The sequence below is a fragment of the Nycticebus coucang genome, chromosome 17 (assembly GCF_027406575.1).
Source record: "Nycticebus coucang isolate mNycCou1 chromosome 17, mNycCou1.pri, whole genome shotgun sequence".
Classification (NCBI taxonomy): domain Eukaryota; kingdom Metazoa; phylum Chordata; class Mammalia; order Primates; family Lorisidae; genus Nycticebus; species Nycticebus coucang.
In genome coordinates this window covers 64,484,986-64,629,164 of record NC_069796.1, presented here as the reverse complement: position 1 = coordinate 64,629,164, position 144,179 = coordinate 64,484,986, and the positions used below count along the sequence as shown (strand labels likewise).

The following is a 144,179-nucleotide window of genomic DNA, read 5'->3' as shown; positions in this document are numbered from 1 at the left end:
CTTGTTCTAATGTTGCTACCTATTGTAATCTACCTGTCCAAATGCTAGATGAAAATAATTAGTTCTATATGAGAATTTTTTTTTTTAGCTGGAATATATTTCAAGTAGCTGAATAAGGTATAAACAATTATTTACTCTATTAAATAAAAAATATATAAATTAATCTTCTATTATTTGCTCATCTATTTTTTATAAATATTTTATTAATTATAGTCCTCCTAGCACACAATGCATCTTTAGACCTGTCTATCTTCCGTTGCTATGAGTTTTTATCTCCTGATGTAAATGTCCTATATCTCCCCCCTATCCATGGTAACTACCACTCTACTCTCTGCGTCTATGTATTTAATAGTTTTTAGATCCCACATATGAATGAAATCATGCAGTATTTTCATTACTGTGTTTGGCTTATTTCACTTAGCATAATGTGCTCCAGGTTTACCTATGATGTAGCAAATGCAAGTAGTCCTACATTGCATTGCATACTTCTACGGCATGATTTATTTTTTATTGTATATATCTAAGATGTACAATAGGAAATTTGTATGTAAATATACAAATGATTATACAAATATAAAGTGATTGCTATAGGTGAGCCCATTAACACATCTATTGCCTCATAGTTATTTTTTCTTTATTTTTCCTTTTTAAATATTTTGTTCCATAATGTTTTTATTGATTCAACTGTTGATGTACATTATAGACTGTTTCCATATCTTGGCTATTCTGAATAATGTTTGCAGTGAATATAAGAGTGTGGATATCTCTGTGATGTGCCAGTTTTATTGCTGTTAGGTAAGGGGAATTGCTCTGTCATATGGTATGATGCTTGTAGAGTTAATTGTGAAATGTAGCTTTTTTGCTTTTAGTCAAATGACATTAGATTCCTATTTTTGACAATTTTATGCTTTCAATTTTTTTCTTTTTTTTGTTCTAATTTTTTTATTGTTAACTCATAGCTGTGTACATTAGCGCAATCAAGGGGTATAATGTGCTGCTTTTATATACAATCTGAAATATTCTCATCAAACTGTTCAACATAGCCTTCACGGCATTTTCTTACTTATTGTATGTAGACATTTGTATTCTGCATTTAGTAGGTTTCACCTGTACCCGTTCTAAGATGCACCATAGGTGTGGCCCACTCATTATTCTCCCTCCACCCTAACCTCCCCCTTCCCTTCCCCTCCCTTGGCCCTTTCCCCATATTCTTGTGCTATAGTTGGGTTATAGCCTTCATATGAAAGCTATAAATTAGCTTCATAGTAGGGCTGAGTACATTGGATACTTTTTCTTCCATTCTTGAGATACTTTGCTAAGAAGAATATGTTCCAGCTCCATCCATGTAAACATGAAAGAGGTAAAGTCTCCATCTTTCTTTAAGGCTGCATAATATTCCATGGTATACATGTAAAACAGTTTGCTAGTCCATTCGTGGGTCGATGGGCACTTGGGCTTCTTCCATGACTTAGCAATTATGAGTTGGGCTGCAATAAACATTCTGGTACAGATGTCTTTGTTATACTGTGATTTTTGGTCTTCTGGGTATATACCTACTAAAGGAATTATAGGATCAAATGGCAGGTCTATTTTTAGAACTCTAAGTATTCTCCAAATATCCTTCCAGAAGGAATGTATTAGTGTGCATTCCCACCAGCAGTGTAGAAGTGTGCCCTTTTCTCCACATCCACGCCAACATCTCTGGTTTTGGGATTTTGTTATGTGGGCTACTCTTACTGGTTAGGTGATATCTCAAAGTAGTTTTGATTTACATTTCTCTGATGATTAAGTATGATGAGCTTTTTTTCATGTGTTTGTGGATCATGCATCTGTCTTCTTTAGAGAAGTTTCTCTTAAACTCCTTTGCCCACCCTGAGATAGGATCACTTGTTCTTTTCTTGCTAATACGTTTGAGTTCTCTGTGGATTCTGGTTATTAAACCTGCATTGGAGGTATAACCTGCAAATATTTTCTCCCATCCTGAGGGGTGTCTGCTTGCTTTACTGACTGGGTTCTTGGCTGTGCAGAAACTTTTTAGTTTGATCAGGTCCCAGTAATGTATTTTTGATACTGCTTCAATTGCCTGGGGAGTCCTCCTCATAAAATATTCACCCAGTCTGATTCCTTCAAGAGTTTTCCCTGCACTTTCTTCAAGTATTTTTATAGTTTCATGTCTTAAGTTTAAATCTTTTATCCACTGAGAGTCTATCCTAGTTTATGGTGAAAGGTGTGGGTCCAGTTTCAGTCTTTTACAGGTTGCCAGCCAGTTCACCCAGCACCATTTGTTAAATAGGGAATTTTGTCCCCACTGAATGCTTTTAATTGGCTTGTCAAAGATCAAATAACAGTAAGTAGCTGGATTCATCTCTTGGTTCTCTATTCTGTTCCAGACATCTACTTCTCTGTTTTTGTGCCAGTACCATGCTGTTTTGATCACTATCGATTTATAGTACAGTCTCAGGTCTGATAGCATGATTCCTCCTGCTTTGTTTTTATTTCTGAGTAATGTTTTGGCTATTCAAGTTGTTTTCGGATTCCATATAAAATGAAGTATTATTTTTTCAAGATCTTTAAAATATGATAATAGAGCATTTATAGGAACTGCATTAAAATTATATATTGCTTTGGGTAGTACGGACATTTTAATAATGTTGATTCTTCCCAGCCATGAGCATGGTATGTTTTTCCATTTGTTATCATCTTCAGCTGTTTCTTTTCTTTCTTTTTTTTTTATTAAATCATAGCTGTGTACATCAATATGATCCTGGGGCACCATACACTTGGTTCATAGACCATTTGCCACATTTTCATCACATTAGTTGACATAGCCGTCCTGGCATTTTCTTAGTTACTTTGCTAAGACATTTACATTCCACATTTACCAAGCCTCACATATGCCCTTGTAAGATGCACCACAGGTGTGATCGTTTAAGTCTCCTCCCTCTAACCACCTCCCCACTCCGTCCCAACCCTTTCCCTCTTCCCCCTATTCTTAGGTTGTAACTAGGTTATAGCTTTCATGTGAAGGTCCTAAATTAGTTTCATAGTAGGGGTGAGTACGTTGGATACATTTTCTTCCATTCTCAAGATACTTTACTGAGAAGAATATGTTCCAGGTCCATCCATGTAAACATGAAAGAGGTAAAGTCTCCATCTTTCTTCAAGGCTGCATAGTATTCCATGGTGTACATATACCACAATTTATTAATCCACTTGTGGATCGATGGGCATTTGGGTTTTTTCCATGACTTAGCAATTATGAATAGGGCTGCAATAAACATTCTGGTACAAATATCTTTGTTATGATGTGATTTTTGGTCTTCTGGGTATATGCCCAGCAGAGGAATTACAGGATTGAATGGCAGATCTATTTTTAGATCTCTAAGTGTTCTCCATATATCTTTCCAAAAGGAATGTATTAATTTGCATTCCCACCAGCAGTGCAAAAGTGTTCCCTTTTCTCCACATCCACGCCAACATCTCTGGTCTTGGCATTTTGTGATATAGGCTAGTCTCACTGGAGTTATATGGTATCTCAAAGTAGTTTTGGTTTGCATTTCTCTGATGATTAAAGATGATGAGCATTTTTTCATATGTCTGAAGGCTGCACATCTGTCTTCTTCAGAGAAGTTTCTCTTCAAGTCCCTTGCCCAGCCTGCGATGCGATCACTTGTTCTTTTCCTGCTAATGCGTTTGAGTTCTCTGTGGATTCTGGTTATTAAACCTTTGTCAGAGACATAACCTGCAAATATCTTCTCCCATTCTGAGGGCTGTTTCCTTGCTTTACTTACTGTGTTCTTGGCTGTGCAGAAGCTTTTTAGTTTGATCAAGTCCCAATAGTGTATTTTTGAAGGTGCTTCAGTTGCCCAGAGGGTCCTTCTCATAAAAAACTCGCCCAACCCAATTTCTTCAAGGGTTTTCCCTGCACTCTCTTCCAGTATTTTTATAGTTTCATGTCTTAAGTTTAAATCTTTAATCCAGTAAGAGTCTATCTTAGTTAATGGTGAAAGGTGTGGGTCCAGTTTCAGTCTTTTACAGGTTGCCAGACAGTTCACCCAGAACCATTTGTTAAATAGGGACTCTTTTCCCCACTGAATGTTTTGAATTGGCTTGTCAAAGATTAAATAACGGTAAGTAGCTGGATTCATCTCTCGGTTCTCTATTCTGTTCCAGACATCTACTTCTCTGTTTTTGTGCCAATATCATGCTGTTTTGATCACTATCGATTTGTAGTATAGTCTGAGTTTTGGTAGAGTAATTCCTCCTGCTTTGTTTTTATTTTTGAGTAATGTCTTGGCTATTTGAGGTTTTTTCTGATTCCATATAAAACGAAGTATTGTTTTTTCAAGATCTTTAAAGTATGACAGTGGAACTTTAATAGGGATTGCGTTGAAGTTATATATTGCTTTGGGTAGTATGGACATTTTAACAATGTTGATTTTTCCCAGCCATGAGCATGGTATGTTTTTCCATTTATTAACATTCTTGGCTATCTCTTTTCTTAGAGTTTTATAGTTCTCTTTATATAGATCTTTCACGTCCTTTGTTAGATAAACTCCCAAATATTTCATCTTCTTTGGCATTGCTGTGAATGGGATAGGGTCCTTAATTTTTTTTTCAGCTTGACTATTGTTGGTATATATAAAGGCTACTGATTTATGAATGTTGATTTTGTAACCTGAGACGTTGCTGTATTCCTTGATCACTTCTAAGAGTTTTGTAGTAGAGTCCCTAGTGTTTTCCAGATATACAATGATATCATCTGCGAAGAGCGAAAGTTTGATGTCTTATGACCCTATGTGGATACCCTTGATCGCCTTTTCTTCCCTAATTGCGGTGGCTAAAACTTCCATTACAATGTTAAAAAGCAATGGAGACAATGGGCAGCCTTTTCTGGTTCCTGATCTAAGTGGAAATAATTTCAATTTAACTCCGTTCAATATGATATTGGCTGTCAGTTTGCTTTAGATGGTCTCTACCAGTTTAAGAAATGTCTGTTCTATACCAATTTTCTTAAGTGTTCTGATCATGAAGGGATGTTGGATGTTATCAAAAGCTTTTTCTGCATTGATTGGGAGAATCATATGGTCTTTGTTTTTTACTTTGTTTATGTGCTGAATTACATTTATAGATTTACGTATATTGAACCAGCCTTGAGACCCAGGGATAAAGCCAACTTGATCATGATGTATAATTTGTTTGATGTGTTGCTGGATTCTGTTTGTTAGGATCTTGTTGAATATTTTCGCATCTATATTCATTAGTGCTATCGGTCTATAGTTTTCTTTTCTTGTTGGGTCTTTTCCTGGTTTGGTGATCAGGGTGATGTTTGCTTCATAGAACGTGTTGGGTAGTCTTCCTTCTTTTTCTACCTTTTGGAACAGGTAGGTCCAGATTTTAGTAGGTTTCTCCCGTGAATTGCAGTGGGAGGGCCTTTGATTTCTGCCTGTTTGTTTGTGGGGTTCTTAAGCCGATCAGATGGGGGACGGGGCACTCCTGTCCGCTTGGTGGTGGGTTTTGTACCTTTTGTTTGCATCCTTGTGGTCATAGCTCTCCTCAGCGGAGTTGATGTGCATTCTTCAACTTTCTCACTTGGTGCTGCTTGAATCCATCAGGTTACTTGCTAAATTTTCGTACCTTAACTCTCCTTCAGGACAGGAGCCTCTGTGGAAAGCTGGCTTCAGTTTGCCATCTTGTCTCTGCCCCTCAGCTATTTCTTTTTTAAAGTTTCATAGTTCTCTTTGTAGAGATCTTTCACATCCTTTGTTAGATAAACTCCCAAATATTTCATCTTTTTTGGCACTACTGTGAAAGGAATAGGGTCCTTGACTGTTTTTTCGGCTTAGTTATTGTTGGTATACATAAAGGCTATAGATTTATGGGTGTTGATTTTGTAGCCTGAGACATTGCTATAGTCCTTGATTACTTCTAAGAGTTTTATAGTAGAATCCCTAGTGTTTTCCAGATATACGATCATGTCATCTGCGAAGTTAAAGTTAGATTTCTTCTGACCCTATGTGGATACACTTTTCTTCCCTAATTGCAGTGGCTAAAACTTCCATTAGAATGTTAAAGAGCAATGAAGACAATGGGCAACCTTGCCTGGTTCCTAATCTAAGTGAAAATGATTTCAATTTAACTCCACTGAATACGATATTGGCTGTGGGTTGGCCTCTATGAGTTTAAGAAATGTTCCTTCTATACCAATTTTCTTAAGTGTTCTGATCATGAAGAGATGTTGGATATTGTCAAAAGCTTTTTCTGCATCAATTGAGAGAATCGTATGATCTGTATTTTTTAGTTTGTTTATGTGCTGAATTACATTTATAGATTTACGTATATTGAACCAGCCTTGAGACCCTGGGATAAATCCTACTTAGTCATGGTGTATAATTTTTTTGATGTGTTGTTGGATTCTGTTTGTTAGGATCTTATGGAGTATTTTTGCATCAATATTCATAACTGTTATTGGTGTATAATTTTCTTTTCTTGTTGGGTCTTTCCCTGGTTTGGGGATCAAGGTATGTTTACTTCATAGAATGTGTTTGGTAGTATTCCTTCTTTTTCTATGTTTTGGAAGAGGTTTAGTAATATAGGTATTAGTTCTTCTTTAAAGGTTTGGTAGAATTCTGACATAAAGCCTTCTGGTCCTGGGCTTTTCTTTTTAGGGAGATTTTGTATAGTTGATGCTATTTCAGAACTTGATATAGGCCTGTTCAACATTACCACTTCATTTTGGCTAAGTCTTGGTAGGTGGTGTACTTAAAGTATTGGTAGATTTCTTTCAGATTTTCATATTTCTGAGAGTAAAGTTTCTTGTAATATTCATTAAGGATTTTTTGAATTTCTGAGGGGTCTGTTGTTATTTCATCTTTACCATTTCTGATTGATGAAAGTAGAGATTTTACTCTCTTTTTTCCTGATTAAGTTGGCCAAAGGTTTATCTATTTTATTCATCTTTTCAAAAACCAACTTTTGGATTTATTGATCTGTTGTATAATTCTTTTGTTTTCAATTTCATTTAATTCTGCTCTGATTTTGGTTATTTCTTTTTTTCTGCTGGGTTTTGGGTTGGAATGTTCTTCCTTCTCCATTTGCTTGAGATGTCCCATTAAGTTATTAATGTCCTCTCTTTCCATGTTCTTGAGGAAGGCTTGCAGTCCATAAATTTCCCTCTTTGGACTGCCTTTGCAGTATCCCAGAGGTTCTGATAGTTTGTGTCTTGTTTTTTGTTTTGTTCCAAAAATTTGGTGATTTCCTTCTTAATCTCATCTATCCTTCAGCACAAGGTTATTTAGCTTCCATGTTTTTGTATGTGTATGTAGATTCCGATTGTTATTGAGTTGAACTTTTATTCCATCATGGTCTGAAGATGCAAGGAATAATTTCTAATTTTTATAATTTGCTGAGGTTAGATTTGTGGCCTAGGATGTGGTCAATTTTGGAGTATGTCCCGTGGGCTGATGAGAAGACTGTGTATTCAGTGTTGTTGGGATGAAACGTCCTGTAGATGTCTGTTAATTCCAGATGTTGAATGGTTCAGTGTAAATCTAAAATTTCTTTCCTTAGCTTCTTTTGGGAGGATCTATCCAGCACTGCTAAAGGGATTTTAAAATCTCCAACTACTATGGCACTGGAGGAAATCAAGTTGCTCATGTCTGTTAGAGTTTCTCTTATAAATTGAGGTGAATTCTGGTTGGGTGAATACATATTAATAATTGAAATCTCATCATATTGAGTATTACCTTTAACAAATATGAAGTTTTCATCGTTATTCTTCCTTATTTTCGTTGGTTTTAAGCCTATTGCATCTGCTAATAGGATTGCAATGCCTGCTTTTTTCTGCTTTCCATTTGCCTGGAGTATAGATGACCATCCCTTCACCTTGAGTCTATATTTGTCTTTTAATGTAAGGTGATATTCTTGTATGGAGCAGATATTGGGCTTGAGTTTTTGTATGCAGTCAGCCAACCTGTGCCTCTTTAGAGGACAATTGAAGCCATTCACATTAATTGAAAATATTGATAAGCCTTTCGAGAGTCCGGTGGACATTTTTAATCCTTTTGCGACTGAGGAAGTTGGAATTTGATCAAAATTTTCTGGGTGGGTTTACTTTGTGGTGGAGGATTACACTGGTCTTTATGGTGGATAGGTCTGAGAATATCCTGGAGAGCTGGTTTAGTTATGGCAAATTTCTTCAACATGTGAATGTCATTAAAGTATTTAATTTCTCCATCATAATTGAAACTCAGTTTAGCTGGGTACAGGATCCTGGGTTGAAAGTTATTTTGTTTTAGGAGATTAAAAGTAGATGACCATCCTCTTCTAGCTTGAAAGGTTTCAGCAGAGAGATCTGAAGTTATTCTAATATTCTTCCCCTTGTAGGTAATGGTTTTCTTTTGTCTGGTTGCTTTCAGAATTTTTCCCTTCATATTAACTTTAGTGAAATTGATTATGATGTGCCTGGGGGATATCTTCTTCAGGTTGTGTCATGCTGGAGTTCTGAAACTGTCAGCTATCTGAATTTCAGAATCTCTTGGCATGTCTGGAACTTTCCATGTCTGGAAAGTTCTCTTTCATAATCTCATGAAGAAGAGACTCTGTGCTTTGTGAAGCCACTTCATCACTTTCAGGGATCCCTATAAGACAAATATTGGTTTTCTTGAAATTATCCCAGAGCTCTATGAGAGAGTGATCTGTTTTTTGCACTCCATTTCTCTTCCTCTTTGAGAGTTTGGGAGCATTTGAAAGTTCTGTCTTCAATGTCAGAAATCCTTTCTTCTGCTTGGTCCATTCATTTACTGAGGGATTCTACTGTGTTTCTCAGATCTTTGAGGGCTGCAACTTCTTGTCTCAATGTGTCAAAATCTTTGGTCATTTGGTCTTTGAATTCGTTGAATTCTTGTGACATCTTTTGGGTTACTGTTTGGAATTCTAATTCGATCTTATTTGTTATCCAGATTCTGAATTCAATTTCTGACATCTCAGCTATTTGTTTGTGCATGGGATCTTGTGCTGTGTCTGCTCCATTGTTCTTTGGGGAAGTTGATCTACTCTGATTATTGATATTGCCAGAGTTTTTCTGTTGATTTTGCCTCATGATTGTTTTTCATTGCCTCTGTGCTTCCTCAGAGTTGGGGAGGTGTCTCTCCAAGATTAGACCCCAGTGGTATCACCCTATTGTTTCTGGAACTTTGTAAGGAGTGACCCTGTGTAGTCCCTCTGGGGATGCCCCAGCTAGGGAGTTCCATTTGTGGGAGTAGCTCCAGAGTGTGACACACCTGGATTTAGCAGCAGGGCAGGGGGTGGTGCACCCTAGTTTGGGAGTGCCTGGCACCCAGTGGCTTTGGCACAGAGGGCCCACACTCCAGCAGTCTCTGGCGAGGAGAAGGGCTCTGCTTAGAGGCATGGAGAGCTCCAGAGTCCACGTGGCTATCAGAGTCCCTGGCCAGATGAGCAGGCCGGTGTGGAGGCAGGGAGGATACAGGAGTGAGGATGCAGGGTTGTGTGGCTCCGGGAGTTCCTGGTCAGCACGTCCGGAGGCCCAGTTTGCACAGGTTGTGGGTTGTGGGTTGCGTGTCCCAGTGCCGCTAGTACAGAAGTCCTGGCAGGCGTGGGTCTTGGGTTGCAGCGCAGCTCTTACCTGGGTCGACACAGGTGTCAATCGCTGGTCGTGTTTCGCAGTGCAGCTCTTACGGAGGTCCAGGCAGGTGCCAATCATGGGTCACAGCACAGCTCTCCAAATTGAAGTTTTTAAGGAGTCATAGTGCTAGCACTGAACTCATCAAGCAGCATCATGTCTGAGTTGTTTCTCCTGCCTCCAAGTCACACAGAGGCAACACAGGGCCTGGAAATAATGTTGACATGGAGTGGATTGGATTATAAGAGAAAGTTGGGGATCAACTTCTTTTATAGTGGGTAGTAACAAAGGCTGCTCCCAGCTTGGAGGAGACATTATCTCATCCCTCAAGTTTAGGCTTAGCAAATAACCTAAGAAAAGGCCTATGTAAAAAGTAAAAACCCTGGGTTCTTAGAAAAAACAAGAATCTTTTTTCTTATTCTTTACTAATAACTTTTGTTTATAGAGAGCTTCAGTATGTCTACCTCTAGTAATATCTCCCACTTCCCTCCTTTATGCTATTTCTAAGAAATGACAAGTCCATTTCAAGAACTATTAAAACTGTTTGTAAAATAACACCATTAGTTCTGAGTGTGTACCAGTGTAAAAATTGTAGGACCTTTGTTCTCTAAACATTTTTCTCCTCTAATATGCTTCCACTGAGATCTTTTAGCTCCTTTTTAATTCCTGACTGTGTTCTTGCAATAGAATTTACCACATCTAGCTATGTATATTGATACATTTCTATGTTAAATACAGTTGTAATTAACTTATTCACCCTCATAATCTTTCCCATAACTCACAATGTAATCATTGTGTTACAATCCCCAAAAAATAAGACTAAAGGAAATAAATGATTCAATGCTTCATTTTCTCTCCTTTCTTTCAACTTACCCATATTTAAGATGATTTCTTGGTCTATTTTCCATTATGCCACTTTTTCTATGTTTGTGCCATTATTGTCATAGTTTAAATGGTTAAATTTACTTGATTTAAACAGGTGATTGGATTTTTTGTCACCTAAATGGAGCAAAGGACTTCTAGAGCAATTAATGCATTCATTTAGCTAATCACTACTTAAGGGAAACAAGTTTAAGTTGTTAAAACATTACAGTTATATTTTAAGTCACAGAATAGTTGATTAGATACTTTAGGACATTTGTTAGTTGATTTTCACATAACATATATAGTATGCACTTAAATTACTGAATTAAAGAATGGTGAATATATTAACTAGTCAGTATGTTGAAGAAATTACCCTACAATAGATACTTCTAAATTATTTCTTAAATCTAAATGAAGTGACGCAGTATGGGTTTCCTAAATGTGCTCTGCATGGTTTGAGAATCTCTGAGAATTGGATTAGAGAAGAAATAATAGAGATTTAAATTTAATGAGGATAGGCCTTGGGGATCACCATTACCCCTCCATATTTGTGCAAAGCTTCTTCATCTTTTTTAAGAGTTATTTCTATTATCTATCCTATGTATTGGTATTCTGGAAGTTCCTAGAATTGTCTAGAAAATTTAGGCCACTGAAGCTTAAAACAAATGAAGAAGCATTTTTACTATTTCTTCCTAGTAAAGGGTAAAGTTTGAGAGTTCATACAGCTTGGATCAAATTAGGATTTTAAATCCTGATTTCCCACTGAGTGTTTTGGAGAAGTTCTAATCTCATCTGGCCTCAGTTCTTTGTCTATATAATGAGAATAAGAATAAGACCTACCTCTAGTTGGATGACTGGATAAAAAGGCTGAAAAAAGTTTCCAGCCCATGAAAACATTCACAAGTAATAACAATGATAATACCTAAAATACAAAATGGAAGTTAAAGAGGCTAAAAGTCTAAACAGCATGCATCTTCTATATTACACTTTCTTTGGAGCTTGGTGCTCACCATTTATTAACTCCATGAGTAGTCAGAGCATGTGAGCTTATGTTAGAATCTATTTTTAGATGTTATTAATTAGATAATCACAATTTCTTTGTGTAAATAACTGCTATTGTACTTTGGATTATAATAGCTATATACTATCCTTAAAATTATCACTAGGAAACATGTTTTCAATCAAGTATGAGTGTTTTTTAAATAATTTTATTCTCTAAATTTGAATTTGGGGCCTTATTTATCATTCAAAAATATAGAGGGAAAGAAGAGGAGAGAAGGGAGGAGAGGAAAAGCAAGAAGAGGAATGGCGAGGAGAGACAAGAGGAAGGGAAGAGATTTACTGGAAGATTGGCGATATTCTTCCAAACTTGCAGAGTTCATTTGAATTTCAACACTGTGCCAATGGTGCCATTACAATCATATTTCCTTACTCAAGAGTCAGTTTCAGTTGTGAAAATATATAATTTTATTTTCCCCTTTGAGGTCAACTTGTTACAGATGAAACAGTTCGTCACTGTGTTTATACTGAAATATGTTTTTGAGCAGTGCAGGAGCATAGGTGGTAAAACATTGCATGATTACATTTAATTTATATTTCAATTCTAGCCTCTCTTGAGCCATGATTCTGCTTTCTCATTTTCTGCTTTTGTGACAGTGGGACATAGGGTGATGGCTGTAGATTTTCTTCAGTAACTCTGAAATCCCTACTCAGTTTGGTATGCTAAAGCAATCTTTTTTTCTGGACTGTTTGTCTTTTGTTTGCTTTAGAAATTTTGAAGGTTTTCTGTTTCCTTTGCTCATCTTATTTTGTTCCAGAAGCATAAAATTATCTGAAATCTGGGTTGCCATTTGATAAGATTAACAAGTAAAATGATTTAATTCACTAAATCAGATTATATCAAATTTCATTAACATCCGTATCTTCCAATTAATTACTGCCAAGTTCTATGTCATGGGTAAAGAACATTGCTGTATTTTTTACAGTTATGGAAGATAGAGAAGCTGAAATCTGAGCTTTGTGAAAGCTTATTTACAAAATTTTTAGGTCTCTCAGAGTTATACTTATATGTTCATTGACCAAGGTTTTCTACCTTCTTGCATTTTAAACAACTTCTGCTAATTTTATTTTTTTCTACATGTTTAGATAAGAATTCTTCATATAAAATGTTTACATTCTCCCTGTGAATGAGTTTGTACTTCTTTATAGTTAGGCAGAAAAAGTATAAAATTATGAGATTAAAGGGAATTATTATATACAATTTAAAATGAATAGAAGAAAGAGTAGAAAATCTTCAGGTGTTTTAATGCATGCAATATTTATAAATGTCAACATGTACTAAGAACCTTCTAAGCCATAGAGTTCTGTGTTTACATCGGATCAATAGATATTTCTGAGCTGCTGCTTTGATCCTGGAAATATGCTGGCTGCTCTGATAAATATTACTTTGTCTTATCATTTTTATTCTATTGAATTAACATTTCTTAAAACAATTTTCATCTCTCTGTCCCTCCTACCACTACCTGTTTGGACCTACATCCATCATCTCTCATCTGTATGTCTGCAGCCTTCAGGATGGTCCACCCCTAATCCATATTTTATGAGTTTCTTTTTTTTTCCCCCTCTTGCAATCATATCTTGCCCCCAGAAGGTGTGGCATGCACCAAGGCCCTGCCCCCCTCCTTCCTTCCCTCTCTCTGCTTTTCCTTCCCCCCCATAACCTTAATTGTCATTAATTGTCCTCATATCAAAATTGAGTACATAGGATTCATGCTTCTCCATTCTTGTGATGCTTTACTAAGAATAATGTTAATTTAGGTCTGCTTAGATCATTCTCCTATTTGAAATTCTCTGTGTTACTCCATTGCTCACAGTTTAGCACCCACATTTCTTATCATGATGCAGCAGGCATCTCGTGAGTTCACTGCTCCTGGTCCTTTGCTGCTCCTTTTGCTAATATAGCACATTCCTTTCCATCACATATTTGTTTGAGGGTAAATTACTTCTCCCCTTTCATAGTGTTCCATTAGGACCATTAACTACAGTGTTTCTCTAAAGAGTAAGGACTTGACGCAAACTAGATCAAACGCTTCCTAGAACTGAATCTAGAGTAGATCTCCATGAAGGACCAAAGGTGGCTGGAGCTGAGTCAATCAGTGACTGTGCCCTAAAGAAGGTGGGATTCATGAGACCCTAGGACTCTATTCCTACATTTCTTGTGGTCTGGCTACATAGCTTCTCCTTTGATTACATGATTCAGCTAGTTCAATATGTTTATAAATTTCTAAAAAAAGTCACCCATAGTTGAATATGGCTCCAAGAACATTTATTAATAGATCCCTTCATAACTCATCAATCTCATCTCTTACATTCCCCACCTTGCATCTTAGACTTCCTGTTCTTCACTGATTCACCATCCTTTTATTTGGCTTTAGACATTTGCTCCTCATATCCTCTTTTCATAGAAATCCCATTTCTCTTGTCTATTTGTTTCTAATTCCTACATATCCTTTGAAACTCAAATTCCTTTTCTCAAGGAGGATTTCCTCTATGCTTCCATATCTTCTACTCTGAGCTCAGAGTAGCTGACTTATGGATACCCCATTTATCACACTTTCTAGTTGTTGCTTATCTGTTGTGAAAAATGAACTTCACTAAGGGTAGTATCTGTGTCTATCTTATTCAAATTTTATTTGTAGTGCCTAGATCAATAAAAACAAATTAGCATATACTTGTTTAATAAAGAATGCATTAATACATTTAAGAAACACTCAAGCTAATTCTCTAAGACATTGTATAATCATACTCCAAACTCAATATAATCAGGCTTCAAGAAATCAGTCCTCAGGGTTTTAGACAATATGAAAGAAAACAGTGCTGAGTCAGGCTATCCAAGAGACTGTAGGTAACACATGGGCATGATTTGATCCATAGTGTATAGATAGTATCCAGGGAGTAGAATATTTTGGTACAAATATTGCAAGCTTTATATATTTCAAAATGGTACATGAGAAATCTGAAGCTTTTTTTTCTGAACTAGCATTTCATCACTATGTAGATGTCTTGACAAATAAGTTTTATCTCATATGTCAAATCTGATTTTTAGTGGGATAATGAGGCCTCATCCTCTACTTGGCATGAATGAGCATGGTGATTGACTGGGATGTCTGCCTGGAAAGAGAAACGAGGGAGTGTGCACAAAGTGATCAGTATTATCCATTCTAGGCTGGCGTAATGCATTATCCTCTAGTGGCCTTTTTGAATTAAATTTTTTCAGAAATTTCCCAGGAAGATGTAGAAAATGGCAGCTTGACTGATAAATCTATGGAAAGCTGGTATAAAGTTACAGAAACATAAAATTGTCAAGAAGCCTTAAACATATCTACTCACTTTACAGATGTGGAAGTTAAATACAGGATAAAAGGCTTGCTCAAGAATGCCAAAAATAGATCAGCCCAAAGCCTTTTCTTTTTTCCTCTTTTTTTCTTGTCTATATTTTTTATTTACATGATCCAACTTAAGTTTTCTATTTAAATAAGAGACTGAATTAATGAAACTCACTAATAAGTTGTGATGACTAGCCCAATTTACTTCAGAACCTTCCTTTTAACATTTATAAACTATGATTGATAATAGAATCACATGATAACTATATACCTGGTACAATATATATTCACTGTGACATTTTAGTTCAAGTACATTGTATCTAGCATTTAAGTGACACAATTTTCAAATTTCTTAAACGAACTTTATGTCAGTTTTCAAGCCTTGGTAAAATCAGCTGTGTTTGAGGATGTATGGCCACATGTATGTACAAAAGGCCGCTCAAGCCTTTGTACCTTCTCTACCAAAGCTTTTTCTTATACTTAACACAGTATTGGGATGAAGACAGTTTAGAAAAATCATGAGTGGGGTTTAAATTATGTAAAGGAGTGGAGAGGAGTACTGGGGGACAGAGGTCAGAAGAAGGAGAAACAATGTAGAGAGAGCAAAGAATCGTGTGTGATATTTTAAGCAAGGTTGCTTTTTTTCTAATTCCATCTTTTTTACAACCTCATGTTCCCTTTTCAAGGTTAAATTCTCCTTTTCTCAATATAAATTCAATACTCTTACTTCTTGTGATCACCACACAGAAGGTGATATCTCCATCATTCTCACTAGAATCAGTCTTGAACAAATGGGAGGTCCTTGGGAAACTCTCCATCTCCTTCTCTACTACTGGCCAGGTGTACTCTGAGCACACCATTTGGCTGGGTCACTCTAAGCTATTTGTATAACCTTTGTTGTTTCTTCTGTTTGGAAAGTCCCTTCTCAATCATGTCTGCTGTTACTTTCATATCTTGGAAACCTTACCCAACCTCTTAGACATGAATCAGATATTCCTCGTCTCCTTAAACCTCTGGCCCCAGGGCTATTCACTCCACTGTAGTAGGGCAAGGACCTTTGTACTTTCCTTCATCACATTGTGTGTGATATGGTATTAAAACTGTTAATTTCTCAGGTTTTCACAGATAATGAGATAATTGTTTTATACTTACTCAGTTAGTTAGTTTATTTTTCAAACAGTCTCACTTTGATGCCCTGGCTAGAGTGCCATGGCATCATAGTTCACAGCAACCTCAAACTCCTGTCTGAAGTTATCTTCTTGCCTCAGCCTCCCTCAAATGCCTGGGACTATAGGTGTCCACCACAACACCCAGCTGATTTTTCTGTTTATAGCAGATACAGGGTCTTGCTCTTTCTCAGGCTGGTGTTGAACTCCTGAGCTCAAGTAATCCACTCTCTCTGGCCTCCCAGAGTGCTAGGATTACAGGTGTAAGCCACCACATCCAGCTGTATTGTTTTAGCTCTAGTGTCAAGCTCAGCAAATAGAACCTAATAGATGATGCAAAAAAAGTACTGAATAAATGACCTATTAAAAATATAATTCCTGAATGATTCTATATGCTAGACATTATATTTAGTTTTTCTATGTATTACATCATTCAATTTTCCCAATATGTCTAGAAACTAAACAATAGTCTTCCTATTCTAAAGTTCAGGAAAACAGGCTTCAATTTAGTTTTGTTCTCACAGTTAATGTCAGTAGGAATTTGAATTCTGGTCTCTTCAAAGTATAGTCCATACTGTTTACTTTCTTGAATCCTATTGTGAATGAAAAAATGAAGTTACTAAGACATTTGATTTTAGAACATGGTCTAATAACGGAAGATAGGGTCTATTACTGCACTTCTGTTTGAAGATAAAATGGATTAAACTGCCCACTTCCTCCATCTCTCACAGCATGCCCCACAGGTTTCTGCATCGGCACCACTGCCTGGGTGTTCTCCTTCCCAGACAGCTCACTACTTCTGGTCTGCTTATTCAGAACCCAGCCATCCATTTGGGTTAGATGAAGTAGCATTCTTCCTTGATTTTTGAGCTCATATTTAGGCATTTGCCTCTGAAATCACAGTACATTCTGTCTTTCCATTTACTCTTTTCCTTGTGGTCTCAGTGAAATTTTGTTCGGTAAAAAGTACAGTCTTTGGAGCCAGAGCTGGGTCTGTAAGTAACTCAACAGCATATTAACTTGGCCATTCAACTGATGTTGATTTTCACGTATTGGATGCATGTCTGATGCTTCCAGGATGAGCCTTTTGACTGGTAAGAGTCTTAGGAGCCAGTGACAGGTGTGGGAATGGAAAGACGGCACCTGAGAGTGTAGGTACTGGGCAAGGCAAATGAAGGCTGGGTAGCCAGTAGTGAGAATAAAGGGAAAAGGGAAAAACTTGCCTGCAATTAAATGAAAGGGGATAAGAATTAGAAATTGATCTGAAACAAAAGTTCTTCCATAGAGGCTGGAGGAAACATTGGGGTGACTGAAGTACTTAGTGCAGAGACTTGACCAAGTCCATGCAGGATATAAGCCTCTCAAGGCAAATGAGTTGTTAAAATCTTATAGTCCATCCGAAATACTATTATTAGAAATCTTTGGCCTTATGGACTATTTCTGCCCTTTTCTTCTTCTGATAAACGTATATTTGGGTGTGTTCTTGGTGTTTTTTTTCTTAGCTTTGTATTTATATTTTGTTCTTATGGATCAAAGGAGAATATTTGACTTCTCTCCATAAAAGCAGGTCCCTTTTTCCTGAGGACATTTGTACTAAATGAAGAAGAGCCAAATAGAGCAGTTGGGAAAGGAATTTTCACTGATTTGTTTTTTATGTGACCAAACTCCATGCCACCTGGATCATTTAGCAGTTCTGATTAAAGAGCACAGGGCCTGGCAGTGTGTGGAAGGTTGCTCCCCAGTGCTGCCTGGACTGCCCTAGGCTTCTAGCAGTCTGACTGTCTCCAGACAATCTGTCATTCCTGCTATGTCCCAATAACCTTTGGCAAAAAAAGCTACAGTTACCTGTGCTGAGGGACTACTACATGGAGAATTTGCCCTTCATTTTATAAAATGTAACATAAATGTGTCACTGGCCTCACAAGAAGTCAGTGAGAAGTTTCATTTAGAATCAAGATCTACTGGGGCTCATATATTTCTAGACCTAAGATGTGGCTGGCATTATTGCTATGCTTTTCATTCTGTCCTTACCAAGTTCTAAGAATAGAAGGAAATATTTAAATATCTGATGAGATGATGTTAGTAACTGTGATTATGTGTGTGTGTTTCTCTCTCCCCTTCTTTGTCTATGTATCAAGAGATTTTGAACACAACCCACATATACATAGACATATGTATATTTATAATTTTCTCAAATATAAGAGAGAGGAAGTTAAATATTCAGATACATAAAGAAAAGAAGTCAATACATTGAAAGGTTAAACTGTTTAGCTTCCACTGAGATCTACACAATGTTATAGACTAAGGGGCTACAAATCCCTGCAAGGTTGGGAAAGATGATATCAATGAGTGAAACCAGGCCTGGGTGTCAGGACTAGCAGAGCTAGTGAAAAAGAACTGAAAGCTCATGTCCAATTTCTGTAAGGAGTTGCACCCACCTACCTCATGTTGTCTTGTAGAATGTATGGCCAGCATTGCCAAATTATCTTTCCATTCAAAAGAAGCCTGAAAATAGGGCTGTTTACAAATTCTTCTGACTTAGAAATGGTGGCTGTATTTGATTTTTACCAAAAATGTGTCAGAAGACTGAATCTTGCCAATGGGTCTTCTGATTTGCCTTCATAGCCGAATTGTTGGAGTGACTCTCCTAAGTCTCTCAGTTCACCCACCCTTTCCATTTCTCTTTATCTAATATCTCCAAAATTTAATAAAGGTAAGTTAATTTTGAATGTTTTCAATATTCTTTTATCTCTTTTAGCCGAGATATAGATTAAAACAAGCACAACAATAAAAGATTCATATTTTTGTATACTTTTACTCAATTCAGTTATTAAAACATTTAGAAAATACATTGTAGAGTGATTATTATCCTGTGCACCAGAATAATAATATTTTTCTTATTTACTTTCTTACACACTGTTAAATTATATATAATATAGTATTTAATAATTCATCAACTATGAATCTGGGTTCTTTCTTTTATAATACTTTAGTATTTATTACTAAGATAATTATTTTCCTTATCTGTTTCTGCCATAGACAACGTTTTTCTTCTTGTTTGGGTTCAGCTATATCTAGTTGGTGAAAAGTCGGATATGCCTACTCTCTAAATCTTCTTTTATAAAGCTTATTTCATCTTGATTGCAATCTCTGCTTCAGGATATTGGAATTTATAGTTTTCAGCCTATCCTGGAAAATGGCAGAATTCTGATACTATTTATTTAAACTTCAAAGAGTTTGTGAGTTCAACTTCAGCTTTATCTATTTCTCATTCAATTGTCCTTTCTAATTTTCTAGTGGCAGTTTTCCTTTACATACCCATTACAAGTTTACAGCTAATTCCAAATTTGCACCCACAGTTTTTCTACATTTCCATCTTTTCCCCCAGGCATTAGTTTATCAAAAGGAAATGAATAAAACTTATGTCGAATGGATACCCAACCAGAAGATTTACTGTTTAAGTTTTGGTTCCTACAAAATGAAATTTCACTGGTGGACTGAATGAGCTCACTGTTGAGTTTTTCAACTGTTCTTCATGCTTACAGCAATAGGCTTAATTTCTTTTTGTTCTAAAAACTAAGTGAGGTATATAAGTATTTTTTTTTTTTTTTCACTGAAGCAGTGTTCAATGACTGTCTTGTATCTGGATATCTATCTCCAGTGATACCTACGAGGTTTTACTCAATGATTTCCTTGAATGAGTTTTCAGTGTTTTGTACTTTTTCTTCTTCCTCAAGGATACCTGTATTTCATATATTAGTTCACTTTGCATATTCCCATATTCCTTTGATGAATTGTTTCTTCTTCTTTATTCTCTTCTCTGTATCTTTGACTTATAAGTTAGACAGTTTTGTCTTTAAGCTCTGAGATTATTTTTTCTGCCTAGTTTAGTCTTTCTTTTTTAAAGCTTTCTGCTGTGTGACTAAATTTTCTAAATGTCCCATTCATTACTCTGAGTTTTGTTATATTCTTTTTAATATTGTTAGCTCTTTATTGACTTTTTCATTTTTCACTGATGTCCTGAAATATCTCTTGGTCTTCTTTGGTTTTCAACTTCCTTTCCAAATCTATTAATATTATTTGCCTTCCATATTCTGATTTCCATTTCTGTCATTCTGAAAATTTCCTTTTGACTGTGTCCATTGCTACACTTGGGCTGTCAAAATAGCAGGTTTTTTTTTCATGTTGTCAGAGGATTTTGCTGATTTTTTCTCATCTGAAATTTCTTCTCTCAGGTCAGGGCATATAGGTTTACAGTGCACCTGTTGTTTTCTGGCAATTTTCTTATTTAGTGAGAAGAAGGAGAGGTCTCTGATGTTCCTTTTATAACCGACTCTGGAAGACTGACCTGGCTGTGGAGAGGCAAATGCAATGATAGCCTATAATTCAACTTATCTGTGTTGTTGTGTTCCCCTGTGATATCACAGTCTGTGACACTTTTGATTAATCTTTCTTAGAATGTCAGGTTGTTCCCCATGCTGCTATTGTAGGTTTGATTTGGGAGATGGGTGATTCTCTCTCCATGGAGGCTAGCATTGTAGGAGGCTGCTCTTCCTGGGTCTCTCCATGGTGGTGACAGTGACAGCTGAGCGATTCTATCTAGACAGTGCTTGTGACTGTTAGGATGTGGGGCTTTACTTTATTCAGATTAAGGTGTGATAGTGGCTCCAGACCAGCAAGTCCCTGGCAGATCATTTAACCCTGGTGTCGATTCCCATCAGGCAGTTGGTGAGAGTTGTGGGGCAGGGCCACTCATTCTGGTGAAAGCACTGGAGCCTCAATACCACGCTGCAAAGCCTGACAACAGCAGGAGAGTCAGGGTTCCAGGGCCATGGGAACCATGGGGGAAGAGTTGCAGGGCTATTTCCCAGCTAACAGGTTGCAAGGCAGCCCATAAGCAACAAGGGCTGTCCCCTTGCCCAGGTTTCACAGAGGCTGCAGTACTTCTCAGGTGGCATCTGTGGGGCCCCTTCTGTTCACAACCCATCTGGGGTAGGGCTCCTATTCAGGGGGCAGGGTGGGGAGGGCCACAGCATGTGCTTTCCTTGCTTCCTTTCCTGTCTAGCCCAGGCAATGTGGAGTGTCCGCAGGTGTCTGTACATAGCTTAGCCCTGTGTAAACCTGGCTTTTTGGACCTCAGTGCTCAGAATGGCATCAGTGCAGCAACACTGGAATAGCAGCCAAGAGGTCCCTGCCATGCTCACTCTCCGGTGTAGTGATACTCCAAGCAGATCCTTGATCAGTCTAGAGGTCTGTAATGGTGGTGTGGGCCTCCTTATAACTTCAGCTTCATTGCTCATAGGTTATTTCCTCCCTTCTTTTCCAAGATAGCCCGCCTGTTGGTGGACATCTATCTGCAGCTTTCAATTCTTTCCTTGACAGGTGTACATGGACTGCTTTTAGTCTGTCATCTTGCCTCTCTCCTTCCCAGATTCATTCATTTTTTGAGAAAATATCTGGCCAATACCCAAGTTTGATTGTCGGTTGTGTTTTAAATAAAATTGGTATACAGTGAAACAAGACTTCAGGTAAGAATTCAAACAGTTATTATTTAAGTGCTTTTCCTTGAGATTTCATAATAGAGCAAATGTTTTCTCTGTATGCTTTTCATTGTGTCACATAGAATAATAAGAAAATGTGGACTGAATGGTTGAGATTTAATAAAATCAATAGATTTATTCTTGATTAAGGACAATTATTAAAAGAAACTGTTTTTCCCCTATGATGTTGAGTGATAAACAAAACAATGACTGTGTATAATCAGGAATTGGATTATCTTTGTTTATTCTAAAGTTCAAGCAATTTTACCACAATTGTATTGCACCATCAGTGCAAATGTCATTGCAGTAAGACAAGGCAAAAACTCTTTGTATCATTTCAATAGAAAATTTGACCATATGGATTCCCTATAAAGGTCACAAGGGTCCTAGAAGTTCACATAGCACATATATGATTCTCAAACATTTGAACACACACCAGGACAGATGACTCAATCTTTAGTTCATTTGCACTCACTGAAACAAAACTACGAATGGATTAATAAATTGTGGTATATGTTCACCATGGAATATTATGCAGCCTTAAAGAAAGATGGAGACTTTACCTCTTTCATGTTTACATGGATGGAGCTGGAACATATTCTTCTTAGTAAAGTATCTCAAGAATGGAAGAAAAAGTATCGAATGTACTCAGCCCTACTATGAAACTAATTTATGGCTTTCACATGAAAGCCATAACCCAGATACAACCTAAGAATAGAGGGATGGGGGAAAGGGAGGGGAGGGAGGGGGGAGGTGGGCAGAGGGAGGGGGATTGGTGGGATTACACCTGCAGTGCATCATGCAAGGGTATATGTGAAACTTAGTAAATGTGGAATGTAAATGTCTTAGCAAAATAACTAAGAAAATGCCAGGAAGGCTATGTTAACCAGTGTGATGAAAATGTGTCAAACAGTCTATGAAACTAGTGTATGGTGCCCCATGATCACATTAATGTACACAGCTATGATTTAATAAAAAAAATAATAAAGTACCCAGAATTCCAAAAAATAAATAAATAAAAATAAAGGTTAACACTGACAATTGTTCAATTAATCTTGCTTTTTCTCAATAAAATGGATAAAATTATAATATTACATGAGCTACAATAATTATGTCTGAGTTCAACTTGCATTTCAAAGAAAATTTCACTTCATAAACTCAGTTGGACCACCTTAAATAAAACTAACAATTAGTTCTTAAAGACCATCTACCAAATAAACCATTTACATTTTGAGGTAATAAAGTATTTCAATTCTGTAATAATGGAGGTAAACATTTTAACATTCTATGGGTAAGTATATATTTATGTTCATATTAAGAGGTATAGAAAATTTATGCCTCTCTGCATGAATTTTCTGCAAAAGGTTTTTTTCTTATAAACAATCCACAGTTTAAAAAACACATTTCAGGTAAGGTGAAACGGAGGCAGAGCACTCCACGAGCTCCTCTCCACTTTCCCATAGAGAAACCCTGACTGGCCACTGAGGGCGAGCCACACACACGCCCTCACGCCCTCGAAGTCCCTATCATAAGACAAAGGCTTTGCCACAGTTCATCTTCCTCCCTGTGTACTTTCTATTTTCCTTCCTGGAAATTAACCCCATCATGGAGGCAGAGCAAGATGGCGGCCGAGTAACAGCTTCCTTGCATCTGGGCACCGTGAGTCTGGGGAGATAGGACTTCAGGCATCTCTGGCTGGTGGGATCTGCCTATCATCACCCCTGTGAGGATACAGGGAGTCAGCGAGAGACTTCTGGACCCCAAGAGGAGGACTAAAACAGTGGAAAAACGGCAAGTGGTCGCGTGTGTTCAATCTGTCTAAACCCGCCCACAACTGTAAGTTCAGTAGCAGCAAGACTGCAAACCAGAAAGGCCTTACCTGTGAACTGTTTAGTTGTCTTTGGACTTGGCACTCAGTTGAACTGCCTTGGGGAGAGCCTGAGCAGGAATGCGGAGAACTTTGGCCATTGTCTAGGGCCCCAGTCTGAGCCGCTGAGCCAGACGGAGCTAATAGTGTTTGGCTGTGGGTCACAGGGAGCCATTGTGAGCGATCTACCCCAGCAAGCTCCACCCTCAGGGTCACAGAGCTAGAATCCGGGTGGGAGCTGTTAACTCAGCGACCAGAAGCCTAAGGGTGGGGTCTGAGCTACCTTGCAGCCCTAACCCTCAGGGGCAGAGTGAGGCCAGTTTTGGCACACTGGGTAAGTGGATAGCCACTTCAGCAGTGATTCCAGTGACAAGCACTTTCCTGGGAAAGCTTCTGCTCAGCAAGTTTACAAGTTCAAAGGGCCCTTTAAGTGGGCTGAAGAGAGATTTAGGGTGTCTACCTGCTGGGGTTTGAGAAATCAGCAGCCTCCAGTCGTATCAGAACTGTGATTAATATCTCATACCCCAGAAGACCACGTGTTGCCCAGATAATATTCAACAAAATATACATACTGCTATGTCTTTGGTTGTGTTTTGTTTTTTTCTGTTTTTTGGGGGTTTTTTTTGTTTGTTTGTTTGTTTTTTGGTTTGGCTGTTTTTTTGTTTATTTTGATGTTGTTGATGTTGTTTTGTTTTTTAATTTCAACCTTTTCCATACAGATCCTTTTTCTTTCTCAGTTTTTTTTAGTTTAATTATAATTTCCGATTGCTGCCTTTTTCAATAACTAGAACTTCATTTTTGCTAGTGTTTATACTTCTATTATTTGGTTTTTCACCCAATTTTATCCTGTAAAGTTTTCTGTTTGTTGTTTTGGTTTGATTTATAGCATTTTTGTCTTTCCTCTCTACTTGGTGGAGGTGGGGTACTGTGTCTGATCAGGTTAGCAAAGAGCTGCTGACCTCAAGGGAACCACCCAACTGGGCACCCCCAGAAGGTGGGTTTTTTTTTAAGATTGTATCAAAGTACCCTACTGTACACTTATATTGCTCTGTCTCCCTCTTTCTGTGCCTCTCTTCTTTTTGTCAATATTCCTTTTACCGACCCCCTCTCCTTTCTCTATTTTTTCCTTTTTCTTATCACTCGGTCTACATTTCCTTCATCCCTTTTTTGTTCTTCAACCTTATCACCCTTCTGGTCCTAAAACCCTTAGTCCACAGTCACAAGAACTTAAAGAGCAAGAGGAAGTGAAAAGGAAAATTAGGACAAGGAAGCACATAAAGAAATCACCCATGAGGAAGAATCAGCAAAGAACTCCAGGCAACATGAAGAACCAGTACAGAACAACCCTGCCAAGGGACCATGAGGTAGCTACTGCAGAGGATTCCACCTATAAAGAAATGTTAGGCATGACAGAACGGGAATTTAGAATACACATGTTGAAAACAGTGAAAGAAATGATGGAAACAATGAAGGAAACTGCTAATAAAGTGGAAAATAACCAAAAGGAAATCCAAAAACAGAATCAAATAAGAGATGAATGATATGAAGAATATAAAAAGGATATAGCCAAGCTGAGGGAACTGAAACAGTCAATTAGGGAACTTAAAGATGCAATGGAAAGTATCAGCAACAGGTTAGACCATGCAGAAGAAAGAATTTCAGAGGTAGAAGACAAAGTTCTTGAGATAACTCAGATAGTAAAAGAGGCAGAAAAGAAGAGAGAGAAAGCAGAACGTTCACTGTCAGAATTAGGGGACTTTATGAAGTGTTCCAACATACGAGTTATAGGAATCCCAGAAGGGGAAGAAGAATGCCCCAGAAGAATGGAAGCCATACTAGAGAATATTATAAAAGAAAATTACCCAAATATCACCAAAGATTCTGACACACTGCTTTCAGAGGGATATCGGACCCTAGGTTGCCTCAACTCTAACCGAGCTTCTCCAAGACACATTGTGATGAACCTGTCGAAAGTCAAGACAAAAGAAAAGATTCTGCAAGCTGCCAGGAGTAAGCGCCAGTTGACCTACAGGGGCAAATCCATCAGAGTGACCGCAGACTTCTCTAATGAAACTTTCCAAGCAAGAAGAAAATGGTCATCTACCTTTAATCTACTTAAACAGAACAATTTCCAGACCAGAATTCTGTACACTGCTAAACTAAGCTTAATTATTGATCGAGAAATCAAATCATTTACGGATATAGAAACATTGAGGAAATTTGCCACAACAAGACCAGCTCTACAGGAAATACTTCAACCTGTTCTGCTCACTGACCACCACAATGGATGAGCAGCAAAGTAAGAACTCAGAAATTAAAGGACAGAACCAAACCTCCAAACTGATGCAAAATATAATACTAAGCAATGGACTCTCAGCAAATAAGATGAATAGAATACTACCACACTCAATTAATGTTAATGGCTTGAATTCCCCACTGAAGAGACATAGATTGGCTGACTGGATTAAAAAACACAAGCCATCCATTTGCTGTCTGCAAGAAACACACCTGGCTTCAAAAGACAAATTAAAGCTCTGAGTCAAAGGTTGGAAGACAATTTTTCAGGCAAATGGAATTTAGAAGAAAAGAGGAGTTGCAAACTTATTTTCAGATACATGTGGATTTAAAGCAACTAAAGTCAAAAAAGACAAAGATGGTCACTTTATATTGGTCAAGGGGAAAACACAACAAGAAGCCGTTTGAATTCTAAATATTTATGCACCCAATTTAAATGCTCTCAGATTCTTGAAACAGACCTCACTCAGTCTGAGCAATATAATATCTGATAATACCATAATAACAAGGGACTTTAACACTCCTCTTACAGAGCTGGACAGATCCTCTAAACAGAAATTAAACAAAGATATAAGAGATTTAAATGAGACCCTAGAACAACTGTGCTTGATAAACGCATATAGAACACTCCATCCGAAAGATAAAGAATATACATTCTTCTCATCACCCCACGGAACATTCTCCAAAATTGATCATATCCTGGGACACAAAACAAATATCAACAGAATCAAAAGAATTGAAATTTACCTTGTATCTTCTCAGACCATAAGGCAGTAAAGGTGGAACTCAACTCTAACAAACATGCTCAACCCCACACAAAGGCATGGAAATTAAACAATCTTCTGTTGAATAACAGATGAGTGCAGGAAGAAATAAAACAGGAAATCATTAACTTCCTTGACAATAACAACAATGAAGAAAGAAGCTACCAAAACCTGTGGGATACTGCAAAAGCAGTTTTGAGAGGAAAATTTAACACTTTAGAGGCCTACATTCGAAAAACAGAAAGAGAGCGCATCAACAATCTCACAAGAGATCTTATGGAATTGGAAAAAGAAGAACAATCTAAGCCTAAACTCAGTAGAAGAAAAGAAATATCCAAAATCAAATCAGAGATCAATGAAATTGAAAACAAAAGAATCATTCAGGAAACTAATGAATCAAGGAGTTGGTTTTTTGAAAAAATAAATAAAATAGATAAACCATTGACCAGACTAACAAGGAATAGAAAAGTAAAATCTCTAGTAACCTCAATCAAAAATGATAAGGGGGAAATAACAACTGATCCCACAGGGATACAAGAGATCATCTGTGAATACTACCATAAACTCTATGCCCAGAAATTTGACAATGGGAAGGAAATGGATCAATATTTGGAATCAAACCCTATCCCTAGACTCAGCCAGGAAGAAATAGAGCTCCTGAACAGACCAATTTCAAGCACTGAGATCAAAGAAACAATAAAAAATCTTCCAACCAAAAAATGCCCTGGTCCAGATGGCTTCACTCCAGAATTCTATCAAACCTTCAAGGAAGAGCTTATTCCTGTACTGCAGAAATTATTCCAAAAAATTGAGGAAGAAGGAATCTTCCCCAACACATTCTATGAAGCAAACATCAACCTGATACTAAAACCAGGAAAAGACCAAAACAAAAAGGAGAATTTCAGACCAATGTCACTCATAAATATAGATGCAAAAATTCTCAACAAAATCCTAGCCAATAGATTACAGCTTATCATCAAAAAAGTCATTCATCATGATCAAGTAGGCTTCATTCCAGGGATACAATGCTGGTTTAACATACGCAAGTCCTTAAACGTTATCCACCATATTAACAGAGGCAAAAATAAAGATCACATGATCCTCTCAATAGATGCAGAAAAAGCATTTGATAAAATCCAGCATCCTTTTCTAATTAGAACACTGAAGAGTATAGGCATAGGTGGCACATTTCTAAAACTGATTGAAGCTATCTATGACAACCAAAAGCCAATATTTTAATGAATGGAGTAAAACTGAAAGCTTTTCCTCTTAGACCTGGAATCAGGCAATGTTGTCCTCTGTCACCTTTACTATTCAACATAGTGCTGGAAGTTCTAGCCAATACAATTAGGCAAGACAAGGAAATAAAGGGAATCCAAATGGGAGCAGAGGAGGTCAAACTCTCCCTCTTTGCTGACGACATGATCTTATACTTAGAGAACCCCAAAGACTCAACCAAAAGACTCCTAGAAGTCATCAAAAAATACAGTAATGTTTCAGGATATAAAATCAATGTCCACAAGTCAGTAGCCTTTGTATACACCAATAACAGTCAAGATGAGATGCTAATTAAGGACACAACACTCTTCACCATAGTTTCAAAGAAAATGAAATACCTAGGAGTATACCTAATGAAGGAGGTGAAGGACCTCTTTAAAGAAAACTATGAAATCCTCAGAAAGGAAATAGCAGAGGATATTAACAAATGGAAGAACATACCATGCTCATGGATGGGAAGAATCAACATTGTTAAAATGTCTATGCTTCCCAAAGCTATCTACCTATTTAATGCCATTCCTATCAAAATACCAACATCGTACTTTCAAGATTCGGAAAAAATGATTCTGTGTTTTGTATGGAACCGGAAAAAGCCCTGTATAGCTAAGGCAGTTCTTAGTAACAAAAATAAAGCTGGGGGCATCAGCATACCAGATTTTAGTCTGTACTACAAAGTCATAGTGGTCAAGACAGCATGATACTTGCACAAAAATAGAGACATAGACACTTGGAATCAAATTGAAAACCAAGAAATGAAACTAACATCTTACAACTACCTAATCTTCGATAAACCAAACAAGAACATACCTTGGGGGAAAGACTCCCTATTCAATAAATGGTGTTGGGGAACTGGATGTCTACATGTAAAAGACTGAAACTGGACCCACACCTTTCCCCACTCACAAAAATTGATTCGAGATAGATAAAGGTCTTAAATTTAAGGCATGAAACAATAAAAATCCTCAAAGAAAGCATAGGAAAAACACTGGAAGATATTGGCCTGGGGAAAAACTTCATGAAGAAGACTGCCATGGCAATTGCAACAACAACAGAAATAAACAAATGGGACTTCATTAAACTGAAAACTTCTGTACAGCTAAGGAGACAATAACCAAAGCAAAGAGACAACCTACACAATGTGAAAGAATATTTGCATATTTTCAAACAACAAAAGCTTGATAACTAGGATCTATAGAGAACTCAAATTAATCCACATGAAAAAAGCCAACAGTCCCATATATCAATGGGCAAGAGACATGAATAGAACTTTCTCTAAAGATGACAAGACGAATGGCTAACAAACATATGAAAACATGTTCATCATCTCTTTATATTATAGAAATGCAAATCAAAACAACCCTGAGATATCATCTAACCTCAGTGAGAATGGCCCACATCACAAAATCTCAAAACTGCAGATGCTGGCGTGGATGTGGAGAGAAGGGAACACTTTTACACTGCTGGTGGGACTGCAAACTAGTACAACCTTTCTGGAAGGAAGTATGGAGAAACCTCAAAGCACTCAAGCTAGACCTCCCATTTGATCCTGCAATCCCATTACTGGGCATCTACCCAGAAGGAAAAAAATCCTTTTATCATAAGGACACTTGTACTAGACTGTTTATTGCAGCTCAATTTACAATCGTCAAAATGTGGAAACAGCCTAAATGCCCACCAACCCAGGAATGGATTAACAAGCTGTGGTATATGTATACCATGGAATGCTACTCAGCCATTAAAAAAAATGGAGACTTTACATCCTTTGTATTAACCTGGATGGAAGTGGAAGACATTATTCTTAGTAAAGCATCACAAGAATGGAGAAGCATGAATCCTATGTACTCAAGTTTGATATGAGGTCAATTAATGACAATTAAGGTTATGGGGGAGAAGCTGAAGGAGGGACAGAGGGATGGGGTTGGGGCCTTGGTGTGTGTCACACTTTATGGGGGCAAGACATGATTGCAAGAGGGACTTTGCCTAACAATTGCAATCAGTGTAACCTGGCTTATTGTACCCTCAACGAATCCCCAAGAATAAAAAAAAAAAAGAAAATTAAAAAAAAAAAATTTCAATCTTTACCATGTTATAAAACTTCTTAACAGGACATTTTGCAATTTCTCATCTTACAAACTAGTGCCCCAAGACCCTTCAGATAAGTATAAAGCAACATTGAATCACGGAAATAGTAAAAATTGAAAAAATAATTTTAGTCACTTTCTCATTGCAGAAATGTATATAAACTTTAAGTATAAGCTCTGCTATATATCCAAACAAATGTTATCCCGTATATATAACTAATCTAACTTTAAAAATATTTTCCTTATCTATTAATTGGACAAAAATAATTTGACCAAAAAAAAAAAAAGTAAATAAAATGCAGAGCTTAAGAATTGTGAGTATAGGAATTTGGATTAACAAACTGTGGTATATGTATACCATGGAGTACTATTCAGCCATAAGAAAAGATGGAGACTTCATATCTTTTGTGTTTACTTGGATGGAGTTGAAACATATTCTTCTTAATAAAGTATCTCAAGAATGGAGAAAAAGTATCCAATGTATTCAATATTAATATGAAACCAATAAATAAACAACTACACACCCACACAAAAGAAAAAAACACAAGCATTGTCTAGCCAGGGTGAGGAGAGAGAAGGGAGAGGGGAAGAGGGAGAGCAACTGGTGGGATCTTACCTAATGTACACAATATGAGGATGCTCAACATGCCCCTGGGCGAAGGGCTTAACTACAACCTGAACTTTACCTTAGAATTGAAAACAATGTGACCTAGACATCTGCACCCTCATATTAATCTGAAATTTAAAAAAATAAAATTTTACAAAGAATTTTGAGTCTGAACTATTTAGGCAATACATTGTCTCCCGAGTTTTACCATGAAAGTTAAAGTTTCCATACTTGTTTTAAGGGTGACATTGTCATTAGTTTGTCTGATTAAGGAGGAAACACCTATTTCTTTGTAAATTTTTTTTTTTTAGAGGAACCATTTATCTTTACAATTAATAATATCTATCTCTCTATTCTCAGGTGTAAACATACTCTGTCCTAATTAAACAAAAGCAAATTATCTTCACTGAATAATTCTAAATGAATGAAAAATCAAAAGGAGATTCTAAGCCTAGAGATTGAGAGAGACTTGGAATTATCAGTCATAAAGAGATAGTTAAAAGAACTCATCTGTATTAGGCAAGATTCTCATTCTGTCTGATTGCAGCAGTATCTGCTTCTGATATCTCATTAAATGCTTTTGTTCGAAAAAGAAAATATCTACCTCTAAATGTTCCAAATGGCTTAAATACCTGTGATCGAAATATGTTATCTCACAGGACAAGAAGTCCAGGCATATCTCAGCTATAAAGTGGTTAATTCTGCTAGTCAACTGTGTTATTAAGGTCTCAAGCTTCTTTCCATGTATCCCCATCTTCATATGCTTATGTCCAATGTTAGTTCCTTTCAAGGTTCCAAGATGGCTGCTGCAATTCTGGGAAACAAAGTCAAACACCACGATATCCAGGGAGAAGTTAGCCCTCTTTCTGTGTGCTTCTTCAAGGGAATAAGAAATGTTTTTGACAGCCCAATAGCAAACTTCACTTCACATCTGGTTGTTCAAAATTATGTCACAAGCTCATGCCTAATGACTCATTGGCAATGAGAATGAGGTCATTATGAAGCATACAGTTTTGTGGAGAAGGAAACTTAATATTGTTAAGAATTTTTGAAAAGGAGGAAAAGGAAGGTGTCATTACCCAGATTTAACCAAGGCCTATTTCGTATGTTTATAAAAAGCCACTCTCTTTTCCAAAAGAGAGAAATAAAGGAATTTATTCATTTTTAGTTTTACTAAGGTATAATTGATATACAAATAATTTAATGTATATTTCTTGATGAATTTGGTCACATGGGGATATCTGTGATAACCATCCCCACTACCAAGGTACTAAATATATCCATCATTTCCAAAAAGTCCATGTATTTTTATTTTATTTTTGGCAAGAACTCTAACTTGAGATCTAGTTTCTTAATATACTTTAAAATGTATTATATTATTTGCTACAGGTACTATGTTATACAGCAGATCCCTGGAACTTTTTAATCCTGCAGAACATAATTTTTTTTGTAGATTGAAGAACAATACCCATTTCCTCCCCCACCCCCAGCCTCTGGCAACAACCATTCTATTTTCCAGGTGTATCAGTATAACTATTTTAGATACCATACATAAGTGGAATAATGAAGATAAATGTATTTTTTTAATTTATTCTTTTCATCCTAACTTTTGCTCCAGTAAATGAACCTTTCATGAGGAAAATAGCCCAATAGGTTTTATGGATAAGAGTAACATTTATTATTATTATTTTTAAATATGTTTACTTTTTTCTTTCTTTTTTTTTTTTTTTTTTTTTGCAGTTTTTGTCCGGGGCTGGGTTTGAACCTGCCACCTCCAGCATATGGGGCTGGCACTCTACTCCTTTGAGCCACAGGCACCACGCTATGAGAGTAACATTTAAGAGAATCACATAAGCCCAAGAGTTAGAGGTTGCAGTGGGCCGTGTGAAGTCATGGCACTCTACCCAAGGATGGTACAGTGAGATTCTGTCTCTATGTTCTAACCAGTATAGTTAAGTAATGTTTATGTTAAGGATATTGTTAGGATTGAAACTTTCAGTTTTGACAGAGTCATAAAATAAACATAAATTTGTGAATTATTTTAAAAGATGTGTAATTTCAACACTCATCATGGCACGATAGCAGAGGGCCAGGGCTTCTGAATGGAAACTCTCCTATGGGCTTTCAATGGGGAGAGGCAGTAATTTACTAATATATTAATGCCATCTGTTAGAACATCTTGCTTACTGGGACATTGCATTATCTTTTAAACCAACAAAATAACTTCTAGGTATCCATAATCACCAAATACAATTTGGGTTACTATCTGCATGGAAAGTGTAATTAAATTAAATGTTTTTATATTCATTCAATAGAAGGACCATCTTTTGCTTCCTCTCTCAAAGTCAGTGCCTACAATGTTAAACTTCAGTTGTCTTGGTAACAGTAATACTGACGCACTGTTTAGATAGAAGCATGTGAATGAGGTATCTTGGAAATAGCATTGGCTAAGGAGCTGAGATCACATTTCAGATACCACTTTTGCCATAAATTGTGCAAATAGGGTAATTCACTTCTCTGTGCTGTAGTGACATCTGTAAAATGAGGCTGCTGCCCTGGATGTATCTTTCAAGTTCCATGACCTGAATTTTCATTCCTAAAATAAGTGGTTCTGATTCCTGGCATTTAAATGTTTAAAAACGATCCAATTGGGTTTATTTATAATTCTTCATTTTTTTCTCCTTATGAGTAAATAGTACTTCTCTGTGTTGGTATTTTTATTCAGCACTGTCCATGATCTAGGATTTTAGTTAATGAAGGCTTTTTTTTTTTTTAACAGACTTAATTCACTTTATTATCCTTGTATAAAAATCCTATGTTGTAGCCACATCTAGAACCTGGGTCCTCTGCACAGAGATCTGGTGTGGGTCTTGACAAGATGGCCAGTGAATTCCTGATAAGGATTCTTGGTGAACACTGTCTCTTTCCAGAGGTCAGGAGTGTGATAGCTATAGGTCTTTAAAATGGCATCAAAAATGGCATTGGCAAAGGTTCCCAGGATGACGGTGTAGCCCCTGGCATCTATGCCAGCCATTGTTAGTGGCTTCTTAGGCACGGGCACTGAGACGATGCCAGTTCCTCTAGGAGAAGAGATGAAACGTACCAGCACAGAGCCACAGCGGCCTGTCACCTTGCAAGGAACAGTCTGGGGCTTGCTGTTCTTGTTCCCCAGTAGCCTCTCCTTTACCTAAAAAGGGAGAAATATTAGAAAGACTGCAGATCTCTCAGCTGAAAACTTTCAAGTCAGAAGAGGATGGTCATCGACCTTTAATCTTCTAAAATAAAACTACTTTCAGCCCAGGATCCTGTATCCAGCTAAACTGAGTTTCATTTGTGATGGAGAAATCAAATACTTTATTGACACACACATGTTGAGGAAATTTGCCATAACTAAACCAGATCTCCAGGAAATACACAGACCCATCCTCCACAATGACCAGCACAATAGTCCATCACCAAAGTAAACTCACCCAGAAATCTTTGAACAAAACCCAATTTCCACAGTGGTGAATGGATTAAAAATGAAGGCTTTCTGGATGATGATTTTGATTATAAAAATGATGAGGACAATGAAGGTGATAGTTTTATCCAGAAATATTATTTTCTTTTCAGTGAGACACAATTTTATACCAAAAATTATACTTTCTTTCTGTTGTATCCCCATTAATGTTTAAAATTGTTATAAATAATATTCATTGCATTTTCAAATTTTTGAAATTAATTATTTGATTACAAATGTGGAAGAACTATTGAATATCATTAAACAGATTATTAAACTGTTATGTACTACTGTGATAAAAACTTAGAAATACAACATGTTTCATAGTCATAGGCTTCAGTACTTCAAGACTCAAGATCCATTCCTTAAGACATGAGATAATTAGTAAGTCACTTAAACTGAGTTTTGACTCTTAGTTGTTTGATATGGGAAAGATTTGCATCTGTTGTTACTTAGATCAGTGACACATTAGAAGCTTAATGGCAGATATATTTTAAAAATTATTACTTAAAGAGAATATCTTTTCATGCAGGGCTAAGAAATTTTACACATTTTTCCACATTACTTTCATGGGGATGTTATAACTGGTTGTCATAACCTCATTGATTAAGACAGGAGAAATGTATTTTCTCAGAGTTCTAGAGGACAAGAATCCTGTGTGGAGAGCTGCACTCTCTCCAGTCTCTGGAGGAGGAGCCTCCTTTCTTGTTTTTTCCAGTTTATCCTGGTTTCAGGGGTTCCCTGCTGTGGCATCACTCCAACCTCTGCCTTCATCTTCACAGGGCCTTCCCTCTGTGTATATTGTCTCTGTTTGTGTCAAGTCTCCCTGTGCCTTTCTTATAATGACTTTGAAGGATTTATTGAGTTTAGGGTTAGATAATTCAGGATCATCTCATCTCCAGATCCTTAGTTTAATTACACACCCAAACACCCATTTCCCCAAGGAGCAAGTGGGGTATCTATAGCCTTCTGATTTCAAGATTGTTCTTTTAACACCAAAGGAGGCAAGAAAAGCTTCATCTTTCCTTGCTGAACCCTTTTGAATAAAAGGATTTGTTTTGTAAGATTTTGGTTTAGTCTAAAAGATATACTTAAGGACCTAGAAGGCCACATGTGGGCTTGAAGGATGCAGGTCCCCACCCCACCTTCTAGGACATGGACATGTATTTGGGAGAACTACCATTCAACCCACTAAAGTTCTTCTTACATATGTTCCAGAAAACCTTCTTTGGTCTATTACTGTGTAATACTACATGTGTTTTCTTAAAGGGAACACGTATGTCTTATTCTCCTTGGGAGAAGCCACATTATGATCGTTTTTTGTATTATTAGTGTTGAGCACATTTCCTGACACATAGGTTAACTCATAATACATATATGCTCAATGATTGTGTTTCTTGCTACACCCCAAACCTGAAGGCTATGCCTGCCTTTGTCTAAATTTTCTTTTGTTTTCACTTCTGTTAAACATCTTTCTTTCTCTCTGTAAAATATAATAGTTAAGAATTAAGATAGGACAACAAAAAGTCCAACAAAGAACAAGTTTAATATTTTTATTTCTCTTTGGTTTGGGCAATGTGTATTATAGTCCTTGATCTACATTTAACTAGGATCTTATCTATTATGGCTTAATTTACTTTTTACTTATAAGAATTATTTTAGATAACTTTTTAAATCCATTACGCTCTTAAAAGTGACTTCATTTTGATTATTTTTCTAATCCTAGTTTTGGTACTTTATAGTTAGATAGAAGGTTATATAGTTTTGGGGCAGGTTACATAACCTTTTTAAGCTTCAGTTTTCTCATCTGTAGAGTGGGAGTTGTCACCCCTACTTCACAGGGATGTGAGAATTGAGTAACATATAAAGAAATTATATAATGCAATTCCTGACTAAGGAAACAGTAAATCATTATGAACTCTTAGTAGTGATTGTTATCATTGTTAGGTCATAAATTGGTTTATTTTCCTATGAAATGTTATACTTAGGATCTGTGGCATTCACACACATGACTGAACATCAAGATTTATGTTTTATTTTGGGCACCAGCCAAAATTTATTGTGGAGATAAAGTCTCTTTTCTTGGGGTCATGTATCAAAACTGCATAGCTTTAAATTAATTTTAAGATATTTAATTGACAAATATATTGTATAAAAATGTAGTATACAGTATGATTATTTCATATACATTGTGTATAACATATATCAAATTAATTAACACATTTATCCCCACCTATACTTTACATTAGAACTTGCCCATCTTATAACTTAAATATTATACCTTTCAAACATCTCTCCATGTCCTTCACTCCCCCATCTTATCCTTGAATACTCCCTTAGTCAAGAAAATAGTTTCTAAATCAAAACATATTCCTAAGAATACTGCTTTGAAGAATCTTACCTAAGGTTTGAATTGGTAAGCAGTTCTGTCATGTTATATCGTTTCTTTATTTCTTTTTTGCAGGGACCCTGAAGGAAAGAAAAGCTGAAATTAGGAGGACGACTGACCTCTATACAAGTGGATTCAATTTCCATTGGTTAATTTCCCAAATCCCAAAGGCAGTCAGTAAAGAAATAAGATTGCTGAAGAATAGAAAATCACCAATACTAATAAAACCCATGTTTACCTTTTAGTACACGAATATCTTTGTTCAAAGGAAGTACTCCATAGTGTTATGAAGAGACTCTTATTGTACTCCTTAGCCTGAGACAATTGCAATGCCAGAAATTCAAATTAATATTCAACAATGTGGTTTCACAACCTTCAACATTATGCACATCTAAGGCACTGCTTCATTTTGTGTGCACATTTGGCATCCTCTAAAACTAGATCATTTCAGGCATAAGTTATACTTCATCTTTTAAGATTATAAAAATGTATAATAATTGTTATATTCACTGAAATTTCCCCTGCTCTTAAATCAGTTGAAAACTGGAGCCGATAGGAAAAGTATCTATAGCTATAAATAAGGGGAGCAGATGTTACTGGTTGACCTACAAATAGCTGTACAATAATGCAGAGAGGAGAGTACAGCCTCATTTATAGTGTCTGAAATTGTTTCCTCGTTAAAGGACAAAGTAATTTAATTTTTAGAAATATTTGAATTTTATTATGTAAGGAAAAAGTCTCTTTTAACAGGTTGATTGAATTGTATTTGAATTGTATTTCCTCATTATACTTGTACTCACTTTTCCATCTGTGAGTGGAGTTTATTACAATTACCAGTTTTACATGGAATGAAGACAAAAAGCTCCAAAATTTATTTCAATAAAACTTTCAATTATTTAGCAACAATAATAAAATTATGTGCTTCCTCTGAAAAAAGACATACTTAACTGTTTAAATCCTGTCTTCCCTTTTACCTCATTCACATGAATTATGACTTTAAATTTTAAAGTAACCAATTAATTCATAAACATAAGCAGTGGGTAATGTTGCTATCACATGTAAATTTCTCAGTGTTATGTTCTGTGGACCAGCAGCATCAGCATTATCTGGGGATTTGTTAGACATGCAAATTCACAGGTACTATCTCAGACCTATTGAAACTCTGTAGAAAGAGTTCAGCAATCTGTGTTTAAACAAACTCTTCTGGGAAACCATAATGCATTCTCACATTTGAGAACCACTAGTTTACAGCATTCCAGGATACGGGGGTGCTGTATTCTCTTATTCTCAACAGAGACTATCATCGTGCACATGTGGTAGTATGCACATTGTGTGTAAGAAGGCTTGAATCTTTCTACAAATGGTTTGAACAAGTCACCTGGTTTATACATGTAGACTAGATTATTTAGATCTGTTGATCTATAACATCTTAAATTTACTTTTCCTCAAATCTGCTTTCAATTTACAGAAAAGAAATCACAGGTACTCACTAATAATTGGAAGCAAAACATTGGGCACACTGAGGTATGAAGAGATATAAAGGACATTGAAATCCAAAAAGGATGGAGGGTGGGAGAGGTGTGAGGACTGAAAAGTCACTTGTCACTATTCTGGTGGTGGACGTACTAAAAGCCCTGACTTAAGCATCATACGAGATAGCCATGTAACAAAAACATTTGTACCCCCTTAATATGTTGAAATTTAAATAAAAAGAAATACCTCCCCTATTTTATTTTGTTGTGTAGCTTGCCCATTGTTAACTTTTTCTCTCCTTGAAGTTAATTCCAACTATTTGTTACAATATGAAAATAGGACCCTATGTTAATAGATAATCAAATTATACAAGAGGAACTGGAGGACAGATAGTGCGCCTGATTCTCTCACATACATTTCATATCAGTGATACCTCAAAACAATGATTCACATTAAAAGTCATTATATTGTATAACTTTATTGTACAATAACTTAGAAAACATAAAGGACACATTTTTAAAGTGTACAATTCAATAAATGTTAATAAATTAGTGAAATTGTGCAGCCATTCACAATGCAATTGCGACACAGTTCCAATTGACAGAAAGATCCCTCATGATCAACTCCAATCAATCACCTTTAGGATCAGATGCCACATTCCTTATACTGTCTCTATATTTCAGGACACTCTGTGTAAATAGACTCACATGATATGCAGTCTTTTGTGTCTAGTTTCTTTCACTTACAACATTTTTGAGGTTCATTTGTTGAATATTCACATACTCCTCTCTAGGAGGATATCTGTTTTCAATTTACTTTGGTAGTGGAACAATTGAGATATACGGTAAGTTTATGTTTCATTTTTTAAGCAACTGCTAAACCATTTTCCAAAATTGGTGTACCATTTTACTTTATCACCAGCAAAATTGATGGGTTCCAATTTCTCTATATTCTTTCAGACTTTTAAAAGTCTGATTATAGCCATCCTACGAGTATAGCATGTTATGTCATAGTGGCTTTATTTGCATTTTCCTGATAACTAATGACATTGAACATTTCATATACTCATCAGCCATTTGTTTATATATATTTAAGTATTTAATTATGTTACCTTATGCACGATTTTTATATATTCTGGGTAATGTTCTTAAGTTTTATAAATATTTTCTCCTAATGTGTCTTTTTAAAATTTTTCTAATATTTTTGGAAGGACAATTATGTTTTAATTTTTCTGAAGTCTAATTTGTCATGACTATTCTTTCATAGATTTTGATTTTGGTAGAAAATCTCAACCAAAAATCGTGAAAAACTTCCTGATATTTTCTTCCTGATATTTTATAGTTTTAGCTCTCATTTATAGACCTATGATTTAATTTGCCTCATTTTTATATGTGGGGTGAGGTAACTGCTTGTTCTCTGGATGTCTTCTTTGTTTTCATAATCCTGTTTTGTTATATCTTTACTTTAAATAGACATTTTCTATTGAACCATTAAAATTTCTTTGATCTTTTGTTGGTTTTGATTTGTTTTACTTTTACTATGTTTAAATTATATTCTTTTTTAAAATTCTACTTATTGACAGATAAAAATTATGTATACAATCTTATTTTGACATACGTATATGTTGTATAATGGCTAAATTGAGGTAATTAACATGCATATTACCTCACACACCATTTTGGGGGTCGGAACATTTAAAATCTTCACTCTTAGCAATTTTTAAGAATACAATACATTGTGGGGCAGCGCCTGTGGCTCAGTGAGCAGGGCGCCGGCCCCATATACCGAGGGTGGCGGGTTCAAACCCAGCCCCGGCCAAACTGCAACAACAACAAAAAAAATAGCTGGGCGTTGTGGCAGGCACCTGTAGTCCCAGCTACTCGGGAGGCTGAGGCAGGAGAATCGCTCAAGCCCAGGAGTTGGAGGTTGCTGTGAGCTGTGTGACGCCATGGCACTCTACCGAGGGCAATAAAGTGAGACTCTCTCTCTACAAAAAAAAAAAAAGAATACAATACATTGTTATTTTTTTTTTATTAAATCATAGCTGTGTACATTGATATGATCATGGGGCATCATTCACTAGCTTCACAGACCGTTTACCAAGTTTCACATATTCCCTTGTAAGATGCACCACTTGTGTAATCCCACCATGATCTTCAAGTTGTACAATGGCTCTCTTGAACTTATTCCTCTCATCTGACTCAAATGTTGTATCCATTTGGCCATAATATTCCCTCCCAGCCCCCATACCCACCCACAGTTTCTGGCAACAAATATTGTGCTTTCTACTTCTGTGAGTTCAAAGTTGTTTAGATTCCACATATAAAGTGAGATCAGGTGGTATTTGTCTTTCTGGTTCTGGCTTATTTCTCTTAATGTCCTCCAGGATCATCCATGTTTTTACAAAGGGTAATTTATTTTCTTTTTTTAGAGTGAAATAGTATTCCATTTATATATATCATATATATATATATATATATAATTTTTCCTTTCCATTAGTATTCCATTATACTATTCTTCCAAATAGTATTCCATTCATTTATATATATATATGTATATAATGTTTTCTTTATTCATTGATCATTTGATGGGCACTTTGGTGATTAACACATTCTTACTTTTGAATAGAAGACTTGTTCCTGATCACTAGCAGCCCATTCCATCACTAAAGTGCCTGTTAAATGTCTTTGTATCCTCCAAACTAGCTTGGCTAACAGTCATTTGAAGACTTCCCTCTTATATTCTGGTTTTTCTTCTTATTGAATAAAGACTTCCCTCACATCACTATAAATACCCTATACCAGTACATTTATCAGTAATTAAACTTACCATAAGTAATAGTGTAATTTTTGCTTCATCTTGAATCTCCATGAAATCATGAAATTTCCAAGAGTGTATTGTCATTCAGAGGGGTCTAACCTGTGGCTTGCAGACCCCATGCAGATTATTTCAGGACTGTTTTGCTTATCTGTGGCGTCAGATATAATGAAAAGTATGCACAGACTGTTTTTTGTTTTTTTTTAACTCATCAGCTTTGGTGTTGTTTGTGCATTTATTTAATGTGCGGCCCAAGACAATTCTTTTTTTATTTTTTTATTTTTATTAAATCATAGCTATGTACATTGATATGATCATGGGGCATCATTCACTAGCTTCACAGAGCGTTGGACACATTTTCATCACACTGGTTAACATAGCCTTCCTGGCCTTCTCTCAGTTACTGTGCCAAAACACTTACATTCCACATTTACCAAGTTTCACATACACACTTGTAAGATGCACCGCTGGTATAATCCCACCAATTCCCTTCCCTCTACCCACCTCCCCTCTCCCTCCCCTCCCTTTCCCCCTTCCCCCTATTCTTAGGTTATAACTGGGTTATAGCTTTCATGTGAAAGCCCTAAATTAGTTTCATAGTAGGGCTGAGTACATTGGGTACTTTTCTTCCATTCTTGAGATAGTTTACTAAGAAGAATATGTTCCAGCTCCATCCATGTAAACATGAAAGAGGTAAAGTCTCCATCTTTCTTTAAGGCTGCATAATATTCCATGATGTACATATACCACAATTTATTAATCCATTCGTGGATTGATGGGCACTTGGGCTTTTTCCATGACTTAGCAATTATGAATAGGGCTGCAATAAACATTCTGGTACAAATATCTCTGTTATGATGTGATTTTTGGTCGTCTGGGTATATGCCCAGTAGAGGGATTACAGGATTGAATGGCAGATCTATTTTTAGATCTCTAAGTGTTCTCCATATCTCTTTCCAAAAGGAATGTATTAATTTGCATTCCCACCAGCAGAGCAAAAGTGTTCCCTTTTCTCCACATCCGCGCCAACATCTCTGGTCTTGGGATTTTGTGATATAGGCTAGTCTCACTGGAGTTAGATGATATCGCAAAGTAGTTTTGGTTTGCATTTCTCTGATGATTAAAGATGATGAGCATTTTTTCATCTGTTTGAAGGCCGCACTCCTATCTTCTTCAGAGAAGTTTCTCTTCAAATCCCTTGCCCAGCCTGTGATGGGATCTCTTGTTCTTCTCTTGCTTATACATTTGAGTTCTCTGTGGATTCTGGTTATTAAACCTTTGTCGGAGACATAACCTGCAAATATCTTCTCCCATTCTGAGGGCTGTTTGCTTGCTTTACTTACTGTGTTTTTGGTTGTGCAAAAGCTTTTTAGTTTGATCAAGTCCCAGTAGTGTATTTTTGAAGCTGCTTCAATTGCCCCGGGGGTCCTCCTCATAAAATACTTGCCCATCCTGATCTCTTCAAGGGTTTTCCCTGCACTCTCCTCTAGTATTTTTATAGTTTCATGTCTTAAGTTTAAATCTTTAATCCAGTGAGAGTCTATCTTAGTTAATAGTGAAAGGTTTGGGCCCAGTTTCAGTCTTCTACAGGTTGCCAGCCAGTTCATCCAGCACCATTTGTTAAATAGGGAATCTTTTCCCCACTGAATGTTTTTAATTGGCTTGTCAAAGATCAAATAACGGTAAGTAGCTGGATTCATCTCTTGGTTCTCTATTCTGTTCCAGACATCTACTTCTCTGTTTTTGTGCCAATACCATGCTGTTTTGATCACTATGGCTTTGTAGTATGGTCTGAGGCCAAGACAATTCTCATCATTCCAATGTAAGGCAAAAAAAAAAAAAAAAAAGTGGGACACCCCTGAATGTATCTACTGCAACCTTGGTATCTACTCCAGTAGTTGGATTCTTAGAGGTCACAAATGTTTAGTCTGTGGTTAATCACTAACAACTCCCAGAGCTAGTACTAAATCCTAGGTCCATTGATCATATTTCATTAAGTATCACTTTGAACATCCTTAGTTTCTTAGGATTGAAGTTGCCAACATATGAAGAGTGTCTAGGTGCTTCTTTTATTGTGCTTGTTAACATCTTTAACTTTTGTCATATTAATAATTTTTATTTTATGGTCTTTGATTTTTCTGTCTTCCTCCCTTACCAAAACTACAATTTTCTTAAGGAAAATAGTCTTATTTATTTCCCCATTAATGAACACAGTACTTAGCCCGGGGAAGCGACTCTGTAAATGTTAGAATTTTGTTCCATTAAATTAAATCAACATTCGAAGTTAACTTATTCAACTAAATTGTGAGCATAATATAATTAAGTCACATATTTGTTCCTAGTCAAAAGAGCTAGATAGATTTTAGAAAACTCCAGCAGAAGGTTATAACTAACTGGTATGATGAATTTCAAACAGATGGTCAGCAATAATGCCAAACCCATTCTTATTCCAATTCCTTTGAAAATGATGCAGTGAGAATTGACATGGATTTGTTTTGATTGCCAAAATAATCATCAGTCTCTACATTCTTTATTACGAGAGCCTAGAAATCAATGGATGTGGTGCTTCAACCTATTCACATGAATAGTTTTATAGATCATTTTGTTGAAGAATTTTAAAATTATGGTATTTTTTTAAGTTGTGAATTGCTTTTTTTTTTTATTAGTATTAGATCCTAGCTGTGTACATTAATGCGATCATGGGGCACCATGCACTGGTTTTATAAACAGTTCGACACATTTTCATCACACTGGTTAACAGAGCATTCCTAGCATTTTCTTAGTTATTGTGTTAAGACAATCATATTCTGCATTCACTAAGTTTTGCATGTACCCTTGTAAGATGCACCGCAGGTGTAATCCCACAAATCACTCTCCCTCTGCCCAACCTCCCCCTCCCTCTCCCCCTTCCCCATATTCTTAGGTTATAACTGGGTTATAGCTTTCCTATGAAAGCCATAAATTAGTTTCATAGTAGGGCTGAGTACGTTGGATACCTTTTCTTCCATTCTTGAGATACTTTACTAAGAAGAATGTGTTCCAGCTCCATACATGTAAACATGAAAGAGGTAAAGTTTCCATCTTTCTTTAAAGATGCATAATATTCCATGGTGTACATATACCACAATTTATTGATCCATTCATGGATCGATGGGCACCTGGGCTTTTTCCATGACTTAGCAATTGTGAATTGGGCTGCACTAAACATTCTGGTACAAATATCTTTGTTATAATGTGATTTTTGGTCTTCTGGGTATATACCTAGTAGAGGAATTATAGGATTGAATAGCAGATCTATTTTTAGATCTCTAAGTGTTCTCCAAACATTTTTCCAAAAGGAATGTATTAATTTGCATTCCCACCAGCAGTGGGAATGAATTGCTTTTTTAAGGAGAATATGCATTTTATTTGTTAAAATTCACTTTACTTTATCTTGTTACAGCCACTATAGGACATAGAAAGATAGTTTTAAGCCCATTATTTAAAATTTTTTCTATTTTATTTGAAATGATTATGAACATTATTTACTTCGATCTATTTGGTTATAGAACCATTAAGGAATTTAATAAGTAATTAAAAATATTAACAACTTAGTATGGCTATATACTAAGAGTCACCTGGAGAATTTTTAAAATTACAGTGTTCAGACCCACCCCCAAAACTATGAAACCAGAGTCTGGGGGTATATTAGAAAACAAATTTCTCATACTGTTAACAATAGTTATGGACAAACTTCATTTACATTTTAGCCTTTTATTCTGTTTATGTTTTATACATTTTGAAGTGCTACCAGTAATACCGGATACCAAGGATTTAGTAAATTTCTGCATTTTGAGTGATTGTTTTAAAATATAGTTTAGGATAATGCTATTGAGACATCTTCAAAAACTTTTTGAGTGGCCTACATTTCCATTAGTACTTGGTACTTTTAGGTGCTCCTAACCTAAAAAAGTGTTGACAATGGGGCAATGGAAGTTCCTTTTAATAATGCAAAAAGAGAGTCAAGTATTCCACTTTATTATTGAATAACATTAGCTTTATTGTTATAATAGAATACAATATGACATAAAATTAAGAGCTTTTGCTAAACTCTGTAAAGCAATACATGCATCTGCCATAAACAACCTTGATTCATGTTAAGTTTTATTGCCACTTCACTGCACTAAGGTGCAATAAACATTCAGTGTCATCTTTAAAAAAATTTTTTCCTGGGAGTAAACAGGAACTGTCCCCTAAAAGAGTGTATCTTTATTTTCAAGGAAGACTGAACTAGTACTACATGGTTTAGCAAAGCACGGTAGAAAAGCTACATAGAATACTTTGTCTTTGATGAACTGTGCAATCAATTTATACAGTAGAATACCATCCACATATACTAACAAACTAAAAAATAATAGAAATGCAGTCATTGCATAGCAGAAAGCAGACTAATAGGAAATAGTCACATCTAATGAACAAAATACAGACCAAAAGTTAGCCATGAGGAGCTTAGAAGGTAAAAAGCTCTCAATAAACACATTAGGTTAACGCCGAAAAATAACAAGATAAACAGCAACACAGAAGTTAGAACCATAATTTATTTTCTATACATAATATCTATACATGATAGCAGAGAATAAAATGTCCTTGGTTCAGGCTTTATTGGCCTAGGTCATGAAATTTAGGCAGGACAAACTCAAACAATTAAGCACATTTAAAAAGAAAAACCAGAGTTTATTTAGGAAAACACAGTGTATTTTCCTACATCATTGGATAGCAGCTTTTTGAGAAAAACATTGTTCAAAACTTGGGTATGGATCCCAACTGTCTTATTTAGTAATTATGCTAAGAGGTTTATGTTGTAGTATTCTAAATGTGTTTAGACCAGGACCCATGAATTCTGAACACAAAATTTAAATATCTGTGAAACTGTCAGACAAAAGGAGCCTTCAAAAATACCTTCTTCATAAATATTTATCCCTAAAACATCTGGGCAGTAATGAAACAGACTAGAATTTTTATAGAGCATATTAATGAACCTCTGTAATTTAAAGCCCTTACATAGTATACCTACAAATATATTGCTACATACAGTATAAATGAAATGTAATAATATTACTCAATAGAAGCTATTTTCTGTACATTCTTTCATGTTATTTTATATTTAATGCTACATATGGTACAACACTTATTGAAATAGTTGGTATCAGCAAATATAGCAATAATATACAGTTGACTTTCTAGCTCCAACTAATACTTCCCATTTTCTTCCTATATTACAGTAGCCTAAAATAGGGGAATGTGTTGTGGCATGACTTGAACAGATAGCAACTGATCTACTACTGTACACCAGACAACAGTTTGAAATTAGAAGCTTTTTCTACCTAAGAGGACTTGATACCCATATGTTTTAAGTTCCATCTGATTCCTACCAGCTGTCAGCTAAGAGTGGCGAATCCTACACAATATTTTAAGAACACAACTTTTAAAAAAAGTAAAAAATGTACAATCTCATGCTGTATATTTACATATATGATTTATATATTCTATTTTTGTTTGCTAGTCATAAATTTCAATCTACAGCTTTTAATGTAGTTATATAAAAGAATACATTCAACAATTCTAGAGCTTGCAAAGTATTTTTGCCCCTCTATAAACATTTTTATAGTAAGAATAAAATGATTTATTATTGGGCCCATGTGCTATTGGGAAATAGGGAGGAAAAGGGATTTTTAAATTATTTTATTCTATTTTAATTATTATTTTTTTTTTTAGTTTCTGTTGAACGTGTCTGTCAAAGTGATTCTTCTTTGAGTTCAGTAGTAATAGCTCAGATCATAATGAAGTAGCCTATTTAAAGCATTTCTCTCCATTGGACTAAATCTGCTCTATGGCAAGCAGCTGTACCTTTGCCTATGAAATTTCCATGAATTTTAAAATAGCATTTTATGACTAAATAATGGATTAGGCATTTTTTAAAAGGAAAAAATGGGGATGTTTAGCTTTGGAAACAAAATGTTAAAGCTATCTATACATCTAGTTATAAAAAAACAAAAACAAAAACATAAGCACGCCATACTTTGTGCAATAAAGACATAGAGTTTTAAAAATTTTTCTTCATCAAACATTTATAATTTATCCTTTTAAACACCTTCACATAAAAATATTTTTGATGTATATAGAATCTCTTTTTTTAGAATATTTGGAAATATATATCTACAAATGGACATGGGGTTATAGTTAAATTTTATTTTTCTTCTGCTTTCCCCCATTTTTTGGGCCACTTTCTCTTTCCTTTCCTCTCTCATTCTGTCTCTTCTGACATGATTTTGCTCTCACTTCCTCTCTCAGAATCACATCTCCAAACTACATACTTTGCTCTGCTCTGGGCTGCCAGACAGGGGTCTCTTGTTTTTCTATGAAGTATGGAAATAAGGAAACCTTCAAATTCTTGAAGACAGAGGCAGTAAAGCAGATGGGAATTACTGCGTTGAGAACATAAAGCAATTCCCAGTGCAGAGGACTGAACAATGGAAGGTGACTACAAATACCTACTGGTGTGGTGTGGGGGCTTTTAGCTGAGGCTCTCGGTTTAAATACGTTGCCCAATAGACCAAGTTAAAGATTCCAAATAGCAAGGGAAAGGCTATTCTTGACAGTCGGTCAATTTTGCTGACACTGTTAAAGGTTTTCTTGGGTTCCGGTGGTTTTGTTTCCGGCTTGACCTCTTTGGGTTCTATGGTTGCACTTTTAGCAATGGTGGCTAGCCCAGGATCACCCCTGGCCAAATTTGGGGTGTAGCTGGTTGCTGTAGGAGCATAAGTGTTGTTTTTCTTAATGAGAGGATCCTTCACTTTCTTTGGCTATAGAAGGAAACAGTAAAAGCATTCTGTTTAGAAAAACTTTGAGAGGTACAAATTCTAAGTTGCCAAACAAAGTAGCCTTTATTTTGCAACACAAGTCTGGGCTTCATTGAAATCTAAGAAACACAACTGATGACTGTATTATAGGATAAATTTAAAATGTGGACACTTTCTAATAGCCTTTGCCATCAGGTGGTGGTGTACCTTGAGATCTATTAAATATGGTAGAAGTTACCACCACAAAGGATTCTTTAATCTAGTACATTTGTGTAACTATGAGATAAACACAGTCACCCAATTTTATAGCATAGACCAGTGATTTTCACCCGGTGTGCCCTGGCACATTGGAGTGCTGTGAGGGGATAATGGTTTGCCATGAAAATTTTTAAAGATCATTAATGAAATTATTTTCGAAAGAAGTTCAAAGTGTATTCTTTTTTTTTTACCTTTTCTTTTTTTTTTTTTTTTTGATCAACATAATTTAACTGTTCCATGGAAGTTTAATCATAGGTTCAAGGGTACCATGAGTTAAAAAAAGGTTGAAAAACACAGCTGTAGACCTGTTCAGCCTTGTTGATACACTCAGACTGCATTGTATAGAATGCAGCAATACTCAGGTGGATTTCGATGATGGAACTGAATAGTCAGGGGGTATCTCAAAGTACCAGTATTCTGTAGAACAAAATTAGGGAAAAACTGCTGTAGAGCGAGTCCTCTGAGATTATTTCTAAATATCTTAAAGTCTCCACATCTCCGACTTTGTCCTTCTTCCCACCATTCCAAGGCTCACTAGCACTTTTACATGCTTTTCTTTCAAGCACATAAATAGAATTATCTTTTCCAGCTGTGACATAAAATCCACTCTGCAATAGGTTCTAATAGGGGAAACAGCAGTTATTGTTCACTTGATTATTTTCTACCATGGATAATTTCTTCATGTTACAACTCCTAAATAATTGTCATCCAATTTTTTGGATGGAGACAATGTGCCTGCCCTTGATTTCATTCAAAACTGTTCAATTTGCAAACTCAATTCAGCTGAGGTCTTATAAATTTATGAACAAAGTTGTTAGGCTCAGAAAACAACCAAAAGACTTTTTCCAGTGACAAAAATTACAATGAACTTAATAGATAATGAGGTCGAAGAAGTTTGCTTGCTTCTAATGTCAGGTTGATTAACAATTAATCACTGTTCTCAAATGAGTACAGACAACAGGAAAGCATATTTGACTAGAAATGTTACCTTTCTATCTATCTTTTCTTTCCTTCACTCACACTTCTTCGCACATCTATTCACTCAAACAATCTCTCCCTTTAGCAATAATGAAATTATCATAGCACTTAACTCTTTATGATGTAAGAAAAAATAAAAAGAATCCTCATTTCTCCTGGATGCGTACTTCATCCAGTCCCTCAGGCCTAAATATTCCTTCTCACAGGTTTAAAGAGACCTAACGGCTATGTATCATGGAAGTTACAAAAGCATTTACCTTTTCTGGAACCACGCTTTTGCCATCCCATGCGTAACCTCTCTTGGTGAAATAGTTGACTGTGGCAAATTCAATCAGAGCTGAGAACACAAAGGCATAGCACACAGCAATGAACCAGTCCATAGCTGTGGCGTATGCCACCTTAGGGAGGGAATTTCTGGCACTGATGCTCAAAGTGGTCATGGTAAGCACGGTTGTTACTCCTGTAAAGAAAAAAGTTAAATGTATATGTAGGTCCACGATAAAAAATTTCATTTCTGGAGGTCAGTGTACTTGAACAAGGAGAAAACAATAGTACCATGATAGAAGGTGGTTTCTAATCCATCCCACTTTTGTTTGAAATGGGTGAGTCTTAAATTAACCACAATGTAGTTTGTGGTACATAGTATGGCAGTAATTAGCGCACCATCTTTTAGGGCTGGCTGAACTATTCTGCTATGAAGAAGCTAGTATAACATAGTGAAAGCCTTTAAAAGGCCACTTTGAACAAGGTGTCCTAGTTAAGACAGGAAATAACACTCCTCACTGTACTCAACTCTTGAAATAGAAATCACAGATCCTCCCTGCCTCTGACCCATAAGAAATCTCTGAATCCTTAATTCTGTTTAATCTTCTGTGTCTCCCAAATGTAGAAACCAGGAAGCCAAAGACTTCCTGGAAATTGATAGATTTGGGGATGATAATTTTCCACATTAACTCTTTTGCTTTCATAGTAATTTTTTATGATTCTAAAATAGCTACTCTTTTGAAGAAATTCCTGAAGCCATCACATATGTGTATACCTGTGTGTGTATATTTGTGTGTGTATGGCAATATCTATCAAGAGACGTGCATTTTACATATATGCATAAGATATGTATATATATGTATATATATAATACCACATTTTGTTTAACTTGCTAGAGGTCACAGAGCTATGAATTAGCAAAACCAATATACAGACAGATTTTCTGATTCAAACGTTTACAATCTTTCTCTTGCTGCTAATGTGGTCTCTTCTTCCCTCCTCGGGATATCTATCCCTCACAGTTCTCAAGTTCACCCTGTTTACTTTATTTAGATAATTATGAGTTCACATGTGAAGGATGATATTTTTTAATGTTCATTTAACAAATTAATACTGTGTAGCTACTATATGTAATACACTGTACTAGGTACAGAAGTATAACATTACATGCATAAAGTTTCTTTTAAGCTATTTAAAAATATTTAAAAAACAATTCACAGCAACCTAGGTGGATCAGGCTACCTGCTGTAGAAACAATCCTGACCTCTCCCAAGGACAAGTCTCAACCTCACCACTTAAATGAATTAGCTTGTAGGATCTCGGACTCACTCTGTATCTGTAAAAGTGATGATTTGTCTTTCTTTCTCTCTACGTCTATACCATCATTGAAATTCTAGGAGAGGAAAAATTCTGCACAGACACTCACAAGATTATTGGAACGATTAAATGTTATAGTATATGAAAGCATTTTAAAGATTATAAATAAAATATTGGTTGAGAAGGTATTGTTTTGTGTATCTAAAACTTAAATCTGTGATTCTCTCTTTTGATAAATTTTAGAAAATCAGCATGGTCACATGGCTGGAAGGTAGCAAGTTTTTCTTTTTTTTTTTTTTTTGGCCGGGGCTGGGTTTGAACCCACCACCTCCGGCATATGGGACCAGCGCCCTACTCCTTGAGCCACAGGCGCCACCCAATAGCAAGTTTTTCTAAGCTGCTTTACACCAACCAGTATTCTTTAGTTTTCTATGAATTTCAAGGTAGATGGTCTTTGTAATTGCATTAGAAAGTGGTATGATTAAAAAGAAACACTGTGAGATTTTTTTAAGTTGCATTTTGGACACATATTCAGAGTTGTAAGAAATAGGCTGACTTTCTGCTTTGGGGATGTTTCAGAAAGTTCTGGAGCATTATCCATATTTCATAACTAACAACTAGCTTAAAGAATATTGGCTGTAAAAATGTCCTCAATTTCACTTATCATTATTTACTTGAGCAAATAATAAGATAATTAAAAGATCAGAGCAACCTAGTTTCAAATCCCAGTTCTATAATCGCTGAATGACCTTGGGAAAATTGCCTCAAAACCTTGAGCTTCTGTATTTTTGGTTTCTTTTTATTTTTAAAAATATTTTTTCCCTGTGAATTGATTTTAATAAGTCTAATTCAGAGAACTTTTAAGTGAGACTCAGTAGCTATTAAGTGAGATAATTAAATAAGCTCTTAGCACTTAGCCTGATATTTACTAAGGACAAAACTAATAATTATTATATTGACAACATCAATCCTTTTTAATAAATCCCTGCTACAGAGAGGTCAATTTTTTCAAATTTTGGTTTACACAATCAGTTGTCAGAAATAATTTACAAATGGGCATTCTTAAACCAAATGTATCCATAAAGTAAGAATGATTAACAATAACATAAAAGAAAAAGGTGTGTGTGTGTGTGTGTGTGTGTGCATTTGTGTGTCTTGTGATTCTTGCTATAGGGAAAGGGAAGGGAACAAATATGGGTTGAACAGCTATTAAATTCTAAGTTCTAAGCCAGACAATTATATACAGCAGAACTTCCATAGTTGACCACCTCCCTGCCTAAGCCACCTCCTTCAGTTGACCTAATTTTCATAGACTAGACACGAGCGTTTATATGTTGACCACATCTATATGTTGACCAGTTTTATTATAGTCCCTTCAGTAGTCAACTTATACAGGTTCTACTATCTTTTATTTTATTGTTCTCATTTTATTGTTTTAAATAGCATTACTTCAGCTTTCTTGCATCTTATTTTACAGGCAACTGAAGTCCATAAAGGTGAAATCAATTGGCCAATGTTGTCCAGTTAGGTGGTAGGTGGTGAGACTGACTCTAAAACTTTGATGTACTTAATAGCAATAGTTACATGACCACACTGCCTACAAAGGCATGGGAGACCACTAAGATGATTGGCAACAACTTTGTTACAGGGTAAATGCCTTTACAACACTTGTTTGTTTTTTTTCCTTTTGGTATTTTTTTTTTTTTAAATATCTGTGTCCCTCTCAGGCATATCACAGAGCTCAGAAAAATGTGCTGAGTTCAAACTAAAATGAATAGAAACATGTGTACTAAATAAATGTTAAAAGGCTAAAGGTCTGGAAAATTATATTTGTGATACTATTGAATTTAAAACATTACAAATGTACAACTTGAAACACAAATACTTGCTATAGTGGAGGTTACAGATATGCAGTTGTGTTCGCTAAAAGGGCAGAAGTCAGTTGAGACATAAGGTCATTGGAAATGTTATTAACATAGCAATGGTTTTTACTTATAAAACATCCTGAAACACTTTAGAAATTTCCAAATACAAAGGGTAGGATTTGTTGGGGTGGGGGAGGATTGTCATTAAAAAAATTTTGTTCACTATACTTCTGGGATCATTCTACAAAAATAAAATAAAACACATAGGCATTTTTAACTTCTTAGCGAATAGAGGGCTCGAACAACATATACATAAGCTATTTGTATAAGCATCTTAACAAGAGTTCAGTCTTTAGTGGCTTCAACACTAGTGTGGTTATAGGGAAAACTGAGTTTGACATGAATTGCTTGTTTGCTCTGACTCTAGAATTATTCAGACACTTCATTTAGCTGTGATGAGGCTATTATAAGAACAAAGATTTGGTGGTTTCCAATCTGGAACCAACTTGCCAAGTTCAGAAGAAAAGATATTTCTCTGGGAACCTGTAGCAGAGTTTTGTCCTTTTTCTGAGATTGTATTTGTGGAATGAGCCTTGATAACTGCACCTTTCACCAATAAATATGTGGTTGCTGTTTCCAAATAAATGAAGCTAACCACAACAACCTCGTTCCATGGCTTGACAAGGCAGTGAGAGGGCATAGAGGTGACAATACAGCATCACACTAAGAGTACAGACTCCAGACCTAAGCTTTGGATCCCTCTTTTGAATCCTTTACTTCATAGCTTCTGACCATGGGCAGATTATTTAATTTCTTGTTCCTTAGCTTTCACTTTTACAGGATGAGGATAAACATAGTATAGAAGAATTTTAGGGTTAAATAAGATAATATAGGCTAATTGAATGGAACAGAGTCTGGTATTAAAGCACTCAATAAATGTTATCTATAATTTTATGATTATTCAAGATTTTAACTACCAGACTGTAATTATAATGAGGGGAGTGGTTTTTGTTCAGTACACTACTATATTCTGTGCCCAGAGTATAGAAGTACCTCATAGTAGGCTTTATTTTATAAATAAAAATATATGGAATGAAGAAATTTATTGTAGTGGAATAAGTGAATCAATAAATTTGTTTAAGTCTGTGAAGTACAACTGTGATAGCATACTGGGATACAGGTAGGAAATATCTCTTTATATGAATCACAAATGCTGCAATAATGCATTAGAAGGGAAGTTTTCCCATTAGTAAAACGTTATTCATCCTTGAAATAATCCCCTACTAATTGCCTTAACTTGAAGCATTTAGGTCATTTAAATATGTTTTTTGATAGAAAATACATATGTTTGGAATTCTTTATGAATACACAAATAGGTAACGTGAGGTATTCCCATACTGGATATAAAGGTCATTAAATAGCTCTCCTTACATAAAGAAATCCACTTTTACATATGTAATGCAGTAGTTTTGCTGCTATTGTCTAAGATTTCTAAAAAATACACTGATACATGTTATGTATTCTAAATATTAACATCTAAAATTCTAGATATTAAGGTTTTGTGTATGTTCACTTAATATGGTATTATGCATTACATTCCCTTTTTATTCCATTTCTACTCCCAAATATCAAGTCAACTCTTCATCAGATCCATCTGTTTACATGCACTAAATCAGTATTCTGTTTAAGGAATGCATACCATGAGAATGACAATCCCTTGAACCTGTCTATTGTATTCACTTTGGATTTGAATGCATAATTAATTTTTTCATTTTTCTTTGCAATGTCACAGATATGATACATCTTACCCTCTATACCAGGCATCCTCAAACTGCGGCCCGCGGGTCACATGAAGCGCTGTAAATTGTATATGTTCCCATTTTGTATTTTACTTCAAAATAAGATATGTGCAGTGTGCATAGGAATTTGTTCATAGTTTTTTTTTTTTAAACTATAGTCCGGCCCTCCAACGGTCTGAGGGACAGTGAATTGGCCCCCTGTTTAAAAAGTTTGAGGACGCCTGCTCTATACCCTTGCAAACTTATCTTCACTGGCACTTACCAAACACAGTTCTTGCTGGTACAGACTCTCTGTTGAGCCAGAAGGAGACTTGAGAGAGAATAACTGTCATTATACATGGGAGATATGTTTGAATAACAAAGTAGCCAATCTTTCTCTTCAAGTGAAAATGAGTGGTCATAACAACATATTCTCCTAGAGGAAAAAATAGACAGCAAGGTTGAACAATTTGACCTTGAAGATAAATGTTATCTCTGAGGTTAACAATCAGTAGTCAAAGGTCTAGAGATTAGACACATCCTTTCTCCACTTGACGTCCAGTTCTTGGAGAGAAACCTTTTTTACCCATAAGAGAAAAGACACATTTTTTAACAAACAAGAAAATGGCTTTGAGGATGGTAGGGAGATCCTGGAGTCCTCATGAATATCTGAAAGTATATGTACAGATTGGCTTAACTAACTGAGAAGGCAATGTGCTAAATATTCTGACATACACCAGTGGGGATCAGAAACAGATCAGATCCTCAGCATGTCTGCTGCAGGGCAAAGTCACAATGTGTGCTGGAGGAGCTTTGGTGTTGTGCAGGTGCAGGCATTTTAATTCTAGCTCTGGCACTTCCTTAGGTAGCTCTGTGACCTCAGATGAGTCATTTAGCTTGGTCTGATCTACAAAATAACAAGAATAGGCTAGATTCTCTCATTTATAACAGAGCTAAAGATCGGAAAAAGAGGAACAAAATGTTTTGAGTTGTCTCTCTAAACCCCCAACCCCTTTTAGGAATTAAAACCTGTAATTTTTTCCTCATGCTTTTAATGAAAGGAGCAGAAAAATGTTCTTTGCTGTTTGTTTTCTAGTATCTTAAATCACAGGAGATGGCTCAACAGAATTGTCTGGAGAAGGGTCACAAGATTGCTAGCAAGTATAGTTAGACAACAATAGCCCAAAGTCAGGACATGTGACACTGGTCACATAGACACAAGTCCAACTGCCAACATCCCCTCTACACACACACAAATGCACCTTTCAAGAAGCCCTGTTTTTCTGTTTAAAGGCAGAGTGGAAGTCTATAGATGCTAATCCACTGACCTCTTGACTTGCAGCCAATTAATAAACTTCTCTTTCCTTTTCCTCAAATCACTTGTCCTTGTTCTTCATTCTCACTGATTTAGACCGAGAGGCAGGTGCTGAACTTTGAGTAACAGTTTCCAAAATATATTTTTTAGAATCACCTGGTAAGTTTTTGAAAAATTCAATTCTTCAAAACCCACCTAGATTTACAAACCACTCTGTGAATTGCCAAGAAAATCTGTATTTATTACCAGCTTTTGAGCTTCACCATTCCTAGTGTGGTCTTTATATCATCCAAAATCTGGCTTCATTTAGAAGTATGAAGCATTAGACACACAACCCCAACTGCAGGAGGGTTTTATTTTTCTTTGCTTTATATTTTCTCAGTTATAAATCTTAGCAGTGTTTATCCTTATGCACTCAGAATATATGACTACCTAACTGTGGGAGGGTAGGGGAGAAATAGATGTGCTTTGTTTAAGAAAATAATACTTTCTTTAGGATCAAACTTTCTCTACCTTTTACCTTCCTTTTCTCTCTAAACTTCTCTCTCCTCAACTTAATTTTTATCTCAGATGATGGACATCTGACTGCAACCTCTATAATCTGACTACACAGCCCAGGGCTTATAATCTTTATAACTGAATTTCTTCTCTCAGTCTTTCTGCTCAACGTTCACCTTCTTCACAGCATCAAGTCATAACTGTCTTTGTATTCTTGACAGTACATTTTTGATTTTTATTTGCCATTTTTTGCTTGTTTTCTATTTCTTTTGTTCACTCATTGATCATTTCAATTAGAAATTATTTATTGAGTTTTTTATATTCCTCAGATACTTCTTTTATAAGAATTCCTAAAAGGGGGGAGATGAAATCCTGTCCTCACCTTTCTTCCTTACATTTTTCTTCACTCTAACAAGCAATTCTCCATCTCGCTCCTGCTCAGAACACTACCTTTATCTAGATGTTCAGACGGCTGCCATATCTACATGTGCAAGTGACCACATCCTCACAATAAAGACCTATGTTCCTACTTCTAGGCTAGACAATATCTATGTCACAGATACTGATTTGTCCCTGAATCTGATTCAGATTACTGACTTAATCTGTTTAAAACTCTCAATAGCTAACTCTTCTAATAAAAAAAATGACGAGCACACAGTAATGCTGCTTCTTCACTGGGGCCTTCTTTTAATTAATAGTTCTGTCATCTGTCTATTTAATCAGGCTAAAAACCTGAAGTTAATCTTTGGATGTGAGGTAAAGCCTTCAGAGAGAGAGGAAGGAGTCAGCTGAGCATCACAGTTTCGGCTCTGCCTGTGCAGTATTTCTGCTTCTGTCTCTTCTTACCTCATGATCGCTGCCCTTTATCTCCTGTGTAGATCTATTACGATAGCCTATTAACTGTTTTATTTCATATTCTAACTCCAATTTTCCCTAATTTCTGGTGGAGAGTGATCTTTCACATGTGGGATTGTGTCACTCATTTTCATATTTACAGTACCTCAATGGATTTTCATTATCTACACTAGGGTTTCTTAATCTCAGCACCACTGACATGTCAGGACAGAAAATTATTTGTTGTATGAGGCTGTCCTGTACACTATAGTATTTTTGCATTCATGGCCTCTACCTACTGGATGCCAGTAGCACTTTCCTTTCACCCATGGAAATATAAGCTCCCTCCAGTTCTACATCATAACAAGCACACTCCCCAACCTGCTTTCCAAAAATCATCCACTTCATAGCTTTAACGTGTGTTTCATCCTCATGTCTCTCCAGATGCTTTTGCATCTCAATATTTTGCCCATAAATCTCTACTTGACATTTTCTGTGGTTTAATTTTGTTCTTCTGTAGGTTGGGTACAGCCCAAGTGCTAGCTCCTCAGTAGAATAAAAAGGAATGTCCTATAGTGGAAAGTGTATTATCGAGGCAAGAAAATGTATTTAATTTTAAAACCCACATCCATAAATTTCTTACTACGTTGCCCTGGAAAACCCACTTAAACTCTCTTATCCTCAGTTTCCTTGGCTACAAAATAATCAGAAGTATTATGAGGAGAATAAAGAATAATGGCTCTAATAAGATGATACTATATAAGTACATCAAAATAAACTGTAGTTTTTTATATGCTTTCTTCACTCTTCTCTCCAAACAGTATTGGTAGAAATGTTAGCAGAAGAAACCCATTTCACTCTCTATAGTAGGAATTAATTTGGTGCTTTCATTGTAAATTGTTATCAATGATACGCCTGCAATTTGTTGAGCACTTACTAATTTCAATTGTTTAGTTCTTGTTTATACTTATTTATTTTTAATTTTTTTTTTTTTAAGAGAGATTCTCATTGTGTTGCTCAGGCTAAAAGGCTATGGTGTCAGCCTAGCTCACAGCAACCTCAAACACTTGGTTTCAATCTTCCTATCTCAGCCTCCCAAGTAACTGGGACTGCACGTGCCTGACATATGCCAAAGCTAATTTTTCTGTTTTTAGTAGAAACGGGGTCTCATGCTTGCTTAGACTGATCTTGAACTCCTGAGTTCAAGTGATCTTTCTGGCCTATATTTATGATATTATATCAGACTTTCTATTTGAGTTATTGATATGCATATATCCTTCCCACAAAACTCCAAACCAATTTGTGATAAGGGTCACCTTTGGAAATAGCATAACCTTCCATATACTTAATATTCAATACTTGCCTATGGTAAAAATGGTGCACCCAGGCTTAAAAGCAATCAATCAGTACAAATTTCATTAGCATCTTTGTTTTGAAGAATAACAAAATGTTGATTGATACCTTTTTATTTTCTGCATAGTCCTTTGGTGATGTCTCCAAGATCATTTGAAAAGAAAGAAGTGTTTCAAATTTGGAAAAATACAGAAAAACAAATTTTCCTAGGATTCTATTAAAATACAGCCTTTTGTGAACATGTTACATCTCACCATCCATGGGGTGTGTATTACTTCTAACCGTTCATTCAACTGTGGCCTGCGAAATGTCAACAGCTCAAAGAAAATAAAAATCTTTTATATAATGTCAGAAAAATGAGTGCCTATACATATTCCATTAGCTTTTGTTGTCTGCAATGTGACATTTTTGCAGATTCTAAAAAGAAAATAATGGTCAGATTTCTGAATAACCATTATTTTACATTGCATTTGTTTCATAAACAACTTCTTTCCTAACAGATTAGGAGAAAATAAGAGGAATTTCAATGTTTTGAAACCGTTTTCCTAAATTAAATAAAATCTACACAGTGTTGGCACACAACTTTTAAATAAGGATAGGAAAGGTCAGCGACATCTGAATCATGTTGTATTCGCTTTAAAATGAAAGAAAAACAGAACAATAACAAACACAGCTTCCAAAATTGAATTGAAAGACTGTCTAGACATCAAGTGCTTATGCACTAAGCATGTCAAATTCTGTTCCTTTAATTCAACAGCCTAAAAAAATTGTAATTCAAATATCCTTGCACATCATCTAACCCTTAGGGAAGCTTGCAAATTAGATATGACAATATTTATGATATATTACAATACAAAATGAAGGAGAATGAAAGAAAAGAAACAGGGGTATAATTCTGCAAAGCAGCATTAGGGTTTGTTTTGACCTGGCTTCTGATATATGCCTTCTCAAATATTAGTTACTTTAAGGCAAATACCTTGCTTAATGCCAGTTGACTTGATTTTCCTGCTTTGACCAGCTAATATAATAGTATCCAACTTAACTGTTTCCTGGGATTTGTGAGGATAAAATTAAATTATAGAAGTGAGAATATCTTCAAAAATCAGAGTCGTATGATTTGCAATGTAAAGGTAGAAGAGATAGAACTGTATTTTCTCTCTCTTCAGCTCAGGAAATCAACCATTCAGTCATTCAACAGTCATACTGAATGTTGATTGACTCCATGTGAAACTGTCAGTTTTCATCCAAATCTAAATTGGGTGTTTTCCATAGATGCCACCCTTACAAAATGTAAGAGATACTATGTGTTAAAAATTTTATTGAAAAAGTGGTGGTCGTATTTTTTTAACTGCTTCAAAGATACTTAAATAGGAATAAGGAAACAATTATTATAGTTCTGGGTCATTTAGCCTCTCTGGATCTGTTTCCTCATTTGTAAAACGAATGGGTTGACTAGATGACTACAGAAATCTTTTTTTATCCACATCTCATATTGTAAGGTTATAATTATTAATATTTCTCTGGAGACAATGTAATAGGTTTTATGAAATATCCTTTGATGAATATTGTTCACCACTTTCACCACATAGTCAAAGGAAGTAGGTGCTTTTTTCATTTTCTTGACCCTCAGGGGTCATCACTAAATCAAACTATCTAGAAAAGACTCCATGTCCAGGAAAGATGCTCCCACAAAGTACCTTAGTCCTTATTGTTCTAGGGATTAACAAAAGTTATCCAGCAGAAACACTCATATTCACCAAACTAATCTAAACCTCCTGGGATCAGATTTACTTAGGTAAATATGGAGAATTTCCTGCCATCATTATGTGTTTTTAAAACACACTAAGTTATATATTCTTATTGTTTTTTGGACAGTGGTATTATTCTTATACCTAATAAATAATTTAATTATTTTTTCTTATAAGTTATATTTCATGCCTTTAAATCACTTTTTGTGATTTTTGCAAGGGGTCTTTCTAAAAAATTGCTTAGGAAGCTCTTAGTGTGTTGGAAAGAGACAGGGGATTATGCCTGGGAATAATTTCAAACTGTCTTTCCTGATACTTAAAGCAGAAATGACTCCTTCCTCCTTTATGCTATCATGTAGCTCTCTTGTGCCAGCTGCATCATAATTATTAATAGTGATATATGATGTTTATCACATAGTTTTTACATACTAGATACTCTTCTAAGAAATTTACATACTTTTTCTCATTTGCATATCATAGTAACTCATGAAGTAGATACATGAGAAAAGATTAACAGATAAATTGAAAGACTTTTCAAGAGGTGGACAGTGAATAAGAGGTAAAACCAGCATTAAAATCCTTGTAGAGTCTGCACTCTTCATGACCTTGCTTCCCCATCTCACTCTCACATTTCTATGTTGCTAGTTACTAATGTGCCATGTAGTTGACAGCATATACTCTGAAGCTGGAGTACCCAGGTTCAAATCCCAGGCATATTGCTTCCCAGTTATAGGCCCCATATAATACATAAAATTAGCATATGTAAAATTAAGATAATAATAATACCTATATCTTAGGATATTTTTGAGAACTAGATGTGAAGATTAGAATAGTGCTAAAAATGACAGTTGTTCATCTCACTCAACCATCTTTTTACTCCAGACCCAATCACAATGTCAGACATGATAAATGAACAAATGATTGAAGGAAGAAGTAGAAAAATAAATGAATATTAAACAATTATATTGGATTTGAAAGCTGTCTGGATTCATCTCGCCCATTTGTCTGTAGTGTTTTTTTTCTACCAGTGAATAAGCACACTTCAAACTAAGGCTCTAACTAATTTTTTTTTTCCCTAAACTTAATGGAAGACTTCAGGGAAACAATTGTAACCAAAATGTGTTTACACTGAATTAAAAAAAAAATTCAAAATACTGCCTTAGGATACCCATTTTTTCCTTCTTATGTCAACAAAGTGATCTAGAAATATTTTGACCAGAAAAGATCACAAATAGTGTTTCTGTGTTTACATATGTCTTGGTGGGAGGAAAGCAGGCAATGCCTTCTAAACTACTAAGAGGTCCTCTGATTGATTCTCTGCCAAAAGAGAATTTTTAAGGAGAAGAAGCCTTTTATCTAATCATTCTCAATGTATGTTCTTTCTCTTGCCATCTTTCTCTAGTTTCCTGGCAGAAACAGGGAGGTATTAGCATTCAATGTCATTTATCTTAATGTTTTCAGGACTGCACAAAAAGATGTCAAATACAGCATTGCAGACTTTATACAAAGATCTTTGTTTCTTTCCACTGAAATCTATCAAGTTAGATTCTTGATGAGGCAAAGTGGACCCAGAGGAAGTGCAATTGTGTCTTGTTGTGGAATTGAATATATACATCAAATTGACCTAATAATTTGAGAATTTTCTCATTATTCCAAGGTAATCTTGCTGCTCTAACGTAAACTGGCTACTTCTTGGACCCAATACTTGAGGTCCACCTGTCTTGGTGGCAGTGTTGTGGGCCACTGTCTTTTTTTGTTTGTTTGTTTGTTTTTTATTAAATCATAGCTGTGTACATTGATATATTCATGGGGCATCATTCACTAGCTTCACAGACCGTTTACCAAGTTTCACATATACCCTTGTAAGATGCACCGGCCACTGTCTCTTACCTGATTGGCCTCCTTTTCTGCCTATTTTTTCTGAATAACTAGAATAAAGGTAGGTTGAACCTTTAGAAAGCCAAAGGTGAGTGAGGTCTCCAAGTGCTTCTGACCTAAGCCACCAATTTTTCAAATAGGAACACTGGAGCATAAAGAGGGTTATAGAGATGTGATTTAGGTCATTAGGGCTAGAACTAGAATGACTAAAATGAAGACCTTCCCTCTTCTGAGCAACTTTTGAAGTTTTACATATATTTCTACTATTATATACAGGCTATTGCATTTGAATTATTTCACAGAAATCCTCCAACTTTAATTCTAACAATAAATGATGGAGAGTTTCCTGTGGAAAAGTTTATGTGAATTACTCTCAATGCCCTTGGCATAGTACAGTGATTATTCAGCCCCCAAAATAAAAAGACCAACATAGTAAAAAGTAACCCCCTACAACAAGCTTTCGATCAACAAAGGATGGATTCTTTTATTTTTTTATTCATTTAATTTAAAATATTTGTCAGTGCCTATTATGTCTCATTTACTACACATGAACTATGCCCTCACAAAAAGATTAATCACAGCACTTACTACCCATTTTGGCAAATACAGTTTATGTGTTTATCCTCTCTTAAACTTCATATTCCATGACAACAAGATCTGTGCCTTGTCTATCATTGAATCTTTTGTACCTGATGTAATATATTATACATATTATATATCAGATTATAACTGCCTTCAATTTTTTTGAAAGTAAACACAGCTCATTTGGTATCTTCTCCCACATAACATGTTGTGAGGAAGGACAATCTTCAGTATTTTTCACGTTTAGGGATATTTTCAAGCAATGGCCATTTTGAGTACCTACTATATAACACCATGTAGTATTTTACATTACCCAATCTTTAATGCAAAATTATAGGATTCCCACTCCTAGATGAGACCAGGTTTCTAAATGGATAAGTCACAAGGGTTCTAAGGGACAGGTCCAGGACTTGAGTCCATTTCTTTCTCATTGCAAAACCTGGGCCCTTTCCTCTATGCCACTTACATCTTTAAGAGTAAAACTAAGAGGCGGCCGAGTAACAGCTTCCCTGCAACTGCGAACAGCGAGTCTGGGGAGACAAGAACCCAGGCATCTCTGCCGGTGGGATCTGCCTATACTCATCCCTTTGAGGATACAGGGAGCCAGCAAGGGACTTCTGGACCCCAACAGGAGGACAAAAACAGTGGAAAACTGGCAAGTGGTTGCGTGTGTTCGATCGACCTAATCATTCCGGCAACCGCACAAGAACTTAAAGAGCAACAGGAAGTGAAAGGGGCAAGGAAACAGATAAAAGAAATCACTAATGAGGAAGAATCAGCAGAAAACTCCAGGCAACATGAAGAACCAGTCCAGAACAACCCCACCAAGGGACAATGAGGTAGCTACTGCAGAGGATTCCACCTATAAAGAAACGTTGGGAATGAAAGAAAGGGAATTTAGAATACACTTGATGAAAACAATTAAAGAAATGATGGAAACAATAAAGGAAACTGCTAATAAAGTGGAAAATAACCAAAAGGAAATCCAAAAACAGAATCATATAAGAGATGAACGATATGAAGAATATAGAAAGGATATAGCCAAGCTGAAAGAACTGAAACAGTCAATTAGGGAACTTAAAGATGCAATGGAAAGTATCAGCAACAGGTTAGACCATGCAGAAGAAAGAATTTCAGAGGTAGAAGACAAAGTTCTTGAGATAACTCAGATAGTAAAAGAGGCAGAAAAGAAAAGAGAGAAAGCAGAACGTTCACTGTCAGAATTATGGGACTTTATGAAGCGTTACAACATATGAGTTATAGGAATCCCAGAAGGGGAAGAAGAATGCCCCAGAGGAATGGAAGCCATACTAGAGAATATTATAAAAGAAAATTTCCCAAATAGCACCAAAGATTCTGACACACTGCTTTCAGAGGGATATCGTACCCCAGGTCGCCTCAACTCTAACCGAGGTTCTCCAAGACACATAGTGATGAACCTGTCCAAAGTCAAGACAAAGAAAAGATTCTGCAAGCTGCCAGGAGTCAGTGCCAGTTGACCTACAGGGGCAAATCGATCAGAGTGACCGCAGACTTCTCTAATGAAACTTTCCAAGCAAGAAGAAAATGGTCATCTACCTTTAATTTAAATAAACAGAACAATTTCCAGCCCAGAATTCTGTACCCTGCTAAGCTAAGCTTTAAAATTGACAGAAAAATCAAATCATTTACGGATATACAAACATTGAGGAAATTGGCCACAACAAGATCAGCTCTACAGGAAATACTTCAACCTGTTCTGCACACTAACCATCACAATGGATCAGCAGCAAAGTAAGAACTCAGCTATTAAAGGACAGAACCTAACCTCCACACTGATGCAAAAGACAAAACTAAGCAATGGAATCTTACAAAATAAGATGAATAGAATATTACCACACTTATCAATTATCTCAATAAATGTTAATGGCTTGAATTCCCCACTGAAGAGACATTGGCTGACTGGATTAAAAAACACAAGCCATCCATCTGCTCTCTGCAAGAAACACACCTGGCTTCAAAAGACAAATTAAAACTCCAAATCAAGGATTGGAAGACAATTTTTCAGGCAAATGGCATTCAGAAGAAAAAAGAAGTTGCAATCTTATTTTCAGGTACATGTGGATTTAAAGCAACTAAAGTCAAAAAAGACAAAGATGGTCACTTTATATTGGTCAAGGGAAAAATACAACAAGAAGACGTTTCAATTCTAAATATTTATGCACCCAATTTAAATGCTCCCAGATTCTTGAAACAGACCTTACTCAGTCTGAGCAACATGATATCTGAAAATACCATAATAACAGGGGACCTTAACCCTCCTCTTACAGAGCTGGACAGATCCTCTAAACAGAAATTAAACAAAGATGTAAGAGATTTAAATGAGACGCTAGAACAATTGTGCTTGATAGACGCATATAGAACACTCCATCCCAAAGATAAAGAATATACATTCTTCTCATCACCCCGTGGAACATTCTCCAAAATTGATCATATCCTGGGACACAAAACAAATATCAACAGAATCAAAAGAATTGAAATTTTACTTGTATCTTCTCAGACCATAAGGCACTAAAGGTGGAACTCAACTCTAACAAAAATGCTCAACCCCACACAAAGGCATGGAAATTAAACAATCTTCTGTTGAATAACAAATGGGTGCAGGAAGAAATAAAACAGGAAATCATCAAGTTTGTTGAGCATAACAACAATGAAGACACAAGCTACCAAAACCTGTGGGATACTGCAAAAGCAGTTTTGAGAGGAAAATTTATCACCTTAGATGCCTACATTCGAAAAACACAAAGAGAGTACATCAACAATCTCACAAGCCATCTTATGGAATTGGAAAAAGAAGAACAATCTAAGCCTAAACTCAGTAGAAGAAAAGAAATATCCAAAATCAAATCAGAGATCAATGAAATTGAAAACAAAAGAATCATTCAGGAAACTAATGAATCAAGGAGTTGGTTTTTTGAAAAAATAAATAAAATAGATAAACCATTGGCCAGACTAACAAGGAATAGAAAAGTAAAATCTCTAGTAACCTCAATCAGAAATGATAAAGGGGAAATAACAACTGATCCCACAGAGATACAAGAGATCATCTCTGAATACTACCATAAACTCTATGCCCAGAAATTTGACAATGGGAAGGAAATGGATCAATATTTGGAATCACACCCTCTCCCTAGACTTACCCAGAAAGAAATAGAGCTCCTGAAAAGAACAATTTCAAGCACTGAGATCAAAGAAACAGTAAAAAAATCTTCCAACCAAAAAATGCCCTGGTCCAGATGGCTTCACTCCAGAATTCTATCAAACCTTCAAGGAAAAGCTTATTCCTATACTGCAGAAATTATTCCAAAAAATTGAGGAAGAAGGAATCTTCCCCAACACATTCTATGAAGCAAACATCAACCTGATACCAAAACCAGGAAAAGACCCAAACAAAAAGGAGAATTTCAGGCCAATCTCACTCATGAATATAGGTGCAAAAATTCTCAACAAAATCCTAGCCAATAGATTACAGCTTATCATCAAAAAAGTCATTCATCAGGATCAAGTAGGCTTCATCCCAGGGATGCAAGTCTGGTTTAACATACGCAAGTCCATAAATGTTAGCCACCATATTAACAGAGGCAAAAATAAAGATCATATGATCCTCTCAACAGATGCAGAAAAAGCATTTGATAAATTCCAGCATCCTTTTCTAATTAAAACACTGAAGAGTATAGGCATAAGTGGTCCATTTCTAAAACTGATCGAAGCTATCTATGACAAACCCACAGCTAATATTGTACTGAATGGAGTGTAACTGAAAGCTTTTCCTCTTAGAACTGGAACCAGACAAGGTTGTCCTTTGTCACCTTTACTATTCAACATAGTGCTGGAAGTTCTAGCCAATACAATTAGGCAAGACAAGGAAATAAAGGGAATCCAAATGAGAGCAGAGGAGGTCAAACTCTCCCTCTTTGCTGACAACATGATCTTATACTTAGAGAACCCCAAAGACGCAACAAGGCTCCTAGAAGTCATCAAAAAATACAGTAATGTTTCAGGATATAAAATCAATCTCCACAAGTCAGCAGCCTTTGTATACAAAATAACAGTCAACATGAGAAGCTAATTAAGGACACAACTCCCTTCACCATAGTTTCAAAGAAAATGAAATACCTAGCAATATACCTAACGAAGGAGGTGAAGGACCTCTATAAAAAAAATTATGAAATCCTCAGAAAGGAAAAAACAGAGGACATTAACAAATGGAAGAACATATCATGCTCATGGATGGGAAGAATCAACATTGTTAAAATGTCTATACTTCCCAAAGCAATCTACCTATTCAATGCCATTCCTATCAAAATACCAACATCATACTTTCAAGATTTTGAAAAAATGATTCTGCGTTTTGTATGGAACCAGAAAAAAACCCGTATAGCTAAAGCAGTTCTTAGTAATAAAAATAAAGCTGGGGGCATCAGCATACCAGATTTTAGTCTGTACTACAAAGCCATAGTGGTCAAGACAGCATGATACTGGCACAAAAATATAGACATTGACACTTGGAATCAAATTGAAAACCAAGAAATGAAACTAACATCTTACAACCACCTAATCTTCGATAAACCAAACAAGAACATACCTTGGGGGAAAGACTCCCTATTCAATAAATGGTGTTGGGAGAACTGGATGTCTACATGTAAAAGACTGAAACTGGACCCACACCTTTCCCCACTCACAAAAATTGATTCAAGATGGATAAAGGTCTTAAATTTAAGGCATGAAACAATAAAAATCCTCCAAGAAAGCATAGGAAAAACACTGGAAGATATTGGCCTGGGGAAAGACTTCATGAAGAAGACTGCCATGGCAATTGCAACAACAACAAAAATAAACAAATGGGACTTCATTAAACTGAAAAGCTTCTGTACAGCTAAGGAGACAATAACCAAAGCAAAGAGACAACCTACACAATGGGAAAGGATATTTGCATATTTTCAATCAGACAAAAGCTTGATAACTAGGATCTATAGAGAACTCAAACTCATCCACATGAAAAAGCCAACAATCCCATATATCAATGGGCAAGAGACATGAATAGAACTTTCTCTAAAGATGACAGACGAATGGCTAACAAACACATGAAAAAATGTTCATCATCTCTATATATTAGAGAAATGCAAATCAAAACAACCCTGAGATGTCATCTAACCCCAGTGAGAACGGCCCACATCACAAAATCTCAAAACTGCAGACGCTGGTGTGGATGTGGAGAGAAGGGAACACTTTTACACTGCTGGTGGGACTGCAAACTAGTACAACCTTTCTGGAAGGAAGTATGGAGAAACCTCAAAGCATTCAACCTAGACCTCCCGTTTGATCCTGCAATCCCATTACTGGGCATCTACCCAGAAGGAAAATAATCCTTTTATCATAAGGACACTTGTACTAGACTATTTATTGCAGCTCAATTTACAATCACCAAAATGTGGAAACAGCCTAAATGCCCACCAACCCAGGAATGGGTTAACAAGCTGTGGTATTTGTATACCATGGAATACTATTCAGCTATTAAAAAAAATAGAGACTTTACATCCTTCGTATTAACCTGGATGGAAGTGGAAGACTTTATTCTTAGTAAAGCATCACAAGAATGGAGAAGCATGAATCCTATGTACTCAATTTTGATATGAGGACAATTAATGACAATTAAGGTTATGGGGGGGAGGAAAAGCAGAAAGAGGGATGGAGGGAGGGGGTTGGGGCCTTGGTGTGTGTCACACTTTATGGGGGCAAGACATGATTGCAAGAGGGAGTTTGCCTAACAATTGCAATCAGTGTAACCTGGGTTATTGTACCCTCAATGAATCCCCAACGATAAAAAAAAAAAAAAAAACATGGCAAAGTTCAATCATAAAAAAAAAAAGAAAAATAAATAAATAAATAGTGAAAAAAAAGAGTAAAGCTAAGAAACAATCTCCATTTTTAAAAATAAGAAACATAAACATTTCAGTTTTCAGGCTAGCAATGGGTGTTTTTACATGTTTGGAGAAACTTCTTTAGTAACAAATTATAGTCTTACCTGTGGTTGCTTTTAAGTAAGCAAAATATAGATCTTGTTAAGAAGAACTTGCCCAATAGTAAGAGATAATAGTAGGAGATGTTACGCTATTAAATATGTTATAATTATGAGGGTCTCAATAAAGTTTGAAATCTAAGGAAGAAAGTTTTTCTGAGAAAAATAGCACCACTACCCTTATTTATAACTAAATCACTACCCTTATCTCTTACTAAATCACAAATCAGAGTAAATTTTGTAAGACACCCACAAACATAATTTTTGGCCTTTGTTAAAGCTTTTGGGAATGAAAATTAATTAGAAATATTGGGATTGGGACAGCATAAGTTTTTCTAATTGTTGGAGTCCAGCCTGTATTTATAATTATCTGTTATGATGATCACATTTCAGATGGTACAAAATAAATACCTGTGTAAGAAAACTCTTGGTGTTTGAAACAACTTCAAAAATTTGGGTTCAGCTCTTCAGTATATCTGATCTAGTTCTGAGTATACCAGTCAACACTAGAAAGAACAGCACCCTTTGTACTTTTAATTCTACTATATATGGTGTGATGAACAATGTGGCTACATTTCTGTTGACTTTAGCTTTGGAAGATCCTCAGCTAGAGATGCAGATGGATTTGTAGAAGCAATTGACTTTTTGATGTCCCATTTATAATGATCACTGCTATAAATTCATAAAGCTCCATCGACTCATGGCAATAAATGGAGCCTAGACAATATTATAACTAATATTTATGAAAGCTTTTTATGTGTCAAGAATTCAGAGAAATATCTTTCTGAATTTAATTGATTCCTTCTAATATCCCTGGAAGATGACTACAATCAAATGAAAAGGCAGAGGAATAAGGGGTTAATTCTGTCTTTCTACCTGCTGTGCTACCCTGATTAAACAGAACCAGCTCTTTATTTTGCAAATAAAAGAACAGGAGCCAAAGGACATTACCTGACAGGTCCAAGTCACAGATCTGCAAGGGTTACATTAGTTTGCAGCTCAACCAGTTTCCAGTTCAGTGTAATTTTCTCTCTTCTGTGTTTGTGTTACTGAAGGACTCACTGAGTTCTCACATTCTCACATTTTCTGCTCTTTCCTCCATATCTGAAGTAATCAAATGACCCTTACCTGTACTTGATTGAACAATTCCAGAGTCTACTGTTTGTCCAAGAAGATCGTACTGGTTGAGGCGTGATCCATCTTCTGCTACAACCACTGAGCGTGCTGGCTCTCTGGTCCACTCATAAACAACTTCTGCTCTTGTATAAGCATCTAAAAGGAAAGAATAGAGAATTATCCACTCGTTTTTCCTTTTCCAGTCTCCTAATTAATTGATGTGTTTTATCAAGGGTTTATAGTTTTTATTTCATGGTACCAGAAGGTGATCTGGGACAGGAGGTCATCATCCTTTCCATTAACATCCCTTAATGTTGGAAAACTAAGACACATTCTCCTGATTTCTTCAATCACTTGCTCACTCTTCCAACAAAGGTTGTTAATAACCTATGGAAGACAGAGGGCTGTGCTGGCAATAGAATCGCAACAATAACAAATAAGGTTCTGACCTTATAGAGCAGACATTACTGTGTAGGGACAAAAACAGGTAATGTATAATTTCAAGTAGTGTTAAGTGCAATAAAGCCATACACAATGGAGTTAAAGGAGAGAGAGGGAAGGGATGGGGGGGCCCACCTTAGGTAAGGAAAGAGATTCTAAGAAAGTCTCTGAAGGAAGTGACATTTATACAACAAATGCATACAGAAATGAGGGATGAGCCATAGGAAAGTTTTTGGGGAAGAGTTTTCTCAACAGACAAAATAATACGTTTTTTTTCTTCTATTGAAGACAAAAATTTGACTAGTTTGAGGAAGACCAAAATGACCAGAGTGAAGAGCATGAGAAATGAAATGAAGTTAGAGGGAGTCACTTGGGTCCAGATTGTGTTGAGTCTGGAGAAGGTCATTAAATGATAGAGGCCATCTACAGCAAATCTACAGCCAATATTATATTGAATGGAATAAAACTGAAAACATTTCCACTCAGATCAGGAACCAGGCAAGGTTGCCCACTATCTCCACTGCTATTTAACATTATAATGGAAGTCTTAGCCACCGCAATCAGGCAAGAGAAGGCAATAAAGGGTATCCACATAGGGTTAGAGGAGATCATACTTTCACTTTTTGCAGATGATATGATTGTATATCTGGAAAACCCAGGGACTCAACTACAAAACTCTTAGAAGTGATCAGCAGCATCTCAGGCTACAAAATCAATACTCACAAATCAGTAGTATTCATATATACCAACAATAGTCCAGCTGAAAAAGTCATGGACTCTATTCCCTTTACAGTAGTGCCAAAGAAAATGAAATATCTGGTAGTATACCTAACAAAGGACATGAAAGATCTCTATAAAGAGAACTATGAAACTTTGAGAAAAGAAATAGCTGAAGATTTCAACAAATGGAAAAACATACCATGCTCATGGCTGGGAAGAATCAACATTGTTAAAATGTCCATACTACCCAAAGCAATCTACAGATTTAATGCAATCCCCATTAAAGCATCTCTGTTATACTTTAAAGATCTGGAAAAACTAGTACTTCATTTTATATGGAAACAGAAAAATCCTCGAATGCCAAGACATGACTCAGAAATAAAAACAAATCAGATGGAATCACGCCACCAGACTTCAGTCTATAGTGATCAAAACAGCATTTTATTGGCACAAAAATAGAGAGGTAGATGTATGGAACAGAATTGAGAATCAAAAGATGAATCCAGACACTTATCGTCATTTGATCTTTGATAAGCCTACCAAAAACTTAAATTGGAGGAAAGACTCCCTATTTAACAAATGGTGCTGGATGAATTGGCTGGCGACTTATAGAAGACTGAAACTGGACCCACACCTTTTACCTCTAACAAAAATTGACTCTAACTGTAAAATACTTAAACCTAAGACAAGGAACCATAAAGATTCTTGGAGAGAGTGCAGGAGAAACACTTGAAGAAATTGGCCAGTGAGAAAACTTTATGAGGAGGACCCCCAGGGCAATTGAAGCAATACCAAAATTACATTACTGGGATCTGATCAAACTAAAAAGCTTCTGCACTACCAAGAACACAGTAAGTAAAGCAAGTAGACTGCCCTCAGAATGGGAGAAGATATTTGCAGGTTATGTTTACGACAAAGGTCTGATAACCAGAATCCATCAGAGAACTCAAACTTATTAAGAAAAGAACAAGTGATCCCATTTTACTATGGGCAAGAACCTGAACAGAAGCTTCTCTGAAGAAGACATGCACATGGCCTACAGACACATGAAAAAATGCTCATAATCTTTAATCATCAGAGAAATGCAAACCAAAACTACTTTGAGATACCATTTAACTCCAGTAAGAGTAGCCCACATAACAAAATCCCCATACTACAGATGTTGGCATGGATGTGGAGAAAAGGGAACACTTCTCCACTGCTGGTGGGAATGCAAACTAATATGTTCCTTTTGGAAAGAAGTTTGAACAGGAATCTAAAAATTGACCTTCCCTTGGATCCTGCAATTCCTCTACTAGGAGTATATCTAAAAGACCAAAAATCACTTTGCAAAAAAGATATTTGCACCAGATTATTCATTGCAGCTCAATTTGTAATAGCCAAGTCATAGAAGAAGCCCAAGTGCCCACTGATCCATGAATGGATTAATAAATTGTGGTATATGTATATACCATGGAATACTATGCGGCCTTAAAAAAGATGGAGCCTTTACCTCTTTTATGTTTACATGGAGGGACCTGGAACATATTCTCCTGAGTAAAGTATCTCAAGAATTAAGGAAAAAGTATTCAATGTACTCAGTACTTCTATGAAACCTACTTATATTTACTCACAATTTGTTATGAAAAATAGAACACAACTGTAGCCCAGGATGAAGGAGAGAAATGGAGTGGGAAGGGAGGGAAGGGGTGAGGTTTGATAGAGGGAGGGTAAAGGTGGGACCACACCTATGGAGCATATTGCAAGGGTACAAGTCAAATCTGTCAAGTGTAGAACATAAATGTCTTAACACAATAATCAAGTAAATGAGGTGAAAGCTATGTTGATTGGTTTGATGTAACCACGTCAGATTGTATAAATAAAAAATCAACACATTGTACCCCACATATGCATAAATGTATTCATGATCTATGTGTATTTGACTTAATAAAAAAATAAATACATAATAAAATGAAAGTGAAAAATAACACTGGAAATTTTGTTGCACACCCATCTGACTTTACTTTCTTTTTTATCCATCGTCCTCTTTCTAGATATTGACCATCATGATGATGATGGTGAATTACATGACGTAGTTCTTCTCAATCCTTTTCATTTGCCCGTCACTTTTAACCAGCCTGTCTATGAGAAGTTAGGTCACATTCTTAATCTTTAATTAATGCAGTTTGGAGAAGGAGTGCGTATAGAGTGAGGAAGAAAAAGAAGGGAAAGGAATTCCATCGGTTTTCTGATGTCTAGTCACAGAACATACACATAACGTAATGTGAACTATATTCATCTTTATACCAACATAGTCATAAAATAAATATAATTTTAATTATTTTCTTGGAGGCATGGCCTCTAAAGCCAAAAGTGACTTGAGCCCTTAAATGTCAAAGTGCACCTCAGCTTGCCCTGATCCCCACTCTTAGGTGATGAGACTTGGGGGATATGACTTAATTTTTTAACATTATTCTACATCAAAACATAAGAGAGTCCAAATGTGTATTTTCTCAGGTTAACATATCATAAGATGTAAAATTATAGTTTCAATTTTACATGAAAATAAGGCTCCTGGAAAAATAAGCAAGCCATGTCCCTCAGTCTCTGAAACAAAGCAACTAGAGTGATGGCTTTCCTCAAAGGTGAGTGATGCAGAAAAATGTAGTCACTGTTCCTTGATTTTACAGGGGTATCCTGCCGGCTTTGGCATCACTTTTGGCTCAATTTACAATCAAATATCCTTTTAAATAAACTATTCCAGAAGTTTGGGAGAATGAACTGGTTCATCAGACGTGTAAAAGTGACCCATGGATAATTTGGAATTTGGCTTCATTAACTTTTCCTTTTTAATTGTGACTATCATTACAGACATAGAAAAAAAATGAAGCATTTCAGCATTGTATATAGTAAAAGCATTGAATCTTGTCAGGAGGGTGTAAAACTTGATTTTTTAAAGAAAATTCTCAGAAGAAAGCAGAGCACACTCATTTGGGAAGACTGTATTATTGACAATTTGTAAGTACCAACATCCAGTAAAATGTTTTTTTTATTATAATAAATTCTTTTTTAAATGAAAGTGTGTTACCAGAGAAGACATACTGAGTTTATGATAATACAGATAGAGTGAACAATCAACTTGGGAGTGCTTTAAAAGTCATATGATTTTATCACATTTGAACTGAGGCATTGGACATAAAATGAATTATCTAACGGCGTATCAAAAATTAATTGGAAACCAAGATAGAAACTTAGCATGCCATTCATTCCAATCCACTGCTGTTTGTAAGGTTTTTCTAGGCAAAAACTATATAGCATATGCTCACAAGTCAAGCAAAGATACTCAGTAGTCATGTAATTACTGATGAGGCCAATTCCAGATGTCATTTCAAAACAACCTACCCCCTCTTTATTATCGCTACCACCTTTAGCAATAGTGCCTGGATTCTATCTTTTTATACTTCCTCATGTATTGTCACTAACATAGTTGCAGAGGGAGAAAATATGTTACCATTGACTTCTTACTTCACATAATGTAGATGTCTTTATTTCTTGCAATTTGTTAGAAACACAACTGTGTGTTAGAATGTTTTAGATCATCTACCACAAACATGACATCACTGTGAAGGTGCAGATTATTCATTTCCATTTCTGAATGAAAATCTTCCAAAATGAAGAGTAGATTGGCATGATCAAAGTCGGTGTTTTAAGATGAAGACAGATGTACTTGGTGTTTTAAGATGAAGACAGACATACTTAAGCTCTTAGGTTAGGTGATACACTTTATTGTTTCCTCAAATTTCAGTATTTAGAAAGTAGTTCCTATGAAAACTTACATGATTTGTGACTGCAGCTTAAGAAAAATAAGGTTAAATAGAGTCTTCAATTACTTCATCAAAATTTCTAGGCTATGATATCAAATAATTATATTACCTAAAAAAAATGTTTCTAAAGCCAGACAAAAAGGTTTTGGTTGGCATTATGGAAGAATTTTGTAGTGGTACAGCATTGGGAACACAGATTAAGTATCAAAAGAGCAGTTGCTAATGAACTATGACTTCAGCATGAGGCAAGTGAAATAAATAATTTCTAAAGCTATATCTTATTCAGAATTTATTTAAATTTCATTTATTTCTCTTTGTTTACAGGCATTGTACTTGATGATCAGTCAGTCGAGAAACAATCATTCATTAAGTCAGTACTAGATTCAGAACTTGGTTATATCATAATGTCAGATAACTCAAATCTCTTCTTTTAGAATCAAAGCTGAATGTATTTTTTTCAAAGCAGTTAAAAGATGTCGGTAGTAACACACACATTGTCTTTGGGTTATCTGTGCTTATGAAGATGGCTATTTTCTTAACGAGGAGAAAAATGCAAGTTAGCACTGATAGGCAAAATCTAATAGAGAATGGTAAGGCCAACGTCTGCTTTTTGAGTTTAGTTCTTTTCAATACATGACTGAGGTTGCTTCAGAAGCTTTATAAACATTTATTACAAACTGTTCCACTAAACAATTGGAAACCTCTTGCTTATCATTTCCTCTAGTATTTTGGCAAAATGTTGGCTCCAAAAATTGAGTCCAAAATTTTTTAGCCTGATATTGCCTCTGTTTCTTGACCTTTGAAATGTGCTAATTAGAACACTGCAGAGAAATTATTGAACCACAAATGGACCTCTATGACCTCTTCTCATGCCAACAGCAGCCAGTAGGAACCAGCCATGGTGTTCCCATCACCACCCCACCCCCGAACAAGACATCTGAGCCTGCATTTCAATGGCAGGTCTTCCCTATTTAATTACCACACTTGTCTTAAGCCTTCTTTTCTGAACTTGAACTTTCTGAACATTGAAAGAGCATTTAAAGTCTAATTATGGTTATTTTTATCTATTCAATAAGTATTTATAGAGTGTCTGAATTGTATTAGCCACTACCAAAGGAGCTGTGAACACATGAGGTCTGACAATTAAGTCTGTGAACTTGCCACTGTGTGCTTATGTTGGGAGCACTGGACAAATAACTCAGTAAGGTTTCATAACCTTGGCATATGGATGTCTCAGGGCCATGTTTTTTGTTGACATGTGGCAGTTTTTGAGTGGTGTTCATTAATTGTGTGATGTATTTTTGTGTGCCATAGCTCTGATGGTCATTCCAGAAAAAGAGTTCCAAAATTACATTGAAGGGTGGACTAGTCACTGGCTTAAGTGCATAGCTTCCCAATGGGAGTACTTCAAAGATATCTGTATTGATATTCAGCAATGAGGTATGTAGCACTTTTTCTAGGATGAATTTGTGAACTTATTTGTCAAACCTTGTACACCCTGCCCCTGAAGACTGTAGGGTACAGTCTTCAAACAATAAAAAAATGTTAACCAGTAAATAAAATAATACCTGCTGCTGTGGTAGAGTACATAAAATAAATGTACATTGTGATCCACAAGACGAGTGGTACTAGATGCAAGTTCCAATAATTTCATCAGAGAAGACCCTAAGAGAGGATATTTTTGCTAAGATGTGATGAGACAAAGAAGCCAACCATTTGACGAACCAAGAGAAGAGTAATATAGGCAGAAAAAGAGAACATGAAAACACTCTGGAGATGGAAAACAGCTTACTTATTTTTCTTTACTTCCAGTTTTCTTATATAAGATACTCTTTGTTTTCTACTTACTATCTATATCCTTCTTGTTAAAATACCTCCAATATTCTTCAGGTTGACAATGTGCCCAATTAAAAATATTTGCTTTCCAGACTCCTTCGCAAATACCAACATATATTTTATTAGTGAAATGTGAATAGATTACTATTAGGCTTTTAGGGAAAGATTTTATCTTCTTGCTGCAGACACTACTCACTTCTTCTTTATGAACCTTTTCCTTGAAAGATGCAGTAGCTGGAGATGCAGCAGCCACCTTGCAATGAGGAAGAATACCTCATTCTAAAACTACGTCATTCATACCCAAGAGCATCTTAAGATATCCATTTTGTTACGAAGTGAAACTGCTCAGCAATCAACCAACAATCACTTTCCTTTATATGACATATATGAAAATATAAACCCTTCTTTTTCCCAGCAATCCTCACTTATTGAAGGCATTGCTCACTACTTTGTTTTAAAAATATAATTCATTGTCTCAGTTAGGAACCAGAACATATTTGGTGGTAAACAAGGGCACTATTAGTAATTTTACCAGAATATTAGGCATAATTCAGTACTTTCCCAGAGGAACTATGATGTATCATCTTCCTAACTATAGGGTTATGTTGTGGATTTGATGAGCATGTGAATGTACAAATATTTGATGTACTGTCTGACATGCAAGTAATATATAATATATATTATTATTATTAAAAATGGTAGAGTACATAAATAAATGTTATAATCAGAAGGAAAAATATAGACTGTATATTATATTTGGAGAAGAGTGGGGAGAAGGGAGTTCTCATCAAAGCCCTGTTCAGCTCACGGTTTTTTGAAGTAGTTTGTCCTTGAGTTTCCATATATAATTATATTTATAAATACAGAAAGTTTTCTCTCCATGACTAGTGCTGCTAGGAGCCTGAAGGCTCTTTGCTATTTTCTTTGCTCGCTGTCTTCCTACACTACCACTATTTTTCTTCTATGAATCATATCTTCACCAAAATAGACACTCAGACTGCCTGTCTAGAGAGAACAGAAAAATGGTTAGGTATAGTCCAGGAGTTGACTCAGTCTTTATATGTAACGCCCCTATAGGAAACAGAGAATACATTATTCCCACTCACTTCATGCATACAAACTAGTCAAAAGCAGAAGGGTAGAAAAAAGACCCAAGAACTTAACTCTCCTGACCACCATTCTCTTGACTCTTTAGAGAGATGCCTGAATAGTTCCAAATAGTAGAAATCCATAAAATCATTGGAAAGAGCATTTACCTAGGATACCTAAAAAACATTAATGTATACGTGAATTTCTTGATATATCCAGACACATCTAGAAATTTTCTAAGATAATGATCGAATTGTTTATTTGTTTGTTTATTTATTTATTTTGGCAATACCTGTTAGGTGTAGGTTTCACTAATAAGAAACACACTTACTGCACTTATTGTCTTTTTTTTTGCAGTTTGGCCTGGGCTGGGTTCGAACCCACCATCCTCCATATATGGGGCTGACGCCCTACTCACTGAGCCACAGGTGCCACCCTCACTTATTGTCTTTTTAACAAGTCAAATTATTCTTAAGATCAAACAAGTGCCAGTAAAGATACAAAATAGACACCATGATAGCCATTAACTAGGAGGGAAATATTATTCACAAGTTATAAGCATCCATACTTCCCTCTTTTTTTCGATAAATACAACTTCAGAAAAAAATACAAGTCTTTCACTAACTAGTTCAATCCATGTTTTCTAGTTCAGTAGATGTGGGATAACCCCTTTTCTGAAAGAACATCAAAAAGTGAACTCAAGAAATACTACTTACAGAAGGCTCTAGGAGTATGTTGCTATTTAAGTTTTGTTGAAACACTTGTCTGTCTTTCTAACAGACATAACTAAGTGGCCATATCTCATTTAAACACTTTGATCTCTCATGAAAATGGAGAAAATTTATAATAAATTTACTCACAGCTTCCAAATTTTAGAGGGCAGGCATGGGCATCCATAGGGAAGTCCTCCAAATGCATTGGACATTCAGCCCTCACCGTCAGCCTTCAAGGAAATACAGAACACAAACAAGAGACCAAGAACTTAACTCTTGTTAACAAACAAGATTAGATAATTCTTGATAAATACAAGTAGGATGTTATTAACTACAGAAAATAGATTAACAAAGCAGGAGAGACAAGCATAAACCGCAAAGCCATATTGAGCTGTTAATTAAGCAAATGATTTAAAAGAATTATTTACAATAATGATTGGATTCTATCCATCTTTTGTTCATTTGCTTTGAGAAAATAGGCTTCACCTGATTTTGTACCATGAGCAAGCATCGCAATGTTTTTCAAACCAAACACTGTCAACCAATCCACCCAACTACAACAAAATCTCTGAGAATAAATCTCGATGTAAGCAAATATATATACTTTCATAAATACTAATTCATCCGTGGTTGAGAGGAAGACCTGGATAACAATAGCAGATAATTTCTATTAAGTGCAGCTATCTCTACTTCTTTCCCTAAAATAGCACCAAATGCAAAAAAAAAAAAGAAAGAAAAAAAGAAAAGAAAAAAGGAATAAGCAAAAGAGGAAGAAGTAGGAACTATCCTCAGGCTTTGTGGGATTGAGAGTAAAGTCTCCATAAAAGATCTCACTATTCACCACCATTTAGTTTTATTTACTAACCCACTGCCTAACTGAAGCCACACTCTGCGGGACTTCTCTGTAGTCCCTGGGATTCTCTGTGGATGAGAAATCCACTCATGCTTTTTTTTTTTTTTAATGAATTGTTAAGAAAGAAGGTCAATGAAAGATATTTGCTACCAGTTTGTAGAATTATGAGAAAATTTATACTCACTTCCTTCTTTTGAGCATTATCTAAATATTTACCCATATTAGTTGCTTTATTTATTTATTTATTTTAGACAGAGACTCACCCTGTTGATCCAAGCTAGAGTGCCATGGTGTCATAGCTCACAGCAACCCCAGACTCTAAGCTTCAGTGATCTTCTTGCTTCAGACTCCTGAGTAACTGAGACTATAGGAGTGCACCACCTAACCTGCCTATAGTTTTTCTATTTTTTTCTAGGCCTCACTCTTGCTCAGGCTGGTCCCCAATTCGTGAGCTTAAGCAATCCACCCACCTTGACCTCCCAGAGTGATAGAATTACAGGCCTGAGCAACCATGCCCAGCCATATTGTTAAGTAGCTAAGGGAATGTTGAATATGGCTTTATAGCCAGTAAACTACCTAAATGATTATGATGCAGATAAAAGCAAATATTAAAAAAGTACATGAGTTATTAAATTGTATTCTTAAATTGAACTATTAAAGAAAGTAATAATAGATTAGCAAAGATGGCAAGAAATTTAGGAGATGGAATATAAAGGATAATTATTGATGAGGAACATCACATAAATAAGAAACCATTAATCATAGACTAGCAAGATTATGTAAATCCCTTCCTACCATCGAAGAGGAATGAAAACTGGACTTAGGTTCAAAGTCAAATGTATGGTGTTTTACCTGGGAAAATATTTCAAATTTTTAATTAAAAAAAAAAAAAAGTCCTGCTTAGAAAATCTGGAAAGATCTCAATACATGTGCATGCTGGTCCTTAATTTTCTTTCTCTCTTTTAATGTTTTTGGTTTGCTTTGTTTTTAAGTCCTGCTATGCTTTGACTAGTTGAGGCTGATATAAAAAGTGGCTCTTAAAACATTTTATCTTTTCTTTCAGATGTTTGTGTTTCAAAATTAAGACATTCTGACAGCTTTCTCCAGAAGTCAAATATTACCTTATTTTCATATTACCCACTAATTTGATTTTACCTTTGTTACTTTTTTATACCAAAAAAGTAATCTGAATTAAATAATCTGAGTTACCAAATGCTGACAAAATCTACAAAATAAAATCTAACAAGTTATCTGGGAATAAAATACTGCCACCCCAAAAAACGATTCCAGGACAATTCTTAATTTCTCATAAATCAAGTATATTTTAAACACTTCTTTTTTTCTTTAAAAATGTACAAAACATTATTTGATTCATATTTCCTTCATCTGACCATGAGTGTATCAAACACTTTATAGATCCTGGGCTTTTCAGTGATCTCGATAAGATGGAAATGTTAATAAGACAGAAAAATATACATAGTATTTAAAGAAAAATTAAGAAAAGAAATGTATATTCTCAGTCTAGCTATTACTATTGTTGAAAATTCATATATTACTTCAAATACATATTTCCATGTGAATCTGTGTTTTATTTTATTAATTTGTAACTTTCCATATTTTCTAGGTTTTGTTCCTGAATTTTTAGTAGAAACATTTTCATACACTGTTAGATAACTTCTAGAAATTTAATCTAGTCCTTAACAGAATGCAGGAATATGTGAGTTCTGTAGCAGAGAGAGCAAGTTAATTACATTCCATTAGAACAGATTGGAGAGATTAAAATGCGATCCACTGTGTTACTTAATATATAGTAAACAGGTTTTTTTTTTCATTTCTATAATCATTTCATTTAATGTTGTAGTGCTTGCATAACATTTCAACAAGTCAGGTGTCACAGCATGGTAATATTTAAGGTTGAGAAACTGAAAAATAGGAAACAAAATATTTCACCATGACCCATCAGGTTGGTGATAGCCTACAATGGAAAAGAAACAAACACAGAAATTCAGAAACAGAAGCTCAGCCACCCTTACCTCATTGTGTATAACAAGGTGCCATCCTCTGTGATCCGCAGCAGCTTGTTGGGCATGGTCATGTTGTGAGCCACTGACTTCTTGCCATTGTGAAAAAAGGTATCCGGTGTCCAGATTTTACTTGCCATTAGGTTATTTAACCGGAGGACTGTCATGGGTCCTTTAAATTTTAACCTTTCATCCTTCCAACTTTGACGGAAAAATACATCTATTGTATATTCCTAGGTAATTTTAGAAAATGACAAAGAGTTCACTGTGCTGTATTTTGCAATGCAAATATCTCACACAGGCAATGCATAATTTTTACATCTCTATAAGTAAAATGTGAGTTAGTTGATGTTTCTGTAAGTAAACTTGTAGTAATTTGTACAGATTTGTGTCCAGTGAACCCTGGTTGCCACAATTATTTTTCTTAAAGAAAGATTTAAAATGTTTGACATATTTCTTGGTCAGAAAAAGTTTGCCACTTATCTCCTCAGAGATGAGAAAGGAAAGTAACACACCACCTCCAACCCACCTTTACCACACCGGCACTGAAAGAAATAGAATATGTTACAATTAAAATGCAAGAAGATAAAGTGTAATATTTTGGGAGCCCTCTGATGGTCTCTGAAAACCTCACACTCAAATCCAGATTGAGTCAATCGTGGTTCTATTGTCAGTGTGAAAACTGCTTTTTATTTATCTATTTTTTTTGGGGGGGGGACTAAGTAAACATTTTTTCCACAGATAATGTATATGGACTTTAAATTCCCCTACATCACGAAAAAGATTGTAAAAACTAAGGATCTATTTCTACTGGCAATTTGGATCATTTCCAAAAAGAAAAAAATAAAGAATGCAGAGTATGTGGGTATGTGCAAGTGTGTGTCTGTGACTGGATGCATGTACAGGCCACATGAGAAATGTCTGAAGTTTATCACCATTCATAGCCAGAGAATCTATTTATGTGGATGAACACAGCATTCCTTATGGCAATAGTTGGAGACAAATGTTTTGCTAATCTGAAAACAAGCAATGTGACTCCCCAGCTCCTAAAATTGAAAAGGGTAATATCCATCTCCTTGCAGTACTTGCTATACTGGCACTAAATGTGGGACTCACTGGTTTGAAATAAAGATTGTCACGCTCTCCAATAATCTTAGCACGCTACACAACAGAAGGACTAGCTTAAAAACATCATGTTACATTTTCCTTACGCTCTAAGCCCTGTTACATGAGAAAGCAGAGTTGTTTATTTAATCTCACACATTTTATTGACACAAAATAAATAATGTCTACCTCTAGGTGTTTTATATGTGAATTTAACTACTTGTCTCCTTCCCAGGGCTTAAGCAAGATGGGGTAAAGGCTGAACGATGGTGTGTCCTCTGGCACTTGTTTGGCACTGCTGAGGCTTTACTGTTCAAATAACTAACAAAAAAATTGTAGATGGTCTATAATGCACCAGTTACACTACTAATTGCTGTCTGAGGTAGAAGCAAGGAAGTATAATATGACGCCAGTCTGTCTTTGTGGGCAAGACAAGATACTTTTTTTGTTGATTAGGTTTTTCTTTTTGGAAGTGGCTAATGAAAGACACTTAGAACCCGTGATAGGAATTTACTCACCAACAAACCTTGTTAAGCATTGGGGAAATTCAGCAGAGGGAGAAACAATTTAGACTTGGATGTGGTAAGAAAAACTTAGGAAGGAGTGGGAAAGGCAAAGAATGGTGCTTTCCATGAGGAAGAAAATGGGGAGGGTTTTATAATATGGTAAGGATGGATTTTATAACATGGTAATGCTTGGCAGAGAAACAGGATAGACGGATGGACGCTGGACTGGATGTGTTCTCTTTTTTGCATGACCGACAAGCTTGCAAGGTAGGACAGAGATATACAATGATATTCCTGTTATTCAGGACTCGGCCACAGATACTCTATTCTCTGTCCAGCTGAACTACTATAGATTGGTCAACAGCAGGGGGAATGGCTACTTGTCTATCAGAGTTCCAAGGATGTCTAAGCTGATCACGTTCCCATGAATCTAAAAATTTGGTTCATTTCTTTGTTTGATCCAAGGAGACATTTTTTTTTGCAAATAAAAGAAATGTTAAGTATAAAATAAATTTATTACCAAACATTTTGTAACAAGATATATCCAAAAGGCAGTCATTTTAAAAATTATGTTAAAACATCCGAAGTCCTGATGTTTACATGTGCCGTGCATCACAGCTTTACTTACCTGTGCTAATGGCAGGCAATAAAATCCCCAAATTCATTTAAGACATTCTTCCTTCACATAGCATACCAGTCATACGACACACACATGCACACCCAAGAACAGGAGCAACACTAGCCGGGTTAGCTTCATTTGCATTTTCTCCTCTTTTAAAAGTAGAAATAAAACTGAAATAAATGCAGTCAGTGATGACCAGCTTCTGCCTAACCGGGAGTATATATTTTTGGTCTCCCATTTCTGAGTCCTGCCTCTGCATGGTTGCCATGGTAACAGCAGGCAACTCCTAGAAGCTACTTGTACAAGGTGACCTCAACCCCCATGGGCACAATTCATTAGACCAAGAATGGGGATCTGGACCAAGATGGGCCACAGCTCCTCCTTCAGGGACTTGGAACAGAAAAGGGGCAGAGGTCCCGCATAGTGATTATGCAGGTAATCACTGCTGCTGAATGCCTGCTGAATGCCTTTAAATAATTTTCTTATCCTCACTAAGGCTCAGTTTCTTAATCTATAAATTGGGATAAATCACTTGGCTTTTGTGAGAAGTGAGTTGATGCTTGTGAACAGCTTTCATGGGTGCCTAGAAAATAGAAAGCTCTTAATAAATGTTATAAATGATTATTTATCTCCCATTTTATCGTTTTGTCAACATAAATTTTTACTAAATTTCCATGTAGCTAAGCATTTAAAAAGTGCTACTTGGCTCAGCACCTGTAGCTCAGCGGCTAGAGGGCCAGCCACTTACACTGGAGCTGGTGGGTTCGAACCCAGAACGGGCCTGCCAAACAGATGACAACTGCAACCAAAACACAGCCAGGCATTGTGGCAGGTGCCTTTAGTCCCAGCTACTTGGGAGGCTGAGGCAAGAGAATCATGTGAGCCTAAAAGTTTGAAGTTGTCGTTAGCTGTAATACCACCGCACTCTACCGAAAGTAGAGTATTTTCTGAATCGAAAACAAACAAATAAATAAATAAATAAAATAAAAAAGTGCTATTTCTTTGGAAGGGTTGTAGGGCAGAAAATCTGATGAGAGTGAGAAGTTGTCAAAGCCAGGCAAAACAAAAGCAGAAGGGGGGGAGGGAGGAGAAACTCCACAGAAAGGAGGTAAAAGAGAGAGCTCTGCTAAAGAATTTGTTCAAGAATTTGTTATAGATCCAGGGTTCCAGCCCATACCACGCAAATGAAAAGTCTCTTGCAGTTACTCTGCTCAGTAGAGCAGGTCCCTGGAGAATTTAAGTCTTAAACCGAAGATCTGGGACAAAACATCCACTACGATCCTAAATAAATATTCTATTGAAGTGTTCCTGCGTACACCATTTATTACCATCTGTGTGTGCTTCGACTTAATACATTTTAAGCACTGTGGAAAACAAAACTTTATGATTGTGCTGCCTGGATATTTCTGTCAGAACCTAGTGCCCTGGGAACGTGCTGTTTGATTGCCAATTAATGCTTTTTAAAATAAAGTTAAGGAGTTGTCCTAATTTTGTTTTCTATTCCAGATGGAGTCAGATGCCTTGGGAGCTACAGAGTCTCTCAGGATGAATGGACTGGGTTAAAGTTGCTACCCTTACCTAGCAGGTCACTTTCCTTCTTTGAAAATTATAGATAAGAATAATACTTAGCTAAAAGGTTTGGCATGAGAATTAGATAAAATGTTATCCAGAAAGCCATTAGCATGGTGTCTAACGTAAGCATTTATAAATGTTGTTGTCATTATTATTAATCATTACATTAGTTCTCACTTTAAAAACTACAGTTTTTCTTGTTTTGAAAAACAGCTTTGTCATTCTGCCTTCTAATTATGATTGCCTCTAAATTGCACTGTTCATTCTTATACAGGATTCTCTCATTATACAGTTTGAATGATTAATCTTCTAAACTAAGGTGGTTAGATACCACGTCCATGAGCCAACAGAAAATCAGTTGCAGACCCACAGATAATTTTATTCTTTGACAGAATGAAACAGTTCAAATGTTGTCTGGTTCAGAAGTTTTAGGCAATAGGAAGTATTGCTCACTTGGATACTCTGTCCTTTATTCCCATCTGATGGTTCATCTGACCAAACGTCATATATAAAATAGAGGTCATGACAACCACAATAACCTAATGTGTACCTTCACCCTAAGACAAAGAAAACCCAGCATTGATTCATTTAATCACATTCAGTCTGAATTATCAACTCAAAAGCAAGCCAAACATTTTTCAAGGAAGAGAAAAGTTTTTGATCCTATGTGATTTCATTTGCCACTGTCCCTTCTAACCCTTTCTCATCCTATGTGAACCTCATCTGACATAATGATTTTCCTTCCAATGTTGGAAGACATCTGACAATTATTATTATTTTATTTGAGTTTTTGTCTGTATGATTCAAAAAGTGATTATGTGTTTTCTCACATTCCCTGTTATGGTAAGACAACAACAGAGAGTCTTATTTCCTGATTTTCCATTTACGTCTCAAATAATGATTCATTTGGCACAAGTTTTGCAAGCACATACGAGTGGCTCAGCTATCACAGCTACACTGACAGATTCTACTCAAGACCTCAACTTGCTCAGGAATTGCATAAAATTAAAACACATATCACAGGAATAGTTACGACTTCTAGGAAGAATGTTACAAGTGATCTGAAAAAGCAGAAACTTCAAGAATATGAATTATGTGCCTCTCATTGCCTGACAAGAGGTTAGTGACAACGCTCAGTCCAGCCTTTGGTCTTCAACCACAGCTGATCACTGGTTATACAAAGAAACATCCTGTTCAATTTGAAAAACCAAGTTTTTTTATTTTTGTTGTTGTCATTTTTTTTTTGGAGACAGAGTCTTGCTTTGTCACCCCTGGTAGAGTGCCATAGTGTCTGTGACAATAGCTCACAGCAACCTCAACTCTTGGGCTCAAATGATTCTCTTGTCATCTCAGCCTCCTGAGTAGCTGGGACTATAGGCACCTAATACAAAGCCCAGCTATTTTTAGAGACAGGGTATGGCTTTTGCTCAGCCTAGTCTTGAATTCCTGAGCTCAAGCAATCCACCTGCATCAGCCTTCCAGAGTGCCAGGATTACAGGTGTGAGCCACCGTGCCCAGCCCCAACAGCTATTTCAGAATACACAAAAATTATGGAAAGAGAGGGCAGATCTTATCAGTAATGTGGATGGTATGGATTTATAAGGAGGTCCTACAAATGGTGGAAAAAATTATTCTTCTGATTGCTAGAAGTTGCAGTTGTGAGCAGTTCTACACTTCTGATTAGATAAGGACAGGAGAGAAAAAGTACTCCTTTCTTTCTCTCAAGAGAAATCTCATCACTTAGCTTGTGAGCAATGTGAGGAACAGAAATTTGAGAAAGACGGGAAGGCCATCATCTTCTGTCACTCAGCAAGGACTAAATGGAAAGATGCATTTTATAATGACAAATGAAAAAAATCAAATAATTGCAAGGTTTGAAGCAGAAGAAATGAGAAAGGTGGAAGGATAGAAACTATTTTCTACTGTGAGACATGCAAGAAGAAGCCTGAACTTCATCCTGGAGGTTGCTACAGGAAGTATCGTATTCAATACAATTGCAAACAAAAATAGACAAGAACATTTCAGTTATTTTATATAACCTAAAACAGATAATAAAATCATCAGGTGAGCTCATATTTATGCTTTTCTCTTTTAAAACTGTAAGATAATTGTAAGTAATCTACTAACCTCTTTCCTGCCCCCAAATAAATAAGAGCTGGGGAGTATGCAGGTGGCAAAAAAATTACATTGAGATTAACAACTCCTATTGAACATATCCTCTGTAAGGTACCAAGACTGATACATAACATATATATCTGTGTGTGTGTGTATTTATTTATTTTTTAAGGTATCAGTAACAATAGTAAGAGGAGGAGTATTGCTATAAATGTATGGCATTTGTAATGCTTCCTCCCTTCTCATGATGTTTCTGTCAAAGAGAAAATAGCTTCATCTGTGTGAAACTACTGATTGCTCCCCATTCCCACTCGCTGTTCCCCTGGTAAATTTAGAAGAACTCAATCTTAACCTATTTCAGCCTTATCCTCCTACCTTTTCCACTTTGGATGCTGGTTGTTTGTAGAGAAAAAAATTTTGCAGGACTCCTCCATGTTAGAAGTTTTCAATGGATAATCCATACCTTAGCACAGGGAGGCCCAACTGCCTGTGACTGTGTTAATTGAGTTGATTCTGGTGATTACTCACTGAAAACCCACCTGTGTGCAGATACAACCACATTCTTCAGCAGCATCATCATTAGTAATATAGATGATATTCTCATTCCTCATGTCTCTTGCTCTATTGTGTTATATCACCAAAGGTTGAGAACTCAGATAGGAAAGAGGGTGTAATTTATTGGATAAGACCTCAATATTTTAATAATAATATAAGCTCCTAAACCTGCCTATCACCATATAAGTGGTAATTCAACTCTTACTCTAAGTCAGCAGAGACTAATACTCTAAGAGATGTGAAACAAGGGTATCTTTACAATTTTTGGCAATAATTAAAAAAATAAGATGTTTACATATAGAAGAGAAATAATTTTACAAGCAGTTACTATACATGTGGCAAAAAGCTAAACTGTATTTTATATTCAATAAATGTGATTAGAATGAAAAAGGATAAAGTTAATTTGTTATTGAATTAATTTAAAAAATGATTTCATCAAGCATTTGGGTGTTAATTTGGTCCTCTGTGGAAATCTAGGAATTAGTTGAGTAGATTGAAAAGGAGATTCTCATGAGGTCTACATGGCATGATAAGAGGCTCAGAGGCAAGAAGAAATACAGCTCTTATTTACTGAGCACTATTGATAGTCGATTAATTCATGTATCTCATTTAAAATTAATAACAATCCTACACATTTGAGAGCTTTATAAGATTGGGTCATGTTTCCAAGGTCATGCTGCTGGTGTGGTAAGATTTCAGTTCAGCCATTCTGAATCCAGATGCCCTGTCCTGCTAACCTGTAGCCAGATTGCTTCACAGACAGCAGGAATCAGGCAAATAATGAAAAGAAATAGTTAATACCAGGAGCAAGTTAGGCAGAGTGGCTAAGACATTTACGGGTTGGAACATGGGGAGAAGAATTTGAATTGACCCCGAACTTGATGGAGATCTACCAAATGTTCTTAATTTTAAAAATACCAGAGAGAATAGTTTTGGGGAAAGACTGATATCCAACAAGGGGGAATCACCATGGGCTCGAGTGATCAATTAAGCAAAAATTATTGTATCACACAATATTTCAATAAAGTGTTCTACAGACTGATCACAATGACAAAATGAGTTGCCAGGTGAATAAATAATGGTTGACTTCTGTACTCTCCTTTTTGATAGTGTAATTGTTAACATTTTTTGTGTGCTTATTACATGTCAAGAATTGTTTTAAACTTCCATATATCAATTCACATAATATTTGTAATACCCTTGGTCACTCTGAAGTATTATTATTAATTACATTTTTATACATGAAGAAGCTGGTCCAGAGAGATATGAAGTGACTTTCCCAGGGATATACCATTCTATGTGGAAAAGCAGGGATTATAAACCCAGGCAAGCTGGTTCAGTAACCTGCATTCTTATCTACCACTCCACTGTCGCTTGTATACTATGTACGGCACTGATTTTTACTTGTGTATTTAATACATTTTAAAGCTTGCCTGAAGATCTAAAATATCCAATTATCTCCTGGGTCTACATTTCCCAATGTCTAATTCAAAGAATGCAGTGGTAACAGATACTGAATGATGACAAAGGGTTTTGGACACATGCTATTATAAAATACTAGGTTAAATAAGGTCAGTTTTCTTCATCTCAGGAATTGTCAGAGCTTTTACTTGGCCAAGTAAGCTGTGAATTTCCTTGATTTTAGAAATGCTGGCCTAAGTTCATATTTTCTGTAACTTTTACCCTTGGTCACTCTGAGCTACTTTGAAATCAAAAGACTTTTACACTAAGATAGTGTTAACAAAAATCATGGCAAAAATAATATTCAACTAATATGTCTTTGAAATGTATTCATGAAGGTCTGTCTTCATAGCCTTCATGGCTATTATGAGTTCAGAAATACAGAACACACAAAGCTCTACTGCTTTACTAACTCCCATCAGATAGAAGATAAATTTGTATTAATTTATTTGGGTTGGGAAAAAGAAATAATATGTTTTCACTTTATTCCTACTCTTGGTAATAATTCTATGACTGTTTTTTGCAATGAAGCAGAACATTTCCCATTGGTATATTTTATTTTAACTATTCCTCTAATTCTGGTCAAGTATTCAAACAACTTTCATACATGTTTCTTTGTGATAGCCAAAAACAATTTAGAAATCGTAATGTTTATGTCCATTCTGTAACAGTTCTGCTTACCTGAAAACCTAGCACCTTGAATTTGTATGGCCTCCTAATCAAAAAAATAGGTAATTCACACAAAATGGCTTGCAGAACATAAAGCATGACACAGCTATCATTGTAGGGATAGAAAAAAAGGAGACTGCAATAATTGATAACCATAGGGGGATAAGACTGATCTGGGAAGCAAATGGATAGTTTTCTATTATATAAATATTATATAATGCGTATGTTCTATTACATTTTGTGCACACAGAGAAACACAAAGATACAGCCAGACCTTTTCAAGTTGTTCCTTGAAAACACAGAAAAGCTGTGTTTTTCTTTCAAAAGATTTTTAAAAGTACCCCAAGAGAACCAAAGATGCAGTGTCACTTACCATATCATGGTCTGAAACAGGTCCAAAACTGGTGACAAAGATGTCAGTCTTCACTTCGGTTACACGCTCTGATGAAGCAAGAAATTGTGCCAGTGAGTGTCTATCAACAGCCCTTATTAGATCTCACCACCACATACTCACATCCAAATGGGAAATTTATTGGTTTTGATTAGATATTTCTAAAATTGGTCCACTGTGTAGTCCTGATAATTTACTGCTTACACATGGAATTTCACAGTTAATATTTTTAATAGAGAACGGAGCCTAACTATTCCACCTTGGGAGACAGATTTTACAGAAAACTCAGATGTTGCTTAATGAATTTTTCAAGAATAGACACACTTGCCTAAATGATAGTAAATCACTTCACATTATAATAAAAATATGTAATCATAGGGATTTAACTTAAGCTTAAATATTTTTACACAGCTAGGCAGATTCTCCTAGCTGGGAAGTATATAGCATGCTTTAGCAAGCTTTATTAACTCTTTAAAGACCCAAGAGTATATTTTATAGATGTTTGCTCTGTTTTAATATCATAGCTGAACTATCCAAATTACTCTCTGGGAAAAATATGACAATCTATACCAATATCTTCAATTTTGAGGATGAGAACATATTATGGGACAAAAGTCATTTAATAGATCCTGTTTCAATTCCAATGTCTTTTTATTATATTGGCCTCTGATGGCATTTGTATCAACCAATACAACATATTTATTGTAGCTCTGTAACAATTTAACACAGATATTTTCAAAGAAATACTGTCACTCACCAAGAAATTGGAAAATACTGCTCACAGAAAAGGAAATTATGTGTTGAGGGGTGACAATAAAAATTATGACCTTATAATTGGCACTTTTAGTTCTGAGAAATAGCAGTCCAGGATCTTAAGAAGTTTATTTAATTCATCTGAGTATTTGTAATTCTGACACAGAACACTCAAAAGAGGATCCCGTGTAAGCAACAATAAATTACTTTGAAAATCTAGAGCTGGCTTTGTTCCCAGCAATTCAATAGTTAATAGTTTCAGTATAAGTTTCTCTCAAGGACGTTATATTATAAACTAAACGTAATGTGTAACTCAGTTGTTAAAATAATTTGTGGTTGTAGATGTTTCTTCCCTTTAATAGCTAATACACTGTATTTTGCAAAAAAAATTCATTGGCTCAAAAATACTTAAATGAGTCCCTTGACTTAAGAATTATCTGGGTTCACCCTACAAAAAGTTTAACATGAGGATATAGCTGGTGACAAAGAAAATAAAACATTGTGTTTCCAGAAGCCACTTTCAGCCATAGCTTTAAGATGCTGCACCAGCTGTGTGTAGCCTAAGAGGCACATCGTCAGGAGTCTCAGCTGTCTTACTCTCAGTCCTCTTGAAAGGCCCCATTCTCACTCCTTCCAGCAGCCCTTTCTCCCAAGAAACACACCCCTCTCTTTATTCTACACTTTTTCTTCACGTATTTTTTTTCAAAAGACTAATTTTTTTAATTAAAGCATCTGTTTTCATTAGTGAGACTCCATAAACAGCTGACACTTGATTACAATGTCAGAGCAACATTTTAATTAAAAACAATAATAAAAAGAAAATTATATCTATTCACAAAGCTAGATTTTATTATATTAAATGAGTTAAATTTGTACTTTTATTGATCACGATGTCCCTTCCTGGATCTGCAAAAAATTATAACTTCCATATAATAAAATATATTTTTATTGTCAAGAAAAAAGTACAGAAAGAAAGACAACAAATAGAAGAGCTTTGAGCATATTTTCACCCTAAATTCTTTGTGTACCATGCATGCTCATTATTGGAAAATAAATTTCTTATTATTTATAGATCTATGTATTAAAACTGCATAATATCAAAACTGTGTGATCAAGAAAAATCAATGTCTAAATTATCTTTCTATACAAATCTGAATATGGGCAGACATTCCTGGTAAATTTATCTAGTCTCACTTTGTTTCCAAGGTTAATTTTTGGTTCCCTCCAGATTATAAAACGTAAGATTTATGGTGACTATCTTATGGAACTTAATAACATATATGAAATCAAAATTACTTTAGTTCTTTTTATTTATATTTATATTTTTGAGCTGCAAAAGCATGTTCTGCTCACCCCCATCTGCACACTTGAATACACTTGGCAGCCAAGGTCAGCTCTCTTAGAGTTCCTTATCACTATTATATAATTCCTGAGTGTGGCAAGAGTATAATTTCTGCACTCTAAGGTAACTCCCCGAGGTAGCTAGCTTTATAAAATTGGTTCACCAATATTTTAGGGGCAGTCTATCTGTATTATCTGGCATGACAAAGATCCCTGGAGAAGTGAGGTGTCCATTTGCCAAATACACATACGTGGACCATTTCCGTCTGTCATTTTTAGTAGAAGTCCATAGGAAACAAATTAAAAAGCCTGCAAGTCTATTTGTAAGGATTATTTACCTATAAAATAGAACACAAAACATGTTTAAATTTATACACATTTATTGCCAAGCATAATTGTTACTGTGTCATATAGAGTGTAGGCATAAATGGAAAGTAATTCATATAAATGACTCTACTCACCTTTTTAAAGTGTATTGGTTTTATCTTTCATCTGTTGTTTCCCCTAAACTTATTTCTCATACCAGTTCATCAACTTTAGGTACTTAATTTTATTTTGTACTAGCCACTTGCCTCTGAGATGTCACAAAACTCACCATTGCAATATTCCAAGGCAAGTATATTGTCAAGAGCCCCATTCCATGAATCTTTTGAATCCCTTTTCATAGACATATTATGAAGGGTTTCTGATTTTTATTTTGTATTTGTTCTGTTCCCCCCTCTCTAAACATACTCACAATCCCTATGCTTTAGACAGTAAAATTTCCAAGTCTCATAACTGAAGGATGCCAGTGGGGCTTTCAGTGAGCAGTTAGCTACGAAATGAAAGGCGTACAGGAAGGGCGAGAAGGAGAGTGTAATAAAGTTCTACACACCTCTGGAACTTGGAGTGACTGGAAAATTAGAGGAGAAGAACGACCCCTTTCCACACTTTCCCTTCTGGTAGATCTCCCTTGCTACAATTCTCTTCGATTGTCATCAACCTATCGAAGAATGCCCAAGGAAGTATCCAAAAAATTCTTATGGCTGGAAAACTGTACTTATCATCTATCTCCATGAAAGATTCATATGAATATTAACTTCCTAACACCTATTTAAAAAGCATGTTTTAAATAAATTGGTTGATTTCATTTACCTCTGTGTTTCCAAAAATTATTTGGGAATGCTAGTTCAAAACATTGTAAAATCTTTAAAATAAACTTGAGGCCAATACAATAGATCATGTTGTTGATAAAAACAAAAAAGATTTCATAAGTTTAGAAACTTAGAAAAATAAGGGAAAAAGTAAAAAGAAAATCCCTGGAATGCCACCATCCACAAAAATTCATTTTCAACTCAAATTTAGACTTGATTTTCTGCAAACTACATCCTCATGCAGTCCAATACATTTTCAGTGGCAAGGGATGGGTTCCTTTGATTAAAAGCATATCTTTCACTATTGCTTACCAGGAATTCCCTGAGTGGTAGATGAAGTTACTCTTCTTCAGGACAGAAGGCTTAATAATCCCACGTGCAAAGGCCCAAATTAGAGCATGGTTGTGAATGAATTTCAGCCACGTTGTTTAGAGTTTAAACACTGGGATTTAAACACTGATATTCCTCAAGAATAAGTTGTGAGGTTCGGCGCCTGTAGCTCAGTGGCTAGGGCATCAGCCACATACAACGGAGCTGGTGGGTTTAAACCCAGCCCGGGCCTGCCAAACAACAATGACAACTACAACCAAAAAATAGCCAGGCATTGTGATGGGTGCCTGTAGTCCCAGTTACTTGGGAGGTTGAGGCAAGAGAATTGCTTAACCCCAAGAGTTTGAGGTTGCTGTGGTTGCTGTGAGCTGTGATACTATGGCACTCTACCCAGAGTGACATAATGGGACTTTGTCGCAAAACAACAAAGAGAGAGACAATAAGTTGTGACCTAAAGTCACAATCTTTTAATCTCCAAATGTGTTACCTATGTTTTAAAAGACGAAATAATACTTGTAATAATACAAAGTGTTGGAGTGAGGGTCAAATAAGATTGCGGTGCCAAAAACACTTTGAAAGGCATCTCCTGTGTACATTAGTCACATAAATGTTTACGGAGCATTTTCTATGTGCCAGTTAGGCACTATTTTAGGTAAGAGCAGTACAATGATGAACAAAAGTGAAAATTCTTCTCTTTTATACCGAAGCTCATAGTATTTAGGGGAAACATAGATATAGATGATAAATAGATATAGAGAGATATAATTGCATATATAGTTATTCACAAACACCTACACAAAAATCCTGCTAAATAAATTCAAGTCATTGCCAGTGCTCTGATACAATGTTGCTAGAAGAGATAAAATTCGAACTGAGATCCTAAGATGAGAAAAATTTAGTGACAGCCATACCCAGGGTAAAACATAAAGAGGAGGAAAAAAAAAAAACAGGCAAAGGATCTAAGATGGGAATAAATGCATTATTGTTTAAGAAAGAGAAAGTCTAGTTTATCTGGAGCCTGGTGATTCTGGTGATCATGGTATATAATATGACACTCTAGAGGCAAGTGCAACTACACCTCAAGAGCCCTGTGCATTTCAGCAAGCAGTTGACCTTTATTCTAATACAGTAGGAAACCTTTGGGTAATAAAATGAAATGATGCTACTTGCAATTTAGGAAGATAGCTGAATCTGTGTGATAGTGAATTATAAAAGTGACCGTAATAGAAAGAAGGGAGATGGAATGAATAAAAAAGATTGTAGGTTCTTAGTAATGGCTGTAACAAAACTTAGTTTAATATGGTATTGACTGTATTCATACTGGAAACGCTGCCTCTGAAGAACTCAGAATAATATTCTCTAGACCTAGTTCCATGAATTCGTAACTTATGAAGGAGATATCTTGCCTCCTCTAAGCTACTTCGTATCTGTTAACTATAGGAGCAGATGCTACATGAAGACTAAATGGGCCAGCATTAGTTTTTGTAAGGAAATGCATTTCAATACCTTACTTTAAAATGGTCCGGTTTGGAATTGAATGTACCCTAGGTTAACACAGAACATCAGTGCATACTCTCGGATGAGGCAATGTTCCAGCAGCCTGCCCACCTGCCTAAACCAACATATTTGCTACCTGTCTTTAATTTCCATTTTCTGAATTCATTAAAAAAAGTTCAGAACTTTTCCATAGTTCGTTTGTAGAGCTACTTAATTTTGGATGTGTTTTAGCTACTAAGTTTGGATATGGGGTAGAGATACCTACCCTAATCCCTAATCCTTTGGTGTTTTCAGATTCTAAGAACTCAGATGAAACAAGCATCTCCTAGGAAAAAAGGACATTTTTACTGCAGGGACTATTTATCTCATTTTCACTAGGACATTCCCTCCTTTCCTTTTTATATTATAATATGAGCAGTTTCTATCAGGAGAGGTCTAACCTTTACAGAAGAATGTGCATTGTGCTCTTAGAGGCATGGGTTTCTTTTGGTCTGGATAAGTCCTGATCAAAATCGTTCAAACTTGTGATAGCTTTGAGGTGTCATGCTTCCAGTTCCCAGGGTAGTATTTTCATTTTTTGAGAACAATAATGTAACAACCTTGGAGAAAGGAATATGTCATCATTTAGAACCTTGCTTTCTCTTAAGTTTTCCAAAAATGGCTGCCTTGATGAGAATATAGTATTCTCAGGAATATTGCATTACTTTTCAAATTTAGAATTCAGGTTCTGTCAGAAAAATGTATAAACCATATCTTTTAAAGACACCGCATTGGTACTAGAAGCAAGATGGGAAATGGAAACCATGTTAGAGGTCAGGAGTAGTTGCACAAAAATTAGTTACTTACTAATACTATGGCCTTTATAACTTGAGTATCATCTCAGTGGCTACACTTTGTCCCAGGAAATTCTTGGCATTGATCAGGTAGATGATTTATACAGAATGGGAAAGATGAGAATAGAAAGTTTTCTAAACATACTAGACCATTTCTTTGGGTATCTAGGTTGGATTCATTAGAAAACCTGTCCTCAGGAGCTGACTGCAGATAGCCAGCAAAGTTTAAAAGGTGCCCACTTTTCATTAACAATTCCTCTTGGGTTTTTGGTAACTGCCTTTTCCCTGAAATTTAATTGAGTTATGGGATGGCGAGGATAGTATTTAGGTAGAAATGGGTTGGAGAGTGCCAAAATTTGAGCATCTGTTCCACACCTTGCATTAAAAGCACCAGATAAAACTACAACAAAATCAAAAGGAAGGATTCCAAAGTAGGATTACAAAAGGCAATAGTAAGGCTATTTTCTACTTAATACAGCAATACTAAAAAGTGATTGGATAAACCTAACTTTACATTATTTTATTTTGTCAATAATTTAGACTCCTTTTATTTTCTCAAATGCTATCACATTGTGACAGAAATATCTTGTCTTCTTTATTTTCAAAATTGTGGCTTTTTAATATAAATATAAAACATATTTAAACATTAGTTGAACATGAATAAAATGTTTCGATATGCTCTCAATGTAGCATGGGATATAAAAAAAATAGGACCTCATCAATCTCATACATCTTCATCTTGAGGAAGATCAAAGAAGAGTTTTATAAAAGCATTAAAATACAGTACTTTTACAATATATTAAACTATATTGATTTTCTTAACCTCTAGTCACCTAAACTTTACAAGGTTGAACAAAATTTCACAACAATTAATCTACTTTTTTTTCACAGCAGTCTTAGTTTTCCAGTTATTCTCATGTTTACACAAAGGAGCACAACCCAAGTACTAAGCTCATTCCCTAAGAAGCCAACCCCATTTTGTCAACTACAGGTAATTCCCCAACACTTGCCTTGCTTCAGTTGTGGGGAATTCATATGTCTTAAAGCTGAGATCTCTTCCATTAGTTAAACTAATAGTTTTATACAGGCATAAATAATACAATATTAGGAACATTGTGATGATCAAGGGAAAGTCAGCTTGAAACATAAATTGTTTTTTAGGTGATATATTAGTGTTCAAATACAAAGCTCTAGTTACAAATATTCTTCTAATTGACACTGCCAAGCAAAAACAGTAAAAATGAAAACAAAACAAAGTCTCCATTACCAAATCATCCAAATCTACAACACTTCCAGGAAAAAAAGAAGAAAATTTTAAGTATCAGGAATAAACATAAAGTCTATTCCCCACCTATAATCTTATTCACCTATTACTATCTTTTCCACCCACCTCCCTGGTCACTCATTTCACCTTCCTGTATCACATTTATTTATGCGGTTTGAAGAAGGAATCTTGGAGAGGCGGCCCTCATCCTGTACCTTATTTACTGATATTATATATGACTGAATTTAGAAATTAAACAATTTTTCTAGGAACTAGGGAAAAAGATGGTGGAAAGTTATTTCTCCTGAATTTTTTTCACAGTGTGGTTCAACAATTTCGTCAGCTCTATCGCATCTATGTTCTGGTTGAAGAATTTGCCATAATTTGTTTTCCACAGGGTGAAATAATTTTGCTTTTAGAAGAAAGTGATTTATTTGTAAGCTAGATGGGTGAGGATGAGCCCATGGACAGGAGAAAGGACAGACCCTTAGCTTAGTGGCATCCCATGTAGACACTGAGCTGTACATCAGCCTGCATAACCCTGGAGTTTTGGCATATCATAAATAAAGTGTAGCCTGAATATACGGTGAAGCAAAAGGACAGGGAATTAAATGTCAAAAACAAATTTAAAAAAGTAAAATCTCCCTTCAAAATCACTCCCAGACTTTAGGAAAAGCCAAGATGAAAGTAAGTGAAGCTTCAACAAGATGGGTGCAGTTCAGTGGAAGCATTATTTAATTTTTTAGGAAGGTGAAAGGCAACCAGGACTTCTTCATTCATTATAATGCAAGTGATAAGGAGAAAAATTTTTGAAAAAGAAATGTCCTTAAAAAAATTTTGGTTTGGTCCCAAGTTAAAGTAAAAAGACCCATCTTGACTAATCAAGAGACACTTGAGTCTCTCCAGGCTCACAAGGTCTATTCCTCTCTTTACCTGTCCTCACTGTCATTCTCCTTCACCTTCTCCATCAGGCTCACCCCTCCTATTCTCTCTTTTGGCATATCATAAATAAATTTCTACATTAACTATTCTTGCCCCAAAACACACCACACAGAAGAGCATGAAAAGAGTTTTTTTAAAAATATATCAATTGTACTTCAATAAAATTGTTAAAAACAAACAAAAAAGTTATTGGAAAACATTGTTCAGCCCCTAGTTACAAGGAAGCGGCAGCCTCTCATATCTTGCTGCCAAAGAGAAAGATTAGCTATGAGAATGAATTTGATATCTACTAATAATTTTGATTTGTATTTTTTGAATACTGAATATTTTAAGTCTATTTAAAATGTTCTTTATACTTAACATATGAACATGTCCAACTCATTTTTCTCTTTATGATCCTGAATAGAGTATAATATATTTTTAAAATTTTACATATTCTAATTCTTTTCAGTTATCTTACATTAAAAAAAAAAAATTCCTGCCAGGAGATCTCTTCTTGTGTTATGCATTTATTTTCCCCTTTTCAGCTGAAAAGGTAACCTTTTCAACAGTGTTAAAATATATGCGAACTGATTTCAATCATCTGGATCAACCAAGTTGTGTATTTTGTTTCCCAGGTGTGTATCTCTAAAAGTGATGCTATACCTTCTGAACCAGTGTGTGTTTATGAGAAACAGGTCATAATGAATTTGCACATATCTCAGCTTTTCACATTTTCTGAGGACATGCAGAACGAAAAATCTTTGCCTTTTACAGAACCAGACTTTTGTCATAATGAAGAAGATAGCAGACTCCTTCTTCTAACAAGAGAACAAGCTAGACTGTAATCAAGAACTTATCAAGAGAAAACTTTTACTCCCTCATGCTAATGATAATATTTGAAGTATTTCCTTTGCAGGGTCTTTTCATCTGAAAGCAAATGGCCATGTAAAAATATAAAAGGGGAGGATCCATTTCACAATGTGAATCTACTGAAATACATGTCAAACTTAAATTAACTGGAAATTTATGGTAAAGGAATAGAATTGAATACTCCAGCCTACAGCAGCCAAAAATTGTTGAGTTAACATGTTTCTCTAATTCTATAGCTAAGTATGTCTTAAGCTCTTAAAACAACATTTACTGTTTTAAACTATAGTTCTCTAATGATAGACATTCTCAAAATGCACTTAAAATGTAGATGATTCTGTAGATTTAAGTAAAAAAACATATCATTTTAGCCTTTAAGGATTAAAACAATGCACTCCAAAAATCATAAAAAAAGAACTTTAGTCAGTATTAAAGTTTTTTTCATAAATCTCAAATTTATGATATTTAACTGTACTACATTCCATTAGGATATTTAAAATAAAAGGAAAAAATATTTGAGTTACATTTTAGTTTTAATGGCTACCATATTTTCAAAATAAGTGTTACCAGGAATCAGAAATATCACAAAATCACCTTTAGTAAAGACTAAGCACATCTACTATTTTAATTTCCTCGGGTCCTAGAATTCTGTATTACTATAGCACATTATATTCATTTCATTAAAAAGAAGATATCTTGTGTACATGTATTTGGCTAACTATCATTTTTTTTAAAAAATGAATGTCTATTTTTGTTATTTTCTGGGATTAAACAGATAACAAAGTAGATTCTACAAAAATAATGTTACAGTATTAATGAATGTAATTATTTCTGTAAGCAAATCCACTAGTATGTCAAGTAATGAAAATTAGCTTTTCTAACTACTGAGAATCATTTATACATTCTCAAGGTCCACAGGTCTCCACAGGCTAGGTCTGCTTATGACGAGTAGTCCAATGATTCTTGCTTAGACTATACTTTTTTGTAGCTTTAATAGGTACATTTATGAAAGAGATATTATATGTGATTAAATGGAAATGAGCAGTCATGGACTGTAACTTGTATTCCAAACAGTGACACAATCATGCAGCTGACCATGAAAGTGTATGTATGTAGAAGATTTTTTAATAAATTAAAAACTGTGCACAGATCCATCATGGGGAACTCATATACACATGTTAGAATATTAAATAAGATTGCCTAAGCTAAGATAAAGAGAAAATTTAGATATGTTGTAAAACTCTGCTGATTTCATAGGAGACATTATCATGCAGTAGGAAGAAGATGGAGTAAAGGAATCACGTATATTTCAAACAGTACCTTCAGAAGTCTCTTTAAAAGTTAAATCACTTACCTGATTATTTCTCCTTTCTATACATCCCTCCTTTACCTAGTCTTTATAATTTACTATACATTTTTTTGACTCAAGAACGTTTTTGAAACCAATCCAGATGTTTAGATGTACACAGACGTTATAGTTATACATCAAGTACAAATTATGTCCTCTATTTTGTGATGACCTTATTTTGACCTAAAGATTTTTTTTTTTCTAAAAACACAGGTGAAAACTATATGGAGCCTAAACCTGAAGAAATTTGTATAGTATGTCCTAAAAGGAGTATTTGAAATTGATTAGAAAAGATACTGGTGAGAGCTTTGACATTATTTTTAAGTTGTATCTTTGATAAGGTAGTTCTCCCTAAACCCCTGAGACACTAATGCCCTTTTCCAGACTGAAAACAGACTCATGATGCAAATCCACGTGATTATACTATGCAAACTATTTTTTAAGTGACTGAATCCACTGTATTGCAAAATTAGTTTGAATTTATAAGCTTTTTGTTCTGTGCTTATCTCTGATGTCTAAAAAGACAAGAGGAAGCTTTCTTAAAATTGCCATTTAATTACTACTTAAATATTACCATTAAATAGATTATATAAATGCTTTGGAAAAGGTAAAGTCACAGATTCTAACCTTGGTTTCCAGTGTGACTTTGAAGGATAATTTATTTCCTTGATAAACATGTTTAACAAAGAAAAACATAAGATCAATATTTTGATTTGCCTTCATTAGTCATTGTTTAAACAAATAAGATAGTTTAATTATCTTATTCAAAGATTCTTCAAATAGCCTTTAATGTCTAGAACTATTTATTCTTGTTGTTATAGATATTGTGCTACTGAGTGCTATCTTATTCCTAAGCAGAAATTTATCAGTACCAATTAATAGGTATACCAAAAAATGAAATTAAAAATTTAGAATGTCATTTCATATGTATGATTAAAAAAAAGAAAAACTCACTACCCTCTATCTCATTTACCTATTATCCTAGAGGTGGTGGTAATCTAACACAAAATAGTGAAACAATATGTACTTTTCCAAAATAAATGTTTAAAACAATAGAATTAGAGCTATCCTGTTGGAATTTAATGCAGACATGGCAGAACTATGGGGAAGAAGATGCAATCTTTGTGTTTGAATACTATCCCTATTTTTTTTCTGTATAATCAAACCATTACACAGAAAACCTTTTGCTTGTCAAATAGATGTAATAGCTTCTTCATTTTATGACAATAAATTTGTGTGTGCCTTTTACTATATATAAGGATTTATAAGAAACTGTCATAGGAAATTGAATTAACACAGAGTGATCTATTCAAAATAGGATTCATCCTATAAAACTATATGTTTTCATTCTTATTACTTCACCATTTAGAGAGAAAGCAAGGTGTTAATAACAGAGATTTCATATTATTCTCTAAAACAAAAAATACCATAATGCAACCCACCTCCTAATCCTGGTCTTAGGCGATTATCATACCCATCTAGAAGTCTATCCAAAATCCTGGTAAAGACAGTGGTATTGTCTTTAAGTTCATCTTGTAACGAAGGCTGTTCATAGCTGAAACGAAGCATAAAGAGAAGCAATGTCAAAATTATACATTTCTACTAAAATTTCTTTCCAAATGAAATCTTTTCCAGATGTTTTCTACCTTCCTTTTATTGAATCTTAACTTGAAGAATATTTTGGCAAAGTAAAACAAAACAAAATGAATTTTAACTCTTGTCTTTTTTTAATACCTGCCCTTATTGATAGTAAGATCTTTATACTAATATTTCTAAATATAAAAGGAAAATTACAGAAAATGAGTTGTTTCCTTACTTTTTGAATTCCCTGCATGTATATCATACTGTAATGCACATCTTCTCTGAGCAAGGAAAAATGTTAATATATGCTAGGAAAAAAGATGTCAGAAACTTCTTTCCAAATCAAAAAGAGATACCAAAATAATTGGTAGTTTTGTTTTTAATTGAGCATGTAGCAAAACCCTAAGTTTTCACCTACTAATATCCCTTGCTTCTTCCACTTCATATAGATGTGTGTTTTGTTTCTTATGACGTTCTTTTGAGATATTTAGATGAGGAACATGGATAAAACATTTCTTAGGATAATTATATTTTTATGTAAGTGTGGAAATTTCCATTCCTCTTAAGATGTATGAGCCAGTTTTTAAAATATGTCATCTCTAACATCTAATAAACTGAATTTTTGTCACTTCTGATCTTAGTCTTAAAAGAGGCCTTGGAAATGATCAAGTTAAATATGGTTTATTAAACTGTGGTACAGTTTTTAGTGGTTCATTTAAGAAGACACACTATTCATTGTGTGTCTCACACAACCCTAGTGTTCTCAACTTTTAGTCTAAAACTTTATTTCTTTTACTGTATATTGAAATAATTGTTTCTATTTAAATGTTCCTAGTCGAAGAGGTAGCTTGTATCCCTTACCTTTATTAGCCTTTGCATTTCAACAATATAGTGACTGCAGTTCAAATATTATGTATTTTTTGTTATCAGTGGCCTTGCTATCTATGCTCCTTGAATCATGATTTTATTTAATGATTAGCACAACACTTCCAACATCCTTTGAGAGAAACATTTTCTATCTTAGGATGAAACACAGTTACTAATATATTTCAACGATAGCTGTGACCTTGAGTAAAAAAAGTGAGTATAGGGTGAAAACTAAGAGACTGCCACAAATCTATCACTTTTGTATTATCTACTTAATATGCTTTTGGCTTGCATGTTTATATTATTGAAAAATATAAGAAAAATGGTAGCATTTGAAAATGGAATTTACTTATTTGACAGCAGCAAGAAATATAATAATAATATAATTTATAAAACAAATACTGTACTGCAGATACTTAATTTTGTATTGGCCAAAGGCAAAATGGCCGTTTTTCTGGTACAATTTTAATTTAACAAAGTTACTATAGCTAAAAGCTATCCATAATATTAAATATGTGAAATGCGCCTCTATGAAACAATTTTTCATTCTTCTACATTCAGCATGCATGCCATGCAGATTGAGAGCTTAGTCTCCTTTGGCAAAATTAAGCATCTATCTTGTTTTTTAAATCAAATTTTCAACGAACGCTGGGTCTTCCAGTATGTCTCATTGGCAGATGACAGCAGTAAGGCAAAAACAGTGTTCTGAATGCAATTATTTATAAAAACTAATTGTCACAAAACCAACTGCCATGCATGCATCTTTCAAGGATATTGGAAGGTCATCTTGATAAAGATGGCAAAGAAATGCTAGCAGCTAGCAAACCCTAAGTTGTGAGAAGGTTCTGATCAAGACCTCCAGGGAAGAAAGCAATAAAATAAAGAGGGGAGAAAAGATGAGGCAGGGCAATAACACAAAGTACAATCACATAGCTAACACAATCCTTAGAATATGGGGTGTTTAGTACCTTTACCTGAACCCCTATGTTTTTACGGTTTATATAAAATTCAGGAAATTCCTTTTCCCTGGTTTTGTCTAATAAGTGCTTTCACAAATTGTTTGCATAGTAACAAAACTGTCAAAAAAGACCCCCCCCCCCGAATCTTCCCCAAGAAGACCAGTTCTGCTATCCCAATTGGAATGGACATCTTTCTTTTATGAGAAATTCTAACCAGGTCCTTCCTTATCTTTACTTTTAACTTGCTAGGTCAAATTGTAACGGCCACAAAAGAACCCTAGGGAAAAAAATCAAGACTATTTATTTGGCATTAAACATTCATGCCAAAGTACTGTTTTCTAAACTGAATATGTATTTTGAAAAGGAATGTCAGTTGCAGAATCCGATTTTGATTCCATATGAACCACTATATAATAAAACACTGTGCACTAACTCCATCTACAGGTCATTACAATAGTAACATTCACACAATTTTTAAAAAGCAGTAAAGACCATTTAACTTCTTAGATTAAGAGTATCTGACATTACTGCAAGTCCGGTTCACTTGGCGGTCAATGTTTACCACACACAATGGCAAAAATTAATAAAAAATTAATTTCCAATTTAAAAAAAATTTTTTTAATTGAAAGCTTTTTAAGTTGAAAGGATGTCTTTCCAGACAATTCTCTCTCCCTTAACTCAAAAGAGTTCAATTTCCATTACATTCTGAAGAAACTTCTGTTACAATAATGTGTCTAAGACTTCGTATGGGCCTCGGGAATAAGCTATATAAGAACTGTAAAAGCTGATAAAAACAAATCTGTAATATTTGGTCCTTTATATAGTTGCTACTATAAAAAGATTACATGCTTGACTGGATCATTAGAAAATATTTTATATAATGGTTAGGTTTATTATTAATTTTTTAAAGAACTTGTCTTCAGAGTAGTTATGTTTAATTAGAAGTTTGATTTTACCTAAATTCTTAAATATTTTTCTAATATATTTTACTTCTACTAGTTTATAATAATTGTTTTAAAACATAATATGCGTATGCATTTATAGCCTTATGATTTTCAAATTTAAAATATTATTTTAAACATTCTATATCTCTATATTCATAAGTTACTCTATGATATTTAGAATTGGCTAGAAATTTTCTTGTTAGAAAATCAACTTACCCAATATGCAAACATTAATTGGGGTAGCTTTTTCTAGATAATCGCATGTCTTGTTCAGTTTCAACTCAACAGTGAAAAGTTCAATTTAAGGCTTAAATGTTGAATTACTACATTCCTTAACAAAAGTTTGTTCAGTGTCTTCTAACGAACTCACAAATAAGATGATTATTTTCCATACTACTCTTCTTTATTCTTAGCTGGAATTTTGTTGTAGATAGGTTTTTTAATTCCCTTAGTCATGAATTCATCTAAGGACAATTTTCTTCCCCCTGATGGAATAAATGAAAAGTTACAGAAATTCTCATGCAGATTTAAAATAAAGTGTCCCCACCTTCTTCCAGTCAAAGAGCTCAGAAGGAGGGTCCAGACCCAAAGACAGTCAGAGAAACCTGGACTTTTCTTCATTGCGGGCTTGAGCAGCTGAAAAGTAAAAGAAGCAGAGATCAATGTCTGTTGCAAGGAACATCAGGTTATAACCACTAGGGCTGACTGAGGCAGTTTCAGTTTGGATGAATGCTTTGAAGTCAGGAAATGACCTCACTGGGATATGACACCTCATTGGAAGCAATGGGAACCTGGACCATCCAGTCTCCACTTTCCCTTCCATTTCTCATTCAGAAATGTATCCGTGTCTTAATTTTCTCCTGTAAAAGATACAAGCTGAATTGCTTTCAAGTGGCAGTATTGCTCCACATAAAAACTGTGAGTTGTTTTTCTCTACATTTTATGTTTACAATATAGTTTGATTAATTCCCTTGTTGTTGTTTATCATCTGAACATTTTGACCTTTCTGATTTGAGCTCCCACAACTGACTGTGCATTAAGAATGTTAAGCTGGCGTCTCTAACAGGGAGAACATGTTTGGGGCTGGGATGAGGTGGGTTAACCTTCTCTATTGACTGAATTGATCTTTGAATTCTAGATGTATCTTTACTTTAGAAGTCATTGTTTTCATTAAAAAAAAAAAAAACATAGGAAACACACTGTTGAATGTCAGAATCGTGCTTAAATTCTGTGCCTGGTATGGTATGCCTTATTAAATACGCTCCCTAATGCTTCTGTGAGGCTAAAGGACACACACTTTATTGTCAAGCCATATGCTGATCTCTCTCACACACATACAAACCACACCACATCAGTGCACACAAACATGCCTGCACATATCTTTTGAGGCCTCTCGAATTCTGCCAGGTTGTTGCTAGATAAAATGTTTTATCTCAAACAGATGGGAAGTTGGAGTGCTTTGCTTTGCCTGAATAAAGAGATCTTTTTCCTCTCTTAGGTAAAGTACAATCAATCACCATCTGATCATTAAATTTAGACTTGGTAGTGTGGTGCTGGAAGAACGGAGTACTGAAAGCTTAAAGAATTGAAAATACCTGTAGTCTATGTGTAAAGTTGATTTTTGAAATTCAATGCACTCCCTGATTACAGAGCAGATATGGCAACATTTTACTTTAATATGCTATAATTAAATCCAGACATAAGATGAGAAATACATTTGTTAATAATTCCCTGAATCTATACTCCCAAGGACAGTGTGATTAATGGATTGCAAGTCATTTAAAGCTTATTTTTCATTAAGCACTCTACAGTTTAATGTGGTATATGCCTCTAAAGACATCTACAAAATGCTTTTCACATTCTTGGGAATCATTTAAATGAGTAAAAAAACATTACGAACAGACATCTAAGCAATGAAACATAGTACGTTTAGAGTGGAATGACTGACATAAAAACTGTGAGCCTCATCATAGCTTTTACTTAACTTAGTGACTGTTTTTGACCCAGATGTGCTGAATATGGCAAGAAATCTTGGATAAATATTATGTTAAAATATTGCATCTAAATTGCACAATGATAATTTACCATTTGATTAATCTTTAGCATCTGTTATGAAGAGAAAACAACTTCCCTTAGCTCTGTTAATATTCCCTGATCTTTATAAAGAGGTGGAATTCCTGAAGGGGTAAACAAAACACATCCCCCTGAGGCAAAGCACTAGCTCTTTCCCCTCTTTTGACATTTTAAAAAGAGAAAAACAAACCCAGCCCAGTACTTCAGTTGTTGAGGAAGAAAGTTTCTTGCAAATACAAACATAATAGTTTAAAAGAAACTAAGCTGCTGCCTTCCCACTTTCCACCTGCCACCTGCCACCTCCCCCAGACTCACAGTTCAAACCCCACTCTCCCACGTCTCTTCCAGAAAAGATTGTTTAGTTTTTCATGTTCAGAATGCGAGACCCCTTACACCAGAGGGCATTTGAGTAGCGTCCACTGGAAAGGAGAAAAGAGGCAATTTGGCAGGCAGCACGAGAGTGCCTTCCCGAGGATGGAACTGTGAGACAGGTTTCCTGTCTCAGTGTCTTAACTTTAGATTATGGCCCCCAACGCCAAACGCCCCTCCCCAACTCACCCAGCTCCCTCTTCCAAAAACAAACAAAAAACCCAAAACGTATGTCACCACCCACCCCACCCGCAGAATAAAATCAAATATGCCCGAGAAAGGAGCAGAGAGAGGGAGAGAAAAAATTATTAATAATAATAATAATAACAACAATAACAATAATAACGCTCCTTTAATACTGCTGCGGTTTCACCCCGAAAGAAAAACATTCGTTGTTTCTACCTGATATGGGATCAGGCTCTTTTCCTGCTCTCTCTCTCGCTCTCTCTCTCGCTCTCTCGCTCTGTCTCTCTCTCTTTTCCACTCGTGCATCCCCGTCTCTCCAGCTAGGAAAAGCCACGTTCACATCTCAGTGCATCGCGGTCCGAAGCCGCACTTACCTCGGCCCCCTCTGGGCACTGGATCGCCCAAGACCGGGAAAAGTCTGCGAGAGAGAATCGAGCCGAGGCTGGAGGCGGCGCGAGTCCGGAGTCCGGCGCGCGAGCCAGGGGCGTCCGCGCTCTGCTGCTCACTCACTCGGTCTGAGCCATCATGGACTCTGCGTGCTCCTTTGCTGAAGATTTCACACCCAAATTTGCTTCCCAATATCCAGTCTGCAGCTATACAACAAAGATTTCTCTTTACCAAGACAGTAGTAATACGTCCCAGGGCAAACCGGATGTGAAATAGGCGGTGACTTCATGCCAGAGAGATTTTATTTTAGAAAGGAAGGTGGTACCAGCCTTTGGATCTGGAGACCAATCCGCCCATATTTTATATGCAGCACAATTTAACTTGCACCGCTCTGGTCCTAATCCCCTTCTCTCTAGCAGCAGGCTCAAATCCTTCTACAATCTGCTGCAAGCTTCCCTTTTGGGGGGGTGGGGGAGTGGAATTGGGGGAGGGAAGCGTAGAACGCGAGAGACCTAGAGACAACACTTAGAATCTTTTCACACTTGCAATTTACGAACACCCTATTTTAAGGTGTGCCCATTAAAAATACACCCGATCCGTGTAACTGTTCCACCTTTGATCAAATATTCAACAACTGCATGCATATGACTGAACGCAAGCTATGAAACTGCAGGGTTACACGTGTGGAGCGCACTCGGTCTAGCCTCTCGCTCGCGCACACTCCCACACGTATGTCTCGGTCCCCGTGTCTTGCAGAGTCACGAATGGCGAGGTATGGTAGAAGAGTTCTGGCCGGAAGGAATTGGCGACAGGCTTTGGGGAGTCTTTCGCACTTTCTTGGGCTGTGAGCACTTTTCAGCCCACCTTCGTCTGTAGCTCAGAGGACAGCTAGAACACCTTTCCGAACCGGGATTTTATCTTTGGAGACAACTGTTTTGTGCCTGTTGTCATAGAGACAACACAGGTGCCTTTAACTCCGAAATGTATTGGGTTGCTGGATGAGGAATATTTAACTTTAATAAATCACCCCGATCATTTCTGGGTTTGAGAGTCGTATCTCCATTTCCGGAATTATTCCTTTGCCTCCAGCTCCATCATTCTCAGATTAGGAAAATGGGAGAGGGGGAGGAGGAATTTTCAGAAGTCAAGACAAAATCTGCTTTTATTTTTTCCCCCCTGCTCTCTTCAATTACCCTCTCCGATAGTTCTTCACCCACGAACGATTTACACTAGAGAAGGAGGACGTGTTTCAACATCAATCTAACAAAATTTCCAAGGAATCAGGGACGACTGTGGTTCCCTCTTTGGGTTTTGTGAATGGCTGTTTGTGGCAGAAAGGGCTGTGCGTGCTGTCTTCCCGGAGCTCTTACAGAAAATATCCAAACCACTGGGAGCTGTCCCTTCAGCACGTCCGCCTAGAGACAGCACCAGGAGCTGAAAAGATGAAGTTTCCCCTTATAAAGTTCCTGGCAGATAGGGTCCGAGCTTTGATTAGGTCGCTGGCCACTTTCCCCCAGTGGACTTCTAGCAGAGGAGATGTTTCAGATGGGGGGAGTTTGGTCAAGCAAACCAAAAACCCTAAATACCCAGTCCATGCCACATTTAGCATTTTGATTCTACAAGTGTCCCTTGACCTTGTACTTCAAGGCGCTAGTTCACACAATTAAAATCACCTAGTCAGGTGATTAAAATGATGACGAATATAAAATGAAAACTACATTCAGAGTTGAGCTTGGTTGTTATCTGAGTTTTGATAGTGAATTGTTCATTGGGAAATGATATTAAAAATTAATTTGGAAGGGAGATTTGAGGATTGTTTTAGAATACCCGTTTCTGGGTAGGAGTTAGTTGCCTGCTCTGTTCATGAACACAAAACGTCAATACAGATGCCTGTGAAGGAGCATCACAGCTTCCCCGTGTGATGCTACACAATATTCATTCATTCATTCGTTTATTGAAAGATTTTGAGAATAAAATTGGCTCTAATAATGTTTTAAAATCTCGAGTTAATAATTACAAAACAATATTTTCTTACATTTTCATGTATCATGCATCTTCACAGTTTCATCTTGTTTTAAGAAAAATCCGTAGTCACAAAAATGTGATCTTTTAGTCTTTTCTTTTCCTGGCTAAATCATTGCACCTCCTCCTTTTACCCTCCTCTACAAATTGAGAATAACTTTATATCCTATATCTAATGACACAGTATCAAATCGCTGTGCTGATTAAGTTTGTGCAAGCAGAGTTGTCGAAACTTTACCATTTAAATAATCTCTGAGGAAAAATGCCAATCATACATTGCTTCAGACTAAAAATGTTGCGTGACTATGCAAGAGAATACAATTACAAAGGATTTTCATACATTTAGGAACACATATTTATAAATAATTTTAGAATTGTAGTGTGTACATTTGTATGGAAATAGCCATGTCTGTGCTGTGATACTTTCTTTAAAAATCTGTAGGCACAGTTAGATTTTATAGGTGAATCTCTTTGGATATAACCTTGGATTTCATACAGAGAGAGAGCAGGATGTATGTAGTTTTATAAGTAAATTGTGGTGAAAATAAATCAATTGTGAGTGTTTAAAATATTAATAAATTTACTACACCAAAAATAGAAATTGATACTCTAAAATACCAATGTGTTTATTATTTCCCATTTAAGATGACCTCATTAGCATATGCACATATTACCAGAGAATCAAATATAAGAAATTCAGGACAAGGGAATAACTTACTTCATATTGTCCTGTTATATTTAATCTTTTAAATAATGTTGATATTCTCATTTTTCTTTTATCCAAAATAAATCACTTCAAAGTGTGTGTGCACTTAATATGGTAAATTCTTAATGTAATAACAACCAAGGTGTTTAATATTTTTAAGTAACGTGCTACCATATTTGTATAAGTAATTCAATTTAAGTCTCAAAACAAGTCTTTGTGAGAGAGTCTCAAGATCTCTGTTTTACAAATTATTCAATAAATTATGGACTAGAGAGATCAAAAAACTTGCCTAACTCCATAGTGAGTGCCCCAACTCCAATTTTCTCACTTCAAAGCTTATTCTCTTATGCACACTCTGCATTGCTCTACTTCCTTACTATGAAATTGTGAAGTCATTTTAAAATCTTTTTCATTTTATGCCCATGCTTGACCATCTTTATAGCAGTCACATAAAACCTATCTCTGTATATTTTTTATTATTTATTCATGAAAAGATTTTTTTAATGATCTACTGCATTGAACTGTAACACAGTGTTTGCTTTAGTATTTTAGAAGTCACTGCTATTTTTCTTCTGTTTTCTGAGGCCAGTGGCCAAGACCTTCCTAATAGTTACTGGTTTTTGGCTGAAGAGATTTGAGGTCAAACCTAGGACCAAGGAACCTGGGAGGCCAAATAGCTCTATCTCTAGTGCTGCAGTCTGGTACATTTTGCTTTTCCTGTCAATTTTAAATGGCAGGAAGCCCTGACCTAATTGACAAAGTAGTTCTGGTTCTATTCAACAGAAAAAATGTTTTTACTTTCTCCGACTAAATGTGAACCAAATGAGGAAAAGAAAAATTAGCAGGAGTTTTCTCATTTATTCAGCATGGATTTTTTTATCATTTGCAAAATGATTTCAGGTGAAGAAAATGAAACAGATAAAAATAACATTTCAAAAAAGCTTCAATTGAAACCTAGAATAAATTGATCTTTTAAAATATATTTGCATGGCTCAGATATTTATACTGAAAGTATATTTTAATATTATACTGTAGTACATGTTTACCAATCTGCAATAGTAAATGTACAAGTTGCAGGAACATAGTTCAACTATATTTATATATACATATATGAAAATAAATATTTATATGGAATATTTTATTATACTCATTAATTCTTGTCTCACTTCTCTAATTTCTCTGTCTATACATACTCCCTTTTTAATTGACTGTATATCAAGAGGGATACCCCTTCTTTTATAACTAATATTGACATAATAGCTCAGTTGGGAAAAAGAAATTTGATTTAACCAATACAGCAATTTTTACCTTAATCTAGACACTTTTGCTGTCTGAGTCAATCAAATTGTTTTTTTCCCAGGCTGCAAAGCTTGGGAATTTGACATCTCAGCATACTAAGAGATGTGATAAGTAAGTATAATAAAAACAAAATGAAAATAAAATTTCTTTATATTTGAGTCATAAATGTTTGAAATTCTAATGGAACTTAGAAGTAGTTTATTCCAACCACTTTGATAGTCACATAAGTTATGTAATTTTCCCCATTTTTCTTAGCAGAAGTAGAACCCAAGTTAGCACCACACAGTAAAGGATTATGCACAAATATTTACCTAAAGTCACTGGCACTTAATTGCTGCATTGTTATTGCTTTGTTGTGAATGAGATTTTCTTCAGTTTTCAAATAAGATAATGATTCCCCTTATGTCTGTCATGGCATTACATGGAAAAGTAAATATGAATCAAACAGGCCTCTCACATGACAATTAATAGGTATCTAATGAATTGCAATTTCTTTCTTCTTTTTTTTTCTTTGTTTTTAGTCACCGTTGGTAGATTTCTGTGGTGTCATATGTCATAACTCAAAGCAGTCTCAAACTCTTGGGCACAAACAATCCTCTTGCTTTAGCCTCCCAAGTAGCTAGGATTACAGACAATCTTTTCTCTCCCTTTTTTCTCTCTATAAATTTACTCGTTCCTTTTTTTTTTTTTCTTTGACATAGTGTCATTCCACTGTCCAGGCTAGTATGAAGTCAGCCTATCTCACAGCAACCTCAAATGCCTGGGCTCAAGTGGTCCTCCTGCCTCAAGCTCCTGAGTAGCTGGGGCTACAGGTAGAGCAACAATGCCTGGCTACTTTTTCTAGTTTTAGTAGAGATGATGTCTTGCTCTTTCTTAGACTGGTCTTGAACTCCCAAGTTCAAGCCTCCGTCTGCCAGAGTACTTGGATTATAGGAGAGAACCTCTGCACCCCAAAATGTATTCTTTCATCGGCATTTCAGTGCATTATGGATAGAATATTCAAATAACTCGTAATATTGATGATGTTATATACATTTTGCATAAGATATCACTGAAACATGAAATTATCAGTCATCAGACAAGGTATTGGAACAAGCTAGCTCTCATGTCACCTTAATCCCAGGCTTGTTCTTATTTTTAAAGTGTTTTGAGAAAAAAAGAATGATTCTCATTACATTTAACTTCAACATAAAGTATTTTGAGCCACCTCAAACTAGGAAGATTTGAAGAGATCATGATTCAAGATAGAGTTGGTCAATCAGAGAAAAGTGCTCCAACCACAGTGACAATAACCAAACATAGACTCCTCCCAAAATACACTGACAACTATTTTTCCTTAAGATTTATAAATGGGCTTGGCGCCTGTAGCTCAGTGGCTAGCGTGCCAGCCACATACAATGGAGCTGGTGGGTTTGAACCTGCCAAACAACAATGACAACTACAACCAAAAAATAGTGGGGCATTGTGATGAGCACCTATAGTCCCAGCTACTTGGGAGGCTGAGGCAAGAGCATCATTTAAGCCCAGGAGCTGGAGGTTGCTGTGAGCTGTGACGTCACAGCACTCTACTGAGGGCAACATAATGAGACTCTCTCAGTCAAAAAAAAAAAAAAAAGATTTAAAAAAGACCCCATAAATGCTCATTAGGAATAAAATATACATGTGGGAACCAGAGTTTATTAATGGTTATGTAAGTAGGGCACTATCCAATTTCCCTCTGTTGGCAGTTTTCAGTTTATCAGCAATTCATGTGTAACCCAGATTCACCCATTTTCTTTCAAAGACTGTTTTTTTTTTCACAGATGTCAAATTCATCCATCCAAGCAAGGAAATGCAGACTTACTCAGAGTTAGGAAAAATTATAATATACTGACAGGTAGAAGAAATTATTTATTTTAAACATTCAAATAAAACATTTAAATGTTTAAAATTTTGAAGAAGAATTTTTTAACATTGTACATTCAACTGGTAACCTGAAGATGGTAATGTAAGTCATGGTAGAGGGAAGAAAATAAACATAACTTATTAAAATGCTGTCATAACGATGCTGTATCTTTTATGGCTTGATTGAGAAAACATGGATTCTCTATTTTTTAACCATATTAAGGCATTCAGAATGCAAATATGCTTCCTTTGGTAAATTTAAAGTGCCTATGTATATTTACATATATATTATGCAATAGTCTGAGTATAAACTCCTTTTAAACCATAAGAATGTGATATTTACTTCTGTTTTTCTTTGTTAAGATGAGCGGAATGATTAGATATTCAATCAGTAACATTTATTGTGTCTAGCATGCAGAAAGAAAAAACATATCTGAGTTAGAGAATCAATTTGGAGAGATTATACTTACTAGAAATAATAAAAAGCAAAAAGCGTATTGGTAACAAGAAACTTCATTTAGCTTATGCAGACTATGCTGGCCTGCTTAGGACAAGCCTTGTTTATAACATATAAAGAGCTAGTGTGGTCTCATTATCCTGTTGTACAACTGCATCTACATATTTGTTTGAAATCATAAAACATAAAAAATGACACCAACATTAAAGTTGCATTTAAAAATTCATTCATCATATCCTGAATGGTCACAGGATTTGTGAAAGGATATGAAACAGAAGGATTTACTGGAACAAGGATCAAGAATTAAGACACTAATACCCCATCTGTTCAATAGCTACCAACTCTTGATGTTTATAAATATTGCGTTTTGTGAAATGAAGTAAAAACAAATTTGTGGATATGGATGCACTTTTTATTATAGTTGCGCATAAATATTTCCAACTAAAGCCCTTGTAATAAATGTATAAAATGAAATTAATTATATTTTTTGCTATATTTTTTGCAAATTTTAGATTTGCTATAATCTAAAACTATGCAAAAATTCTCTTAACCTAACCCACTTCCAATTTTGCTTATTAACATAAAATTTTGTAAACTCTATGTGTGTGTGTGTGTGTGTGTGTGTGTGAGCTTTGGAAGAGGCAAATTCAAGAGTTTTAAAGATGAATAATTATTACTATTGGATAAAATTATTTATGAAGCAATGATAAACTCATGCAAATGTCAATGTAGATTGTCCCCCAAGAGAACTTGGGATTTGACCCAGAAAGCATTGCTTTGGTTAGGTAAAATATGCAACATCAGAAATCATGTAGCCCAAGGTCAACTTAAAAAGAATCAAGATGGCAAATGTATTAACTTGTTTTTTACTTTAACTGCTTATAAATGACAGCATATAATTGCCCTTGAAAGAAGTAAAACGAGATTTTGAAGCAATTGTGTAGGCTTACTGCTTGCTACTAATCACATTCAATGTTAGAATTTCAACATACGGTAGTCCATTCTTAAATTTTATTTGATGGGCTGAAGGAATGAACTCCCAAATAACAGATCCTCTACTCATACATGAGTTTACTCTAATTTAGTAGCTATAATGTATCAGATACTGTACTTGTATTTTTTTTCCCAAATAATCTTTTTAATTACATTTTTATAATAGTGCTATTTACAAATAGAGGTCTAGGTTCAGAAAATATAACAGACTTTTCTGTGTTGATTGTGCAGATCAATTAAATAAAAGAATAATGGATTTTCCTAGAGACATATGACCTATAAGTCAGAGCTTAAATTTGAAGCCAAACAAAGATTTTTATGGCTTCCAAAAATTCATGATTTAAAGCAATGAAAATAAATACTTATACATAGCCCAGAATTAGATTTATCATAAGAGTCTGGTGACACCATTTTTTTATCACAAATATTTACAACAATGAAATGTAGTTCTTATGAATTTTAATATTTAAATGTTTTGTTTAGGAGTTCAGTCTAATGTAGTATTTAAGAAATGAGTTTGAAGGCTGACCTTTTCTTTCTTCTCTGTAAATTATTTACACAAGTTTGACCAGTTAACTTCTCTGAATTTCAGATTTCTTATTTCTGATAGGCGATTAGTAATTTCATTTTACACAAAAAATTCATGAGATAACACCTGTAAAGTAGTTAACACATTAAAAAATTTTCAACTTTCAATGTCTCTTAACTTTTCAAATTCTGAAATTACGCTTTTCTATATGGCTACCAATTCAGTCAACGCTTTGTCATTAAACTAACGCACTTAGGCAAAATTTATCAAATGCCAGATTGGCCACTTGTGGATTTTTTTTTTCCACCATATAGTTGTTGTGTGAAGCAAGGGAATATAGACCTATTTAAGGGCAGTAACTATTTCAGAGACAGTCAACTCAGCTGAGATAGAGCATAAGACTTAAAATGCTTAAGGTTGAATACCACAAAACTCAGCCATGAGCCCACAATAGTAGGTGAAAGATCTCCTAAATCCACCTCAACTATTCTACAAAAACAATAAAATGTAAATTCAGTTTTTTAAAAGTAGGATGATTTAATATTTAAAATAATATAGGATGCCTATGGTGCATCTTACAAGGGTACGTGTGAAACTTATTAAATGTAGATTATAAATGTCTTAACACAATAACTAAGAAAATGCCAGGAAGGCTATGTTAACCAGTATGATGAAAATATGTCAACTGGTCTATAAAACCAGTGAATGGTGCCCCATGATCGCATTAATGTACACAGCTATGATTTAATAAAAAAAGGATATAAAATAGATGAAATAATAAATAAATAAGAGAATAAGGGATTTACTTACTTTTATTATGTCTGACATGTTTACTGACAATTTGAGTAAATATTATTAAAGTAGGAAGCAATTCACAAAAATCCAGAAGGGAATGCTGATAGAAAAGCCATTTAATTTGAATTCAGCAAATTCTGAAATTGAAACCAACTTTTACTAGACAAACAGTCAGGGAAAACTCAGCTGGGTTTGAACCCACCACCTCCAGCATATGGGACCTGCGCCATACTCCTTTGAGCCACAGGAGCCTCCCCGAGTCTTGTGGAATATTTTTAAACCATGTTTTATATTTTATCTATTTGAGTGGGAATATTTTATATATATATAAACGATTTGAATCATCAAAAGAGTGTTTGCCGTTCTTCTAAACTGTCAAAGCAGAATGGAATCAAGCCACAACTTGGAAACAGTGTCCAAAAAGTAACTTTACTGCACTGATGTTCTATTCTCATCCTTCACTAGTAGGTCTGTGAGTCACGTTCAAATATTATAGTTACTTTTCCATTGACCTTGAGAGACTTGATACCTCTAGGAAAACTAGCTACTTCACTGATTGAACTGTCCTAAGTTAGTCTGACAGCCATATGTTTAAATCATGATTTCAATGCCTGGAGAAATTTTTGTCAGGCTCCTAAACAAGTTAGCAAATTCAGTAGAATTGCCCTGTGGCTTTGGAGGAACATGATTGGGGAAGGTCAGTCAAGATTCAGAAAATCTTTGTCAAGGTTTAAGGAGGGCTCAAACACAGTCCCTGTTTTCAGATAGAATGACATCTATTTCCCATACATTGAAAGGCCCCATAAATTACAAAAATAATTTAATTACAAAATGCAGCCATATCTCCTCACACTTCCTAAAATCAATATGTAATTTCAATCTGAGAAATATATAAGAATGAAGGGAAATTAAAAATAAAAACAGAAAATAAGCTAATATGCTTCTTGATAAGAGCTTGTGGGCCCAAGAAAATATAGAGTATAAAAGTAAAGAATGTTTAGGTCTAGATTTGCTTAACCGTGACAGCAGCTCCTCTACTAGAATACATGAGTACAAGTAGTGAAAATATAAAATTTGAAACTGTAGTCACAAATTTTCCTGTCATTCTTTCCCTTTAAAGTATCCTTCTTACTCTAAAGTTACTCCACTATTGAAACACATCAATTCAGACATTAAAAAAAAGCAGAGTAAGAAGGGTGGACAAAATAAGTAGTTATCTGTTTATCACATTTTTATTTGAAGATGCTTCAGCCAGCAACCATCCTTTGTACAAATCATTGTTTTTACCTGTTCTCCAAATCCAAATCCCAATTTGAAATTTCCTCATTTTGCAACACACTGTATTAAAGGGAAGACCCTGTTAGTCCCACTTTCTCATACTGGTTGGCAGAATTCTTATCTATATGTGTATTTACTGCCTTTGAGATTCCAGAACTTATTTCAGAAAAAAAAATCAAATATGTACTGAATAATCTCATCAAATCATTTTTGGAACTAGTTAAATTAGTTCAAAAGCTCTCTGAAAGAGTTAATATGAGCAAAATCACCAATGTGCTTGGGAAAAAACAATCAAGGCATAGTTATTGTTCAAACAGGTATGAAAATATACACTAAACTATAGTAAATACAACTCTACAGGTCTGGCACAGAAAAATTTTTATAGCTAAGAACACAGTGAAGAGTCCAGAAACAGACCCATGTATATGTGAAAAATTTTATAAGAAAGGTAATGCTCCAAACCAATACAAAGTAACTATTATTTAACACAGAGAACAGGATCACAGATCATATGTTAAAATAAAAAAAAAAAAAAAACATTAAAATTAGGTTCATACCTCCAACTGTAAATAAAAATGGATTTCAGGTAAAGAAAGGGATCTACAAACATCCTGAACATTAATTAAATCAATAAAACACAAGCAAGCACGTAAATGAAAACAAAGGCTGATACATTCAATAAAGGAGCACATACTTAATATCACATACTATGTGAAGGATGATATATTCAGTAAGGGAGCACATACTTAATCACATACTACAATCATGGGATTGGAAACTAAGACACTATGATCCCATGGTTAACGGATTACTGAAAACTTTTCAAAGAATTGATGACATTGGGCATTTTTCTTAGGTGTTGGTGACAAAATTGGCGGTCAATCTGTTAGCATATGTCAAATGATAAATACACTGCACAAACAATTTAAATAAGTATGCTATTTCTAGAAATGCATTCTATAGATATCTGAATGCTAGTGTGTAGATGGAAGTTTATTGTAGAATTATCTGTGAGTGCCTCTAAAAGTAAAGTATTAGAAGCATCTCAAACGTCCTAAGAGAATGATAGAATAAATTTTAGTATGTTCACATCAGAAATTATATGTAGCATTTTTAAAAATGAAGTAAACCCTACCCATTGACACAAAAAGATGCTTTCAATGTATAGCTGAATCAAAAAGCAAAAATCTAAAGAGTATGATTCCTGTTTTACAAAATATACAAAAAAGTACAGATCTCAAATGGTTCATGTTCCAGATACATAAGATTGTTGACAGGGATGATTTCCTTTTATTTTATCTTTCTTTATGGTATAAATTTTTATAAAGTAATAACCCCAAAAGAAAAGAATGTGATTTAGATTCCTAGTAATGGAAGAAATGAATCAATGACACTCAGAGTTCACTTAAAATCCAAAAGTCTGAACTGCAGGTTTACAAAGACAGGTTTATTATAATTATCACCCAGGAAGAGGTGGTTTCTCAAAATTGCTGAGATTTCATTCACTTCTAGAAGCTGAGGAGGAAGTGACAGTACTGTACTAGAACTTCATACTCACTTTGTCTTCCTAATTACATAGTCATCCAGGAGTAACACTTCTCTTTAGAAAGAAGATAGTTAAGAATCTTGGGCACCACTCCAAAAACCATGGTTAAAGATCTACTGTAAATACAACAACAAATGATTGAAATAGAAACCGTCAATCAACTGAACAGATATATCTGAGTAAAAAGTGCATGCTAAAACACATAGTATCAGGCCATTTTTTTTTTTTTTTGCAATATACCAGTATGGAGACTTACAACCACTTTTTTGTTTTCCTTTTTGGTTTCAGGGAAAAATCATTTTGTGCCTGCTAACCGTAGGGAACACATGTTTAAATATGTTAACATTATACTGATGAGAACTAGCGTTCTTCACCTACTTCCCTGTCTATACACTGGAATTCTTTATTAGTCATGTAATTCTCACAGTCTGATTGTTTATTGAACCTCCAGTTATCTCCTACATTGAAGGACATATAAGTGTGGCTCTGTGTTTTTGCAAGACAATTATGTAAATAAGTAGCTCCAAAATTCCTCAGAAGATGTTCTTTTCTTTCATTTTCAAATAGTTTATCCCAAACACCATCAGCAAGGAAAATAAAATTAAAAAAATAAATTTGAAAGTCTCAATTGCCTGTTTCCAACCTATAAAATGTACCACACCCATTCAGTATTGCTGTAAACAGTTAATCTCATAGTCAAGAAAAAAAATAAAACTCTTGCTTGCATCATTGCAAAAAGGAAGGTAATTATCCCATATATGAATATACATAGTGGACATTTACTTTCTATGGATTGGAAATTATAAATTTTTGCCTATAGGATGAAAAATTAATCTCAATCACTGATAACTGTTTCTACAGGATTTTATTGAAACACTAGTAAGTTTAAAACTTCATTCATGACATTATATCAGTAGATGAAGTTAACATTTGTTGTTTGTCACCCAGTTTAATTTGGTGTGCATTTCAAAAGGTAAGTGAAGCTTAACTTGATAGTCCTGCAAAACAGGCATGCGTCAGTCTCCAGTTAGTTTATACAAAGAATGATGTTTTTTCTGTTCTTTGCAGTTTTTGGCCGGGGCTGGGTTTGAACCCGCCACCTCCAGCATATGGGGCTGGCACCCTACTCCTTTGAGCCACAGGCACCGCCCCTGTTTTTTCTGTTCTTAAGAACAAATGAGAATAGAGGTTAGAGGTTGAGGCTAAATGTCCAGTCTTGGGTGGGCATAAACATAGCAAAGAGGTTTTATTCAAAACAAACACAATGAAATAATGTCCAGTTGGAGATACATCAGAGAAGTTTCAGGCAAACATGAGTTCATGTCCTAGCTCAGCTCGTTACCAAACTGAGATACAAACTTAACCTTTGTAATCTCTGCTTTACCTGAAAATTAGAAATAATAGCCACCTCAAATGTTTTTCTTATGAAGTCTAAAACATATACCTTAGATAAAATGCTTAGCATAATATCTGCACATGATTAATGCTCAATAAAAATCTTTTAAAATGTTACTGATATCATCTTCTTATTAATGTAATTACTGCTGTTATTAGATAACCTCTCTGAGAATTCATTTTTAAATCTATAGGTTAAGGCAAGTACTTTTACCTTAAAGTAAGATTAGAAATCAGTAATCCAAGTGAAACTCCATTGTAATTATTGTTACTGGAGATACTGACATTGTAACATTTTTCTTCAGGGAATACAGTATGTCACCATCACTTGAGAATATATTAAATGAAAATGGCAATGGAAATGTCAGACATCAAGGAACACATGTCTCTTTGAATGTGCGGTGTAATTTAGGGTTGAATTCATAAATTTAATGTGATCTTCTCTGTGTAGTAACATGGATAGCATTATAGGCAATAGATACAAATATCATAAATGCCATCTAAATATTCTATAATCACAAAGACTTAGAAAGATGTGATTATAGAAACACTGACAGCATTATCAGTCAGAATGCACCATTCTACTCCAGGGCTCTATGAATCTCTGCATAGGTAAAAATACATAATGTCTCTATTTCTGTTGAATACCAATGGTTGTGCAGAAATTAAACAAGAAAATTGTTTCACCACACATCAGCCCATACATTCATTATAAATTATGCAAAAGGCCTGACTGAACAATTTTGATAAGTTGACAGCTCAAGTATTGATGTCTTACTTTTTATTGAACTAAATCTCCCCTCCTCAGATCTGATCTTAAGATGTAAACTGTGCCTGACGGCCTTGCAAACTATGGGAGGCACATTTCTAGCTCCAATGTATTGGGCCATGCTGATTCAGAACATTCTGATTATTACAAATACCAGTAACAGTTATTCATGAGGGGCTTTTTCTCAGTGCAAAGATGCTTTAATTTGTCCTGCTGGGTTTAATATTTTGAAATGCTTCAGAAGATAACCAGTTGGCCATTCTCATTGAAGAGTATTATGTGACCACCTCCTATCTGTTACGCATAGGAGATCAGTCTGAGAAACAGTGTCAGCCACCTAAACTACTTGAGGAGGCTGTGCTCCGCTTGAGGGGGTGTGAGGGGTGGACAGGAATACTTGTTTTGGAGGTGGATAATCTAAGTTTCCTTAGTCACTATTATCAAACAGTGAGTTCCATGGAGGCTAGGAACATTCAGAACAAACACAAGAGTCTTATATAAGGTTGAACCTCGAAGCACAAAATAACCACTGGGCTGAAGTGTACAAGTTGAAAGGACTTGTAGGCTAACAACTTATCCCCCTGGAGCAAAAGGCAAACATATTTACTAGTCACAATAGGTAGGTTTCCTACATTATGAGAAGTTGTCTCCTGCAATGCATCCTGCTTCACGTGCGGTGCCATTTGGCCCTTTACATGTTGTTCTGTGAGAATGCAAACAAGGTGTTCACACTGCTTACTGTGTCTTGAGTAATGGAGTCTTTTGTCTCTGACCCAGAAATCTCAAATCTTCTGCTAATGTCCATGAAACTGCAGCAGGATAAGGTGTTAGCTTACAAGTAGGGTGAGGGGACGCTCCACGGCAGATAAGAGGATACAGAAGAAAAAAGAATGCAAGAATGGAAAAGACGTAAAAGCCCGAGATTCCCTTCCCTTCATACTTAATAGACCTACTTAGCACTAATTTACTTATATAATTTAGTTATAAATGTTATTATGCTAAATAGAAAACACAAGGTAATGAGCTACAGCTTTATTCATTAGGGTGGTTGGAAATTTCTTTGTAATGTGATAATATTTGGTGTAAGATATTCCATGTAGAATTTTGGGGCTAGGACATCCCAGATGACAAGGAGAAGAGAAGTAAAAGGAACTGAGAAAGAAGGAAAAAGGGGAGGGGGAAAGACAAAGAGACAGACAGCAAAAATAGAGACATCTAGGATTGAAAACATTTGATACTTACCCAGAAAGAGAAAGAAAAGTAGTATGTGGCTGGAACATAATGGATGAGAGGAAAAGGGATACTGAATGAATTTAACTCTTTGTACAGGAATCAGATCATATTGGAAATTACAGCCTACAGTAAGTCAATTAGATTGGGTAGACGGTGTTTCTTCTCCTTTATGAAATGAAATTGATTCGATTCCCTTATTATTTTTTAAAAGGAAATAAAGCTTATTGATACCATAGGTATTCTTAAAGTAAGAAATATATTCATATTGTTGAATTCAGGTATATAGATTTCTAGAAAAAAATAAGAAAATATATGTCTTTACCTAGAAACTTCCAAAGAATAAAACTAAGTATAATTCCAACTAACTACTGTTGCTATTACTGCTAAAACATGAATACTTCCAATACTACTAAAAATAATAACATGAAGATGAAGAGAAGGTTGAATAGGAGGAGGAGTAGGAAGAGGGGCAAAAAGAAGAGGAAGAAGGAGAAAAGAAAAAAATAACAAAAAGTAACAAACTGAGGAAAGTCTTACATTTCAGGAACTAAGCTAAGTTATTTGCCTATTTTTTATGAACTTCAAAATTACTCCATAAAATTTTCTAATGTTCCTTTCAGAGACAGAATTCATGCTCACTGTGGTAAAGTCCTTTACCAGAGATTTCCCTGCTTGTCCATGCCTGAGCCAGAATTTGAACCTTGAGACTGGCTCCTGAGTCAGATATTTGCACAATATGCAGCCCATGTTTTAACGCAGAGTCTTTATGCTGCAGATGTGCCTTCCCTTCTGAAGCAGGCAGCTTTGTCATCAGTTGATAGAGAATTGTAGTATTTCAAAGACTGTTAGTTTCAGTCGTGGGACGAAATGATTGGTGGTTTTTATCTGCATTGTTTGAAAAGCCTGGCTCTATATAGCAGCTGAAATACAGCATATAACTTTTTTCCTAGTGGATATCATAGCAGACAACAGATGCACTGTGTCTAAACAATAAGATGGTGAGAGGTGCCCAAATCCGTCATCTGGCTTGAGGAGATAGCTGACCCGTGCTTTATTCCAAGTACTTCTAGACTTCATTATTATCCTATAGAAAATGCTTAATCAATGCATAAAATCAAAAGGAACACATAAAATTATCTGAAGATGGCAATTTTTGATCTAACAAAATATTAAGTGTGGGGGGATCTGAAATTTGCTGCTTGGTTGTGTGGTTATGGTGGGAACATATGTCTAAAAGAGATTGTCTAGGCTAATGTTTCCAAAACTCTGTTGCAAAGAATGCATATTTCTAAAGATTTAACTAGAGTAGAATTTCTGAGTTTAAACAACATTCCTGCAGGATGTATTTATCCATATCACTTCTTAGTAACAGAATTCAATTTAGTTTTATTTGGAGAAGAAACGTAACCTAACCTACAGTATATCTCTATCTATATCTCTCAATGTGTATTTCAGAAGGGAAGCCACTGAAATGTAGGTTTAATTTTGGATTTTGCTGTGAGAAAGTTCTTTAAAGGGCTCTAAATGAGCATGGAGAGGCACCTGTTTTGTCACTTCTCTGTTTTATTTTTCTGCTTGCAAGTTGTGTGCAGTGAACTCCAGCAGCCAGTCTTGTGACACTGAGTTGTTTTCAGGATAAAATCTACAAGTTAGCATAATAAAACTTTCAGATGAAATTTCATTTCACTTTGTGGCATTGCATACCAATGCTGGTATATCCACATCTTATCTAGATTTGGGTCAGACTATAAAGACTTTGCAGCCAGTTCTCTGCCAATTACCAGCAAACAGACACAGTTCTGGATACACGTGTATATTCCATGTTCTTCCTAAAGGATTGCAGGTGCATTTGATGATTAAAGATCATGAAATATACTAATAAAATGATATTTAAGACATTATCATGTTCCAGATGTGGCACTAGATATTGAAGATGTGAGAAAAATAAGAGTGATTAATTTAGTATGTCAAGGAAAGCTTTTCAGAAGAAATCATTTCTGCTTTGAGGGGAAAACAGAAGTTTTCCAAAGAGAGAGGGAAAAAAAGAAATGCAATATAGGTAGACAATGTAGTCAATTAAAAAATATATAAATAGGATGCTTCCTAAGAATATCAACATCTTGGATGCAGAAAGTGAATAGAATTTGGTTGGGCTGGTGGGTAAATATGTAGTCCTGGACAGAGTTATGTATTTAGAGAGGTAAAACAATTGATTGTGAAAGGCTTTTTATGCCCATCTAAGGATCTTAGACATTGCACTCAAGGCAACATGGCACTATTTGTATTAGGCAGTTTTAGTCAAGGAGAAAATTTTGTGATCTTAAATGACCTACCTTGCATCAATATGGAGAATGGATAAGAGAGACTGTGGAATCCAAGAAATAGACACAAGAAAGCCCAAACAACTCCCAGATTAATACATGCAAAAGGCCACTAGGATTTATTCATGGGAGGCAATGTCAATTCCATGAACATAATCAAAAAATCATAGGAGAAAAAAAACATTAATTCTTATACCAAAGGAAAGCATATATTTGAGAAAATTGATCCCATGAATTAATTTCTTTATTTTTCAATTTTTATTATTTCATTTTATTTCTCTTCTCTTCATTTCATTTCAGTGCAGTTTAGTTTGAAAACAGAGTCTCATGGGGTTCTTAGTGTAGAATGATGTGATCATAGCTCCTTGTAACCTTGAACTGCTAGGTTCAAGTTATCCTACTGACTTAGCCTTCAAGTAGCTGAGATTATAGGCCTGTGCCATCATGACCAGCTAACATTTATATTTTTATTTTTGTAGAGACAGGGTCTCACTGTGTTGCCTAGGCTGGTCCCAAACTCTTAACCTCAAGCAATCCTCCCGCCTCACGCTGGTCTCTTAAACTTCTGGGATTACAGGTGTGAGCACAGTGCCACCTTATTTTTTTTAACTTCCTATTCTTTCATTTTTTAAGACTCACTTTTCTTTAAGTGCAGAAAAATGTATATATTTGTTTAATCTTATCTGAGTCTACAATGAACACTCAGCAGCTTCTATGTTGAAGAGGTTATTTCTTCTATTACTTTGAAGACCTCTCTGTCAGTATCTCAGGATAAGATCTAAGTCTACTCTTCATATCTGTTGTCAAGGAAGCTTCACTTTCTCAAGGCCCACCTTCCTGGTATTTAGAAGTTGGTGAGAAATAGCATACAATGGCATGTATCACAATGCCTATTTGGGCAGTATGACTGAAGCCAGGGTCATTTTCATTGAAGTAGTACCACTTACACTAAAGAGCCAATGATGGTAGCACCACTGAAAATCTGCCCATCGCCTATTTCAAGGAAGTAATAATTTCCTTGGGAAACATTAGCATCCCTGGATTCCTTGGCATCGCTAAAGGTGAAATTAAATTAAATTTAATGCCCATATCATTAGCTCCTGTACCAATCTCCTACCACCCCAAACCGAGGAAATTATGAGCTTTTGACTATCCTACCACCGACCTCTGCAGAATGGCATGTTTTCTTTGCAATCTTCTAAGAAGGGCTGCAAAATATTTCTGAGTGAGGTTCCTGGCAGTGGAGTTAGATTTTATTGAGGTCTTCATGTTAAGATGGTTGGAAGTAAATTGTCTTCTTTATTATAATGCTAGGTTTTGCTGTCATTTATATCCTAGCCACAATTCTTATCATCTCCACTCTGCCAACTGGATTTCTCAGAGAAATCAGTCAATGGGGAAAGTTAGTACTGTCCAATGCATCCACGCAATTTTGACCATCATCTATATTCTTTTACAAAAACTTGCCTCTGACTTTACCCCAATAGGAACATTTTTTCCTTTCAAGCCCACAAGATGCATCTCCTCACACTACAGTGATGAGGTGGGATATGACTCTTCTCTTAAGTACCCACATGTCAACCCACATAAAGAATATATCCGAGAACTACTACTTGCAAGGTTTTTTGGCAGAAAGTCTCACCACCTTCATCTGACAGGGCAGACACTAAGTAAACAGATGTGGAAGGGGATTATGTGATGGTTTCACATACCTGGTGAGCTTAATAAATCAATGTTTTAATTAGAAAAGAATTATTAGGTATCTTAGAAAATATCCTACTCTAAAATATCCTACTTATAGAAAATCATACTTTTGCTTATTTTTATTAATGCTCCACCACAACCCAAAGAGAATTTATAATGGCTAGTGGCACATACTAATTGTATTTTAATATTATTATTCTATTAAAGGTTTTATTGGTCTCCTAGAGAACTAATTCAATAGACAAGGACATTATTGAGCCTGGAGAAATTTATACTCTTTTACTCCTATTAAATTCAGCTTGTTATTTTCATAAGAGCAATAGTTTGAACATGACAGTAGAAAATATCTTGGGTATCAGGATGATGAGATGTGAATCTCAATTTTTGCTTTTTACAAAAGGGAAGCAAAATACCAGACTAAAAATCATGGAACTAAACCATTAAAATATGTATAAAACAAAACTCTTCAAGAATTAGAGGTATTCTAGGAAACATCCCAACTATGGCCTTACAAATTTTATGAAAATCCCACAGATCCTAAGATGAATCAATTCAGGGGGAAATCAATCAGTGTGGAGATTGATTAAAGACAATTCAATTTCATGCCTGTGCTTCACAGATGGGAAAACAAAAACCCCAGAGAAGTTAAGTAACTTTGTCAATGTCACACAGCAATGGAGGCTAAGTGGAGCTTCCTGAACCTTACTTCATAATAATTGCTGGGTGATGTACTCCCATGCAATTTATTCTAGGGGGAAAGCCCTGTGTTAGGATTCTAGTTTTCTTCCTTCCATAAAGTAGATAGGTGAATTTGTAAACTAGGACACAATTTATTTTCTGATATTTTTGGTAGAAAGTACAATAAAAACTAACAAAAAACAGCTAAAGAATAAACATTTGAACCAATGTGTGAGATCAAAGACTAAGTGTCCTCTGTTTAGAAACTAAAGCTGACATAATTCTAATCTAAATTTTTAAAGTGGGAAGAACACTTTAGGTAGTTACTTCTCTTAAGGAAAGGAGACAGAAGAAAACATCATTTCAAATACTCAAAAAGGCCTTTATAATACTCTGTTGAGGCTGTACTGGTTAAGATTAAAGAATTTTCTTTAGGTTTCTAGAAATACTTAGTAAGCCAGTTTCATAAGATCCCATTATATCACAGCAGGGTGTGTGTTTGAGAGCTCTTGGATATAAACGTTTAACTGAGGGAAAAAGAAGAGCCAATCTACTCAAGGGGAAGTACTCACTTTTGTTATATTTTTTTTTTTGGCAATTTTCACCTTTAGTAATTAAATTAATCAAATGGATATTTTCTACTTTACTTCCATAAAACACATTTTCAGAGGCCATTCAAATATAAATTGCTCTCCGAATCATGCTAATTGGCTCTCTGGTAATTCAAGAGATGGCTTCTTGATGAAGAAGCTAATGATAAGGTCGCAAGGGAATATGAGGAAGAGCAGTCCTACTCATATTTTTTAAAGACACAAATAAAAAGAAACATTTTAGAAAAGAAGCTTGAGAAAGATTCCTTAAAGGGATAGTGATATTGCAATACTTTCTCTCTCATCCTGAGGGTAAAAGGAGGGAAGTGTGAATTAAAGCCTTATAAATTTATTTTTATTTTTATTTTTTAAACTTTTTTTTTTTTTTTTTTTGTAGAGACAGAGTCTCACTGTACCGCCCTCGGGTAGAGTGCCGTGGCGTCACACGGCTCACAGCAACCTCTAACTCTTGGGCTTTCGTGATTCTCTTGCCTTAGCCTCCCGAGTAGCTGGGACTACAGGCGGCCGCCACGGAGCCCGGCTATTTTTTTGTTGCAGTTTGGCCAGGGCTGGGTTTGAACCCGCTACCCTCGGCATAAGGGGCCGGCATAAATTTAGTAAAAGTCTCAAACTCTCCAATCCCAAGATAAAACTGTAGGCATCACCTAGTTCTCAGGTATGGTTTTCCAAAAATGTGAAAGTTTTGCAGTTGCTCAAATTTTTTTATTCTATGTGAAAGAGAAAAATCAACTGTGGTGTTGCGAAAGAAATGTTTAAAATGTATGGAGTGGGGAAGTAGGAATGTTTCTAGATCTCCATGATCCTGCAAGTCTCAGTTGGTTACTTCTCCTGCCTACTTTGCTGCAGAACCTCAATTTGTTTCATTGTTGACTCAATAGCTCAGAAAAGGAAAGAGAGAGGGGAGATTATAACTGGTCTCATACTCCTTGGTAATCAGTATGCAATCAGTGCTGATGTGCAGGGAAATCTTTCAGTGGGGCTTTCCTGCCATCCCTCTTTATCAGTAGATGAAGCCATATGCCAATAGGCTAACACAAACCTGCTGTACACATCTTGCAATCATGAGTAAAAACTTGGCCGGCAGGCTAAAAAGAACAGAGGACAAAAGTACTGAATGCCCGAGTCCACGATGAAGTACTGACTTCCTAAACCAAGTCTGAAATCAACCTGCTGTGGGTCTCTTGGATCTCTATAATTCTTGCAGGCACAGATGACTGCCTTTGTTTCTGTCTGTCTTTTCTAGGACGTTTGTATAGTGAACAGGTTTGGAAGATAGGAATAGGGTCTCATTTGGGAACAAAAAGCTGATTTGTTTACCATTCAATGTGGTAAAGAAAGATAATGCTTACCTCTCAAAGTTTAGGCAAGCTTACAGGCTATTATGAAAATATTTGAGTCCTTAAGCTTGAAGTTTCTCTCCTGCAAAGCAACCAGCGTGTTGAAAGAGCATTATACATCCCTTTGCATTTTTCTCTTTAAGAATAGGGCTCAATTACTGTGCCAAAACATTTACATTCTACATTTACCAAGTTTCGCAAATACCCCTGTAATATGCACCACAGGTGTGATCCCACCGATTCCCCTCCCTCTACCCACCCCCCCCTTTCCCACTTCCCCCTATTGTTAAGTTGTAGCTGGGTTATAGCTTTCATGTGAGAGTCCCAAATTAGTTTCATAGTAGGGCTGTGTACATTGGGTACTTTTTCTTCCATTCTTGGGATACTTTACTAAGAAGAATATGTTCCAGCTCCATCCATGTAAACATGAAAGAGGTAAAGTCTCCATCTTTCTTTAAGGCTGCATAGTATTCCATGGTATACATATACCACAATTTATTAATCCATTCGTGGATCGATGGGCACTTGGGCTTTTTCCATGACTTAGCTATTATGAATTGGGCTGCAATAAACATTCTGGTACAAATATCTTTGTTATGTTGTGATTTTTGGTCTTCTGGGTATATGCCCAGCAGAGGAATTACAGGATTGAATGGCAGATCTATTTTTAGATCTCTGAGTGTTCTCCATATATCTTTCCAAAAGGAATGTATTAATTTGCATTCCCACCAGCAGTGCAGAAGTGTTCCCTTTTCTCTGCATCCACGCCAACATCTCTGGTCTTGAGATTTTGTGATATAGGCTAGTCTCATTGGAGTTAGATGATATCTCAAAGTAGTTAACGCCGGAAAGGCTATGTTAACCACTGTGATAAAAATGTGTCAAATGGTTTATGAAGTGAGTGTATGATGCCCCATAATCATATCATTGTATACAGTTATGATTTAATAAAAAAATTAAAAAAAAAATAAAATAAAATTTTACATAATATATAAGCACTTCAAAAAAAAAAAAAGAATACGGCTCAAAAAAACCGCATAAAAGCTGACACTCTGGCTATTGTCATTATTATGAATAATAAAGTCTTGTGTTTCTGACATAGAATCTTTGTGTATGTGCACTCATGAAATTGTTGCAAGTCAATTTTTCAGGTTGCAGGTGCAGTAAAATCTCAGCGCCTTCACACTTACTGGAAACGGACTTCCCATTTTCTGCGGTAATATGTGTCCCAAATGATTAACTCTTCTAACATGGGATTGTCTCTTATTTATGAATAAAAATATTCTATCCTGATATCATCAGAATATTGTATATTTGGGAAAAAATAAAAAGAATATCTAGGTATATGTTTCATGTTAAATCAAGAAGCATGAAAAAGCGAAAAATGAAATAGATATTTTTGAAAATTTAGGAAACCATTTGATCCCATTGCCTCAATGTTCTCTTTTGTTGAATATAGACATTAAATCTTCCCTCTCTATATAAGGGCTATTCTTTGAATATAATACATATGAACACAGATATTTTAATTTTAATTTTATTTTTATTTATTTTTTTTATTGTTGGGGATTCATTGAGGTTACAATAAGCCAGGTTACACTGATTGCAATTGTTAGGTAAAGTCCCTCTTGCAATCATGTCTTGCCCCCATAAAGTGTGACACACACCAAGGCCCCACCTCCTCCCTCCGTCCCTCTTTCTGCTTCCCCCCCATAACCTTAATTATCATTAATTGTCCTCATATCAAAATTGAGTACATAGGATTCATGCTTCTCCATTCTTGTGATGCTTTACTAAGAATAATGTCTTCCACTTCCATCCAGGTTAATACAAAGGATGTAAAGTCTCCATTTTTTTTAATGGCTGAATAGTATTCCATGGCATACATATACCACACCTTGTTAATCCATTCCTGGGTTGGTGGGCATTTAGGCTGTTTCCAAATTTTGGCGATTAAACAGTCTAATACAAGTGTCCTTATGATAAAAGGATTTTTTTCCTTCTGGGTAGATGCCCAGTAATGGGATTGCAGGATCAAATGGGAGGTCTAGGTTGAGTGCTTTGAGGTTTCTCCATACTTCCTTCCAGAAAGGTTGTACTAGTTTGCAGTCCCACCAGCAGTGTAAAAGTGTTCCCTTCTCTCCACATCCACGCCAGCATCTGCAGTTTTGAGATTTTGTGATGTGGGCCATTCTCACTGGGGCTAGATGATATCTCAGGGTTGTTTTGATTTCCATTTCTCTAATATAAAGAGATGATGAACATTTTTTCATGTGTTTGTTAGCCATTCGTCTTGTCATCTTTAGAGAAGGTTCTATTCATGTCTCTAGCCCATTGATATATGGGATTGTTGGCTTTTTTCATATGGATTAATTTGAGTTCTCTATAGATCCTAGTTATCAAGCTTTTGTTGTTTGAAAATACGCAAATATCCTTTCCCATTGTGTAGGTTGTTTCTTTGCTTTGGTTATTGTCTCCTTAGCTGTACAGAAACTTTTCAGTTTAATGAAGTCCCATTTGTTTATTTTTGTTGTTGCAATTGCCATGGCAGTCTTCTTCATGAAGTCTTTCCCCAGGCCAATATCTTCCAGTGTTTTTCCTATGCTTTCTTGGAGGATTTTTATTGTTTCATGCCTTAAATTTAAGTCCTTTATCCATCTTGAATCAATTTTTGTGAGTGGGGAAAGGTGTGGGTCCAGTTTCAGTCTTTTACATGAAGACATCCAGTTCTCCCAACACCATTTATTGAATAGGGAGTCTTTCCCCCAAGGTATGTTCTTGTTTGGTTTATCGAAGATTAGGTGTTTGTAAGATGTTAGTTTCATTTCTTGGTTTTCAATTCGATTCCAAGTGTCTAGGTGTCTGTTTTGGTGCCAGAACCATGCTGTCTTGACCACTATGGCTTTGTAGTACAGACTAAAATCTGGTATGCTGATGCCCCCAGCTTTATTTTTATTACTAAGAAGTGCCTTAGCTATACAGGGTTTTTTCTGGTTTTATACAAAATGCAGAATCATTTTTTCCAAATCTTGAAAGTACCATGTTGGTATTTTGATAGGAATGGCATTGAATAGTTAAATTGCTTTGGGATGTACAGACATTTTTTTTTTTTTTTTTTTGTAGAGACAGAGTCTCACGGTACCACCCTCAGGTACAGTGCAGTGGCATCACACAGCTCACAGCAACCTCTAGCTCTTGGGCTTACGCGATTCTTTTGCCTCAGCCTCCTGAGCAGCTGGGACCACAGGTGCCTGCCACAACACTCGGCTATTTTTCTGTTGCCGTTTGGCCAAGGCTCGGTCCGAACCAGCCACCATCGGCATATTGGGCCGGCGCCCTACTCACTCAGCCACAGGTGCCGCCCGGGAAGTATAGACATTTTAACAATGTTGATTCTTCTCAACCATGAGCATGGTATGTTCTTCCATTTGTTAATATCCTTTGCTATTTCCTTTCTGAGGATTTCATAGTTTTCTTTATAGAGGTCCTTCACCTCCTTCGTTAGGTGTGTTCCCAAATATTTCATTTTCTTTCAAACTATGGTGAAGGGAGTTTTGTCCTTAATTAGCTTCTCATCTTCACCGTTATTGGCATATACAAAGGCTACTGACTTGTGGACATTGATTTTATATCCTGAAACATTACTGTATTTTTTGATGACTTCTAGGAGTCTTGTGGTTGAGTCTCTGGGGTTCTCTAAGTATAAGATCATGTCATCAGCAAAGAGGGAGAGTTTGACCTCCTCTGCTCCCATTTGGATTCCCTTTATTTCCTTGTCTTGCCTAATTGTATTGGCTAGAACTTCCAGCACTATGTTGAATAGTAAAGGTGACAAAGGACAATCTTGTCTGGTTCCAGTTCTAAGAGGAAAAGCTTTCAGTTATACTCCATTTAATAAAATATTGGCTGTGGGTTTGTCATAGATAGCTTCAATCAGTTTTAGAAATGTGCCACCTATGCCTATACTCTTCAGTGTTCTAATTAGAAAAGGATGTTGGATTTTATCAAATGCTTTTTCTGCATCTATTGAGAGGATCATGTGATCTTTATTTTTGCCTCTGTTAATATGGTGGATAATGTTTATGGACTTGCGTATGTTAAACCAGCCTTGCATCCCTGAGATGAAGCCTACTTGATCATGATGAATGACTTTTTTGATGATAAGCTGTAATCTATTGGCTAGGATTTTGTTGAGAATTTTTGCATCTATATTCATGAGTGAGATTGGTCTGAAATTCTCCTTTTTGTTTGGGTCTTTTCCTGGTTTTCGTATCAGGTTGATGTTTGCTTCATAGAATGTGTTGGGGAAGATTTCTTCTTCCTCAATTTTTTGGAATAATTTCTGCAGTACAGGAATAAGCTCTTCTTTGAAGGTTTGATAGAATTCTGGAGTGAAGCCATCTAGACCAGGGCAATTTTTGTTTGGAAGATTTTTTATTGTTTCTTTGATCTCAGTGCTTGAAATTGGTCTGTTCAGGAGCTCTATTTCTTCCTGGCTGAGTCTAGGGAGAGGGTTTGATTCCAAATAGTGATCCATTTCCTTCACATTGTCAAATTTCTGGGCATAGAGTTTCTGGTAGTATTCAGAGATGATCTCTTCTATCTCTGTGGGATCAGTTGCTATTTCCCCTTTATCATTTCTGATTGAGGTTACTAGAGATTTTACTTTTCTACTCCTCGGTAGTATGGCCAATGGTTTATCTATTTTATTTATTTTTTCAAAAAAAACAACTCCTTGTTTCATTAATTTTCTGAATGATTCTTTTGTTTTCAATTTCATTGATCTCTGATTTGATTTTGGATATTTCTTTTCTTCTACTGAGTTTAGTCTTAGATTGTTCTTCTTTTTCCAATTCCATAAGATCTCTTGTGAGATTGTTGATGCGCTCTCTTTCTGTTTTTCGAATATAGGCATCTAAAGCGATGAATTTTCCTCTCAAAACTGCTTTTGCAGTATCCCACAGGTTTTAATAGCTTGTGTCTTCATTGTTGTTATGCTCAAGGAAGTTAATGATTTCCGGTTTTATTTCTTCCTGCACCCATCTGTTATTCAACAGAAGATTGTGTAATTTCCATGCCTTTGCATTGGGTCTAGCATTTTTGTTAGAGTTGAGTTCCATCTTTAGTGCCTTATGGTCTGAGAAGATGCAAGGTAAAATTTCAATTCTTTGGAGTCTGTTGATATTTGTTTTGTGTCCCAGGATATGATCAATTTTGGAGAATGTTCCATGGGGTGATGAGAAGAATGTATATTCTTTATCTTTGGGATGGAGTGTTCTATATGCGTCTATCAAGCACAGTTGTTCTAGGGTCTCATTTAAATCTCTTACATCTTTGTTTAATTTCTGTTTAGAGGATCTGTCCAGCTCTGTAAGAGGAGTGTTAAAGTCCCCTGTTATTATGGTATTATCAGATATCATATTGCTCAGACTGAGTAAGGTCTGTTTCAAGAATCTGGGAGCATTTAAATTGGGTGCATAGATATTTAGAATTGAAATGTCTTCTTGTTGTATTTTTCCCTTGACCAATATAAAGTGATCATCTTTGTCTTTTTTGACTTTAGTTGGTTTAAATCCACATGAATCTGAAAATAAGATTGCAACTCCTCTTTTCTTCTTAATGCCATTTGCCTGAAAAATTGTCTTCCAACCCGTGACTTGGAGCTTTAATTTGTCTTTTGAAGTCAGGTGTGTTTCTTGCAGACAGCAAATGGATGGCTTGTGTTTTTTAATCCAGTCAGCCAATCTATGTCTCTTCAGTGGGGAATTCAAGGCATTAACATTAATTGAGATAATTGATAAGTGTGGTAGGATTCTATTCGTCTTATTTTGTGAGAGTCCATTGCTTAGTTTTATCTTTTGCATCAGTGTGGAGGTTAGGTTCTGTCCTTTAATTTCTGAGTTCTTACTTTGCTGCTGATCCATTGTGGTGGTCAGTGTGCAGAACAGGTTGAAGTATTTCCTATAGAGCTGGCCTTGTTGTGGCGAATTTCCTCAATGTTTGTATATCCGTAAATGATTTGATTTCTCTGTCAATTTTAAAGCTTAGCTTAGCAGGGTACAGAATTCTGGGCTGGAAATTGTTCTGTTTATATAGATTAAAGTTACATGACCATTGTCTTCTTGCTTGGAAAGTTTCATTAGAGAAGTCTGCGGTCACTCTGATGGATTTGCCCCTGTAAGTCAACTGGCGCTTACTCCTGGCAGCTTGCAGAATCTTTTCTTTTGTCTTGACTTTGGACAGGTTCATCCCAATGTGTCTTGGAGAAGCTCGGTTACAGTTGAGGTGACCTAGGGTCCATTGTCCCTCTGAAAGCAGTGTGTCAGAATCTTTGGTGATATTTGGGAAATTTTCTTTTGTAATATTCTCTAGTATGGCTTCCATTCCTCTGGGGCATTCTTCTTCCCCTTCTGGGATTCCTATAACTCGTATGTTGGAACACTTCATAAAGTCCCATAATTCTGACAGTGAATGTTCTGCTTTCTCTCACTTTTTTTCTGCCTCTTTTACTATCTGAGTTATCTCAAGAACTTTGTCTTCTACCTCTGAAATTCTTTCTTCTGCATGGTCTAACCTGTTGCTGATACTTTCCATTGCATCTTTAAGTTCCCTAATTGACTGTTTCAGTTCCTTCAGCTCTGCTATATCCTTTTTATATTCTTCATATCGTTCATCTCTTATTTGATTCTTTTTTTGGTTTTCCTTTTGGTTATTTTCCACTTTATTAGCTGTTTCGTTCATTGTTTCCATCATTTCTTTCATTGTTTTCAACATGTGTATTCTAAATTTCCTTTCTGTTATTCCTAACATTTCTTTATAGGTGGAATCATCTGCAGTAGCTACCTCATGTTCCCTTGGCGGGGTTATTCTGGACTGGTTCTTCATGTTGCCTGGAGTTTTCTGCTGATTCTTCCTCATGTGTGATTTCTTTTATCTGTTTTCTTGCCCTAATTTTCGTTTCACTTCCTCTTGCTCTTTAAGTTCTCCTGCATGTGGATGTTTTTCCACTGTTTTAGTCCTCCTCTTGGGGTCCAGAAGTCTCTCGCTGACTCCCTGTATCCTCACAGGGGTGATGATAGGCATATCCCACCAGCCAGAGATGCCTGGAGTCCTATATCCCCAGACTCACGGTGCCCAGATGCAAGGAAGCTGTTACTCGGCCGCCATCTTTCTCTGCCTCGGATATTTTAATTTTTAAAAATCATAAAATTTATATGACTATTCTATAAAAAGATGCTTAGAGGCATTTATATAATCAGAATTTGCCTTAGAATTCTTTTACTCTAATACCAGGTGTTACAGATGACAGATGTCTTGAAATCTATACTTTATTTAATTTAGTATTTTCCTGTGCTGGAGCTAGAAAAGCAAAGAGATAAACTCTTAGGCACACCTATAAAATTATTTCTTTAGAATGACTCAAATTAGAAAGTGTGACCCAAAAGTCAGACTGAGAATTATATTTTTTTCCCTTTGATCATTTTTTTCTGTTGGTATTCTGAGAAAGCACAGTGTGGACTGTCTTTAATTAATCTTTTGTGAGATAATCATCAATGGGAAGAAAAACTATTAAAATTTACTTACTGGTATTTTTTTTCTTTTCTCTTTCCTCTATAGGGGAGAACATGTGGAACCTAGTGAGAAAGAGAAGGATGGACAACTGCATGCAGGTGCAAACTGGCAGGATTGATGGTGACCATGGATGCAGGTCTTGGTGGGGGGATCGGAGAGCTACATAGATGAGGCATCTGGAAAACTTGGTGACCAGCTATGTGAATGATGGGAGGGTGTTGGCAAAGACAAAAGAGATGAACTGCATGACTAGAGGTTGACTATGCTGAGTAAATAAATATATTGAGAATGATACAGAGGCTCTCAAAGCAAAAGAAGGTTTAACAGACAAAGAAAGAAAAAAAAATGGAAGGAAAACTGGGGAACTGGAAAGAAGCTGGAGGTTTCAGTATGCCCTTATGATTTTGTAATGCACATATACAGATATATACAGAAATAGTTATAGTCGTATATGCATTAATTTACATATATTTCAAAGATTTGCCCATCGGAAGAGCCCAGAAGCAATGACACTTCTGTGAGTGCCATCAGAGCAGTGAGTGCCAGGATGGTGATTTCTAAATATTGTCCCTACTACAAGGAACCAGAACTCCTTGGGGGAAATAACTTATTCCAGGGAGATGGCAAGGAAAATACAGTATGAGCCATGCATATCGTATTGTGCCTGACAATTAAGGATGTTCAATGGATGTTGGGCATGTGTGAACAGTACAGCAAAGTTAATTTGAGTGGGATGATTTGGGCATCAAAATAAACAATGATAACCATGCAGGTTGTCCCAAAGGTCACCATACACAGAGAAAATGGGATATTGTTGCCAAATATACCTTTATTTACAAATCTTCATTACAAAATTGTACAGAAATATTAACAGAAATCTATGTAAAATTTCACCCGTATTGAGTTAGTTAATAACCCACAATTTCATACTGATTTAATAAATGAATTAATTGGTAGAATTATGACGGAATAAATTTGTTCTGTTAGAAATAGATAAGTGAATATAGAGATAAAATTCTTTCTTATAATAAAATGCTAATGAATTTTTTTTTTTTTGGCAGTTTCTGGCTGGGGCTGGCTTTGAATACACCACGTCCGGCATATGGGGCTGGTGCCCTACTCCTTTGAGCCACAGGTGCTGCCCATAATCTGATGATTTGGGGGGTTTTTTTTGCAGTTTTTTGGCTAAGGCCAGGTTTGGACTTACCACCTCTGGTATATGGGGGCGGTGCCGCCCGTGAATTTTTTTTTTTTTTTTTTTTGGCAGGGGCTGGGTTTGAACCCACCACCTCTGGTGTATGGGGCCAGCGCTCTACCCCTTTGAGCCACAGGCGCTGACCAATAAAATTTTGAAGTAATGTTGGAAACAAGAGAATTATCATTTGGCAAGCATCAGAGAGAATGGTTGATTAAGGCAGGTGCTGCCAATAGATACTAAAGACTTCTGGTGGTGGTGTAATGAGGAACAGGTTAATGGCATGAATCTGAAATACTTTTCTCTGATATATGGATCAAGTAAAATTGGAAAATGTTTGTTCTAGGGTGGAAGAACTTAGAAGAGCTCTGTATCAGAAAATGTTATAAATATATTCCCTACTGCTTCAGGAGAGAGAGAGAGAAAAGAGTAAATTGATAATAAAATTGAGCATAGAGAGAGAGGTAAGAATAAGATCATTGGCAACTTCAAGTGCTTAAATTTCATCTTAAGAATAAAGTGAAAAGGCCATGTTAAACAAAAGAATCACATGGTTATGAACAAAAATGAAAACCATAGTTAGCAACTGGTTACTGTATGGGATAAAACACATCTTTTTTTTTTTTTTTTATTGTTGGGGATTCCTTGAGGGTACAATAAGCCAGGTTACACTGATTGCCATTGTTAGCTAAAGTCCCTCATGCAATCATGTCTTGCCCCCATAAAGTGTGACACACACCAAGGCCCCACCCCCTCCCTCCGTCCCTCTTTCTGGTTTTCCTCCCCCCATAACGTTAATTGTCATTAATTGTCCTCATATCAAAATTGAGTACATAGGATTCATGCTTCTCCATTCTTGTGATGCTTTACTAAGAATAATGTATTCCACTTCCATCCAGGTTAATACGAAGGATGTAAAGTCTCCATTTTTTTAATGGCTGAATAGTATTCCATGGCATACATATACCACAGCTTGTTAATCCATTCCTGGGTTGATGGGCATTTAGGCTGTTTCCACATTTTGGCGATTGTAAATTGAACTGCAGTAAACAGTCTAGTACAAGTGTCCTTATGATAAAAGGATTTTTTTCCTTCTGGGTAGATGCCCAGTAATGGGATTGCAGGATCAAATGGGAGGTCTAGGTTGAGTGCTTTGAGGTTTCTCCATACTTCCTTTCAGAAAGGTTGTACTAGTTTGCAGTCCCACCAGCAGTGTAAAAGTGTTCCCTTCTTTCCACATCCACGCCAGCATCTGCAGTTTTGAGATTTTGTGATGTGGGCCATTCTCACTGGGGCTAGATGATATCTCAGGGTTGTTTTGATTTCCATTTCTCTAATATAAAGAGATGATGAACATTTTTTCATGTGTTTGTTAGCCATTCGTCTTGTCATCTTTAGAGAAGGTTCTATTCATGTCTCTAGCCCATTGATATATGGGATTGTTGGCTTTTTTCATATGGATTAATTTGAGTTCTCTATAGATCCTAGTTATCAAGCTTTTGTCTGATTGAAAATATGCAAATATCCTTTCCCATTGTGTAGGTTGTTTCTTTGCTTTGGTTATTGTCTCCTTAGCTGTACAGAAACTTTTAAGTTTAATGAAGTCCCATTTGTTTATTTTTGTTGTTGCAATTGCCATGGCAGTCTTCTTCATGAAGTCTTTCCCCAGGCCAATATCTTCCAGTGTTTTTCCTATGCTTTCTTGGAGGATTTTTATTGTTTCATGCCTTAAATTTAAGTCCTTTATCCATCTTGAATCAATTTTTGTGAGTGGGGAAAGGTGTGGGTCCAGTTTCAGTCTTTTACATGTAGACACCCAGTTTGCCAACACCATTTAATGAATAGGGAGTCTTTCCCCCAAGATATGTTCTTGTTTGGTTTATCAAAGATTAGGTGTTTATAAGATGTTAGTTTCATTTCTTGGTTTTCAATTCGATTCCAAGTGTCTAGGTGTCTGTTTTGGTGCCAGAACCATGCTGTCTTGACCACTATGGCTTTGTAGTACAGACTAAAATCTGGTATGCTGATGCCCCCAGCTTTATTTGTATTACTAAGAAGTGCCTTAGCTATACGGGGTTTTTTCTTGTTTTATACAAAATGCAGAATCATTTTTTCCAAATCTTGAAAGTACCATGTTGGTATTTTGATAGGAATGGCATTGAATAGGTAGATTGCTTTGGGAAGTATAGACATTTTAACAATGTTAATTCTTCCTGTCCATGAGCATGGTATGTTCTTCCATTTGTTAACATCCTCTGCTATTTCCTTTCTGAGGATTTCATAGTTTTCTTTATAGAGGCCCTTCACTTCCTTCGTTAGGTATATTCCTAGGTATTTCATTTTCTTTGAAACTATGGTGAAGGGAGTTGTGTCCTTTATTAGCTTCTCATCTTGACTGTTATTGGTGTATACAAAGGCTACTGACTTGTGGACATTGATTTTATATCCTGAAACATTACTGTATTTTTTGATGACTTCTAGGAGTCCTGTGGTTGAGTCTCTGGGATTCTCTAAGTATAAGATCATGTCATCAGCAAAGAGGGAGAGTTTGACCTCCTCTGCTCCCATTTGGATTCCCTTTATATCCTTGTCTTGCCTAATTTATTGGCTAGAACTTCCAGCACTATGTTGAATAGTAAAGGTGACAAAGGACTACCTTGTCTGGTTCCAGTTCTAAGAGGAAAAGCTTTCAGTTTTACTCCATTTAATAAAATATTAGCTGTGGATTTGTCATAGATAGCTTCAATCAGTTTTAGAAATGTGCCACCTATGCCTATACTCTTCAGTGTTCTAATTAGAAAAGGATGCTGGATTTTATCAAATGCTTTTTCTGCAACTATTAAGAGGATCATGTGATCTTTATTTTTGCCTCTGTTAATATGGTGGATAACGTTTATGGACTTGTGTATGTTAAACCAGCCTTGCATCCCTGGGATGAAGCCTACTTGATCATGATGAATGACTTTTTTGATGATAAACTGTAATCTATTGGCTAGGATTTTGTTGAGAATTTTTGCATCTATATTCATGAGTGAGATTGTCCTGAAATTCTCCTTTTTGTTTGCGTCTTTTCCTGTTTTTGGTATCAGGATGATGTTTGATTCATAGAATGTGTTGGGGAGGATTCCTTCTTCCTCAATTTTTTGGAATAATTTCTGCAGTGCAGGAATAAGATATTCCTTGAAGGTTTGATAGAATTCTGGTGTGAAGCCATATAGACCAGGGCATTTTTGGGTTGGAAGCTTTTTTATTGTTTCTTTGATCTCGGTGCTTGAAATTGGTCTGTTCGAGAGCTCTATTTCTTCCTGGGTAAGTCTATGGAGAGGGTGTGATTCCAAATATTGATCCATTTCCTTTCCATTGTCAAATTTCTGGGCATAGAATTTCGAAATTTGCCACAACAAGACCAACTCTACAGGAAATACTTCAACCTGTTCTGCACACTGACCACCACAATGGATCAGCAGCAAAGTAAGAACTCAGAAATTAAAGGACAGAACCTAACCTCCACACTGATGCAAAAGATAAAACTAAGCAATGGACTCTCACAAAATAAGACGAATAGAATACTACCACACTTATCAATTATCTCAATTAATGTTAATGGCTTGAATTCCCCACTGAAGAGACATAGATTGACTGGATTAAAAAACACAAGCCATCCATTTGCTGTCTGCAAGAAACACACCTGGCTTCAAAAGACAAATTAAAACTCCGAATCAAGGGTTGGAAGACAATTTTTCAGGCAAATGGCATTCAGAAGAAAAGAGGAGTTGCAATCTTATTTTCAGGTACATGTGGATTTAAAGCAACTAAAGTCGAAAAAGACAAAGATGGTCACTTTATATTGGTCAAACAACAAGAAGATGTTTCAATTCTAAATACTTATGCACCCAATTTAAATGCTCCCAGATTCTTGAAACAGACTTTACTCAGTCTGAGCAACATGATATCTGAAAATACCATAATAACAGGGGACCTTAACACTCCTCTTACAGAGCTGGACAGATCTTCTAAACAGAAATTAAACAAAGATATAAGAGATTTAAATAAGACCCTAGAACAACTGTGCTTGATAGACGCATATAGAACACTCCATCCCAAAGATAAGAATATACATTCTTCTCATCACCCCATGGAACATTCTCCAATATTGATCATATCCTGGGACACAAAACAAATATCAACAGAATCAAAAGAATTGAAATTTTACCTTGTATCTTCTCAGACCATAAGGCACTAAAGGTGGAACTCAACTCTAACAAAAATGCTTGACCCCACCCAAAGGCATGGAAACTAAACAATCTTCTGTTGAATAACAGATGGGTGAAGGAAGAAATAAAACAGGAAATCATTAACTTCGTTGAGCATAACAACAATGAAGACACCAGCTACCAAAACCTGTGGGATACTGCAAAAGCGGTTTTGAGAGGAAAATTCATCACTTTAGATGGCTACATTTGAAAAACAGAAAGAGAGCGCATCAACGATCTCAAAATCCATCTTATGGAATTGGAAAAAGAAGAACAATCTAAGCCTAAACTCTGTAGAAGAAAAGAAATATCTAAAATCAAATCAGAGATCAATGAAATTGAAAACAAAAGAATCATTCAGAAAATTAATGAAACAAGGTGTTGGTTTTTTGAATAAATAAATAAAATAGATAAACTATTGGCCCGACTAACAAGAAATAGAAAATTAAAATCTCTAGTAACCTCAATCAGAAATGATAAAGGGGAAATAACAACTGATCCCACAGAGATACAAGAGATCATCTCTGAATAAAACACATCTTAACAATGGAAAATACATATGTTGTTATACACTAACTACTTTGCATGTGAAATTACGTGTATTTTTATGTTCCACTCTTATCACAGTTGCTGTCTGTGGAATCCGGTCTCATTCTGTGTGAGATCATTCATGATATTTCAGAGGATAGGCAGCTTGGCAGTCATGGGCGAGACAATAACTTCTGCTATTCAAAGATTTGGGGACCTATCATCTTCTAGTTATAAACACTATCACTGTGTGCCTCGACCTGCACAACATACTCACTTCCCCCATTCTACACATTCACCAAAGGCTGCTGGCAGGTGTGAAAGCATATGAGTTGGTGTGCATCTATTGTATTGATTTTTTTCCCATTTCTAGTCCATGCTCCCCACAGTAGCCAGGGTGACCTTTTGAAAACTTAAATCAGATTCTGCTCTCCTTCTAAGTAGATCTCTAGTAACTTTCTACTACATTTGGAATAACATTAGAATTCTTTTACATGTCCTATAGGGCTATGTACACTCTACACCTTGCTTACTTCTCCAATCTCATTTCAAATCCTCACCTTGTCACTTGCTAATTTCCAAACATGTTGGCCTTTTGTCATTTTTCTAGAATAACGTGTGCTCTTCCATGACATGTGGACCCTTGAACTTTCTGACTTCTGCACAAAATCTCCTTCCTATTAACAGAATGGCTTTAAAAAAAAAAGCCCTCCCTCACCCCCCGTTCATTTTATAGATGAAATGCTGTTCAACTCAGAAAATCATTCCATATGGTTTAACCTAATACTACATTGTGCTGTCTCTGCAGCCACAGTGATGGTAACTGTTGGAAGGAAGGTGGAAACAGTTGGCACAATGGGATGTCCACAGGGTTTGGACTCAAATCTGTAGTGGAAATTCCAGTTCTACAATATACCAGCTTGCGTGCTTAGATAAGTTCCTTAAAAATCTCATAGTCTCATTCATCCCGCTTTGCAGTGACAGATTAATTCATTCATCCAAGCACTGCTCTAGACACTGGGAATTAAGCAGTGAAAAAGATAGATAATATTGTTGCATTTATGAATCTTCCATTAATGTTAAAGGACACAGATGATAGATATATATCATACATTACTGTTCCCAGGAGAGATGAGGGATGCGACTAGTGTGGAGCCTCTTTTCCACAGTTTTGTCAAGAAAGACATTTTTTCACTTTATGTTGTTGTATAAACTGAAATTAGTGAGAGAACATCAGCAAATACCAGTGTACTTTTTCATTTTCTTTAAGAGGTAGAGTATTTCTTTGTCACCCAGGCTGCAGAACAATGGCACAATCATAGTTCATAGCAAGCTCAAACTTTAAGGATAGAGTGATCCTCCTGCCTCAGGCTTTTTGGGAGGTGAAAACACAAACATGCACCTCCATGCCCAGCACTTTTTTTTTTTTTTTTTTAATTTCTATAGAGATAGAGTCTGGCTATGTTGCTCAGGCTGGTCTTGAATTCCTGGCCTTAAGTGATGCTCCCACCTTGGCCTCCCAAAGTGGCATCAGCCACTGAACCCAGCCTTAAGAAATAAAGTTTATAGATACTGCAACCTGTTTTACATGGTTTCTGTTC

General features: G+C 35.7%; 1 protein-coding gene across 1 annotated transcript; it reads right to left on the bottom strand.

The window, feature by feature from the left end:
- Positions 1 to 44,968: 44,968 nt before the first annotated feature.
- Positions 44,969 to 108,019, bottom strand: GABRA1 (gamma-aminobutyric acid type A receptor subunit alpha1). The gene is made up of 10 exons (XM_053567142.1): positions 107,461 to 108,019; positions 105,006 to 105,094; positions 101,550 to 101,662; positions 89,800 to 89,867; positions 80,835 to 81,055; positions 78,096 to 78,178; positions 69,359 to 69,502; positions 54,248 to 54,400; positions 48,998 to 49,200; positions 44,969 to 47,507 (listed from the first exon to the last, which is right to left on the bottom strand). Exons 2-10 carry the CDS (start codon positions 105,077 to 105,079, stop codon positions 47,196 to 47,198), a joined length of 1,371 nt encoding a protein of 456 aa, XP_053423117.1. The 5' UTR covers positions 105,080 to 105,094; positions 107,461 to 108,019; the 3' UTR covers positions 44,969 to 47,195.
- Positions 108,020 to 144,179: the final 36,160 nt, after the last annotated feature.

What these genes read in the sequence shown, in the direction of transcription:
- GABRA1 (XM_053567142.1), bottom strand. Translation starts at nt 105,079, where the DNA reads ATGAAGAAAAGTCCAGGTTTCTCTGACTGTCTTTGGGTCTGGACCCTC. An exon ending in AGCTCTTTGACTGGAAGAAG is followed by an intron (nt 101,663 to 105,005) that starts GTGGGGACACTT and finishes GCTTCGTTTCAG; the next exon opens with CTATGAACAGCCTTCGTTAC. An exon ending in CTGTTTCAGACCATGATATG is followed by an intron (nt 81,056 to 89,799) that starts GTAAGTGACACT and finishes AAAATTACCTAG; the next exon opens with GAATATACAATAGATGTATT.